Source organism: Sphaerodactylus townsendi, linkage group LG02 (assembly GCF_021028975.2).
Source record: "Sphaerodactylus townsendi isolate TG3544 linkage group LG02, MPM_Stown_v2.3, whole genome shotgun sequence".
In the NCBI taxonomy this organism is placed as follows: Eukaryota; Metazoa; Chordata; class Lepidosauria; order Squamata; family Sphaerodactylidae; genus Sphaerodactylus; species Sphaerodactylus townsendi.
The window spans coordinates 155,685,097-155,800,189 of NC_059426.1; the positions used below are offsets into that span (position 1 = coordinate 155,685,097).

The 115,093-nt window shown below is 43.7% G+C and overlaps 1 protein-coding gene across 1 annotated transcript; it reads right to left on the bottom strand.

The window, feature by feature from the left end:
* Positions 1-9,717: 9,717 nt before the first annotated feature.
* On the bottom strand, positions 9,718-102,161 carry CLMN (calmin). The gene is made up of 14 exons (XM_048485306.1): positions 101,943-102,161; positions 101,340-101,463; positions 45,845-45,906; positions 44,908-45,003; positions 41,195-41,278; positions 36,971-37,063; positions 27,644-27,834; positions 25,793-25,986; positions 25,031-25,113; positions 22,420-23,685; positions 19,169-19,362; positions 17,364-17,421; positions 17,158-17,222; positions 9,718-14,607 (listed from the first exon to the last, which is right to left on the bottom strand). Exons 2-14 carry the CDS (start codon positions 101,419-101,421, stop codon positions 14,445-14,447), a joined length of 2,631 nt encoding a protein of 876 aa, XP_048341263.1. The 5' UTR covers positions 101,422-101,463; positions 101,943-102,161; the 3' UTR covers positions 9,718-14,444.
* Positions 102,162-115,093: the final 12,932 nt, after the last annotated feature.

Here is a 115,093-nt window from a genome sequence, read left to right on the forward strand (position 1 = left end):
GAAGGGTTTAGATTGGAGACCTCCAAGAAATATTACAGGTGTGATGTGGAAGCGGGCAATGGCAAACCACCTCTCCTTGCCATGAAAACCCTCTTGGGCCACCATAAATCAGCTGTGACTGGATAGCGGTTTCTTTTCCCTTTCTTGGACTGAGTTATGCACATTCTGCAGAATCATAGACAAGTTTGGGAGCCTTCTTTACCTTTTGTGTGTCCTCTTCCTTTCAAATATAACCCCTATGTTAAGAATGGAATGACCCAAGAAGGGGTGTAGTCTGAAAAGAAGCAGAAGGCTGCAGAACTCATGAAGGTTGGAGGAAGCCAGGCTATCAGGCTGGGACCTGGATATATTATGATAAGCTCTTAACACCTTGGCTCGTTCCGCACATGCAGAATAATGCACTTTCAAACTGCTTTCAGTGCTCTTTGAAGCTGTGCGGAATAGCAAGATCCACTTTCAAACAGTTGTGAAAGTGGTTTGAAAACACATTATTTTGTGGGTGTGGAAGGGGCCCTTGTTTAAGGTAACTGCAATGTTGTTGGGAACTAGTGGGAAGGGAGTTGTTTATTTTTGCTATACTGTAAATGTTAGAATTTATTGTCTCAGGGTTTTTGGTGTGTGAATGGTGAGAGTTCTTTGGGGGACCTTCATCATCTTGAATCCAGTACATCAAACTTCTGGAGTTTTCACGAGACACCCACTTGCAGGAAGAAATGGACTTGGCATTACAAGACTGTAATTAGAAGGACCTGAAATGAAACTTAACAGGACTTTGAAGTGTACTGTTAAATGTTAATGTTTAAAAAGTGTTATATGTTAAGAAAAGTAATCTGTTCTGTTTAAAATTTAGTTGTTGCAAACTCCTTCCAAATTCTGCCCCACAGAACCCATAAGCTGAGGTTACACAAGCATCCCTGTTTCTCATACCACAGCCAGGTGGTCGGTGCTGGCACTGGGTGTTGCTTAAAATATTTTCCCTTTGCATTCAAGAAAATATTTCAAGGCATCTTGAAAATCCATCAAAAAATTGAAAAAATGGAAGATTGGAGGAAGATTGGAGAAATAAAGTCCAAAGACTATATGTAATGTACAAAATATCTTTTAACCTTAAAGGAAAGCCAACCGAAGAATACTATCACACTTGGCAACCTTGGATAAAGTATGTAAATAAAGTATATAAAATGTCGTTCCACTTAACTTGAGTTAAGATATACTTGACAACTTTTTACTGTCTAATTTTCTGCAACTAATTCTGGAGAGATGTAGAGGGGAAGTCTGGAAGGGGAGGGGTAATCTTTGGGGAGGGGAGGGAAATGGGAGGGGGAAGGAAGGAGAACTTACATAAAATGAGCAGCAATTCCCTGTACTAAATAAGCAGAATAGGTTTTCTTTTGAAACCAATTTTTTTTATTTTAAATCTGTATAATTCATACTCTCATAGTTGTGGTAATACTAATGTATACCTTCCAATTTCTTGAAACTTCAATTAAAAGTTATATGGGATTTTTTAAAAAAATTAGAAAATAGTAAACAATAGATACCATAGAAATCAAGTGCCAGTAAAATAATTAAAAGCAGCAATAAAAGCATAGATACAAGTATTTAAAGTAGCAGCATCCCGTTACATTCAATAAAAACACTAAAGCGGATTCCACATGGGTCAAAAACTCTTTTACTCTGTTTTCACACCACTGTTTTTGGCCCATGCGGAATCCGCTTAAGAGTTTTCAGAGATAAAATGCTTCTCCCCGGTGGGGATCCAACGTAGGTTACAATATCATTCTTCCCTCCTCTACACAAAAACCCTTTGAAAGAGATTACGCTCAGAGCGAGAGAGAAAGAGTCTATGGGAAGAGAGTTCCAAAGCTTTGGGGCCTCCTTAGAAAAAGCCCCTCCCTGGTCATCACCCAGCTTACTCTTGAAAATGTGCGTGGCGGGGGGTGGGGGGGATGCAGAATAGGGCCTCTGCAGTGGTGGGATCAAAAAAATTTAGTAACAGGTTCCCATGGTGGTGGGATTCAAACTGTAGCGTAGCGCCAATGGGGCTGGGCGGGGCGCAACAGGGGTGTGGCCGGGCATTCCGGGGCGGGGCATTCCTGGGCAGGGCTGTGGCAAGGACGCCGCCTCTGCGCCGGTCCTTGGGCGGGACATGAATGCACGCAGGCGCAGGCTGCCACGCACCTCCTGCTAGACTGCTTCAAGTTCTGCGCGCTACTGCTGAGAGGAGGGGCGTAACTAGGGCAAAAATCACGTGGCAAAATTACCAATTAGTAACCCCCTCTTGGCACACACAAACAATTAGTAACCTACTCTCGGGAACCTGTGAGAACCTGCTGGATCCCACCTCTGGGCCTCTGAAAATGATCTGTAAAACAGATATAATGACGCATTTCTTTGTAGATACCCATGAAGCTGCCATGTACTGGATCAGACCTATCAATGACATCTATCAATGTCAGTATTGTCTTCTCCGATTGGCAGCGGCTCTCCAGGGCCTTAGGTAGTGGTCTTTCACATCACCTACTTACTTACTTTATTTCTTTATTACATTTATACCCCACCATATCTCTGCGTCTCAAGGCAGCTTATAATAAGACAATTACGGCCTAGTCCTTTTAGCTGCAGATGCCAGTAGAGGACTTTGGGCATGCCAGGGAGATGTTCTGCCACTGAACCATGGCCTCTTCCCCAAACAAATAAAATATAAAGTGCTGCAAAGTTAATTGAGTGTTTTATCTCCCACTTTGAGAACCTATTGAAGGAGGACTTTGACTGCACTGTTCAAGCTGCTACATCAGATGAAATAGGGCAGGTGAAATATAGCAACTTCTTCTTTGTACATTTCTGCCCATGCTTCTTCAGCTGTGGCTGGGCACTAATCACTAAAGCCATAAAGTATTTCTGGTTCAAACCAGGGACATCACTCTGCTCTTCCTGGCTGGAAGAATTATATCCTGTCATAAAGAGCCTAAGGAAGCGAAGCAGCTGTCCTGCACAATGCCGTGGGAGTTTGTCAGAACGTGTCCTTCTATATTTAAACTACAGCAGGGCAGAAGGAAAATAAATAAAATCCATACAAGAGTTCTCCAGCCATCATGACAGAAGTGGCTGACTGTGGTGTGCCAAAAGTCGAGTTTACCAGGAAGTTAGAAGGGGATCAAGAAACTTAGGTCTGGATCCTACCAGGTATCTTCCAGTGCAAAAGTGGAGGATGGGAGAACTTATTTATTAATTGAATTTATATATCGCCCTCCCCCAAGGGGCTCAGGGCGGTTCACAACAAAAGATATAACATTAAAATCAATTAAAACAATCCCCACAAAAATTAAAAGAACCATAATTTATAGATGACGTCAACTTACCCAATTCTCCTCATTGCTGCCCACCATCTTTTTTTGGATTCCAGTCAGTCTTAAATAGATTGGGTGGGGGTGGTTGAAGCTGTTATCAGATGGCACCTCCAGCCTTCTGAGAAGAGATTGTCTTACTTGAACTGGCTGGGGTCCAGGTGGCTTCCTCAAATCAGATGAACTTGGTGTTACTCTTGGAATAAGGCTTCCTGTCAGAGAAGCAAGTTTTTACCATTGTGGAGAGCACTCTCTTTTATTTACACGTAGCTTGTAGATTGTTCATCCTTCTAGTCTTGGCTGATTTAGCTACAGTGATCCATGTTTCTGTAATTTTCTGTAGCATCCAGGGTAGTCTACTGTTACTCTGTCATTTATGTGAGGAGGCTGCCTTTGAAGGTAAGCTGGGAGTTTTCATTGGTGTCCAAAAAGGCAGCTAATTGGTACAGGTCAACATATAGGCATAAGCTACTTACAAGCAACTTCTTTGAAAAAATCCCATTGGCTTCATATTTCAATACAAGCTGCTTTAATGTTCTTTATAACTCAGTGATCGATTCCCCACTTCAAAAATGAAAGTAGATACAAACCGGTTTGGTAAGATTCGGGACATTTTAAACACAGTTTCATGGTCCGCATTGCAGCTTCTGCCCTCTTGTTCCCAGAAACGCAGCAGCCATGCAGGAGTCCCCACTGTCGGCGGATCAAACGTGCAATCTGCTCAGGGGCCATCTTGATTGGCTGCTGCGTTGTGCTGGGGCGGGAATTTTTTTTACTTTCAAACTGACGGATTCACGTCTGCGCGAGCATGCGCAGAACGACTCTACGTGGAGATGAAGAAACGTGAGATTAAAAGAAAGCTGTTTCCGCCCACCTCCATGTACTCGGATTTACGTGGATACGGCGTGTAGCACTGCTGTGTATTGACTTCTACTCAGTCAATCAGTCAAAAACGGCCCCATGTTGCTTCGTATCCACGTGGATCTCCGGTCCGTGTCCTGATTGGATGGGAGGCTCCACGTCACTCGCAAGGGCAGGTAGTTTGGATCTGTATTCACACACAAACACACCCCAACTTACCCACTGCTCCAGATTGCCCAGATTCTAAAATAACACGTGCCCTGGTGTGTGTGTGTGTGTGTGTGTGCCAGAAATGGGATGAATGCGTGTTCAGCACTGGTGAAGTGGGGAGTTCTGCAGGAAACCTGGATATTTGCAGTGACGAGCACGCATCTAATTGTGAGTGGGGAATCAACCAGTTTTCACTGAAGGATATATGTTTACTTAAGAATAAAGAAGAGAAGGAGAGGGAAGAGAACAAAAGCATGGAAAGGGAAGGGCCATACTAGGTTAAATATTAGAAAGCCAAGGTACAATCATTCATTAATTGCACCATCCTGTTTGGAACAGAACTGCAGTGCTGGATGAGAAATTGTTAACTCTACCAAAACTTCCTTCTGCCTACCCACTGGCCCAGCGGTTGTGGCTGTTCTGGAGTGATGGTGTATGATTTTTTTCACACTCCCACTTATGTTGGCAGATCAGAAAGGATCTCAAATGAATCAATGGCCTACTACAATATGCACTCTCCCCTCCCTTTTTAGGAAATGAGTGATTGCCTTCCAAGGTTGCAGGGATGTTATAATGCCTTCCAGTGGCCATTTAGAAAGTCCCAGAGTCATTCATAAGGAACCAGTGGATTCCCACAGGCACAAGTACACCCCCCAATCAGTAATTCTAGTATATCTGGAACACAGAGGGCTGTGGTCATTCATGCCCGGTGTGGTCACAGCCCTCATTCATTAGAATTTTGGCCTGCTCCACTTTGCAGGCTAGCATCATGCGAAAAACCAGTGACGTAGGTATAGATTTTAATGGGGGGCCACACCCCCACCCGTCCCTGGGGGCATGGCCACACCTCCCCAAGCCTCCAAGGCCAGGGATAGCAGACTCCCCTACCCTGCCCGCCCCCCTCCACCAGCTGGGCTCCCAGCCAGCAGCCCCTTCTGCCCTCCCCTCCCGGCAGAGGCGTAGCTAGGGAAAATGGAGCCTGGTGCAAAATATGAGTTTTCTGACCCACCCCCCTCATGGCTGGCTGCTGTGATGCTGGAATCCACCCCCAAACAGCATCACTTTCAATGGTGTTTAAACTAGGGAGCCCAGATTCTCCTTTTCAATCCACCTTAAAGGGAGAATCTGGGGTCCCCAGTTAAAACAACATTGAAAGTGATGCTGTTTTGTGGTGGATTATCCCCCACCCTGAAACAGCATCACTTTCAATGTTTAAACTGGGAACCTCAGATTCTCCCTTTAAATCCATGCCATAGGGGGTGGATTTAAAAGGAGAATCTGGGGAAATTTGTGGGGGGGGCTGCTGTCAGGGGTGCAATTGTTAAGATAGCAGCACCAAACTTTCAGGGTATATTTAGGAGACTCTCCTGATGATACCCCCCAGGTTTGGTGAAGTTTGGTTCAAGGGGTCCAAAGTTATGGACCCTCAAAGGTGTAGCCCCCATCTTTTATTAGCTCCCATTGGAAACAATGGGGGATGGGGCACCCCCTTTGGGAGTCCATAACGTTGTACCCCCTGAACCAAACCTCACCAAACCTGGGTGGCATCATCAGGAGAGTCTCCCAACAAATCCCGGAAATTTTGGTGCTGCTAGCCTAAAAACTGCGCCTCTTGCAGGTCAAAAACAAAAAAACACTAAAAAATACAAAAAAATCACGAACAAGGGGTGGAGCTTCGGACATGTAATGGGGGGGGTTGAACCCGAGAACTGCCCCCTTACCAACGTCCTTGTGAAGAGCACTGTAAGTTTCACACAGTGCTGTGCAGGAACAAGCTGCTTGTCTGTTCTAATACACCATGTTCTTTCCTTCTAGACAAGAAGAGCAGATCTAAGTCTGAACTAACATAGGACTATCTCAAGAAGTCTGTGAAATATTACAATGTCACAAAAGGTTGAGCAAGAACAGTGGACAATGCCTTTCCCTTGACAGACAGTACTGTAATTTAGTGAACTGTGAAAAGTGGGGAAGGAAAGCTAAAGAAGGGCAGTTAATGTTTACAAGGGAATACAGGAGGGAATGACATGAGGAATTTTTGTAGACATTCTACAGGGATGTTTAGCAGTGGGTTGCACTGCGAGTTGCATGGAGCATTCTGGATCTTGCCAAGGACTACTGAAGCAGAAGGTGATACTGCTGTCCATACTGGAGGATATCAGGAATTGGTGACTAAGATGTCTGAACTTCAATCACAGCTCTGTTCAAACATATGGTTGCCAAATGTCATCACCTGAGCCCACACTGGGTTTTGCTGTCTGCTCAATAGCAGCACAATGGCGTGCTGCTGCATCCATGTCCCCACATTACTGTCACTACCTTCTGATGACTTCTGATAAGGGTACCACATCCCCTTCAGAGACGCTTAGTGGTGAAACCCAGAGTCCTTCCAGTAACCTGGCAGGCAAGCTGCTGCTACAAATCTCTCACTGTTTCACAAATGAAAATGGGGATATACTTATAACATCCCTGTGCAAGGTCTCCATCCAAGCTCCACCACCTACCCACTGCCGAAGGCTTTAAACAATCTGCTGTACTTTGAAATTGTTTATTTGGCACTGTTTTAAAAGCTAAAAAGATGTTTTCATTTTTAAGGTATGATTGGAGAGCCATAATTGTCCTTCAATTTATTATTGAGGACAAGGCTTGCCCGTCTGTGAAATACCAGATGTATGCATTAAAGACAAAATACACTCATCTGTCTCAATCAGAAATAACTTATGGGAGTCTTGAGAAGGGTGGTTGAAGACTGAAGAATAACAATCCGTACAAGCTCGTCAACATTTTAATAAGACATACCCAATGGCAAAAATCAGGACAAGAGAGGGACTGTTCTTGGTAAATATGTGTTGTTGGAACACATGTAGGGGGGAGAATTTAATCCAAAATCAATTCATACAGAATTCCAAGATCACTGTTTTTTTTCTGGACATTTAAAGGTCTAGTTCTCATAAATAATGTCCAAGGTAGTATTGTGTAGTAGTAGTACAAAGGCACGATTCTTGACACAAGGCTTTGGGTTTTTTGGTCCTTACCAGCCCCTTCTCAGCTTTCTCCTCCATCTTTCTTTCTTCCTCCCATTTCACCATTTTCCTTTCAGAAGTAAAAGGAAAATTATACCTCTTCAAATATAACACATAGTTTCTGAGGGGATCCATGGCCTCAGTATGGGGGACAGTGAGCGGGGAGGGAGGGGGAGAATGGTATGCTATCCTGGGTCCAGACCACCGAGCCCATGAGCTTTATTTATGTCAGGTCATCTTTCATGTCTCATGGCCAGAGGTGGGATCCAGCAGGTTCTCACCAGTTCCCGAGAGTGGGTTACTAATTATTTGTGTGTGCCAAGAGGGGGTTACTAATTGGGTCTGCTTTTCCGTTAGAAATTCCATTAGGTCCAAAAATCATAAAGTCCTGTTGTTTCCTATGTGGCTGGTTAGCGAAGGTAGAAAACGGGATCATTCTCCCTGTTGGGCTGTTTTAAAAACATGTTTTAGAAATATGGTAAAGTTCCTTGTTTAAGGAAAGTATCCTTCTTTTGATTTCTAGAAACAAAATTAAGTATTTGAAAGTATTAAGTATTTGACAGGCAGTCAATTAGAGGAGAAGTAGTTGTTTCTGTTGGCAGTAGACGATAAGACTTGCTACAATGAGTTTAAATTATGGACAGAAACATACCAGCTGGAAATTAGGAACTTTTTTTTTACAGTAAGAGTTTTTTTACAGTAACAGAGAAATTATTAATGCCCTGTCCCCAGAATGCCTGGCCACGCCCCCATCGTGCCCCGCCCAGCCCCATTGGCGCTACCCCACTGTTTGAATCACACCACCCTGGGAACCTGTTACTAAAATTTTTGGATCCCACCACTACTCATGACATTGTATAGCGTGGAATTGTAAGGTTTGTTATAAATCTGTAGAGGTCTAGTGGAATTATGTGTGGGCTTTGGCTGCAGGTGGGGACGGCCTCATGAAAAAATACACATAGAAAACTAACACCCAGGGGAAAGTTTAAGTGTCCACTTTCCTTGACACCTGCTTTTTCTAGACGCAGGAATTTTTTTGTTTGGCCTGGAGTGGCATCCAGTCATGTGACCTGCCACCTGGTGATACAGCCTGAAGAGCCTGACACTGCAGTCGCCACCAGAAGCCCTGCTACCACCTGGAGTACCATCTTTTTTCCCAGGATGCAAGTGTGACAAAGGAGACTGCTAAGGAAATGGGCATCTGGGAAAGATCCACATCTGTACTACTCCCACAGGAGACCTGACTCTGCTCACTCCAATAATAATACAGCTGAAATTTCAGGCTAGCTAAGGACCAGGCAGAGTTGCACTACTGAAGTCGGTGGGCTTAGAAAGATGTAATTAGGGTTGTCCATCCAGCACTGGCAAACTTTGGGAGATTCAGGGAGGGGAGGGGAGTCTTGATGATTAGTGTCATATCACAAACCCAGAAATGGAATTAAGGCAACACTCTAGGAGTCACCTGAAACTACAGTTACAAGGGTGAATGCTAGAAGGTCACCCAGCTCAGTGACATCACATCTAGATTTGCACTAGAGCTGCCACTGGCAAGAGGTTTTTACTTCCACTGCTCCACCAAGCAACTATGGGAGTGATTTTTGTATAGGCCCAGCAATACCCTAGGTGTAATTGCTTGGGATTGCACTGCAAATGGTCCACGTAGCAGGTCCAGAATCCAAGCAACACCCAGATCTCAGGACAATCTTCCTCTTACAAGGAGAAATTGTGGGAGTTCTCTATTAACCAAAGGGAGAGGAGGCAAATCTATGTAATAATGAAAGTAGAGTTAGATTATCTCCACAATTAATGCTACAACATATTCATGTTAGTAGTTAAATCAGTACTTTGCTTAATCAGAACACATTTAGCCACTAAATAATGCAGTAAATAAACAATATGTTGTTACGCACAGTAGGGAACTCTTCCTGGTGGCTTTCAGTAGCTGGGATTTTCTAAGGACCGAAAAAAATTCTGCCCATGAAACATGACTTCCTCCCCTCTCCTTTTTCTCTACCGCACAACATGTTTCCCCAGTGCTGCTGCTGGGGGACAGTGAACCCCCAGGAACAGGATGAAGATGGAATCCATCCGCAGGGGGAAGGAATCAGTGAAAATTGCCTCCCGTCTGTATGTGAAAATCCACCAGTGGACTTAAACCAATGTATGCCTAACATTTCTCTAATGTTGAGTATTTCCACTTATGACAACACAATTTGAGAGCTGTGCTGACTTTTTATTCATTCAATGTCAAGCTGAGGAAAGTACACAGACAAAGTTGATTTAGTACAGAAAATCCATCCATTTATTTGAAAATTTGAGATGTTAGAAAATAAAGTCTTCAGCTATTCACCAATGCATATTTTTTTTCCTTCAAAGAATGGTTTTGTGAAAACACTTGCTTCCTGTAGTTTGTTCCAACTATACATAAAGCATTTCATTTATTTTACAAGCAAATGTTTTTGAAGATTAAGTGCAAACATTCAGTGTATACAACTGACCAGGAAAACACACCTGGGAAAAAGTGGGAAGCATTTGTACATGTGCTCACTTATTTCTGTGCTTTAAAAATAAAACGTCTCTCAGTAACAGCATGTTTCAGATTGTCTCCGCTCAAGGAAAACGCCAGAGAATATATTCTTCAAATCACTGAAGTTAGCATTAAATAAAATGAACTATACTGTAGATCCCAAAGGAGAAAAAAAACCCTGATGCACAGTCATTTGACCTTCCAATGGGAAAAAAAGCTTTTTGTTATTTGATAATGGGTTAACTTTTCCTAAGCTAAAAATAAAAGAGAAGTTCCCCCATAATGACAGAAACTATTCTGAGAATAGTAGGATTTGCATATACAAAAGCCTTGTGAGATGGAGGTGATAGTAAGGAGAAGAGCAGGGTGAGACTGAATAAAAAAGCTGTCTGTATCCCACCCATGGAATTATGAAAAGACATGGAGTCAGAAGTAAAAAACGAGGGCGAGCTTCTCGTTTTTTCCTGCTAGAACCGCAACAGCTACTATTTCTCTTTTTTAAAAATAAAAGTGATGGATCTCGGGATTTTACATTCAGAAGCACAAGCTAAAGAAACGTGACAGAGAATTTCAAGTTAAGAGAACAACCAATTTCTTAACCGTAAAGAGCAGTCCTATACGAGAGCAGTTTGTCTAAGGAAGTTGCTGAATTTCCATCCTCGGAACATGAAAAGAGTGAGCAGGCATCTGTCAAAGATGCTTCGGGTATAAGATCTATTGCCAAAGGACAGAGTGTTGGAAGAGATGATTTTATATTTCTTCAGCTCAAAGTTCCCCTTGGCCATCTCAGTGAGCAAACGGGACAAGATGGCGCTATAATTTTAAGCTGTCTTCTCTGCCTGTTTCCATAGGGCACGACTGTATTGTGTGTGCTCGAAATAAAGTACCTTCTTGTCCTCAATATAATACTCTCCAAATCATGCCAAGACTAGCAGGAAATGGACTGTACAGGTAAGCACCTGGCTTGATGGCCATATGTCACCATCCTCCGCTTTCCAAAATTACAAAGAGAAAGATTTCTCAGCACTGCCTGTGACATACAGAATAAACACTGTTTTGCTAAATGGCATAATCTATCAAGTGCATAATGTCTGGAGCAGCAGCTGCAGACTGTGCCAGGTTTAATCCGAGCTCTCTGCTTGCTCGAATAGATATTCAGTAAGCACCGGGGCGGAAAGGAAAATAATATAGCTTTCCTTGTGGTCCTTTTGTTTTCCTGGCAGAGGAATCTTTTTGGAAGGCTATCAGTAGCATCAAGCAGTGTGACAAAACAATTTCTAAAGTGTCATGCTGCTCTTTATAAATGACTCCCTGTTTTTTAAAAAAAAAACACAGAAAAAAACTTCTCGGTTTTAGAAAAATATTAGAGGGAATATGATGCTTGCCAAAACAAAAGCGAATGGTACAAAACAACCAAATTATGTCATGTGTATAGAAGTCCCCTTCGTGTACTGTTAATCTGAGGCTGAAAGGGAGGTCAGAGAATGAAACTTCTATTTGGAAAGCGAAGCTGCAGACAATAGTAACAGGATTTCTAGGTGTCTAAAAGAAAAGTAAACACAGTGCAGGCGTGCTTTTGTTCACACTGCTTCAGAGCCATCCAAAAGTCATGAATTAAAAATTAGAACTCATTCAAGAGGCCCAAAGCTGATAGGACAGATGAGACCTGTGAATAGAGGCATATACACACAGGAAGCTAGCAGGTCAATATTGTCTGATGTACCTGGCAGTGGCTCTGTAGGGTCTCAGGTTATGGCCTTTTGTATCACCTGCTATCTGATCTGTTTAACTGACGATGCTGGAGAATGAATTTGGGATCTTCTACATGCAAAGCAGATGCTCGACCACTGAGCCACAAGTCCCTCTGCCTGTATTTCTAAAAATGTTAATAGAAGTTGCTGTGATGGGCATCCTAGACCCACTCCGCATGGGCCAGGGAAGAGGCTTCCCACCGGCATATATGATGCTGCGGGGGCCCTGAGGCCGTTCACACGCTGAGGTGTAAGCGGCCCCAGAGCAGCCATGGCCCGCAGAGGCACCTCCACACAGAGGCACCTCCATTTTCTTTCCCCACATTTACCTTCTTTCCCTGTGGAGCTCTGCAGGGACAGGGACAGGCACACCCATGCTGCTTTCCGACCTCCTCTCCCCGTCCCTGCAGAACTCCACAGGGAGAGAAGGTAAGTGTGGGAGGAAATGGAGGTGCCGAAAAGCGGTGACTCCAGCCCGGTGCCGTTTGCATGGCGCTGGCAGAGAAACAGTTTCCCAAAACCAGGAAAAGAGCGTTTCTCTGCCGGTTACAGGGGAAAAGCATGACGCTGCCTCAATGCAGAGGCTGCAGCCATCTGAACAGCACCCCCGGAACGGTGTTTTTACTGTTCCGGGGTGTTGTTTTGGGCCCATGCTGAGTGGACCCTAGAGAAGTATGGTTTGGACTGGAGTCTCTATCTGGCTTCGAGTCACCGGGATTTGAACAGCACACAGACCTCTATGCTGTGTTCTATCTTACCATTTATGTTATAGATTACTGGCTGCCCAGATTTTTGGAAGTCCTGCCCAACAATCTGAACTGGTGTCTGGAACCTGCCTGGACTGGAAGCTCTAAGCCATGCCTGATGATCTGGCTTTACCTCTTTCAACTTCTTGATTTCCTCTTTTAGACAATAGGTGTTTTGGAATACTTGCAACTTTGAATGGACATTCCAGGATTTGGTAGTGTTATTCCATGTCCAATATTATCTGCCAGTGTGCTAACTACTCCGCTCAATAAAATTATCTTCAATCATACCACATTTAAGAACTCAGCATTTTTTCCTAACTTAGTTTTTGGAAACTTATCAGGGGATCTCTTGATTCCTGCTTAGGTTGGTCACTGCCTGAATTGGATGCGGCAGTTCCTTAGAGTGAGATGTGGCAGGAGAAAGATTTTCCTTTCAGTCCGGCTACACTAGTGTGATTCTGAAGAAGAAAGAGTATTTCATTCACAAAGACGTGTGCCTTGGGTTATACATAGCTTCATTCACAAAGACTTGGGTTATACATAGCTTGGGTGTTCAAAGTAACAACCCATGTTTTCTCAGCAAGCTAGGGACACGTACAGAAATCCATTCCCATGTTCTCTGACTGTTAGCCGAATCAGTGAGAGAATAGCAAAGTGGAAGATACCTTATTTTATAGAGTGCAGGACTAACCCAGGAAAGAGATGAACAACAGGCAAGTAATTGTCATAGATTATCCATCACAAGGTTTTGAAAACCGTTTAGGAGGATAGGGTGTCAGTTAAATGGAGCTTCCCTATTCAGAGGCAGTATATCTGAGTACCACACGATGTGGAGAAGCCCTGCAGTCTTCCTGGAGGAATCTAACTAGCGGAAGACCAATTAATTAGATTGGTTGCTGATATGATCATTCAGAGCATTTCTTACATTCCTAACAGGCAGACACATTTTCAATTTCTGGACAAACCCAAGCTTCAGCCCCTATCAGCTGCTTTGCAGGTCCAAATCCTTTCACATCCCAGAAAGAGAAGCAAATGTATGCTGTGTGAAGGAGAAGGTAAATGACATCTATAATAGGTACCTTACAGAAACAGAGTTAACCAGTCATATGACATTTACATAAGGACACTCAAGAAATAGATCCACAGATGAGCAAGGTTAATGAAGTCATAAAGTTGACAGCAACCACATACTCAATTTTTCGCTGGTTTGTATGGAAAACTCAAATAGAAAACGGACAGTTTCCTGTCTCAGTCGGTAAGACATGGCTTCATTACTTCATTTCAATATGAAGGGTGCCCCTCAATACACTACGAAGTTCCCAATAAAATTCTGCTACGTTTCCACTGGAAATGAATAGTCTCTCCTTCATTTTCAGCTAGAGCATATCTGCTTTGCCTACAAAGGTGTATTAAATCAAGAGGGGCTGGATTCCAACCCTAAGTCAGATGATTTGAATTGGAAACAAGTTCTCCAAGGCTGCACCCACTCAGTCATAACACATTGAGTTCCAGCGATTAGAAAGTTCCTCCACCCCCAAATTCCCACCAGGAAAGAAACATTAGAATATATATGCATATACATTTTGGGCATATTTCACGGTTCTAAATCAATTATAATCCCAAGTGAACTGTGAAAACCAGAGACCTCTAAATCTACAGCATTTCCCTAAAATACTATATTCGTTGTTTGTAAATTTAAGATCCTATAAAGCAAGGCACATACGTATAAAAACTGGGAATACGGAATTTTTTTCACCCCACTGTTTCATTATTTATATACATATATATCTTTATAAATATAATCTATGTACAAAAACAAATGTGTACAAGAATTCATGGGAGAACATGGGAGAAAAAGAGCTACAAAGCGACTGCCTTCCAAGACGGGTCCCGTATTTTTGGACCATCCTTTCACCTGAACGAATGAATGAAAAAAAATCAAGCCACTTTCTTTTATTATTCTTCCTCATTCACAGGCATCAAAGGGGGTTGCTAATAAGCTGCGGGAGGAGCAATAAGCAGTAGACAAGGACCCAGAGGAAAACAATGAAATAAAACAACTCGGGCTGGTCTGAGTGCGACGTGCTGCTATGTGGGCTGGCCTTGTCCGGAGAGTCTTTCGTTTCCAGGCCTTTTCTCTTCCTACAAAGGAAATAGGAATGAAATGAAGCAAAGATTCATATCGCTGATGCACAGTTATTTACAGAATTCATATTCTGCCCAATCGAGGTCACCAGGGCAGCTAACAATTGGAAGCTCAACCCTGTAACAATTATAAAACCCATTTGAAACCAAATGTAGAACACGTATTCGGCATTAACAGTGTATATTTGCTTCGAGTCAGCCTTTCTCACTGAAGATCGTTTCAGAGGGTGGTCTTATTGGTCTGCAGTAAAACAGCCAAATCTGAGTTTATCAACATTTTTGGGGTACTGATAAGCATCAGTGGCGTAGTGGTTAAGTGCATTCTAATCTGGAGTAACCGGGTTTGATTCCCCGCTCTGCCGCTTGAGCTATGGAGGCTTATCTGGGGAATTCAGCCTGTGGTGGAAACTACACTTTCCAAGAGACCTTGGGAGTTGGGGGTCGCAAGGTCTCCTGGGAAATGTAGTTAGCCTGTACACTCCCACACACGCCAGCTGGGTGGCCTTGGGCTAGTCACAGTTTTTTGGAGCTCTCTCAGCCCCACCTACCTCACAGGGTGTTTGTTGTGTGGGGGGAAGGGCAATGAGATTGTAAGCCCCTTTGAGTCTCCTACAGGAGAGAAAGGGGGGATATAAATCCGAACTCTTCTTCTTCTTCTTCTACAAGCTTTTGAGAATCAAAATATCTGATGAAAGGAGCTTTAACTGCTGAACGGCCATCCCACAAAAATCCTTTTGGCCTCTAAAGTGCTTTCTTGCTGAGATCCAAGGTGGATCACACAATTTGAAACAATGCAATAGATTGTAACTTTATATAACTAATAGCGGGGAAAAAACAGGGAGGATATCTATCAGAGAACAAACAAAAACTGCATAATTCATACAACAAACAATGCAGCTATATGCTGGATGACAAAGTTAGAGGCCAAAGCAATAAGAACAATATAACATTTCTCCAGTCGCGTAGCTGCAACGGGTGGGGGGAAGGGCAACACACAACCCCATACCCCTCCCCTGTCCCCTTGCCCTGCCCTGCCAGGCCTGCCAGCCTAGAGCAGCCTGCAGCAAGAATGGTCCCCTTCCCACCCCCTGACCCCTCCCACTTTAGTTCAGCTGGCTGCTCTTTGCAGCCTGGTGGAAACTACACTTTCCAGGAGACCTTGCGAGCCCCCAACCCCCGGGAGGCCTCGAGTTGGGGCTCGCAAGGTCTCCTGGGAAATGTAGTTCCCACCAGGCTGCTTTTTCAGCCGGCTGCTCTTTGCCTAACTGGATTCTGATGGTAATCAATAAACTTCTCTCCATTGGCTTAGTCCCAGACCAACCTCTGGAAATGGGGAATAAGAAAGCAACAAATGAGGTTCACCAATGTTTTTTGGATACAGAGTTCCAAAATGAATTGGTCCCTGTTCCAACTCTACACAAGGGTGGATATAAACCCCGGTTGAATGTGGCTGTTCTATGAAGAACATTCCTGAAAGTGGTTTTTACCATCTTCTCCCTTCCTCCAGCAACCCCTTGAAAAGCTACTGCAAAGGGCGAAGGAGCCCTCTAGAACAGGGGTCTCCCACCTGTTGCCCTCCAGATGTTTGTGGACCACAATCCCCATCAGCCCTGCCAATTGGCCATGCTGACAGACATGAATCGTTTCAGAGGGTCCATGGACATCTGAAGGGCCATAGGTTGGAGACCCCTGCTCTAGAACAATTTGACACATAGCACAGGGGATTGTGGGAAGAAGCGGGAATCTGCCAAGATCAATCTTTGAACATCATTAGCAGGTTTTTACTTGATTCATGATACTGCTTCAGTTGCTCATGCACTAGCAGGAGAAATGTTTGGCAACCCCCCCCCCCCCCCCCCCCACATGACAAATTGTTCTGGAGGGCCCCTGGCTTTCAGAAGTGGATGGGGGGGGGGGGGCATGAAAGAGGCTGCTTGGAGAAAAGTGGTAAAAAAACCCAGATACCTGGAAATGAACCATAGCATTTAAAGAAAACCACAGCATATTCTTCACAGCTTTGGAGTTTGTGTGCCAGAGACTGATTCTAGCAAGATAAATATGGATAGTGCAGTCCTGTGTAGTTCCACCTCTGAAAGCCCAATGAGATCAATTGCTTTAGAAAGGAGTAACTCTTTTCAGGATCCCGCTATGAGTCAGTTATTGGCCTTGCTGCTTCCCACCTCCACATTGCATGAAAGTGACCTGCCTTTGTTAGTATTTCGAAGCACACATGATATTTATTCATTTACATGTTCATCTCTCCCCTTTTTTAGGAGTTACAAAATAGTCTCAATGATGAATGGAGGGGGCAGAGGGCGAGCACTCATGGTGATGTCATAAGCACTAGCCAATCAGTACCATTGCTAGACAGTTTTTGCAACAAACTTGAGGTGCTTTCCTCTTCCAGAACTTGACCCAGAAGAAGAAAAGGTAATTTTCTACCAAGCATAGCAAGGGTGGTTCCAAACCAGTTCTCCTGATCTATAAACATTACATCTCTCTTCGCTCAACGACTCAATTTAGACAAGGAAGGAAAATTGTACCCACCTGGTTGAAGAAGTAAAACTTTCACTAATGACTGCGCTTTTCTCATCATCAGTACCAACACTTTCCTGAAAGTATTTAATAACAAATGTTTAATCCACAAAAGTCTGGGATTCAAAAATAACGGATATAGCAGGGGCAACTTCTTATTTTAGGATGATTAGCAGAAGAAGTATATGGAAATTATTATTTTTTTTATATCCACTTACCTTACTAACTCGATCAGTAATTCTTTGGAAAACGACATTGGAATCACTGTAGCAGGCCCTGAAAAGTTAATTAGTAATAAGTAAGGTATGTTTAGGGGGGAAAGGGCCTGGCTATTCAGCATTTTTGCATGGAAGGCACATGGTGCTCCATATACATTTTTTTTTTTTGCTGTCAAGTCACCTATGACAACCCCATGGGCTTTTCAAGGCAAGAGATGTTCAGGGATGCCATTGCCTGCCTCTGCATCATGCCCTGGTACTCCTTAGAGATATCCCATTTAAATACTTGCCAGGGTCAAGGCTGAGAGAGAGAGAGAGAGTGACTAGGCCACTGTCACCCAGCAATGTCCATGGCAGAGGCGGGGATTCAAGCTTGGGTTTCCCAGATCCTTGCCCAACAACATTACAACTACACTACACTGTCTATACATTTTAGGCCAGCTGGTTATCAAACACCATTTACTCAAATGCAAGAGTGCACCCCCACCCCCTGGTATGCCATTTAAAAAAAACCAAGGAGATGGTCTTACATTTACATACTAGTTACGGTATGGCCTTGCAACAAAAAAGTATTTTGATTGTATAACTTTTTAAAGGGACCGTTTTATGTTCAGACTCATTTATTCTTTTGAATACATATGAAGAGAAGAAGAATAGGAATTCGGATTTATATCTTGCCTTTCTCTCCTGTAAGGAGTCTCAAAGTGGCTTACAAACTCCTTCCCTTCCCCTCTCCACAATAGACACCTTGTGAGGTAAGTGGAGCTGAGAGAGTTCTGCGAGAAGCCCAAATGTCACCAGCAGGCAACACGGGGAAGGAACGGGGAACCAAAACCAGTGTACAGAATGCTTGACCTGGAAGAATTAGGTCAAAGTTCTATTCCCAGCTGTGGGCCCAGTGAGAAACAATGAGAACTTTGCACTCTCTCGTGCTCTCTTTCCACTTACACTCCTCATCTTGACAGCATTAATGGCTTCTCTCTGTGTGAAGCAAATGTCATGGAGCTTGGCTACTTGACAACTGCAAATTGCATCTGTAAAAAACAGCTATTGCTGTTTGGGCTATTGCTGAGCTTGGAAAGCTTGCATTTAAATATAAAATAAGTTCATATTGTTCCTGCTATACTGTTTGTGGCTTCCGAGGAGCCTAAAACCTAAATAGCTGGAGGCAGGAGAGGGAAAGGATGCCATGGGTATGCACCGGAAAGTCTTTCAGAGGTTTTTAGTGCAACCAATCAATGGGTAAGCTGATTTTGAATGGTGTAACAAGGGGGTACAGTGGGGGCTAGAGCCCCAGACACCACTTTCTAGGGCCACGCGGGGGGCACATTGCAGGGCTATACCCTCCCTTGCCACTTTTCCCCACCCTGAACTCCCCATGGGGCACAGCTGTGGGGGGGGCACCCAGGGTGAGATGTTGGGCTTGCCCTGCGAGCCATTTAATACAGCCACACCTCTTAATGGGCAAATTGAATGTTGTGCTGCCAAGTGATCACCTGCAGGAAGAACTTGGGGCACAATCCTGCCAGGTCTGAGAACTTTTAATTCCCAAAGATAATGGGAGAGCTAAGGACACACTTAAATCTCTTCAGCTGGCAAAGGATTAACTTTGAAACGGATTGTGTCTTTTCAAAATGCGCGAGTCGTACTTCCCTGTTTGGGCTACAGTTGTCTAGGATTGCAGCCAAGTCATCCCACAATAACTGAGGCAGGGCTGGTAGCTGTGCCTGGAAAGTGCACAAGGTGAGTAGCTGGAGAAATGTCAGGGTGAGGTAAATGTCAGAACCAGACCAAGGAGACTGTACCTTGAGAACCCCTGATGATCCGCAGAATCTTCTTCTAGTTTATCTAGCAACCGAGTGGAGCCGGCTTTTGCACCTTGAGTGTTCTCTCCTTGGAAAATGCCCTTGTTCTTCCTTTTTTCTTTCCTTTTACTTCTTTCTTCTGTCGTTTTTCTTTCTTCAGGCACTGCTGTAGTATCAAATTGATTGACCATGATCTGTTAAAAAAAAGTTCTTTCAAAAGCCAAGCACAGCACAAGTTTATCGAGACCCTCCTAAAAATGGCTCAGCCGCTTCAGCAGAAAGTTGTATTCAGTATACAAAAACACAAATGTGGCCTTATTGATACTCAAACAAAGGGACGCAGACCACTGTCCTAGAGCAGACCATCTACACTGGTAGCTGTTGCCTAAATACTCATAATTGCACCTGGCATCTGAGGACTCTTGGGACACTTTCAAAGGCAAAAAGGTCAACCAGGGAAACAACAACAGGTGTCTAACATCTCAGGGTTGCTTCCATTTGACAATTTTATTAGTTATATTTTCAACTGGATGGCATCCATTTTTGCTTCTTCCCAGAATCCCAGCATACCAGACTGTTGCACCTACTGAAATCAACAAAGTATGCTGCCAGATGCAGCAAGAGTGGCATCAAGACCCTTAACTAAAGATCCTGCTGCCGCCCCTCCCCCTCGCTTTTAAACATCTGTGAAGAGTTCTGGAAACCTTGAAAGCTCACATAATGCGCTGTCCATGTGTTTGTTTTTCTGGTTGGTTGGCTGGCTGTAATATAAGGAAGTACACTGCTTCTGTCTCCATAAGTAACTTTAAAAAATCTGTTCAATCAAAAGCATCAAATCTTCTATTTGGTTAAGTTTAAACATGCCTTAGCTATAACATAATTCAAGCTTTATAAAAAACATAACAACTGCAATGCAGACAATTACAATAGGACAGAAAATAAGGAAAACAGCAAAAGTAAACAGTAAAAAGCAGATCCAAGTCCCACCTGGATACACACACACACACATACATGTATACACACACACACACACACACACACACACACACACACACACACACACACACACACACACACAAGTACATATACGTGTCTGTGTACCGTATATACTTGAGTATAAGTCGACCTGAATATAAGTCGAGGCACCTAATTTTGCCCCCCAAAATTGGGAAAACTTATTGACTCAAGTATGTCTAGGGTGGGAAATGCAGCAGCCAGCTTCCCCTGACCACTCCAATGGGGTCTCCAATGGAGGTGGGCAGAGGATCGCACCTTTATTAACACATAGAGCCAGTATGGCTCTGTGTTTAGCCAGGGCTTCTGGAGAACTTGAGCCCCCCCCCCACCCCATGTGGTGATGTCTGGTAGCTATGCCACTGGAGTGGAGCCTCCCCCCTCTTGCTGCAGGGGTCCTTCAAAGCCTCCCCTCTCTCGCTGCCATGGTGGAAGAGAGAAGGCTGTAAGGGCTGTCAAAGCCTTGACTTGAGTATAAATTGAGGCGGGCTTTTTCAGCACAAAAAATGTACTGAAAAAGCTGACTTATATTTGAGTATATATGGTATTAGCTTTAAAGGGTGCTTAGCTTTAAAAGGGGCTTGGACAGATTTATGGAGAAGTCGATTTATGGCTACCAATCTTGATCCTCTTTGATCTGAGATTGCAAATACCTTAACAGTCCAGGTGCTCGGGAGCAACAGCCACAGAAGGCCATTGCTTTCACATCCTGCATGTGAGCTCCCAAAGGCACCTGGTGGGCCACTGCGAGTAGCAGAGAGCTGGACTAGATGGACTCTGGTCTGATCCAGCTGGCTTGTTCTTATGTTCTTATGCATATAAATGCGCGCGCGCACACACACACACACACACTCCTTAACATTTGTTTTTGTGTTTTGTCTATTAACCACCTTGGAGACCCTAAACTGGGTGGGAAAGTGGCATAAAAATATTTAAAATAAATAGATGATATAAAATTAGACTTAAAACCCCAAAGTGGTAGTGAGATCACTGAACTAATCATTACCACATACATACAAACGCAGCTCTTGTGCAGCAGATTTTATGCTATGCATATCCTACCAAGAATGATGGAAAGCCACCAGACATGTGTGAGATTGCTCTACAAAAATAAGAAACAAAATTTATGGCCCAAATCCTGACCTCTTCCTTGAGCCAATACTACAAATACATGTGGTCTCACTTTTGGTGATGTGGGAACTTGTTTCATTCATAGGAATGGCCCTCCTAAGCGGCACACGCAGGCATAACCAGAATCCCTCTTCTGCATTTTCTACAGGGCACAGAAGCCTTTTGCTACTTAAACTCAATGTGCGTTACCTTGCCAGAAAGTCAGCCTCAAAACAAAGGAGGAGATAGCAGTCACAGTACAGTGGATGAAACTGAAACATGGTGGCAGCTGACACAGGCAACTGCATGTTGATGGCCCCAGACTTCGCAAAACGTCCAAAAATATCTGTGTTTTTCCACTTTGACACATGGGGAAGTTAACAACAACTGCAAGATGTTGGGCGTTCGTTTTAGGATGACTGCCAAACTCATCTTGGTGTATCAGCATTCAAATAACTATCAGTAGTTTTGGACATTCTCAGTCCCATATATACATAACAACAGAGCATGGCACCACTATCAGGTTAGGAATGTGAAGAAGCTTTTTTCAATCGTAGGGTGTCTCAAAGCAGCTCACAAACTCCTTCCCTTCCTCTCCCTACAACAGACACCTTGTGAGGTAGGTGGGACTGAGAGAGTTTTGAGAGAACTGTAACCCAAGGTCACCCAGCAGGCTTCTTGTGGAAGAGCAAGGAAACAAATCTGGTTCACCAGATTAGAGTCATGTGGAGGAATGGGGATTCAAATCTGGTTCTCCAGATTAGAGTCCACTATGCTTAACCACTACATCACACTGGTGCTGTGAAGACCTAAGAAGAGAACATGACAAGGAGGTGGGTATACTGATGCCATATGGTATACTGCAGTCATTGGCCATGGTCCCAAACATTTAGATTCAAGGGAGAGGCCATTACAGATTACACATTAATATAACAATACTGGGCTCACAACCTCAAACACATCTGGCATCGCTCACAATTAGCCAAAGGCAATGTGTACCAACTCAAAGAGAGCAATGGTAGCGTACACTATTATGAAACCATTCTGGATGGCATACAGTGCAAGTTTAAGACATTATTGGCCCAACTGTGCTTGAATACATATGGAAACATAAGAACAAACATTACCACTGGGACATCAGGACGTGCAGAATCCTTCTGAGAAGAGGAAACAGTACTTTTGGCTTTAGACACAGCACTCCATCCTACATTAGCTTCTGCATTGTTCCAAGAAGACTTGGCATGACTATTTCTCTTTCGTTTCCCCAAAACGATGTCCTCAGTTGGTGTTGGAGAGACCTCCACGTTGGCGGATAGGCCTGGCTTTAGACCACCTTCCTCGTTAGCCAGGGCAAGTGGCTCCTTCTCATCTAAACTGTTCTCTGAAACCTCAGGACAGATTTTATTGCTTTCAGGAAGAAATGAATCTGCCACAGGGGTAGTAAAGGCATCCAGAACTGCTGATATAGGAACATCGTAATGTGGATAATAGAAGAGTTCATGGGGAATGACAGAAACTTTAGAAGAGTTTGGTGTCATCTGAGGCAACGATGAGCCTTGTTTAGTAGTATCTAAACTCTTGGGTGAGTTTCTGATTGGTGGAGGGAGATATTCGGCTGGAGAAGGTAAAGACACATCAGAATTATCTGTGAGATCAGATGTCTCAGCTTCTCCGTCTGCAGAATCCACTGTTTCTGGAAGTTTAGATATCTCTTCGTGCAGCATTTCTAATATATATTTTTGTGCAGTCTGTTCCACTGGTGAATCTGACGCTGGATATTCCTTTGTCAGATCTGATGTGTTTTCAAGTGGATGCGAAGTCCGAGGTAATGAATCAAGAGATTCACCAAGCGGTTCTTGTGTTTGGTTGAATGATCCCTGTACGTCAATGTCTTCTTGGCTGTCTTCTGAAGAATGAGATGGGTCAATGGGATGTTCACTGTTCATAAAGACTTCAGGCGGAAGCTTATCTTTCCTCTTCAGTGAATTACGCAGGTTCAATTCAGGCTCGCTGATTTTACTGGCAGTGCTGTTGGGAACGGGGCTGGACTGAAAACCAGCAGGTTCTATAACTGGCAAAGAGGTGGGCCTCTGAAGAGCTTCTGAATGCAGCGATTCTGTGAGAGTTTCTGAATGGTCAGATAAAGGTTTGCTCAGATTGTCATGGAGCTGATTTGCCATATGCAAATTCGAGTCCTCCTGATCAAGAGGCAGATCAAGAATGTGGACTTTGGGAGGTGGTGATTGGCTTCTGTCCCAGTGAGTGGTATAGGTGTGCCCACCATTTTCATTCAGAATTAAGATCTTCTCTGGTTTTTCTTCCACTGGTGTGTCTTTGACATGGACATAAGTAGATTCAATTGGAAGTTCCTTGTCTGGGTCTGAAAAATCTTCCTATATGACATGAAGGAAAAATAATGACAATTAATATGCAATAATATTCTGTGCTTCCATTAAGTAAGACAAAAAAAATCGTGGGCTGCAATTTTAAGATTATGTTCCTGGCAGTTCACACAGTTGAATAACATGGGCCTTACTCCTGAGTAGACTGACTCAGTGATGCACTCCACGATCTCTTAATATATATGAACAGGGCTAGTGGTCAAGCAAGTTTATAGTGAATTTAATTGACAAAGATTGATGAGAATTTGAGAATTTCACACTGTCAAGGCAAATCCATGTGGCTCTGATTTAAGAGGCTAAAAGGCTTTCCCCACTACAGAAGGGAGCTAAGGTCGACTCAGTTCCCTTCAGTGGAGGGCGATTCCAGGCTGTCCCCACAGCAACTGAGTTGGCCACCTGGAACCGAGCTAAGTGGGCGGGATCATCTTGGTGCCTGTTTCGCTCCTCGATCGTGATTGGCACTTGTGTTACGGTGGGAAACGGGAGAACTCCCAGTACTTAAAAAATGGACTGATAACCCCACCTGCACTTAACCACACCTTTGCATAGCAAGTTCCACCCAAACACTTAATGATTGGTTCCCCACCCTGGGACATGGACAATATACCACACTAAACTTTCCCTTCTCACTTAGACACAGTGTGAAACAGACTTTTCTCTGTGACACACCTCTGAAGATGCCAGCCACAGATGCAGGTGAAATCTTAGGAACAAAATCCACCAGACCACGGCCACACAGCCCGGAAAACCCACCAGAACCAGATTATAACCCAGGTTGGGCTGCATTGCACAGAGTTAGAAAGTCACTTACTATATCCTGGAAGGTTTTCCAGAGATTGACTGGACCAGGACAGGGCAAGCTGCACTGTAAATGTATACTGGGGTATCTCTAAGGCAAATTCAGGAGGTCTACAGGCAGTGAAATGCAACTTAAGTTCACTTTTTGCTTTTTAGAAATTGAATGAATCAGTCCACAGTGGGTTCACTCTTACTAACTACTGAAAAAATAGAGAGGATGAAGTCCCCTTTTATCACCCAAAAAGTCTATGCTTGGGATTGCAGAATCTGCATGGACATATAACCGGGGGGGAGGGGGGGGAGCTGAAATAGGGAGGAGCATAAAGCAAAATCGAGTGAGCTAAAAATCATCTGCATATTAACAGCAAATTGGGGCGAATCTTACAATTGTAGAAAAGTCAACTGTCAGGAGGCGATGGCTTTTTTTAATCTACTCAGAATGAATCGTTTGTAATAATCACGCCAAGCAATAGGGCATAAATCACCTTTAATTTTTTTTAAGTTGAAAAGGTAAATAGTGAGGGAAGAAAACACATACCCCTTCCAGCTCTGGGAAATTCTCCAAGAATTGTGCAATGTAGGTCACTACAGACTGTTCATCGGGTGATTCGACCATGATGTCTGTGGAGAAATTTTATTTATTTTTGAATTTTTGAAATCATACAATGTGTTGAGGTTTGCTAACACTTATAAGGAAGGCCATGAAAGATAACATACTCACAGAACGGGTATGTGAATTAGAATGCTTCAATTTAAAAAAGGGACTTCTAATATATTTACTTCTAATGGCATATTCTGAAAGCTTAATATTCCTCTCCAATCACAGTTATAAATAAACTTTTTCAACAGACTAACATGACCCAGATGACAGATAACCAAGGCTGCTTCATTGTTTTACTTGTGGAGTGCTGAATATGGATTGCTTTGTAAGGGAAAATGTATTAACTGTCCTCCTGAATGTTTGATCTCTCTAGAATTGTGGCATTGAGCCTTTGTAGAAACATGTCATCATCCAAGAGAAGTCAGCTCTGCAGGCCCCTCATAGGCAATCATGAAGTTTCATCTTCATCTAGCTGAGCAGAGTACTGATTGACAGAAGAGTCAGCCAATCACAACGCCATTACCTCCCCTCATGAGCCTGGTTTTTTTTTTTTAGTCTACAAAAAAGCACATGCATTAAAAAGAAACTACATGCCCAGTTGGAAGATCTGGAAGCAAATTCCACAAGGCCCAGGCCTGATCTGTTTGTATTAATAATCCAACAGGCAACCAGAAGATGTTCAGCTATGCAAAAGGTTACCTTCTGGCTCCAGAAGTCTTGGAATTCCCAGATGGTCTCGAGCTATTGTGAAGGCATCCTCTAAATTGTCCCGAGATGATTTATCCAAAGCTTGCTGAATGTCTACCAAGCTAGCATCTATTGCTTTGATTATAGCTAAGAAAGCAAGACCGCTTCGCCAACTGCTGGTGAAATCCTGAACTGCAACTCCATACCTAGACAAAAGTACCAGAGAGAAGGCATTGTGAAAATCCAAACACACACAAAGAAATGAAGAGTATCCCTGTTAAGGCATGGTGTGTGAGGCCATGCAGGTTTGCCACAAACAGGACAATATTTCCAGGGATCTCTCCCTCATCTCCCCCTGCCTGCCCCACCACTCCATTAAGGCCTGAAATAAGCTACAACTATAGCTGACAAGGGAGAGTCCAGAGTAACCTCTCTGCCCCCGAGACAATATAAAATGGGCCAGCATTAATACAGGGCAAAACTCCACTTTCTCTCAGTCCAGTCCTGAAGTTTGGAAGGTGCCTGGAAAATGTAATTCTATTGCACAATTCACACAAGGCCTCAAGCCTTTGTGAAAGAAAGGCTTCCTTGTGGCCTACAGGCCACTCCTTTCCTCAGCAATATAGTCCTTGGATTATGACTGTCATACTCAAAACTCCTGTACTGCTAAAAACTACTGGAATGCAATAACCACTTGCACATAAAGTGTTTGTGAAAGTAACTCCACGGCTAGATGGCGATCCCCACTCTTGTTAAGCTTCTGGTCAATTTTGATTTTTTTAGTAATGAACCAAAGCCTGTCAAGCCCCTAGTGGGAGCAGATGATTCTCCAAATGCAGATACCAGTGGCAGGATAATTTTTTAAAAAACAAGAGTTTTACCATAGACTTTCTAACAATTCCTAGATCCACCCTTTGTCACTTCTGAGTAGCTCTAGGAATCACCAGGAACTCTATGGTAAAAACCTCCTGTAAGTAGACAAGGCCTTGTTTTTCATTTTCATTTTTCTTCTGGGACATTGCCCCTTCCCACTACCCTCTTGCCAACTGCCAGGCTCTGTGTAGCAATCCTAAGTGGACACAATGAAAAATTAGCCATCGCCCCACCCTTATGTGAGAAACTAAACGTTTCTGTGCTCTGAGAAGCGCGTTCACATGTATGCCTGCATGAAATCTAATGTGTTCCACCCGCATATGCTGTAAGGTAATTTGACAATAGCACATGCTTTCCAATTCTGGCTTAGGCTTAGCCTGTCAGTCTCAATTCCAAATCAGCTTCCTGATGAGCAAAGCAGAAAAGCACCCACCTCTCTTAAACAGCACAAAAGGAATCAGCATGCCTATCTTTGTGTTATAAACTGTACACATTTTTGTATACCAACACACAAAAGTATGTGCCTTTGGTCAGTAAGAACAGGGATTTTTACTGGAGCATAGGACAGACAGGAAGGGACCAAAAAGCCCCTCTGCCCATTCTGGCTACAAGGTCCTAGCACCGTGATGGCGAACCTTTGGTACTCCAGATGTTATGGACTACAATTCCCATCAGCCCCTGCCAGCATGGCCAATTTGCTGGCAAATTGGCCATGCTGGCAGGGGCTGATGGGAATTATAGTCCATAACATCTGGAGTGCCAAAGGTTCACCACCACTGTCCTAGCATGATGGTGCTAATGTGCAAACACTACATTGTCTGCTCTCAAATTTTCCCCAGATTTTTCTGTGATTGAGGTCTATGCATTTCTTCCTGCAGACCACAGAGGGAAACTGTTCTTCCATCAGACAAGCGATGGAATTTGAAGCTGGGTTAACTGAAACATTTCTAGGGGGGGAAAGGCGGAGAGCAAGGGGTGGAATTGACTCACTTTCGTGTTTTCCTTTGAACCCAGGTTAGAAGGGCCTTGATTGCTTTCCGCTGATCCTTCACTGAGACAGACATGTTTTTCTCAACATTAGGTGTGCTGGGATGAGATGTGTCTGAATCAGGCCCGCTGGGCCCAGACGACAAGCTGGAAGAGGAGGAATTCCTATTGAGGTTGCCTGTGAGTTCCTTAATCTGGAACGAGAGAGAGGCGGCAGCTGAGGTCAGAAGTCCCAAACAAAGAATCCATCATGCTGCCGACAGGACAAACAACCCTATTCATTTCTCCAGGCAAGTACTGACAGCACAAAAGTCAGTTCATGCAAGCTTCTCTTGCACTACACATGCTGTTGATGTGGTGCTAGTTTTGTGCAGTTTGAAAGGCCTTGGTGAGGGAAACACAGGCAGCTCATTTTCAGCTTCAGACAGGTTACATTTCAAAATAACGGCAACAAGAAGAAGTGGGCTGGGTTGTTCAAGATACTATGGCAACTGCCCAGTGGTGGGATCCAAAAAATTTAATAACAGGTTCCGATGGTGGTGGGATTCAACCAGTGGCGCCACACACACGCACCTCCAGTCCCTATTGGGCAGGGAGGTTGCTTTAGTAACCCCTTCCTCGCACTCAGAAAAAAATTAGTAACCACTTCTAGAGAAGTGGTGAGAACTGGTTGGATCCCACCTCTGCAACTGCCCCCCCCGTTCCTCCCCCCCCCCAGGCTGATGTGCTTAAGGTGAAAGTCTTCTGTCATTTTGCTATGGTTACCAGTCTTCAGATGGGACCTGAAGTGGAATTACAACCGACCTCCAGACTACAGAAATCAGTTCCCCAGGGGGAAGTGGATGCTTTGGAAGGCAAATTGTATGGCATTATACTCTGATGAAACCCCTCCCCCAAACCCCACCCTTCCCAGGCTCCACCCCCAGATCTCCAGGAATTTCCCAACCTTGCATTTTCAACCTAATTTCTATTCTTAATACACACATATATATATATATATTATAATTACACGCATCAACTCATTGCGCATCAATCTTATTAATAATTAAACAAATACATCAACAGTGTAGAGCTGGGGGAGACAACTTACCAGAACTGCACCCCATGACATCCTGATAACATTTCTGGCCACATGGCCAGAAATGACATCACCGTGTTACAGGATGTTCTAGGATTCATCCAAAACTCTATGGCATCAGGAGTACCATTCCAATTCCATATTTTCCCCTTGCTGCTCAAGTAGGGAAGCAAGCAATAGTAGGATTTCCCCTAGATAAATAACAGCCCTAATCAACAAGTATGCTAGCTTGGATCTTGCGCATTAGTTCCAAGTATACTAGATTGTCTCTACTGCAGAGTGAGCTTCCTCTTCCGCCAAGAAAAGATGGGTCATTTCCCCAAATGTAAGTTCGAATGCAGTATTCTCAAATTTTTTTGGTTCACGGCACATTGTAAAACATTAAAAAAATTCCGACTCAATTTGTGCACAAAACTGAAAAATAAATTACTAAACTATGAATAAAAGTAACGAACTTCAGAAAACTATTAATAACCTTTTTTAAAAATAAAAGCTGTGTGAAACATGAGCTTGATGTTTTTTGGTGATTTCAACGTTGGGACATATGTGAGACAAACATACCCTAATTTCATCTTCAGTGCACTGAAGTCTTTCTCTTTTTTTGAATTTAATTTACATAGGTATGATGTAGAAAACTGCATCACAATGGACAAAGCTGTTTAGCAACTGAAGGGTATTCTTCTCTCGTTATAATCCAAAAATTTTCCATAGACATCTCTTCATGTTTCATTTTCAGCCTGCGATCAGTGGCTATTGATGCCAGCTTGTTCAGATAACCTCAAACGAACATCAGATGGAATTTTCATAAATGGGTTTGAAACCCAGTCATAGGTTTCTGTACTGTAAATCCATATCAATACAAATTTTTCTAAATAAATGAGTCTTTAGTGGTTTATTTTATTTTATTAAATTTGATTCTTTGCCCTTTCCTGACTGATGCCAGGCGCAGCGTAGTTCATAGGCATTACGATTAAAACATTAAACATACACAACTATAATAAATTGGCTTAAAACATTAACAGAGTAATTATAATTAATGGTCTGCTTTTAATGAAATTAACCCTTTCGACAGTTGTCCAGAACATTTTAAATTCAACTCCTAATGTTTTTGAAATGAGGACCTGTCTGTGTAGAAAGCAATGAGTTATGATAACACAGGAATTTGGGTGTTTTACAAGCACTGCAAACCCTTTTATACAACCTACCATAAATGGAGCTCTATCTGTACAAATGCCAACCCATGACTTCCATGAAAATTCCCATTTTTCCAGGTAAAGTGTTGAAGTGTTAAATATGTCTTGATCTCTTGTAGTACCTGGCATTTCTTTACAACAAAAACGGTTCATTATTTGATCTTCATCAATAAAATGAATGACGGTAGCTGTGTTTTGTTCCTGATGTCAGTAGATTCGTCAGCTTGCAAAGCAAAATCCAAATTTTGAAGTGGTGACGGTGCTGTAATTCTTCTATGAACTGTATCATCTGAGAGAGGAATTTCGCTTGTTTCTTCTTCTGTTTCATTTCCTAACATTGTTTTAACAATCTTTCAACACACTGGCAAAATAACAGACTCTGAAAGAGTTTGAGTTCATTTTTTTGTGCAACCATTCAGATATCTCCTAAGAAGCAAACAGAGTCTTTTAAGAAACTGTTACTATTTTCTTTAAAATATTGGCTTGTTTCAATTTCTGCTCTGGCAATCTTGAAATAATCTGAATCCTTGAAGCTGTGAGTGTTTAGTTGTAAATTGTCTTCTTAACTTACCAGGAACCATAGCTTCATTTTATATTTTTTCACCACACAACGCACAATGGGAAAGGCTGATGTTCATTTCTGGTCCATGTACAGCCAAACCCTTTTCTTCTTTTCTCTCCCAAGGCGAGCAAGCTTCATTTCTTCTGCTCTCTCTCTCTCTGGCCACTTTCCAGATAAAAAAACCATCCATTCCTCAACTGTCAGGCTCCAGCTTCATTGAATCTGAATATTCTGAACCTACAGCCCTTCCCAATTAGAAAGAGCTCAAAGCCAGCAACACCTGCTCTACACATACAATAACAAAGTACACAGCAACCTCTATAGTCGAATTAAGCAGCCACTCTGTACAAATATCTTGTACAAATAAAATTAAGCTGGCCCAGATCAGCTCTGCATTTCAGTTGCTACGAGGTCAACTCTAAACATTCTTAGTGGAATTCAGGGCTAAAAAGGTAATTTTTCCTGATAGGCATTTTACTTGTTTGTTTGGGGAATTTTTATGCTGCCTTTCCTGGCAAAACCTTCCCAAGACAGCTTACAAAACAACACAAGGAAAGATGATGCTAAAAGTTATAAATTAAAACCTACCATTTAAAAACCCAGTCAGAGAGTTTTAAAAAAGCAGCGAACAGTTTTAAATGGACAACTACTTTCAGACTTAAAGCACAATATAAAATAATTTTTAAAAGGCCAATCCTTTAATTTAAAGCCTTGGGGAACTGAAAGGCTGTGGCCAGGAGCTTAAAAGAAAGTAACGTAGGCAGCTAGCAAGCCTCAAGGTGAAAGGCACTTCGCATGATGAGGGGCCACGCAAGAAAAAGCCCTGTCTCTGGTTGTTACCTGCCTCGCTTCTGAAAACAAGGGCCTGGAGAGAAGGGCTTGTGAGGAAGATCTTAACAGGTGAGCTGGACAATAAGGGAGGAGGCAGTCCTTCAGGTATTTTCTTCTAAATTACAGAGAGTGGAGAATATAGTCTACACTACCACACTGCAGTGGCAAAAATGCAGCAATCCATATAAGGAAATCTGAAATGTAGTTTGAAAGAGGTGGGGGAATACAGAGAAAGAGAGGAGCCTGTTTTGTGGAAACTATGGGTAACTAGGCATTTTGAAACTGCGGCCGTTTTCACACTAGATAAGACCAGAGCTGGTTCCACGTGATGTTCTGAGGGAGTTACCTCAAGTGGAATATTTTGGGGGGAAGAACAGGTAACCTCATATCCAGCCAACTGCCAGTTTTCTATCCAGCCAGTCAACTACACAACTACAGTCAACTACAGCCCAGAAAACCCATCACAACCAACTACACACTGTTTGCCATCTGACTATTAGCATTTTAAAAACATCTGGAGGATGTTTCTAAATGCTTGGGGTAGGGGACATGGGGGAGATAGTGCATGCACCATTATGTCAATTCCAGTTAAAAACTTTGATCCCTTCCGCATATGCAGAATAATGCACTTTCAATCCACTTTCAATGCACTTTGCAGCTGTTCAGAATAGCAAAATCCACTTGCAAACAATTGTGAAAGTGGATTGAAAGTGCATTATTCTGCACGTGTAGAAAGGGCCAATTTCTGTGGCGGATCTTTCCACACTGATTGTTCCTCAGACTGCAGCGGAGCTGAAAAAGGACAACCTGTGTCCAGGAGCAGGGAACAGAAAGCAAAAACTGACTGAAAGAATATGATCGACTCTCAGTTTTTAAAATTTTCTCCTGAATCCGTGAGGAAACAGATAATATAAGCAGCCTCTGAGGAGCTTTTTGATGCAAATGGAGCTACTGTGTTTGTTAAGTTAGAGATTGAACTAGCTTGTCCACCTGAGGCAATTAGCAGGTACCAAGAAACGTCTTTCTCTGCTTGAGACCCTGGAGAACTGTGCAAGTCAGAGCACGCAGCAGGTAGTTAATTTGAAACAGATTCCAATCTTGTGCCATCGTTCAGGTTGCAAACAAGCCTGGAGAAATATGTCCCATCCCTTTAACAGAGGTTTAAAGTTTCGAAATGAGAAACTGTAGCATTCATGGAATGAACATAAATAACATCACCTGGTACATAACATCCATTAAGCCTTTATTACAGGGACAGGGTATTTTCCTCCAGATCTGTGGCAACATTGGGCATTGCTGACCCGCCAAAGACACAGGTGCCGATCTCTCAAGAGTTAGCAATTTGGGGGCTTGGGCAGATCAGCAAAACCTCATGGGAGAAAAAGAGTTAACTCAGTCTTATGCAGGCCCAGTCCAGACTGGACTCCCACAAAGTTCCTATTAACATTTAAAAAACATCTGGAGGATGTTTCCAAATGCTTGGGGCAGGGGACATGGGGGTTGTCAATTCCAGTTAAAAATTATGTCAATTCCAGTTAAAAACCAGAAGTGACTAAGGGTAGCTCTCAGAATCACCAGAAACGCTATGGTAAAACCACAGAGTTTCCAAAGACTGCTAGAGCTACCTTCCATCCTTCCAGATTTTCACTAGAAATGACATTTATTTCATTCAAAACATTTACTAGCCATCTACCATAAGAACTCCAGGCAGCTTACAAGATAACTAACAGCAACAATAAATACAATAAAATACATAAAAACCACTAGTGAAAATTTTGAAAACTACCAGAAGAAATAATCAAATGGCACCATGAATAAGACTGTTGCATAACGCTGCATGCAACATTGCTGGAATTTTTTTAAAACATTCTCCAGCTGCTGCTACTTGAGACTTTCCTGACCCAACCAGGGGGCTGGGAAGGCTAGGAGGATGAGATCATATATTTCTCAGCATCTCACTTATTTCGACTTGATTTAAACGTTTTTGGGAACTCAATTCTGATTACTGACCATTTCACTAGACAAATAATACCAAAGACTACAGAGGTCAAAAAGACCCTGATTTTTTTAAAAAATTAAGCTTGGAACAATTTGGCACATTTTGTAGATTTGCTGCATTGACAATGAAGGCAATAAAGCAGGCATCAGTTCCTCCTCTGAAATGGCCCATAGATGTCAGTATCCTTCCTAAAATACAGAATATAGTAGTAAGGGATTCACATCTCAGAAACTCTAGAGAAAACGGGGCTTATCTGAAGGGCTTGATGATTAAGCACTAGTTGGTTTAAGGCTAACTAATCTGCACCCATAATTCTTTCCTAAGAAGAAATTCATGGAACGGTTGACAAGCAACAGTCCCAGATTTACCTGGGGCTGTTTGTGGCCTAGGAGCATAACGCTGGAAGTTCCTTACTTCTGGGGCTGGCGAGGGTGACAGGAGTATCAGGCAGACCTCACAAGAATGGTTGTTGTCCGGGTTCACTGCCCCCACCCCCCACCCCCACTCAGCCAGGCAGCTTCATGAGTCTCACCTTCTCTGGGCGAAAACTGTATTCAGTAAAGCTGTAGCCTATTTTTCCTCATTCTGGTGTGTGTAGGGTCCTTCCCCCAAAATTTGTTACCCTCTTTGGGTAACCCGCAGAGATGGTGTGCTGTGAATCCTGATTTTTTAAGCATTCCTCCAGAACGGACAATACTTAAATGCTTCCTCATAACTGTGGCACGGTTAGTGCAAAAATGCCAGTGTTGTTTATATTTTATGGGTATACTAGCAGTAAAGCCTGCTGTAGAGTAAGAAATACAGCAGGCCTAGATAGGCTGGAGGCAGGAGAGGGTGGGAGGGCTTGCTGGGGGTGAGAGCAAGGGGGATTTTGGAGCCCCGGAGCAGTGATGGCAAGGTGCTGCTGCTTCAGGGCAGGGATGGAATGTCTGACCCCTCCACCAATAAGGGAGCAGGATTGAGTCCTGCTCCCTTATTGGTGGAGGGTTTGTCGTTGGACATTCCATTCCTTAGCGCTTTATTGTTAGCAAGATGGGGCATCTTCCAGCAAGAGACTTCTTACAGACCGTGTCGTCCAAACAGGTTCTTCCCAATGTTTCCTTCTTAAAATTAGGACTTTAATTGATGACATGTTTGGAATTCAGCTGACAGCTTCTGATCAAGCGTACAATGCTATGCGCAGAGGAGATATTTTATTCTGGGACCTTGTAGGTTGGAGAAGTAAGAATAAAATTCAATTATGACTAACTGTTATTTTGGGATCCCCAATGCTCCCTCCCTATCCCTGAAGGGGATGTTAGGAGGAAGTCTAACCAAATTAATGTCATTAGAAGGTTGGGCATCACTTGTAATTAAGTGTGGGTTGAAGAACAGCAAGAGGTATCCTGCTTTCAAGGCACGAAACAATTCAGTACAGTTCCCTTTAAAAAATGCCAAGCTCCACAAAGTTTCCTCATTAATTTAGGAGCCATTCCCTTTAACGTTTAACATGTTACCCTATGGCAAATCTTTCTGGGGCTAAGGGTGGGGCTCTTTTTCAAGATACAGACACATGGAGCTGTAGGTGTCTTCTAACAGAACTCAGTGAAAAGCCCAGATATCCATATCTATCAGTTTCTACCAGCATGGCCAATTGGCCATGCTGACAGAGGCTGATGGGAATTGTAGTTCCTGAACATCTGGAGAGCCGCAGGTTCCCTACCCCTGCCTTAGAAGAACCCCCACGTTTGATGAAGATTTGGTCAGGGGTCCAATTTTATAGCCCCCCAAATAGAGGAAAACTGGATGCCTATAAAATTGGACCCCCTGACCCAAACTTAACCAAATACAAGGGTTCTTGGAGATACACTGAAAGATACCTGCAGCTACACTGAAAATCTGGTGCCTCTATCTCAAAAAACAGCTAGCCAAGGCCAAGCTTGCTTAGCTTCCAAGATCTGATGACATCAGCCTAGCCATCTAGGTCAAACTCCTCTGGCCCCTCTCAGTGGGATTGTTGTAGGCACACAATGCAGAGGAATGACAAAGAGGAGTAGGGGGTGGCAACTGACAAACAGCCACTGGTGTCATGGGAGCGTGTGTGCGGATGCCCATTCCCATTCTACTTGTTCCACTTGCTGCCATGGTGGGTGTCCTTATTCACACTTTTGTCTGGAAACAGCCACTCTATTCACCTGGATGAGCACACACACTTCAAGCCCTGATTAAAATGGGATCCGTGGTTATTGTTAACTGTGGTGTGGTTCGGTTTGGTTCTATTCCATTCCATTCCTTTCACATTTATTACCTGCCTTTTTATTAGAGTAGGAATCCTTCTTCCAGATGTGCTCAGGGAATCCAAATCTATCAGTTTCGTCAGCATGGCCAATTGGCCATGCTGGTAGGGGCTGATGGGAATTGTAGTTCCTGAACATCTGGAGAGCCGCAGGTTCCCTACCCCTGTACTAGAGTCTCAGGGCAGGTTACAATCAAACATAAAATCATGACTGGTTGAGGTCAGTGCAGATGTACCAACAGAGACGTAGCAAGGGGGGAAAGCGCCCAGTGCACTGGTGCGTCCTCCACCCGGTCCCTGCCACACCACGCCCTGGAACGCCCTCGTCACGCCCCCGGAACACCCATGCCACACCCGCACAGGGGTGCACCCCCGCCCCTTGTAGCTACGCCTCTGTGTATCAGTGAACCTGGGTTAAAGTCACTGAGAAGAAGTGAACAAAATTTGTGCCAGAAAGAAAAGGAGCATAGCAGGGAGGGAGGGAGAAGCATGATAAGCCAAATAATCTCAATCTATGAACCATGCTTCTGAAATTGGGAGAGTTATATCTGGCCTGCCTCGCTGAACTGGCTGAAGGCATGTTGAATTGAACGCTTACATTCCATTTTTATTCTAAGATAGTGGTTCACAACCTTTTATTTCACTTGTGTACCCCTTGGCTATCCGTTTCCCTAAAATTGCAGCCCCATATTAGCAAACCCATTTATTTTGCGTACCTCCAAATACTCTGACACGTATCCCAGGTGGTACCTGTACCCCAGATTGGGAACCACTGCTCTAAGACTTCAGGACTTTTTCTGACTGTGTGGCATTTTTCAATCATGGTATAAGAAAGTGACATACATATAAACTGTTCTCAAGTGTCACTGGCAGGACCTTTAGGTCTTGCTGAGATCTAGGTTGCTAAAACGGACAAAGCTACATTCATACATTTCCAGTAGAAAACTAGGAAACAAGACCTCTTGATCTTGAATTTGGACAGAAGCCAAATCCATACAAGGACCGAGCTGAGGAAAAGGAAGGAAGGAAGGAAGGAAGGAAGGAAGGAAGGAAGGAAGGAAGGAAGGAAGGAAGGAAGGAAGGAAGGAAGGAAGGAAGGAAGGAAGGAAGGAAGGAAGGAAGGAAGGAAGGAAGGAAGGAAGGAAGGAAGGAAGGAAGGAAAGAAGGAAGGAAGGAAGGAAGGAAGGAAGGAAGGAAGGAAGCTCAAAGTCTGATCTGTTTCAGACTAGACAATTGACACATTTACACCATCGTTAACCCCAGTGAAATACAAACAATTACTCCCCTCAATATGAAACCTCTCCCTCCTTTAGTGATACAAAATTTGCATTTTGTTGAAATGGAATGATTTAATGGAATGGTTAATTAACAGTTACAAACTTTTTGTTTTACCTGGAAAAACAGGATTACGTTCCATATCAGGCCGAGTACCATGGAAGAGTTTCCATCTGCTATTTCTGCAGCATCAATGCTAACCAGTTTTACCTAAAGGAAAGCAGGATGCAAGCTTTTAAAAGATGCTTAAATAGAAAGAAAAAGAGGGAGACAAATTTCCACAAATGCAGTTTTAATTGCAGAACATACATTAATCATATCTAAAGGACAAGGAACATAAGAGGCAGTGAAGTTATATTGGTTTATGCTTTAACTGTCAATGCATTTGACAGAAATTATCTGTAAGTCAGATGCACTGGCAGATTTCCACAAGTAGATATTTGTGGATGTGGTCTTTTCATTGCATATTCACTCCTCACGTTGTTCCTGTGGCATCTCAAATTGGTCAAATACCACAGCCTAAAATCCTTCATCCCAACATCCCATCAACTCCTAATAATGAACTATTGGGACAGGGGAAAGGGACACAAAGATCCTGAAAATGTTTAAGAAGTTTGGGGAAATTTTGGAGGCCAGAGAAATGGGTTGGACATATGGGTTGCCTCAACCAAATCTATTATTTACTATTAATTCAGCAGAGCGTATATGATGAGGTGTCATTTTTTACCATACAGGTTTACTATATTTAGCTTCTTAATGTAGAAAAAAGAAAAAAGTAGTAGATGAATACCAAACTACGAAGAGGGAGCAAGCTTGTTTTCTGCTGCCTCAGAGACTAGGACACGGAGTAATGGATTCAAGGTGCAGGAAAAGAGATTCCGCCTAAACCTTGGGAAGAACTTCCTTGACCGTCAGGGCTGTTCGACAGTGGAATTCATTGCCTCGGAGAGCGGTGGAGTCTCCTTCTTTGGAGGTTTTTAAACAGAGGCTGGATTAACATATGTCAGGAGTTCTTTGATTGTGTGTTCCTGCATTGCAGGGGGGTGGACTTGATGGCCCTTGTGCTCCCTTACAACTCTATGATTCTACCCTTCCTGGCTTGGGGGTCATATAACTGAACTCTACTTATCACTACAATATAACCAGAATTTTCTCAATTAATGGACCTCACTTAGCAGTAGTCTTCAGGCCAACTTGACATTAGGCTGAGCATACGGCTGTTTCCAGAAACAACAGTGTTGTTAGCTACCTCATCTTTGTAACTTCAAGCATAACTGAACTCCTGAGATCACAAATTATACATATCTTTGCCACCCAACAGCAGCCAGTGAAATAGACCAGACAAGAAACTCATAAAGCTGTGACATCACAAGATAGGGGGTGAAGTGGGGGTGCAGTTAGACCCAGGCTGCCGTTTTGTAGTGCCATCTGTGTGTCTGAATTTTTTTATGAAGCTAATATAATGAAATATTTACATTTTGCATACAGTGATATAATTTCATTATGGACAATTTTTTAATATATATATCTCCCCCGCATCCTGCCCATCATTGTTCTATTTGGACCAGATATATCAGTTTTATCTTGGCTGGAAATTTTGTGGCAACACAATATAGAAGGATGGGAACAATTACGCATGCAAAATGCAATCCGAGTGGAACTGGAACACTGAAGCATATGAGGGCCGGAGAAAATGACCAAAACGCACTGATCAAAAAAGAACGTTTAAAACCAATCCTCAACTATGATGGTTTCTCATCTTCACATCTGCCTCGTTGGAAATCTTTTCACACTGCTTTTTTTATATTTGGACATGATCAAGTAATCCAAGCTGATGTTTACTGCAGATGACAACACCAGAATATTAGTCAGACAATACTGCATGTTGCCTAAAGTCAAATAACATGATGTTCCTAAGTGATAAAATGTACAGGAGTATTTATCCTCTGTTTTAAAATTCTGCATCACCAGATATCATGACAGCTGCTTTTCACTTCTTGCTTTGTGGTTTAATTCACTCTTAACTTTGGTTAAACACAAACAAGAATAAAGACAAGCCTTTAGCCCACAGCTTACTATGGTATCAGTCCCAGCAAGAGGTTACCATTGGTATAATTCCTCTTGTCTAAAGCAATATCACACACTCAGTTAAGGGCCAAATATTTGTATTTGTCTAAAGCAATATCACACACACACACCCCAGCCTTTAAACATTAGCTCTAAAAGAACTGAGCATTTCCAGTTTGCAAACTGTGTCACAGTCTCTTGGTTCTCACTCTAACTGCAAGAGGTGGTCTACTATTCCCAAGGTGAAACTGGGGCTCATTCCGCACATGCAGAATAATGCACTTTCAAACTGCTTTCAAAGCTCTTTGAAGCTATGCGGAATAGCAAAATCCACTTGTAAACAGTTGTGAAAGTAGTTTGAAAATGCATTATTCTGCATGTGCGGAAGGGGCCTGAGGCAGGGGGGAATCATGACTTCCTCCAAAGTTATGCAGTTGCAGGACAGTTGCCAGTTCCAAGCCCAACGTCTCTATCTGCTAGCCCTCCTGTGGATTAGCCAAACCTGGAACTGTGTCATGGGGTCTGTTGATGAGAATCCAAAAGGGGCCTTAAAGACACACTTTCACTGACTGCACTGGAGAAAGTCCACATATGCTGCTCTTTTTACCGATGCTGTGTTGTGATGGGAAAAGTGACATTTATTTGTTTGTTTGCTAGATTTGGGAACTGCCCACCCCCAAAGAGCTCTGGGCGGTGTACAGTAAATATAAATACAACAATACATAATTAAAATTTATCATTCAGCTCTATAAAACATAGAAAAAACATAGCAGTATTCAATGTAAAAATGGTGGCGCCCGATCTGAAGGCCGGGAGGGTACAGGGCATGTTGACAAAATGTTATGCTGGATGTGCCAAAGGCGGTATGGCACTCAGCACGGGGGCATCCGTGGGAGGGAATCCGTGGGCGGCCTCCCAAAAAGCCCGGTGGAACAGTATGGTTTTACAGGCCCTGCGGAATTCACCGAGGTCCCGCAGGGCCCACACGTCAGATGGAAGCATGTTCCACCAGGCAGGGGCTGTGGCCTGGGTGGAGGCCAGTTGCATCATGGAGGGGCCAGGGATCATCTACTATTGATATTGCTGCCAAACGTCTCCCCATCATGCAGTTATTAAAGACCCAGGGACTATTTTTGGATTGGGAAATCAAGAATCCAGGTTGAACTACCACATCCATTTACACTTTTCAATAGTTCCTAGGATGACCCACTTACAAGTCTATGATCACAGACACCCAAAGAAAGGGCTGCAGATTTAGTCAATCCATCTCCTTCGAAAAGTTCAGCTTGCCCAAGGAAAACTCCTTGCCTTAAGTTGATGATGGTGACTATGACATAGTAAGGCCCTTAGCAACAGAATGTGTTTGTTAAATGTGATGTCAAAAGCAGATGCAAGGCTCAGTGGTACCAGAAGAGGAGCTTAGCAAAACCGGTGCAGCTTCCAGACTCAGTGAGGCTGCAGCGATGACCATGTTTATGATGGTGTTCAGAAGGGAAGCCAATGACTGATTCACTGCATGAAAAGGTCAGAAATCTTGAGAGACTTGTGCTCCCTCCTTTCCTGTCCCCATGCATGGAGCCAAGACTGATGACTTTCTGGCTTAGGAAATCTTCAACGTAAAGATAACCTGTTAGAAGGTCCAAACTGGGGTGCTTCAACAAATTGTGATTCGTTCCTTGCCTACAAACTAAGTGGTTTAGAAGCCCCCTTGTGGACAAGAAACACACGGTCCTTTAGTGAAATCATCCCAATTCTGGTATCACAATTTACCATGGATGGATCAAAGACTTTCTAACCATGGGTATTTCCTTTCTGCATATGGCACATGAAGGTGAGAAGGGAGGAGGGAGGTAATGTAGAAGACTGACATTTCAGGCTTGTTTGTGTCATGAACAAATTGTGATTTCCAGCTTTAAGGAGGGAAATTAAATGAGCAACTTTGATAATTTAGCAGAGAAATACCAGAAAGATTCTTAGAAACAGATGACTCAAGTCACTAACCTTTAAAGCAAATAGACTCAGAACTCACTAAAGCTTACAGGCACTTCCTGCTATTCTCTTTTAATAATCAGGCTCTTGATTTTATATTACAATTTTTAAAAATCTTATTTTTAGGAGTCCATAGGAGTTTCCTTTCACCCATACAACACATGATCTTCTAGACTCAATGTCAATTAATCTTCAGCCTATACATTATTCAGGGAGGCCAACTACCACCATTTTTGGCAACTAATACTAGGAGAAGACCATTCTGTCAGATTTGAAACTACTTACATTGCTATCCTCCAAAAACTTAAGGGCTTTTGCAATATTGTTCAGTCGAAAAATACGATGGGTCGAAGGCTTGTATTTGTGCAACTAGAAAAACGAGAAGCAGAGCGGTTTGAAAATGAAGTTGTCAGTGAGGACGTTTTAAAGAGTCATCAACAGTCTCAAGTAACATCAGTAATAATCCAAGTACATGCAATGCTAAATATCTGTGAACAGAACCCCAGACATATATCACAACTGAAGGAAGCAGCCACAGGGACCTCTTCCCCAATAGGGAATGGGGTTCTGGAGAAGCAAGAGGTTACTTTTGCACTGCCGATCTCCCCCAATTGGAAATGTCCCCTATAGGAAAAAGATAAGAAACGAAGTACCTGTCTTTTCCGCTCAATTAGGGCAAAGCAAGTCAGGGGTCCAATTTTCAATCAGGGAAATATAGGAGGAGAAACTGTTTAACCCCCATTTTCCCCAGTGACATTGTCCGAAACCTTATGCCCCCCGCCCCTAAAACCTGGCACCTGCTTTTTGAACTAATTTGCACAGTCAGGGATCAGACTATGGATTCTGATCATTATATATAGTTCAGCTCCAAGAATTCCTTTTAGTAAATCATTCAATAAAAGGTATGTTACAGTCTATAAAAAATGGCATCCGGGAGTTTGTTAACAGGGAGTTTAAAAAAAATCTTTACAAGCAACGGTCACATTTGTAAAATTCTGTCTTTACAATTTATTGTATTTACTTGTAGATAGAACACACCTCCACTCTTGAACAGCTACTACCATCAAGATCACACTGAACACAATGTGTTTATTTATTCTTGCCTATTTAGCTCTTATCATCTGAATGCTTCTGCAAGCGACTTCCTCCCAAATTGTACAGAGAGTGGACGGAAGGAAAAGATAATGGCAGAGATCGTGAAATGGATTACATAAACAGAATCAATATCGTTGGGAGACTTAAGGTAATCAGTACTGAGAAATTGAAAATTGCATTATGTGACAAGCACAAGGCAATAAGAGCCTTTTGCAGTCTACAAAAGAAACAATAATGCAGACAACCAATTAAGGCCAATTTATATGGCAATAAAGTGTGTGTGGAGGGATAGATTTGGGGGGAGGTTGGATTTGTTCTATGTCAATTTGTGAAATAAGATCCATTAAGTCTTCTGAATCCAAAGATAAACACATAATTTTGATCTTCTCGTTAAGATTTTGTGCTACCAAGCAATGCTTATGCATAATCACTAATGCACTCTGAAAAGTCTATTGTTCTCTCTTACAATAGCCACATCTTGTTCTGGCAGATATTTCTTAGGTAGGATGGCATTTTCCTTTTGCTCTAATTCAGCCCAGTGATTTAACACAGCAGAATTCATACATCACTCTATATTTTCCTGACCCATTCCAGCTCTTATGTGGGCTATATGGAGATCTGGGATAACAAAGACATTTGCTGAGGTAAAAGAAAAAGAAAAAAAGAAAAAACCCAATAGCTTCTTGCAACTGCCCTCCACAATATGCAGTTTGAAGTATTTTTCTTATTTATATGCATCAAACTAGCCCCCAGAATCCAGCACATTCAAGTTTTTTTCCTAAAAGCAAGTTCCTAGTTCAGTAATGTCCAACAGAAAGCCCATGGATGGTTACAAATATAGTGGCCGGTGCCCAATTGCTTCTTCCCTCAACTAAAGAGTCAATCCTGGCTTTCTTCCATCTCATTAGAGAAGGAGATACTTCACAAGCTTCCAAAAAAATACAAACTGTACAACTTCAGGGAGAAAGCTAAGCCATCATGGAAGGAAATATATTTAACTTGAAACCTCCAAAAATCTGCAATTGTCCCTCTCATGGCAGACATTTTGTGATTGGTTCTCGCTACCCTTTCTCAAAATTCCAGCAGTGCCCACAGACTCAACAAGGTTGAAGGCACTTGTTCTAACTATTTGAACTACAACAGTCGGCTTTTAAAAAGGGGAGGGAAGAGTCCGCTTTCACAGATTTAATGTTTCCTGCAGATAATACATGCGGGCCAGTTTTGATGATATGAAGACATAGATTGGCTGCATCTTTCCTATGCATGTTTACACAGCACACATATGAAGTTAATCCTGCATGTGCTTCCCATTTCCTCCTGGGTTTCAATGGAGTAATGGGGGAAAAGGAGAATGTGTGATGTCATACAATGCTGCAAAGACCCGGAAGTGACATCATCTCCTAAATCACTTTTTTAGGACTCTTCCCAGGCTCTGTGGCTTTTACTGAAGAGAGTGAAGAAACTTCTACACTGTCATTCAACACAGTGATTTCACTTCTTGGTCTTCGTCCGGAAGCAACATGCCACATCATGCAACACTCCCCCTTACTACGTTCCTACTACTGCCAGGGACACACTTGGCAACCCTAAAGTGTGAACATATATTTTTTATGTTCACTTTACAAATTAAATTGGGGACCAGTACCTTGATAAATGTGCAGTTTCAATCACTTGATCAGCTGTACATACTTTGAACATAACATGAGAATTAATGCATGTATAAAGAAAAATCAAGAATATACTGCACTGGGACTACACCTATATTTGCAGCAACTTGTGAACAGGGCTATAATGCATGGCAATTGCATGTTATTCCCATACTAGGAAGGGCCTTCTTTTTTAAAGGTGTGTGGAACTTGGCTGTCTGTTCCCTAAGCTTGGGTGTAAAAGCACAAGAATAGACCACAATATAAAAGTGATGTTATTTACCTAAGGGATGGGCAGTATAAAATATGCATGATGCAAACCTTGTAAGTACTTGTTCAAATTAGGGGAACGTTAGGCTTCAATGTTGTAAAAAAAAAATCCACTCCTTGTAATTTCTAGAGAGTTGTTCTATGCGTAAATCTTGCTGTGGGGATTTTCAGCCCCTAAGCAAATCTGTCTCCTCCATCTGCATTGCTTTTCACCTTGCCACAGGAATTGGGCCCATTTCACGACATGTTTCTTGTCCTGACGTTTGTATCACTAGTGTATGCTGGGATGGGTGGGAGACATACCTGTAGGAAGGGAAGCGGAACATGCCAAGAGGATGCCTATCATTGCTAGAGTGCTAATTAGATGCAAGACGAGTTGGACAGATTAAATATAGAAACTAAATAAGAATCCAATCAATTTAAGATGCAATGCTAAGTAAAAGAACTCTGTGCAAAACAAGAGTGGGACAGCAGCTGTTATTTTGAAATGATCCAGAACTAAAGCTTAACACGCAATGTATTAACAAGGCAACTAGAATGTACAAAATTGGTTCTCTGGCTCCAGATATATTTCCAATCTGGTGTTTCAGCTGTGAGAAGCCTCTTCAGATCGATTTTGTTGGAAAGGAAGGGCTGTTCCCTTGTACAGAGCACACTAGTACCTCAGATAGCAAACGACACATCAAGTCCTCTATCCTTCCTCTCACCTGATATTTCTTTGTTGACCCAGAACTCTACTCATAGGGTTTTCCTATTTCCAGCTGACTTCTTCCCTTTCTACAGCTTCTCTTTCTAACTGTCATGTGGGCAAGATGGGCATTCAGCAAGCTCTCACCATCCTAGCCTCGATAAACAGGTAGGATTCCTATTCTTCCTTTCCTTGACAATAAAGGACTTCTATTTCTTCCCTGACTCATGTGGACTAAAGCAACACCCTCCTTCTCCAGTGCAAGCTGTTCATGACGGTTATTTAAAAAAAATACATACCAAATTCTGCCCTGAGAGAACCTCCAGTAAAGCCATCAAAATTTTGCCATCTTTAATATCAGCAAACAAATCTTTCACTTCCAGAGGAGGGCTGCACTGTGAAGAGAGGAGACCAGCATTGAAATACCCAAATACATATTTAATATCCTCTGAGTCAAATGCATAAAAATGCTAATTTACTTGAAGTGCACTGAATGCTAAAACTGTTATACATATGCTAAGCAGCAGCAGCAGCAAAAAGAGGAGGAGGAGGAGTTTGGATTTAACCTCGCCTTTCTCTCCACTAAGGAGACTCAAGGTGGCTAACAAACTCCTTTCTGTTCCTCTCCCATAACAGGCACCTTTGTGAGGCAGGTGGAGCTGAGAGAGTTCCAAAGAACTGTGACTAGCCCAAGGTTGCCCAGAAGGAATGTAGGACTGGGGAAACAAATCTGGTTCACCAGATAAGATTCCACCACTCATGTGTAGGAGTGGAGAATCAAACCCGGTTCTCCATATTAGAGTACATCTGCTCTTAACCGCTACACCACGCTGATAATTGTAATAATTCACACTAAGTTATACATATTGAAACATCCACAGATCTCATTTTTTTAGAAGTTACAACCAGTATCCTATTGCTTCTCTCAACAAAGTTTGAAGCTCTCTTTGAGCCACTTCTGCCAGCCACTTCCATTGGATACAGACTCCGAAGGCTGGATGAAGACCTCTACCTTGGGCCCCTTCCACACATGTAGAATAATACACTTTCAATCCACTTTCACAATTGTCTGCAAGTGGATTTTGCTATTTCGCACAGACAAATCCAGCTGCGAAGTGCATTGAAAGTGGATTGAAAGTGCATTATTCTGCATGTGCGGAAGGGGCCTTTGCTGAGCAGAGTAGTAGAATACATGCCAACACACATTATACCAGCACTCTTATTTAGCACTCTTACCTTTTCTAAATGCAGATTTATCCACCGGGTAAAAGTCTTTTTCTGTACATTTTCTCTCTCCACTGCAAAACAAAGACAGACATTGCTCAAATTCTTTGAAGAGGGAAAGCTGGTAATAAGATTCAACAAACAAAAATGCATGGCTCTTTAAAAAACCAGGAGAATCTGTGCCTTCTTGTTCCACAGACTCAGGGGCTGCTCTCAGTTCCTGTTGCCTAGAGTGTTGGAGCAGTTATGGAAGATAAATTAAACATTAAAAATAATTAAAAAGTTAAAGAAACTCACCAATGTTGTGAGCACAATGACGTCACTTCCAAGTACAACATGGAAGCTACAGTCATAGCTACCAGAAATTTGACCAGAAATTCGAACTACCAGAAATTCGACAGAAAAATCTTAAGAGCAATTCCTGGAGCTACCCATTCTCCTGGAAGTGATGTCATTATGACTGCACTGGCACCCCAAACACGTACACCTTCAGATTGATTGACAGGCTCAGTCTAGCAACCCTGTAAAGTTGCCAAGTCCATTCGCTGAAATTCCTGGTGACTTGGGGGTGGAACCTGGGGAGGTCAGGGTTGGGGGGAGGGGGACCTCTGCTGGTTATAATGCCATAGAGTTCATATGCTATTTTCTTCAAGGGAACTGATCTCTGTGTGCTAGAGATCAGCTGTAATTCTGGGAGATCTGGCAAGCTGGAGGTTGGCAACCTTATCACTTTAGCTTACAGCGGTTCTCAACCTGTGGGCCGCAACCACTTTGGGGGTTGAACAACCCTTTCACAGTGGTCGCCTAAGACTCTCTGCATCGGTGTTCTCCATCTGTAAAATGGATAAATGTTAGGGAACTGTATTAAAGGGTCATGGCATTAGGAAGGTTGAGAACCACTGAACTAAAGCATTCATAAGGTTTCCCTGTAAATAACTAGCCTGGGCAGCTTTTCTCTATTATGTTGTACCCTGTAGTTTAAAAATTTTGAAACTACTAAACCGAGTTGAAGTTTCTGAACTTTCAATTACATTGATCAAAAACACAACATTAGTATTTCTCAAGGGAAACTTCTCCAGGTGGGCTCCCCCCGCTCCAGGCCAGCCCATTTGTGAAAAGGGCCGGCTTGGGGGAGGCAGCATACAGTTCACCTGTGGATGGAAGCACCTGGTCCACCCAGCCCAGGGGAGACATTTCTCAGTATGTCCAACCTGGACAGGATTAGGTCCCAGCCCACCAAGTCAATGTGGCGCTTGGAAAGAGGTGGCCAACTGACCAGGAAGGCTACCTCATCGCCCTCCCTCCCCAGGGGGTGGGATTGTGTTAGGGCAGGGAGCATAGCTTCCTGTCTCCTTTGGAAGGCAGGACCAAAGAGAAACAGGGTCATTTTCTTATCCCAATCCACCTCTACTGAGTTGGTCATCACAAAATGTACCATTTCCATTTTTTCCAAACATGAATAGATTTATAATTGTTTCAACGAAAGAGATTTTTTTAAAAAAATAAAATGTGCTTATTAAAATGAAATCCTGCAAATTATAGCAAAATTGTATTTTGAGTAGCGGGGGGGGGGGATTTGTCAACATTTCCCCCCTTGCCTTTCCACAGACATGGAAAAGCATTAACAGCACTCCTGTATGACAGCAGTATTGTATTGAGTATGTTGTGTGTGTGTGTGTGTGTGTTTATTGTGGGGGGGGGGGGTAAGGGAAAGGAGTTTGTCAGCCCCTTTGAATCTCCTTACGGGAGAGAAAGGGGGAGATATAAATCCAACTCTTCTTCTTCCTCTGTACAACATGAAAACAATTCCTTCAAAATTAGCATGCCAAATTTTTGGCATACCATGGGTTAACGGCGGAGCTTGCATTTTTGTGCTATTACTGGAATTATATAATTCTGGAGGGTGATACTAGGCTAGTCCGCATCAGCAAACCTGAGCATGTCAGCATGGAAGCACTCAGCAGGGAGATCATAGTCACCCTCTGTGGGTGACGAACCTGTTTTGTTTAAAGTTTTATGGAAATGTGTGCCATAATCACATTATGTTTTTCTATGAATGCATTAAACAGCACAGATGCGCATTTCAAATAACGCTCTATAGCACTTTGAGTTTGACTACACTGTAGCCAATGCAACTGTTCAGTCCTCAGTAAGCATACATTTCCAAAGATGCTGTGCAGAAGAAGAGTTGGGATTTATACCCCCCTTCTCTCCTGTAAGGATTCTCAAAGGGGCTTACAAAGTCCTTTCCCTTCCTCGCCTCACAGCAGACACCTTGTGAGGTGGGTGGAGCTGAGAGAGTTCCATAGAACTGTGACTAGCCCAAGGTCACCCAGCAGGAATGTAGAAGTGGGGAAACAAATCTGATTCACCAGATAAGACTCCGGAATCAAAACCAGTTTTCTAGATTAGAGTCCACCTCCTCTTAACCACTACACCACCCTGGCTGTGTATAGTGTCTTATTAGTATTTTTCACACATTTGTTTCCTTCTTCCCATTCTGGTCTTTTTTGGAGAATTCTGAACACTGGCAGCAATTGTGAGTCATTTCAGTTTGCAGAACTGTATAGACTTCAAAAATGTTATTCAGTTTCCATAAACTGTGTAGACCATGGCTTTCTTTGCACCTTACTCTAATGAAAAGGCACAGAAAGGAAGTCGGTACAAATCTAAACCATTTATCCTTTGGCATATAAATTACAGAATCTATGTTTGGGATTTTTCTGAGAATCTAGAGAGCAGTAAAATATTATAAGTATTATACTTACACACAAAATACAACCTAGATTGTTCACAAACCCACGGTCCCTATGTATTTGATTATGTATTTGCATATTTAGCAAAGGCTCATGGGTATGTTGTTGAAATGCTCACCATAACTTGAAAAGATTGTCCAAGGCAGGACTGGGCCTGCTAAAAGAAGGACCTCCTTGTAGATGGGGGGCAGGGTACAGGGGGCTGCCCCCAAGCCCCGTCCCCACCTCTGTGCAGGCAAGCCAGAGCGTGTAAAAGCTGGCTGATGTGCAGGAGCGGGGCCTTGGGGGGGCGCCTGGAGAAGGAGTTGTCTCTGGGTGCCATTTCCTACCCATACGCTTCTGGCTGTGGCCAGTCCTTGTCACCTATCTTTCTGAGGAACCAATCAAAGAGGGCAGCTATCTATTTCTGAGCCTTGCCCTGTTGATATGAGCATATCTGGGTGGCCAAAGGCATTCAACTGTCTTTGTCGCAGCAGCACCCATACACAAGCATCACTAACCATATATCTTTCTTCCATATTGCTCCATGCTGGGGACATCCTGAGAGAACCAGAGAACAGTGGTTCTGTTGCCATGGTAATAATAGTCCCAGCGCTAAACACCAGCAGCAATCCTGTTGTTAGGACAGCAGGGATGTGCTGTTGAGCTAACCAAGCCTGGATGTCTTGTGAAAGATTGGAGGAAGGGAGGGGAAATAGATGCCTTGACCTTTTCCTAATACTCTTCCTCCTCAACACTTCTCAACTGGCCTCAGCTCAGAAATCAGCTCACTGTCTCGGAGAGTCAATGCTGACTGCCGTCATACAGGGACTCAGTTATGTCTCTCATTCTGTCACTTGGTAAATCTCTCCAGCTCATTTGCTCAGGGAGATTACCTGAGCAAGGTACGGTAATAAAAGCTAAAACTTGCCAATCGAGAGATCTTGCTTTCTCAGAGGGGCTGACGTTGGAAGTCAGCTGTTGAGGCCTTTCTGACAACAGCCACCATTCTGCCATCTGTTTCACTTGGTGAGGGCAGCCAAAAAAAAGATAAAGTTTGTGCCTCCTGGAAGAATCTTGGCCTGCTCAAGTCAAAGTGTAGCGAAAAGGTCTGAAACTATGCTTGGACACCCGCAGCTTTCCAGAACACAGCAGTAAACACAAGGAAAATCCTCAATAGTTTTTGACACAGATTAAAGCATGGCACAGTTAGGAGGTCATGAATGGGTTCAATGTCTATCCACATTTCCAACCCAACCAATCATTGACTGGTTATGGATGATTCACACTACGTTTATTTGGAGTTATTCAACCTGGGTTTAATTTTTGCTCTAAATGGAATAGTTGGAACCAGCACATGGAGATCAGTTACTGCATATTCTGTCTGCTTGAAAACAGGTGGCCAGAAAGCTGCCTTTTAGTAATTCAGGTCATTGGTTGATAAAAATCAATATTCTGCTCTGACTGGCAGCAGCTATTCAGTCTCAGAGGCCTTTCATATTAGGCACATTACCTGACCCTCTTTAACTGGACATGATGCCAGGGATTGAATCTGGGACCAGTAAAACAGATGCTCTAAGACTGAGCCACAGTCCTGCCCTAATTGTTCAGGGACCTTCGTTTTCACAGCCTAAGAGGTGAATTAATATTAACTGATATTGATCATAACTGTGGGATGGTTTATATTGCTTTGCAGGATTCCACCTAATGGCTAAGAGACAGATACAGATGAGGACATCCCTGGTTCAAATTTTACCATTAGCCCAAACTAGGTAGTCTTAGGCAAGTTACTGTTCTCCAAAAATCACTACCCTCCTCAACAGGGGTATAATACTATCAGCCTACCTTACAGGGTTGGTGTATGGATTATCAAGAAGCTACATGTGTCGCATTTTTTTTTAAAAAACAATGCTATTAATGTCAAGTATTACCACTACTAACCTTAACATCAAAGGAAAGGTTTTTGTGAAGCATATAGTGGGTCGAAGCATTCTGGTATGCAAAATCTACTACATCTGCCCCTAGATCTTGAGAGTAAGCCTCTTCACATGTTAGTAGGCAAAATTATTTATCTGTAGTGCATTCATGAAGAAGATATTCCCTTTGATCTTAAGTATTTTGATGGGTGAGAGGAACAAAGCCATATCTGACCTTTTCCTCTTGAAGAGCCCAGTTCTTTTCCACATCCCAGAACAAAATTATCTCCTGAAGAGCAATTCAAGGAAAGCAACTTGAACGAGTGGGACTTTGGATGAAAACAAAGGAAAGAATCTTCCTCTGAAGATGCCAGCCACAGATGCAGGCGAAACGTCAGGAGAGAATGCTGCAAAAACACGGCCATACAGCCCGGAAACCACACAGCACCCAAAGGAAAGAATTTCGGAGGAGTGAGACAAAAGGGCCCTCTTTGTGTTTCATCCGAAGATAACTTTCTTCTCCTTGGGTGAGTTTTGAAAAAAAAAATCATGTTGTGCAAGTTTAGTGCCAAACTTGCCAGCACATGATGTGAACTGGCTCTTCCTGCACAAAAACAAAGTAGTTTGCAGCTTTTACAATTTTTGTTTTCAGAAAGTTATTGTGGAGACAAAGGCTGTTTCCGCACGGGCAGAATACAGCGTCCCAGGTACGCTAAAAACAGCGTCCCTGGGGAGTGGTTTGCATCGCAGCAGCAGGTGCCTCGCAACCCCCAAGCAGCACGAAGCCGCTGTTTCCGAACCTCGCTCCCTGAGCAAGGTATTTCGGAAACAGCGGCTTCCAACTGCTGCCATGCGAACGGCAGCAGCTGGAAGGCGCCATTTCCCCCCCTTTCCCGAACGCCTACCTTGTCTCCTGGCTTCCGGCTTGTCGCAGAGGCCAGGGGACACGCCCCCCTGGCCTGCGACTCCAGAGCCTTTGTTCCAGGCTGTGGGAGCGTGTCCCCTGGCTTCTGCGCTGAGTAGCCAGGAGACAAGGTAGGCTGGAAGCCAGGAGACCATGCGAATGGTCCCAGGGGGGCCCTTTCCGCACCAGTTGCGGTGAGGAAAGGGCCAAAGAATGGGTGAAAAACACTTTTATGCACCACTTTTAAAAATGAGAAGGGCAGTGTTTTGGTAGCAAGAGCTAAAATTGTTGACCTGGTATTTGATTTGCTGGCTATCTGTCAATCTAGTTGCAAAGGTGGGAGAAAGGAGGGATCAACTGGCAGATGAGGGATGTTTTGATAACAGTCTTTATTCCTGAAAATTTCTAAGCATGAATTAATAGCTAACATAATTTAAAAACTCTTAATAATATTGATAGGCACATCTTCCGTTTTAAAAGATACTGATTTCAGTAGGTGAAATCCATTACTCCTTGAAGATAACAGCAACTGGCTGTTACAGGGTTTTTAGCTTTTGGAGGCTTTTAGATATCAAAACTAAGAGAAATTATTTTTTGTTCAAATCAGGTGCAATTTTGGAGCTTACCAGACTAACCCCTGCCTCTCCTCTCTGCCACAGTGGGCCTGTTTCTATGGCCAATCTGTTACAGATGAGATTATACACTGTTAATTAAAAACACATGACAATGTGGGGGAAAGTGCTGTCAAGTCACAGATGACTTACGGTGACCCTGTAGGGTTTTCAAGGCAAGAGACATTCAGAGGTGGCTTGCAACTGCCAGTAGAATACTGGGGTGTGTGTGTGTGTATGTGTGTGTGTGTGTGTGTCTCATGCCCCAGGCACAACTTCTGGGGGACACACTTTGTGGCTGCAGTCCATCCCAACTGAGCCCCAGTCAGAAATTCCCTGTTTGGGAGCACAGTCAGGAATTCCCTGTTTGGGAGCACAGTTGAAGATTGGTGAGTGGGGCTCAATTCTGCTTGCAATAAATGGGGCTCAATTCTGCTTGCAATAAACGGGGCCAGCTGGGCTCGCCTGCCCCAGATGGTCACCTTTGCGAAGACTCCAGGGTGAGCTGGACTGCAAGCACATGTACATGTGCGCGGCCGCAGGAAGGCGCCTTACTGCCTTCTAGGGGTGCTCCTGTTTGAGCCTCATACCCTGTGACAGGGCGTGAGTAATGGGAGCAGCCCCAGAAGAATTTCTCTTGGAGGCTGCTGCACTGCCTTGCACTCCAGAAGGCAGTGCGGCAGCCTTCTAAAACCCGGGACACTTTAAAAAAACCCGCGGGACGCAGGACAAGTTGTTTCAAGGCGGGACTGTCCCGCCAAAAGCGGGACATCTGGTCAGCCTACCCAATCTCCACATGGAGGTCACATCCAATCTCCACATGGAGATGTGAGCAGCAAGGGCCCATTTGAGCCCAGCTAAGGCCAGGCGTGGACACTTCTAAGATGCATTCTGCTTAGAATTCCAAGCCTGGTCTCAGTCGAGTTCAGACTGAAGCTGTTGCTCTCGATCCCTCCAGGTTTATACTGTCAGTCCCATCCCCCGACTGGAGACGGAGCTTTGGAGTGGAGATAACAGGACAAAGCTACAGGCTCCGGAGCATCTGGCTTCAGTCCAAGCGTGGCTGGGGCCAGGCTCGAACAGGCCCCTGCTGCACACCTGACCTCAATGCGCCCCCACTCACTGGCGTTCAACTGCACCCTTCCCAGTGGGAGAAGCGCAACTGGGTGTGTGCGTGCTGTTTTACGTAGACATGCCCCTGGTCATTGCCCGTCTCCAGGTGCGCTGAGAAAGTTATGACATAACTGTAACCGTCCCAAGGTCACTCTGCAGGCTTCTTGTGTAGGAGTGATCATGCCCAGTTCTCCAGGTTACAGTCCACCACGCTTAACCAGGCTGCCTGCAGACTCTTCCAACGTTTTTAAAAATGACGCACATGTAAAATTTATACCTTTTCCCTTTACAGCACAGCAAAATAAAACGAAGTTCAACAGTCTTTCCTCCTGTTTTCTCCTACGAGGACACTATCCACGATTTTATACTACCCGTAAGACCAGTTTTAATAGTTTTGGAAAATTCACTTCCTCGGTTGAGTTGAACCTTTAAAAAAAAATCTTCTGGATTTGCATTGGCTTGGGCTGCCACTTAATAAAATGATGTTATTTACTAAAAATAGGCCTTTTTTTGTTCCACTGGATTAGAACCGTAAAGCCTAATTTAATTGAAAAATAACTTAACCGTATGTTCTTTCTAGAGGCTACTAAGCTTAATCATGAGCTCCCTACTTAGATTTTTGTGTCACTCATGGCATTCTCTCTCCCTGTCCCTCCTCACCTCAGTGACAACTTTTTTTTTCCTTCAGTGAGTTCATGTGAGGGCTAAAAAGAAAATGTTCTACCTGAGGACTAAATGCTGTTGGACCAAATGGGTTTGGGTCTGATACAGCACAAAAATATTCTTATAGCAGAGGCAGGCAAACCCTAGCATGGGTGCCAAACAGTAGTAGACGCCAGACCATTTTTCTTGTCATGTGGGCATGGTTCTCTGCCCAAGCAATAGAAGAATACCTTTGTTGAATCAGACCAATGGTCCATTGTAACGAACTTGCCCCACCCTGAAGGGCTGGCGTACAACAGGCCTAATTGAGAAGGCCTTGGCAACAGCCAGAGTAAGAGAAAAAGGCTCCACAAGCAGAGAACCAACCTGATTGGTTGGGAAAGGACCAATAACATTTGGCCAAAGCTAGGGGGAGCTAGTGTGCTTACAGCACTTAGAGTCAGTGCTGATCAGGGTCTGTCAGAGAACAGAGCAGAGCTTGGCAGAGAGGAGTCTGTCAGTTCTGGCAGAAAAGGATTCTGTCAGCAGAGTTGGCTGACAGAAGTCCAGTCCCTGTCTAAGCGGTGTATGCTTGACAGAGAGAGGAGGCCTAGAATGGATGCAGATTGAAGTGCCCTTCAGGAGCTTGACGGTTTAAAAACTGTCCAGACCTATCGAGTCTGCCTTGCCCCTGCGTGTATCACCAGAATCACCAGTCTGGGAGAAGGCGGTCCAGAGGCAGTGAAGCCATATTAGGATTAGTGGGAGAAAGGGAGGCCAAGTGTGCCAGAATCTCCTGAGGAGGCTTGGAGCGCTGGATGTTTAAAGATGTGATCAGTGGAGTGATAGAGCGAGTACAGACTAGTGTCTGTGTGTGTAAGGAAATGTTTTGGTTCAAAAGCTAAAAATCTTTCCTCTTAAGAGGCACCACTCATGGCGTATGTGTCTGTGTGTGTATGAAACTGAAGTAACATCTTAAGCTCTGAAACCATTAAGTGTAAGAACCTCTTTGAGTCAGTATTTTAAGAAACCTTTCTTTAGTTCTCAAAATAAATTCTATTTTTTATGTTTAAGTTACCCACTGTACTTCAGCTCATGCGTTTTATGTGTGAGAGGATTGTGTGTGCCTGTCTGCGTAGCTAGATTCCCAGCCAGTTTTTGAGTGTCCTCCATTTTTGTTAAAGGGACTGAAGGACATTCCCCTCAGACCAAGTGTGTGTATGTGAGGTGGGATCCTTAATGTTTTGGCAAACCAGTAGCAGTTTGGGGGATTTCTAGTTTTCTTTTATTTTTATGGTGGAAGCGAAGTAAATAAGAAAATTCCTTTTCCTTAGTTTGAAGGATAGTGTGGGGATTTTTGAATCTATATCTCTCTCTTGCCCTCCTTCTTCTCCCAACGGGGTCTCGAAGTTTGTAAGGGCCTCTCTCTTTCCCCGCGTATCCTTATCCTTTACATCCATCTAGTCTAGCATTCTGTTTTACCAGTAGCCAATCAGTTCTCCTGGTGGGGCAAAATAGAGCAGAGAGGTCTTTCCCTGAGGCTGCACACTAGCACTGTTACTCAAAGGTTTACCGACTCCAAATGTGTGGGTTCCTTGAGTCATCAATGATGAATAGCCACTAATGGACCTATCCTTCATTAATGTGTCTAATCCCATTTTAAAGCCATGTATACTTGCAGCCATCAATACATCTACTGGCCAGATATGGCCAGTATGAGGACCATGAGAGAAGCAGTATGAGGGCATATGAGAGAAGCTAACAGGCATTAGACTGTCCCCATTGAAGTCCAAGATGAGTCCTGCTGGTGTTTATGGACCTTGGTAGTTTTTCATATATCCATATTACAAACTAGGTCCAGCCAGCACCAATAACAAAACATCAAATGCAGAGGTACCATGTTTCTCCGAAAATAAGACAGTGTCTTATATTAATTTTTGCTCCCAAAGATGCCCTATGTCTTATTTTCAGGGGATGTCTTATTTTTCCGCTCCACAGCTGCATGCTCTGGTGTTATGTTCGACAGGCATGCTTCCAAACAAAAACTTTGCTACATCTTACTTTCGGGGGATGTTTTATTTTTAGCACTTCAGCAAAACCTCTATTACGTCTTATTCTCAGGGGATGTCTTATTTTCGGAGAAACAGGGTAGTAGAAACATACATGAAGGCCACAAGTGGGAACTAAAGAAAGGTCCATGTATATATGCAAAATAACAACAACAACAACACTACATGCATACAAGAGTGGTTTCAAGAGCAGGAACTTTTATCAGAACCAGGAAAAATAACAACCAAAGGGGAATAAACAACTTTTATTGCCACATTTTTTTCCTGCAGACCAATAAAGCTACCTTTTACTTGGAAGAAGTCTGCCAATTTTCCCTGTCAGAAACAGTTCTTCAAGACTACTGCTTGGGAAGGCTCCTGATGTTATATGAGGGCTTTTGAAAGCATACATGGGACTTCCACTGGAGGAAGCCGTAGAACCCCACACCCCTGAAAGCAGTCCTTTGAATCTTGGCAACAGAGATTAATAGAGGACTTTTCCTCCAAGCCAGATTGGCCCAGGGGTGCTGAAGGGCTCCCCCCCTTCCTCTGGGCATAGAGAGGGCTCACTGCGGAAATGAAAAGAGTCACTGCGAATTTTCCGCATTGTGCCAGGGAGTTGGACTGGATAACCCTTGAGGTCCCTTCTAGCTCTAAGGTTCTATGTTCTATACAAGGCCCTCTAGGTGACAAGTTCTTTTTGGAACCTCAATTGTTATTTTTTTAAAACGATTGCATGCATATGTAGTTTTGCCTAGCACAAAGGGGAACATCTTTACAACCACCCACACATCACACAAGGATTAACTCATCTTTCAGTCTTTACCCTAACGCCTCTTCTGGTATCAAACCAGAATGTAGTACCCTTTTCATTCAAACGAATTGATGTCATACAAAAATTAATGACATGCCTTCAGAAATCCTGTTAAAAATGGAACAATACAATTTGCTTCTACTTTCCTAAAAGATCCAAATATCCTCCCATTCCAGGTTTATTTTTGGCTACAGTCAGCACACTGCATATCTTAAAAGTCTGTTCCCATCTAACAAGACAGCATTTGTGCTATAATTTTCTCCATCGTGGGCTATGCAACTATCTTTAATGGGCTTGTCTTTTTATCTTGCTAATTATGTTGAAAAGTAACTCGAAATTCTGAAATATGAAGTTACAGTTCAATGGGTAATTATATCAAATTGCATAATATGATGAATACGTATTTCATTCATAGCCAACAATACTCTAGAGCACATTAGGCAAAGTTGAGTATGGATCTGGACATTTTCTGGAGATCTTCCAGAATTACAACCAAACTCTAGACAGCAGAGATCAGATCCTCTGGAGAAAATGGCTACTTTGGAAGCCCAGCTCTATGGCATCACAGCTCCTTTCCTTCTCCAAAATCCCACTATTCCCAGGTCTACCCCATATCTTCATGAATTTCCCCACCCAGAGTCAACATCCTAAGTTTAGTGGGCCACCTAAATTTCCATCGATCTCACCACCATGTTGGGTGGGGAGCGGCATTTAGATCTTCTGCCCCAGCTCCTAAAGTTATTGGCCATTTCTTCTTTCACACATTATAAATCACCCAACCAGGTCAGAAATAGATTGGATACTTGAATGGGAGCTACAGACTGCCCCAGTTGTCCAAGAAATATACCCAAACAAATCACAGCATCTTTCTGGCATTTATATTTGTTAGCTCCACACTTAAAACCTTGAGAGCTAGTGTGGTGTAGTGGTTAAGTCCAGTGAACTCTTATCTGGAGAACAGGGTTTGATTCGGCACTCCTCCTCCACATGAGTGGCAGACTCTAATCTAGTGAATCAAATTGTTTCTCCACTCATACACACAAAGACTGCTGGGTGACCATGGGCTTCAAACTCTCTCAGACCCTGCCACCCTACCTCAGAAAGTGTCTGTTGTGGGGTGGGGAAAGGGAGGTGATTGCAAGCCACTTCAAGATTTTTGAAAACTAAGATATAAAAACCAACTCTTGCTCTTCTGGTTAAATAATGCAAGGAGCATGAAATGGCCCTTATGTCTCTTCAAGCAATCGATGAATTAATCTAATCTAATGAATGAAACTAATATGCAAAATGTCATCACAAGGCCCACTTGCAAGGAAAAATTGAGAATTCAGCTTCCTGCAAGCGATAGAGTGATCCAAATCAGGCCAACCTGGGTTCCAGATCTCCCAATTACGGGTGTTCTGATCCCATCAATGCCTGCCCACAACCTAGTAAATTCAGAGGGTAGCCATTCTGCCATCTGCAGGTAAATTCAAGTTCAGTAGCATCTTAGAGTTTGGGGGAGTTTAGAGATTTGGGGGGTATAAGCCATTAAGAGTCCAAGCGCCCTCTGTCCCATACAAGTTGGAATGAAGATCTCCTAGTCCTTATATCATAGCATAGCCAGAGGTGGTAGGGGTGTTGCAAAGAAAGAACTTAGGTTCCAGAGGTACAATGCATATTGTTATCAGCTTTAAAATCTGCCATTAAATAAACCAAAACTTAAACCAGCACCAAACACTGATAAAAAGCAAATGAGACAGTGGAAAAAATACAATTCACGCTTCAAAGCTGTCAGAGCGGATGTCAACCACCTCCGATGTCAAACACCTAGGGAAGACATATTCAGAAACCGGTGTTTTCAGTGTTAACTTTTTATTTGTTCATTTGCTTCAATGTTTATCGGAAGGCCAAAACTGGAGCAAAATGTTCTGTCAATTAAGAGTTTACATTTGTCTCAAGAGTCACATACAACTCTGTGTTCCTTTGGTTGCCTGCCAGAGAAACCAATCTTTATCCAGAAATACATTTCTAACTGAGTCACTGTATTTCTAATCAGTAGTAACAATTTGCCGTGCAATTGAAAACTATGCAGTAAAGAGAGAGAGAGAGAGAGAGAGAGAGAGAGAGAGAGAGAGAGAGAGAGAGAGAGAGAGAGAGAGAGAGAGAGAGAGAAGGCCTTTTTGGCTCCCCGCCCCCCTCCAGAGTTAGCCATTTAGGGGAAGGAGCTGTGGCTCAGTGGCAGAGCTTGCACAAGCTCTAGATTCAGTCCTTGGAGTCTCCATTTAAAGTCTCTTAGGCCCTTTCCGCACGAGTGGAATAGAGCACCCCAGGGACGGCAAAAACACCGTCCCTGGGGAAGAAGGTTTGGATTTATATCTCCCCTTTCTCTCCTGCAGGAGACTCAAAGGGGGTTACAATCTCCTTGCCCTTCCCCCCTCACAACAAACACCCTGTGAGGTGGGTGGGGCTGAGAGAGCTCCGAGAAGCTGTGACTAGCCCAAGGTCACCCAGCTGGCGTGTGTGGGAGTATACAGGCTAATCTGAATTCCCCAGATAAGCCTCCACAGCTCAGGCAGCAGAGCGGGGAATCAAACCCGGTTCCTCCAGATTAGATACACGAGCTCTTAACCTGCTACGCCACTGCTGCGTTCGCACAGGAGGCACTGCTGCAAAGCAGCAGCGTCGTCCTGGCTGCCCCAGAGCGGCGTGAAGCCATCACTTTAAACCTCGCAAAACTAGCAAGGTTTTTGCAAAGCGGCAGCTTCCCACTGGCGTGGTACGCTAACTGCACCGCTGATCGCTGCCGTTGCTTGCCTCCCTCCACTGACGTTTAGTCGTTAGCTGCCACTTGAGGGCGGCAGAGACCGTTTCGCTACGCCGCCCTCCTCCGACCCCTGGAGATCGGAGGGCAGCGTGGGCGGGTCCCTGCAGCTCTCCAGAGCGACGCTAGAAGATGAGGTCAGTGGAGGGGACCGGAGGAGAGGCGGCTCTGTGTGGATCCGCCTCTCCGGCTGGGGGGGCGGAATTGGGCTGCTCGCACGCTGCGGTGCGAATAGCCTCGGAGCCTCCACCAGCATAATTCATGCCGGTGGAGGTGCGTTTCCACGCATGTGCGGAAAGGGCCTTAGATTATCTTTGTGTTTGACGCAGGGGCACCATCATAATTTTAAAGTCTGAAACAGATGCCTTGGAAAGGCTGCAAGGGCCTAATCTTGAACAGGCCCACAGTGTGGTAAGGCAAGGCACTTGTCCACCTACTCATCCCACCTTTCATGTGCCAAAATCACCATCATGGCATTAAAATCATGTAGTGGTATCCCACTAGTAGTAGTGGTATCCCAGTGTCAAACATAAGACCACCTCTTCCAATATGTTACACCCTGCTAATAACAACTTGTTAGTGATCCTTGGCCCGAAAAGTGCTCACCTGTCCTCAACTGGAGCCAAAGCCTTTTCTGCTCTGGCCCCGGCCTAGCGGAATGAGGCCAGGCCCTTGCAGGACTTATCTCAATTCCACATGGTCTCCAAGACAAAGCTGTTCTGCCAGGGTTACAGTTAAGAGCAGCAATGGCCTCACTTGCCTTCCCCTTTCCTTTTCCACTCTACTTTTCCTCTCCTTTCCCCGTTGGTAATGTGCCAGGCTGGATTTACTATGGGGTGTTTTGTTGTTAATGATTTTATATTACATAGTATTTGATCGTTGGTTCCCGCTCTGAGCCTGGTCCATCAGGGAGAGCAGGATATAAATCAAATGAATGAATGAATGAATGAATGAATGAATGAATGAATGAATGAATGAATGAATGAATGAATGAATATGTCATCATCTCTAGTTTGACTCAGGTAGTGGAACTGAAGAAATCTTCATCTCATTTAGGGACCTTGGAGAACTGCTGCCAGTAAGAACGGACAGTACTGAGCTATAGTATCACCCCAATATAGAAGGAGCCAGGAAGGGGTGGGGCCTCTAGAGGCAGAAGGGTGCAGAATGTATGGAAAGCAGAAGAAGGAAGCAAGGCCTGGGTGGGAGCTTGAAGTTTAATTATAGGCTCTCAACACCTTGTTTAACGTAACTATGATATCTGTATGGGAACTAGTAAGGGAGGAGACTTTTGTTCTGTATTGCAAATTTTAGAATTTATTGTTTCAAGGCTGTGTTTATTTGGCAGGAGTTCTCTTGGGACCTTCTTCTGAGGCCAGCACACCAAGAATTCACCTGGAGATTTCTTGGGCCACCTACAAGAGGAACTGAAAGGACTTGGAGTTGGCAAGCTCCGGAAAAGGGAAAAGTTAATTGATAAACTTGAATAAGGTCATGGTTTTGAGTACTACTAATTTTTATTTTGATATATGATTTGTTGAGTGAAAAGTAAAAAGTTATTTTTTTGTTTTAAATTGTTTGCAAGATTTATTCCAAGTTCTGCCCCACAGAACCCACAAGCTGAGGTTACACTAGTTGGCTCCCAAAGGTAGTTTCAGAGGGCAGCCATGCTGGTATGCAGTCAAACAGCTAAACCAGTGGTTCTCAACCTGGGGGTCAGGACCCCTTTGGGGGTCGAACAACCCTTTCACAGGGGTCGCCTAAGGCTCTCTGCATCAGTGCTCTCCATCTGTAAAATGAAAAAATGTTAGGATTGGGGGTCACCACAACATGAGGAATTGCATTAAAGGGTCGCAGCATTAGGAAGGTTGAGAAGCACTGAGCTAAATGAAGGGAGCTTAGGCTCATTCCGCACATGCAGAATAATGCATTTTCAAACTGCTTTCAATGCTCTTTGAAGCTGTGCGGAATGGCAAAATCCACTTTAAAACAGTTGTGGAAGTGGTTTGAAAATGCATTATTTTGCGTGTGCGGAAGGGGCCTCAGACTCTCAAAAGCTCATAATCCAAAAATCTTGTTGGTGTCTAAGGTGCTACTGGACTCAAACTGAGCTGTTCCTAAGTGTAAGTATCACTGGCCAATCCCACTAGCATTACCACTTTACTATAGCTTCCTCCCCTCCCGCCCACAACAATGCATTATACAGTTTATGGATGGCCCCTTTGATCAATTTGTTCATGCCCTTAAATATTAAGAGGAATATTAACAGGAAAAAATATTAACAGGAAACCCTGTTTCCCTGAATATAAGACATCCTCTGAAAATAAGACGTAGTAGAGGTTTTGCTGAAGTGCGAAATATAAGGCATCCCTTGAAAGTAAGATGTAGCAATGTTTTTGTTTGGAAGCATGCCTGACGAACAGAACACAGAAAAATAAGACATCCCCTGAAAATAAGACATAGCACATCTTTGGGAGCAAAAATTAATATAAGACACTGTCTTATTTTCGGGGAAACATGGTAGATATCCAATAACAACCTAAGATATATTGAAACCAGGCAGGTGAAAAAGATTTCCTCGGGCTGATGAGATAGGATGTAGCCAATGGGGACTTTCACATGCACAAGCCCAATCTATGTTCAGTGGAGATTATTCCTAGCAGACATTCCATGACTTATGATTTCATACCATTGCCATGACAGGTCATGGAGTATAGTGGTTAGAATGTCTGACTGGGATCTGGGAGATCCAGGTTCGAACCCTACTTTACTGTGGAAGCTTGCCAGGTCACTGAGGGGTGATCTACCTGCAATTAAAAGTAATGGGTAGCTCCCTCCCCCCCCACCAAAAATAAAGAAAAGAAAAAACAACACATTTGCGGGATTTCCAGACAACACAAACTTTATTCATGTACCTGTTACCGTGAAATCACGTGTGGATGAGCTGTTAGTAGACATGGGAAACCTTGAACAAATGGAAGCAGGGATGGAGAATCTCTGCAGCAGCACAAAATGGTGGGCGCAACAAAATGAAACTGACAAGCTTCAGTCAGCTAGTGAAGGTGTGCAGACAAAAAAAGGCAAAATAGGGCTTTTTAAAATAACTTCCTCAAGACGGTATATTTGTGGCTGTGCAGAAAAAAACCACTGGTCTATGGTAATGCTGAAAAGAGGGAAAGGGAATAAGCCAGTCCTTTCCTGATATGTTATGAAAAGACCACTGAGTTTTGATGCAACCCCAGTTAACTTCATAACTGAGGAAATTAGAACTCCGGCCACACCAGTCCAAAGTCCTACATTCTGTCCAGTACACCAAACTGGTTCTTGTAACTCTATTTGGGCATTAGTTCACTGCGACCTTGCGGGATGGAGTTTCCTATCAATGTTCTGGTTCTTATGCTCTGAGCTGGAAATTATATTTACACTTTCCGCCTGTCAGGAAAGTTCTCTTACTGTGCCAACTTCAGCACTGGGCACAACTATTTGAACAGTAGCTTTGTGAAAACAGATCTCCACCCATATCACAAATAAACCAACTACACCTGTTATCTTCTTGAGCTTTCTACATTCTGTAAGCAATGTGAAACAAATCAAAGGATTCTTTAAAAAAGTAATAATAACCGTGAATATGGCAGGGCAAACAGCACAAGAATTTTCATCTTCAACTTGGAATTCTGTAATCATCATTTTTAGAGAAAAGCAAGAATAAACTATACTCAGCTATATTTACAATATCAACAATTTTGCTACATAGAAAAGGCTCCTATTTCCTGCTTGCTTTGTAGAGCCCATAATCCACAGAGTCCTTCAGGAATCAAAGGATAAATTGTGAACAAGGTTTATTTCAGTGAGCGCACAAATAACTTAATGTTGGAAGTGTAAGACGATACTACAGAATACAGAAAGTAAGAATGCAACACATATTTTGTAACCATCCCTCTTCCTCCCTCCCTCCCTCCCTCTCTCTTTTCTTTTTCTTGTTTTACTGCTCGTGCTTTTCTTATTTTCTTGATTGTTCCTGCCTTTGGACTGGTGTTTCAACCTACTGGTTCTGGGGCACCAAGAAACGCAACGGAATGAGTCCATGTTCTTACGATTTTGTTGTCAAATTGTTGTGAAGCACTCTGAGTCCACCTTGGCAAGGGAGGGCTGGCTAAAATATATAACAATAAATAAATAATGTTCAACTTAAGCTATGACATAAGCAGAGGTGGGATCCAGCAGGTTCTCACAGGTTCCCGAGAGTAGGTTACTAATTATTTGTGTGTGCCGAGAGGGGGTTACTAATTGGTGATTCTGCCACGTGATTTTTGCCTTAGTTACGCCCCTCTTCTCAGCAGTAGCACGAAGAACATGAAGCAGTCTAGCAGGAGGTGCACCGGCGTGCGTGGCAGCCTGCACCTGCGTGCATTCGTTTCCCGCCCAAGGACCGGCGCAGCGGCTGCGTCCTTGCCACAGCCCCGCCCAGGAATGTCCCGCCCCCGGAATGCCCAGCCACGCCCCCGTCTTGCCCCGCCCAGCCCCATTGGCGCTTCACCACAGTTTGAATCCCACCACCATGGGAACCTGTTGCTAAAATTTTTGGATCTCACCACTGGACATAAGTATGATTGCCACTTTCAAAGTTGGGCATGGAGATCTTCCAAAATTGCCACTGAACTGCAGATTACAGAAATCAGTTGCCTTGGAGAAAATGGCTGCTTCAGATGGTGGACTGTATAGTATCACAGCCCTAAAGTCCCTCCCCTCACCAACCCTGGCCTCCCCACACTCCACCACCAAATCTCCATAAGCATCTCAACAAGGATATGGCATTTCTCTGTAACTTTGAAAACAGGGACTACAGACATTAGAAACAAGCACTTTGATGAGAAAGAAAAGTTTGGTTTTCACCACCTCCTGCCTTTCTCTCCCGTAAAGAGACTCAAGGTGGCTTATAAGCGCCTTTCCCTTCCTCTCCTCACAACAGGCACCTTGTGAAGTAGGTGGGTCTGAGAGAGTTTCTAAGAACTGTGACTTGCCAAAGGCCACCCAGCAGGAATGTAGGAGTGTGGAAACATCTGGTTCACCAGATAAGCCTCTGCCACTCACGTGGAGGAGTGGCGAATCAAACCCCAGTTCTCCAGATTAGAATCCACCTGCTCTTAACCACTACACCAAGCTGGCTCAAGAACAGAGAGTGTAAATAGTGAATAGAGTCCTTAAACTTCTGATCCTACAGGAAGTTTCCTATCATCTTTGCTTTTGGCCAGCTTTTTTAAAGGGAATGCACCCCAACAGCATTTCCCTGTAAATGCACAGCCCGCCATATTGGTGCATGCAGATAAGGAGCTACTCGGGGGGAGCTCTCCCAAGAGGCACTCAGCCTCTGCGACGTCCGCACAGCACTGGAGAAAGATTAGAGGGATTAGCGACCCACGGGGCAACCATTTAAAGAGGGAAACCTGCACGAGAGGTTTTTTTTACCTCTTTCCCTTTTCATTCAGTCTTCATTTATCTACGCCAGGGAGGAAAAAAAAGAGAGAAGCTCTCCAGTTTGTAAATCTTGCTTCATCACTGTTATTCTCCCACCACCTTCCCCTTTCTTGGATTTTTTTTAATCTCCAGAAGATTTACCAAAGGAAACACATAGAGAAGCAGACAGGCTGGTTTAGGCAGGAAAAGGCTTGTGCCTTGTTTACCCAATGCCCCTCACATGCTGCAGAGAGTGTGGGATAAACCTCACTGCCCTTTCATCTGCCATACAGATCAGAAGGATTCCCATGAGGAGCCCAAGAACCACGTTGCCAGGCAGCAACTACTCTCTGTGTGCCCAGAATGTTTCATAACTAGATTTTTTTTGGTCCCTGCACACACTCATTAAAAGGAAGCATCTCCAGAGACTAGAGAACTTTAATAGACAGATTGCCTGAAAGTCATTTTCCTTCCTTATGCAAAGTCCTGAAGCAGCAGAGGCATGAATAACACAGGCCTCACACCACAATGATTTTCAACTATAGCCAATACATTTTCCCCCTTCATTTTTACCCTGCCTTTCTCCCTAAAGCAGCTTATCTCATTCTTCTCTCCTCCATTCTGTACTCACAACAATGCTATGGTAGGTAAGGCTGAGAGTGCGGAACTGGCTGAAGGTCACCCAGCAAATATCCATGGCATGAGTAGGGACTTGAACCGGGGTCTCCCAGACACTAGTCTGACACTTTTAATCACTATACCACGCAGGCTCTCAGATGCATCATGGATTTCAAGCTGTGTTGTTGTGTATGAGAGGAGATCCATGCAACCATAGCCTTGCAGCAGGCGTAACCTAGTAACCTAGGTAACCTACCAGTACTTGCCTGGTAACCTAGAGACAATTGTTACTTATCACAGGCAACCAGAACGAGCTGCGCCAACTGCATGGCTGGCAGCGACTCGGTGCTTGCTTCAAGCCCATGCAGAAGATGAGCAGAGACAGGAAGCGGCCTTTTGAAGGATGGGAAATGCTCCTGTACTCCTAATTCTTAGAAGAGGTTGCACATGACAGAATTCCAGGAGAGAGAGATGATAGAACCTTAATAAAGGAAACCTGTATTGGCCCAGGTTCACTACTGCAAGAAACAAGTCCCTGTCCAAGAATGTTCAGTGGCTCCCTACTTGGTGGAGGTCGCCTCCTTTCTCAACAGCAAAAGTGCTTGATCGCTACCTGCAAAATCAAGGGCACTTCACGCTTCCTAAGTGAGGTGTCTCAGCAACTTGTCCTAACTGTGAATGCAAACAAAGATATTCACCATATAGACAGGATCAACAGGAGGAGCTAAAACTCCACATCTGAGTGTATGTGTATTAAATTTCTCAAATGCTGTCCCTATTTTGCAGTTGTAGCTCTTCTCAAACTAAAAGAGCTTGAGAATAATCGTGCAAGCCACACACCTGGAGCATGGTATCTCAAGGGAAAGGACACTCATTAACATTTATCTGAAAGAGGAAACTTCACAAGCATTATTCTGAAGAGGTATTCCTCCAAATTTCTGGTACTGGGGGACACAGGGCTTTCCCCCTGGATTAATATTGGGGGGGGGGGAACCCTACATAAAATGAGCATTCAACCTGTACTCCCATGGCAACTGCCCTTCCTGCTTCCCATGACAAATTGCATGCTGTGTTTGTGAAGCACTCAGACCCATCAAGAACAGGGCAAAGGCAGCAATCCTCTATGCACACTTACCCTTGAGTAAGCCCCCTGAACATTATGTGACCTTCTTCTGAGTAGACCTGCTTTAGACTGTATTGAAAAATCAAAAATAAATCCCTCTCCTCTCTCAGCTTCCCTTCTTGAAACATACTAGTGCACCCTGGCACACAGTGAGAGAATCCCTGTTTCTAATAGAAACAGAGAACTTCTTCCTTAAATAATAAGAACTTTATTTAAAATGATATTAAAGAAGGGGATGCCACTGAAACCTGGCGTGAAAGTTTTTGTCTACCTCCTATAAAAACATTAAAAATAACTATAGTCACAACACGGCTTTCTTTCAGGAATATTTTGACCGCAACTGGAGATTCCTGGGAAAGTACATTCAAACAGGGACATTTTCCTTCCATTCAAAAGAGTCCATTGACTCACAGGTCAGTCCTGTTATCTGTGGCCAACCCATGAATGTTCATTTCAGGTGAGGAAACAGCATGAATGCTGACATCAGCGCTAGCACTGGAGAAAAACCGAAGAAGGCAAATTTCAACATCGTCCTGGAAAACCCAGATATTTGTTCTGTCCATGGTGTTTAATATTAAATTACTGTAGTAGAGATTTGACATTTTGCTACTGTAGGCTGGTTTGAAGTCTGTTTCTATGTAGGGGTGTCCAATTCTGGCGCCCAAGGTGTTCATGGACTACAATTCCCCTCAGCCCCTACCAGAAAGGCCAACTGGCCATGCTGGCAGGGGCTGATGGGAATCGTAGTCCATGAACATCTCAGGCGCCAGAGTTGGACACCCTTTTAGCTTTATCACACAGGGTGTCATTCATGACCCTCCAGATATTATGGACTATGGTTCCCATCATCCCCTGCCAGCATCATGCTGGCAGGGGATGATGGGAACTGTAGTCCATAACATCTGGAGGGCTGTAAGTTTGACACCTGTGCTCTAACAAAAGCATAAGACCTTTTAGGCATAAGAAGGCTCCTAAGTTTGGGGAAAGGTTTCAAACTAGGGTTGCCAACTCCAAGTTCTGAAATTCCTGGAGATTTGGGGCACTGCCTGTGGAAGAGGGAATCTGGAGAGGGATTTCTCCTGTAATCTATGGCATACCATAGAATTTCTCCTCTGAAGCTGCCCTATTGGCCAAGGGGGAAGTGACTTCTGTATGAAAATCAGTTGTAATTCTGGAAGAGCCCCAGGACCCACCTAGAAGTTGGTAGGCCTGATTCAAATTTGCTGCACACAGGCCTCAGATACAAGCCTCTGTCTCCGGTGTGCAAGAGAAAAAAAAACACTCTGTTGCTGAATAGCAAGAAAATTATATGTAAAACAGATGGGCATTTGTAGGGGAGAGGCAGCCTCGCAATATTACTTCCTCCTATTTTGTAAAGAGCCTCTCATGTATATGAATGTGCATTAATTCTTCACATTACTACCAACAATGGGAATTTCTTTGGGAAATTGGGAACATGTATCACTTAGTGCCAATGGCATCTAAGGGATTAGCCAATATACACTTGTGATAGAGGCAGATTTGGGGGGAATTGATGATCATGTATGTTTAGGAGGGTGGGGGAGGGGATAGTTTTCAAAGTAGTTTTAGTGATGGTTTCAAGATTGTTTTTGCAATGTTTTATGATTGCACCCCACCCAGGGAGTTGGGCAAAGGGTGAGAAATAAGTACAAAGATCTATAAAATAAAATTTGCAGAAACACCTTTGGTCACCTAATCATTTTCCAGGACAGCTTGAAGAACAACAAAGCATTTAAAAAAGGAATCTGAGACTGACTGAGTGGATGACCCAGAAACTGCACTGCTCAAGAGAAACAGCTGTAGACCCCGTTATTGCCGAGATTAGAAGTCAGCAGGTAGCTAGCAGATGCCCTGACTTGAATAGTCCAGGTTAGCTTGATCTTGACAGATCTTAGAAGCTAAGCAGGTTTTGTATTTGGTTAGTACACAGCCCAGAAAAAACAACAGCCGGTTGATTTCCGTTGTGAAAGTCCTTGATAATACAGTCAGAATATGACTTAAGAATTTTTTAAAGGTGAGTTTTACAGCTGAGTTGAGATTTGGACCCAGATTTTCTAGTCCAACACTCTAAACCAGAGATGCCAAACATGCAGCCCACCCAGGTGACCCTTGAGAGGGCTTATCAGGTCTGCGAGTTGAGGCAACACTCCTCCCCCCCTCACGTTCTGGTTTGGCGAGTCCACAGGCTCACCAGCTGAGGCAGCCATCCCCTCATTGCTGCTCTGGGCTAGCGAGCCTGCTGCAGGCTTGCCAGCTGAGGCAACCTCCTGCCCCCACCCCACACCCTGTGCTGATTTCGCCAGCTGAGGCAGCCATCCCCCCCCAGGGTCCAGCCCGACCAAGTCACATTTCAGTCATATCCGGCCCTCGTAACGAATGAGTTTAACACCCCTGTTCTAAGCACTGTACCCTTGGAAAATATTTTCGATAAAGGGAACCATCTTCCCATCCCTTCAAATCCACAGGACTGCAGGGTTCATTTCACACATTATACTATTTATAAACACACTTACAGAAATGTAAAAAGTGCATTGCTATGAATATTGTAATTGGAATGTTCACAGTAGTTAACCGTAGGTCACTGTTGAGGGTGCACCGGAAAGCCTAGGTTTGCTTCTGCAGAGGAGGCAAAATGGCTGTAAGAATGTAAAATAAACAGAAATGCAAAGCTCCATAAAATACACAGTCAGCCTTCTGGGCAGAAATGTGTCATGTAGTGCAATCCTAAGCATTTATACCCTCATAAGAACATAGAACATAAGAAAGAGCCTGCTGGATCAGACCAGAGTCCATCTAGTCCAGCACTCTGCTACTCGCAGTGGCCCACCAGATGCCTTGGGGAGCTCACATGCAGGATGTGAAAGCAATGGCCTTCTGCTGCTGCTGCTGCTCCTGAGCACCTGGTCTGCTAAGGCATTTGCTATCTCAGATCAAGGAGGATCAAGATTGGTCGCCATGCATCGACTTCTCTACCATAAATCTGTCCAACCCTCCTAAGGACACTGAAATTGATACACTTTGAAATCCTTAACTCTACTCAGGATTGCAGCATTAGTCACCTCAACCATCTAACATACCCTGCAATGCTACATAACAGGTGGAAACACAGAGCTGAACTACGGCATTATTATTTAATCCAAGTCAATAATTATTTAATCCAAGTGAATAAGATCAAACTAAGCGACTTAATCACGTTTTGAGTTATGAGTATATCAAATGTGCCATTGATGGAACCCCAAGTGTTTTTCAGTAACATAAACAGATAATCTAAACATGAACAGATAACCTAAACATGCCCAAATTGAAGATTTAACTTGCAACTTTGGAATACTTCCTGAGATGTCAAGTAATCTCGCCTGACCACCTCTCTCAACCTGAAATAGGAACTGCCCATGTCAATGTAAGCCTGGTTTAGTTCTTTTTTTATTATTATTATTATTATTATTATTATTATTATTATTATTATTATTATTATTATTATTATTATTATTATTATTATTTTTGTAGATTTCACAGCTGCCAGATCTTTAGCTGGTTGCTGGCCTTCATTACAATTCGAGCCTCACCCAGAGGCCTAGGAAGTTATGACCAATGTATCGGTGATAGTATTTCAGGTGTGGATCCCAAGCAGGGCCTGACTTCTAGAAAAGATTTGACCATATGTTAATTTTGTCGAATTCGAAGATGTTTCAAAGATGCTGCCCTAGTGTTTTGGGATGAAATTGCCCAGCATGTACTGAATTACCAACTGGGACGACTCTCAACTGGTTTTACGTGCCATAGGCGCTTTGAAGCCTCTGATTTTCAAATCCACTGTATCATGGAGTAGAATGTCTGGTGTATTGTGTTTCAACACTTTGTCTGTTTGGATTCGAAAGTCCCACAGGATCTTGACCTTCTCATTTTCCATTACTTTCTCTGGACAATGTTCCCACCAGTTCTTAGCTGTTCTTATGTTGTAATTCTTGCAAATATTCCAGTGGATCATCTTGGCCACTGAGTTGTGTCTCTGTTTGTACTCAGTCTGGGCAATCTTTTTGCAGCAGCTGAGGACATGATCTATAGTTTCATCAGCTTCTTTGCACAATCTGCATTTTGCATCATCTGAGGATTTTTCAATTTTGACCTTGATCGAATTTGTTCCAATGGCTTGCTCTTGGCATCATCATCATCATCATCATCATCATCATCATCATCATCATCATCATCATCATCATCATCATCATCATCATAACAACCCCAGCACAAGTGTCTTAGATTCATCTCTGAATAAGTCCTTCCCAGGACCCTAGGATAATAGAAGTGTTTCGCGTAGAAGACAAAGTGCTGCTTTCTGCAGCATGTGGACTGATGTCGTGTCCGAGTTTAGGCCTTCTAGATGGTTCTCAAGATTGCTTGCGATTCCGACCAGAGCACCGACTACTAGTGGGATTACTGTTGTTCTTTTATACAATCGTTCAACTTCAATTTATGGGTCGCTTGTATTTTGTGATCTTTTCCAGCTCTTTGTCCTCTACCCTGCTGTTTATCATCATCATCATCATCATCATCATCATCATCATGATCATCATCATCATCATCATCATCATCATCATCATCATCATCATCATCATCCACATAACAACACAGCACAAGGTGTCTGGAATTCATCTCTGAATATCGAAGTCCCTTCCCAAGACCTAGGATATTAGAGAGGTATTTATGTGAGAATATGTGCAGTTCCTAGAAGTGCTGCTTTCTGCAGCATGTGGACTGATGTTCTGTCCAAGTTTAGGCTTAGATGTTTCAAGATTTCTTGGGATTCTCCTAGAGCAATCACTACTAGTGGGATTACTGTTGTTCTTTTGCCACCTGCTCAACTTCAATTTGTGGTAGTCCTTGTATTTTGTGATCTTTCCAGCCTCTTTTGTCCTCTACCTGCTGTTTATCATCATCATGTATTCATGCATTATTCATCATCATCATCACTAATATCATCATCATCATCATCATCATCATCATCATCATCATCATCATCATCCACATAACAACACAGCTAAGTGTCTAGATTCATCTCTGAATATAGGTCCTTCCCAAGGACCCTGGGATATTAAATTGATATTTCATGATAGAATATGTGCACTTCCTAGAAGTGCTGCTTTCTGTATGTGGACTGATATTTCTATCCAAGTTTAGGCTTTCTAGGTATTTTCAAGATTTCTTGGGATTCCTCCTAGAGCACCGACTACTAGTGGGATTACTGTTGTTCTTTTTTGCCACAATCGTTCAACTTCAATTTGTAGGTCCTTGTATTTTGTGATCTTTTCCAGCTCTTTGTCCTCTACCCTGCTGTTTATCATCATCATCATCATCATCATCATCATCATCATCATCATCATCATCATCATCATCATCATCATCATCAAACAACTTCATAGATTGCTCAACCCCCGGAGGGCTCTGAGTTGTGTAGAAGGCCATAACAAGGCGATAAAACAATAAATACAAATATCAACAATATATTAAAACCATTAAATTACATAGCAGTGTCAGCATAAAATTTAATTTAAACAGAATAACATTATTTGCGGTGCCCGATCCTAAGGCTGGGCAGGGAGAGGACCAGCAGAGCCGGAGATAGTAAACTGAAGTGCCAGCAAAGCTGGGAATGATAGAACCATGGTATGGAGGCATCAGGAAGGGGCAGGCAATCCGCGGCTGGCCTCCCCAAAAGCCCAGTGGAACAATTCCGTTTTGTAGGCCCTGCGGAACTCACCAAGGTTCTGCAGAGCCCTAACAATTGATGGAAGAGTGTTAGCATGTGACCATTTCTTAGCTTGGAGGAAGGTTCCTTGGAGAACGGTTGGACTTCATCAATAACCACAAAGCACCTCAACAACCTGTTGAAGGAATATGGCGATCCAGTCCAAGCCTTGCTTATTCTTCCTCTGGACTGTCTTCCATTGTAAAAGCCATCTTCCTTCACAGAGCACATTCCTCCAAGACTACATTCCTCCAGCACTAGAGTTCTCCACCCATACAAGACCAAAAGTCTTTCAATGAACCAAAAAGTACCAACCGGCAAAGAAAAGTGCGGCACAGCGGAGAACTGCCTCTGGGACAGATGGAGGGAGGCACGAAGGAAGCAAGGCTTTAGGGTACAAGTCAACAAGTTGAGATAGGCACAGTCTTGGAGCCAGCTGCAGTCCAAGTGTGATCGCTATGCAAGACTGAGCCAGACTGCAACTGAGGTAGAGTTCCCAGCTCTGGATTGGGAAATACATGGAGATGTCAGGAGTGGAGCCTGAGGAGGGTGGGGTTTGGAGAGGGGAGAGACTTCAGTGGGGTATAGCACCATACAGCCCACCTTCCAAAGCAGCCATATTCTTCATGTGAACTGATCTCTGTTGACTGGAGATCAACTGTAATAATGGGAGATCTCCAGCCACCACCTGGAAATTGGCAACCGTAAACTGAGGTGGCTTCCTTTCTGTAACCTCCCCCCCCCCTCCCCTTTAGGTTGTTCCCTTCCATCATTTGCTTCTCCAAAGACAGATCTTATCACCTTTCCATTTTGCTTTGGAAGCCAGGACTGGTAGACAATTACATTTTCCTACATAATCAGATATCTTCCGTGATGGTGCTCTTTATTAGGACTAACAACCTAATGATTAATTAATAAGCTATGATCGGAAGGAAAAAAGGTTACTGGTGGTTTTTTTTAGGAAGCAGATGACTACTCAACCTAAATTTAGTTTCCATCACGCTTTCTTTCAAGCCGCCTTTTGTACGCTGGCTGCCCCAGCGCAAGAGATCTGTAGCCGCAACAGATGTTTCTTCCCCCCACCCCCGCACGACAAGTGGGTTTGAAAAGCAGAAGCAATTTGAAATTCAGAACCTAACAACCAGCCGATAATATGATCAAACAGATGACAAGGGCAGCCATTTGGAAAATTGAATTTGGAGCTAGAGGAAAAACAGACTTTACTCCATAAATATTTTAGAAGTGGTCCATCACTTAGGTTGCGATGACCTGCCTCCCTCAACCCCAGTAAATCTGGAGCAAGAGCCCTTGATATAACTCAGCAACTCAGTTTCTTTCTCTCCGCTTCATCCTCCCACATGAGGGACGTTGTATGAGAAAATGCGGGGGGAGGGGGGGGCGGCAAGATTTGAAGAGGGGAAGCAGATGATGGGGAACATCCTCCCCTGAGACTTCTCCTTTGCACCTACACCCCCCTTCTGTGCTTTCCCCCCTGGTTTCTAGACACCAGAGAAATGGAGCTGTGGGAAGGATGAAGAGTGCAGTTCTAAAAGCAATGGCTGGGAGACAGGTTAACTACACACAGTCCACTGCATTTTTTCCTGCAGATTGTGCCCTTTGCCCTTCTATCCTTTAAGATGCTATGCAGAGACTCAGGTTTCCAAACCTTTCCCACCTGATCTGATCCAAGTGCTCCTCACATCTGGTACACTGGTGTAAAACAACCCTATCACTGTGTTAGAAGCAAACTGCCATATTGTTACACATGCTAGCTACTGCAGAATGGAACCATCTCACCAGTGGTGGGATCCAAAAATTTTAATAACAGGTTCCGATGGTGGTGGGATTCAAACAGTGCACACATGCACCTCCAGTCCCTATTGGGCAGGGAGGTTGCTTTAGTAACCCCTTCTCGGCACTCAGAAAAAATTAGTAACCACTTCTAGAGAAGTGGTGAGAACTGGTTGGATCCCACCTCTGCATCTCACCCACCATGCATGAGCATTTTGAAGAAAGCCATACACGTGCATTAACGTGCCCTTCACACCGTTGGCAGGGTTTCTTACATTTTGTGCTGTAGCGTAAATGTAAATGTAGCACCCCCGGTGGACATGCTGCCTTTCAAAGTAAAGCAAACACAAGAAGAAAAGAGACAGGTAGTGGCGATGGAAAGGGCCATGCCAACCTACAGGTCAACCTTATCAGCAGAGTTTAAAGCGGAGTCACTCTGGTAAGGAGTCACTCACTGCAACCTTCTACCACACTTGGAAAAGAATACTCTCCACTCAAGGTGTTCTTTCCATAGGAAGGCTTTTACTTCAGCAGTTGCAAGGTTACACAAGTCTATTCTATAAAAGATTATAATACTATACAGAACACTTCAGCTATAACAAAGTTCAACACACAGAGAACTTAACTCAAACTCAACTCTATCTCAGCATATAAAAATACATACATCAGGGATACTTTTCCCCTCCCAGGCCTTAGCCTCTCATTGGTCTAGAGTTATTATTGAACTAACCAATCATGTTAAAGGTCAATGGTTGCCATCTCTTGCCCCTAGACCAGGCCATGCTGGCAGGGGCTGATGGGAATTGTAGTCCATGAACATCTGGAGAGCCACAGGTTGCAGACTCCTGCCCTAGACTGACTGTCTCCGTCCTTGGGTTGGCAAACTTTCTGCTAACTTGAAATGACTCTTTAGTGAACTTTTCACTTTTTTTATATATATCATGACAAACCTATGGCGATCCTGTAGGGTGTTTGAGGCAAGAGACAAACACAAGTGATTTGCCATTGCCTGCCTCTGCATAGTCTCTCATCCAAGTGCCAATCAAGGCCAACATTGCTTAGCTGCTGAGATCGGGCTAGCCAACATCAACAACATGGAAGATGGAAAAGGAGGGGAAGGAAACAGGGAATGAAGATACGCAAATATCCACAGAAGACATTACAGTGAATAGAGTGGTTATCCTCAGGCATGTAGCCATAGTCTCTGTGTTACCACTGACTTTCATTAGTGCAGACAAAAAAAGCCAAAAAATTTTTTTTAAAAAAAATCTGCAAGATGTTTTATTTGTACTGTGTGGAAAGGGACAGGGACAACCTGGGTATGGCCGATCCCGACTCTGTGCACTGGAATAGGCAACCTTTGAGGTCCTTTCCAGACCTACAATTCCATGCAGCAAGTCCAGAACCTCAACACTCCAAGTGGTTATAAAGGGATCATGATGTTGTAGAAAGTTTATTCCATATTGAAGCAGAACACACACAAAAACTAACATGTTTAACACAAGTCTGGACGGTTCTCTTCCCCTTCCTCCAACAGTCTAAACTGATGTACAACTTGAGACTACTTCCACCGTGATTACCCTGAGACGATATAAAGAACTGTGCCAGTGACCGAGGTGCACACAGAGCCCTTCTGTCCAGGGCTGCCGCCAAATGCAGATCTGTTCTCCAAACTATGGACTGTTTACTCCTGGTCCAGCTTCTAGTAGATGCTGCTTCCGTGTCTTTCTTTTAAATATAAGATTCTGGGATTAAGATCTGGTATTTCCCTCCCATCGCTACAGCATAAATGAGACAGACATTCACTTTTAGTGCAAGAATGTAGGTGAGAGTGCAGATAGAGAGCCAAACTAGGATTTGGAGATCCACTGTGCCATAGAAGCCTGCTGGAGAGTGCGGTTAGAGGGTCAAACTAGGATTTGGAGATCCACTGCGCCATAGAAGCCTGCTGGAGACCTTGAATCAGTCACAACTCGCAACCTGTTGTTTTGAGGACAAAATAGAGGAGAAGAGAACAATGTAAACCATTTTGGATCCCCGTTGGAGAGAAAGGCAGGGTATAAATGAAGTCAACAAACAAATAACATAATTTAAGGCACAGTGCCAAACTCTCTTTAATGATACCATTTAGAGCTCTTGACACTGCCAGAGCTCTAATCACAGGCAATTGAACTAACGAGCAGTTGCACTTTTAGATTAATCTGAACAAGATTTGACTCAGGTGTTGTTGTTGTTGTTTTCACCAAAGGGCTGCAGCAAGAAAGGAAAGGAAGATCTGCCCAGTTGAAATAGCCGATTCATAGGTTCCCCCGTGGCTGTATCTCACGCAGTTCCAGTAATATATGAAAGAGTAAAACCAGGTGGAAAAACCATCCCTCTTGTCAGTATAGCCAAGCTCTAGCGATGGAGCTGTGACTCAACAGCAGAGCATCTCCTCGGCATGCAGAAGGTCCCAGGGTTCAATCCCTGGAATCTCCAGTTAAAAGGTCCAGGTAGTAGGTGATGTGAAAGACCTCTCTACCTGAGACCCTGGAGAGCCACTGTCCATCGGAGTAGGCACCACAGACCTTGATGGACCTTGATCCTGATTCAGCTTCAGGCAGCTTCCTGTACTCCTGTCCTATGGGATCTGCTACAAGCCTCACTCATCTGTGTTTCTTGCCAAGGCAACCTAACACAGTGACAGCTTGAGTTCACTCTGCCATTTTGTGACTTCCAGCTGGTCACTTCCAAGGCTCTGACAGGTTTGATGTACCACTTCTGCAGCGTTTAATGTTGGACCAATTAACGCTTCTCTAAAAGGAGTTCCCATCTGTTCGGCAAATTGCACGAAGGAAAGGCCACAGTTACCCAGCAGCGGAGTCATGCCTCTACGGAATGGACATGTGCTTTAGGGGAAGGCTTTGCAACTACGCAGCCAGAAAAACACACACCTCTTCGTTTAGCAGTAAAAGGCAGTGTAACATGTGCAAGAAGCATCTTTCATTATGTATCAAAAGGCACAGGGTAAAACCCACCAGGTTGTGCACGTTTTCCACGTTACTCCTTGACAACCACATTTCCTAGTAGCTACTGCTGGTATTTTTAGCCTGTTTCAATGCTCCCCTGTACAGCAAAACGAACGAAATCCAAGCTTTAATAATACATAGAGAGGCAGCTGGTGAAGATTTCTGTACGCCTCATGTTTTGCTGTGGGCTTGCAAGATGTTCTTTGAAGTGGACACTAAGTGGCCTTAAGGTATTATTGGTTGCCACACCATGTTCTCCTCGCCATGCTGGGGATTGCTATTTTTAAATGTGGTGAAGAGCTTTTTGCACTGCTGTGTACTGAGAATCACTATAGGAACATATTAAGTGAAAGAGCTGCAGAGGAGAGAGCAAAACCCCTTGTGGTTGAATGGCTGCAAGAGTCTTCAAGCAGATCTCTGGGAACAGCTCCTACTTCTGTCTCCAATGCGCAGACATGACATACTTGAAGCCGGCACTGCCATCTATTCAACCACTGTACACTTGTCTGCTGGAGCATGAATATTGTAACAGAAGGAGAGCAGGCAGCAGTAGTTGGGTCCCTTTTTCATTGACTTTCCTGACTGGGGTCATTTTGGGAAGCCATTACTGATGACGGTGGGGTTTTTGAAGATGGTAAAGCTGGGCTATCATTTGGAACTATCTTTGTTGCCAGTTTTCTTTTTTTACAGTATGTCACCTGTCACCATCTCCGTTGCTGTTGAAGGTGACTCAGTCCTTGTGCTCTAAGGGAGTGACCAGGGAAGCCCCTCAGGTGTGATCTGCTTTCAGTGGATACCATCAAGAAAATGTGCTTATGTGCCCTGGCCTACAACATCCTTAATCTGGTTTCATCATTCCACTTGGGTCAGGGCAGTGTTCTTCCCCAAAACATCTCCCCCTGTGGAGCAGTCCCTACACACACTACACATACAAAGGCCATTGCTTTTCAACCTGCATCGCAATGCAGACATGATGAAGAGCAATAACCACACAGAGGGCTATCAGTAGCTATGTCTGTCCACATGAGCATCCAAGCCCATGAAATTTGCCTATAGCTCATCAGGGGTGTTTGGCCATTGGAAGTTCACACTCACTCCACTAGAGCGCAGGTAGCATCAGCTGCCTGGCCATCTAATGCACACAGTCAGACATTTACAGAGCAGCCAAATGGCACTCCCTGACATCCAGTTTTTGACACTATTTGGTAGACATTGATTCCTACAGAGAGGCTGCAGGGCTAAGCAGTTAGTCAAATAGACAGTCTCACACCCACTGCGAAGTTACTTCAATTTGCTGAGTCTAAGGCAAATTCCTGAGATGCCACCAGTACCACTAGGACTTGGCTTGCACGAAGTAAACTCCCCATACTTGGAATGCCACACTACAACATCTTCACAGATAGATGTTGCATTTTCCCCAAAAATGGCTGCTTGCCGCTGACACAGGTGATAAAGTGATAGTACTCCAAATCCATGGAGAAACCATCATATGATCATACTTCAGAAGGTCAGCTTTTTCTATTACAAGGTGAACTAGCTGCTCCCCAGTTTCATTATGAGCTAGATCAACCTGCTCTAAATCTGCAGAGTAGGTCAGGAAAGTCTAAAAATAAAATATACACATTAGGTTGCCAAAGTCACTAATTGGCCTCATAGTGATTTTCACTGCTAATGACCCACGCACTATAATTAGATAAATTAATTTTAAAAAGCTTAAAAACTCCCCTTTGTCTTATGATATATCCATGAGGCAATCAGCCCTGTTGTCTTCAGTTCACTCTAAACTCCCTTTTCAGCTCAAGTCACCTTTCAGAAGTTACAGAAAAATCTCAAGATATTTTGAAGAGCAACACAAAGAACCTTTTTTTTTAATTCTCCAGTTCAGTAAAAAGAACTACACTGGCTAGAATGCAAGTTTGATTTAAATATATTCTGCTGCCTTTATTGTTCTGAAGGAATGTCCTGAACACTGAAGTTCTGCCACTAAAATTGCAGCTCTGTGTTAAATTCTCTCCTCCACTGACTTCCCCTGCCCTGCGTCCTGAAATCACCCTGTTATAAGTTTCGTCACTTCCACTAGCAGAATGCAATTATACATAAAGAGGGAGAGAAATTAACATCAAAATACAAGCATGAGACAGTGACTAGGAGCTGTACTTAACACTTGGAAAAAACTGGAAAAGCTGAACAAATACACGCATCAGGGGTTACTACTACCCCACCATCACTGACAATTCAGCAGATTCTACTATTTGTATCTGGAGATCAGGACAAGAGTTAAATGCTTGTATATATTATTGGCCGAGTCAGGGCACTATGTTCCTTAGAACCAATTTGTGACTTCAAAATTTTTCTTAATATTGTTTTTTAAAGCATATTTCTTGTTCCTCCAACTTAAAAAAAGGCTACAAGCGAAATGAAGGGCAACTACCTTGTGCTGTTTACACCATTTTAGCTTAATTTCCCCCAACCCCTCCCCCACACAGCTCCCATACCTTTTGGAGTCAAGGGCCCCTTCCACACATGCAAAATAATGCGTTTTCAAACCACCTTTACAACTGTTTGCAAGTGGATTTTGCTATTCCACACAGCTTCAAAGAGCACTGAAAGCAGTTTGAAAGTGCATTATTCTGCATGTGCGGAAGGAGCCAAGGTGTAGGTCTGAAAAACTGGGATAGAAGACAACAAACCTTAAAAAAAACTTACACAAACACCAATTAATATAGTTCAAAAGTCTAATGTTTATGCCTTAGCTATAGGGCAAAAACTACGGCATCCTCCCCACAACCAAGGCTACAGGATCAAATATAATATACGAAATGGTAATTTGTTTTTCTCAGCCTTTTTTGGGTCCCGGCATCCATTACCACAGTGCTTAGACACCACCCGCTTAAATTAAACTGGCTAATTGTTATTTACATACATTCCAGTCTTCGAAGTGGACCCACAGAACAAACCACTCCCATTTTACTGACTGATCACTTTGAAGACTCAGCTGCAGTTGACCAAATACATTTTCACTGCAGATGTACCAGAGATTGTTTTTTTCTGTTCTCAGAAGTAAACATTCTATTTTCTAACTATTTTGGGATAATGTTCGCGCGCACGTGTGTGTGAGTAAGCAGAGTAAAACAGAAGAGACAGATTCTCAGTGGCTTTTTACGTATGAGTTGGCTAACTGTGAAGGGAGGGTTACATGGAGATAAAATAAGAATTTTTTTCTTTCCTGTTACACGTGTACATTACTGTACATTTGGTTACATCTTGGTACCTATCTGCTGTCTCGTGCTCATGGTTGTGCTGGTGCTGGTGCAGCTCAAACAAAGAAACAGAGGCCCTTTCTGTACGGGCCTCTATGCGCCCTCACACCGGCAAGAATTCTGCCGGCGTGGGGGTGGAGGCCGTTCACACGCAAGCGTGCAAGCGGCCCCAGCAGAGGCCGGCGCAGGAGAGGCAGCTCCACACGGAGCCGCCTCTTCCCCGTCCTTCTCCCACTTACCTTGTCCCTCTCCCACTTACCTCTCCCACTTACCCCGTCCCTCTCCCACTTACCTCCCACTTACCTTCAGGGGTCGGAGGACAGCGAGGGAGGGTCTTAGGAGGTCAGCAGGGCGACGACGGCGACGAGGTAAGTAGGAGAGGGACGGGAAAACAGCGTGTTCCCGGCGGTGCTGTTCACACCGCGCAGCCGGGAACACGCTGTTTACTCAAAAACTACCCTTTAAACTGGTGTTTTTGAGGGCGGCCTGACACCGCCCTGAGGGAGGGGAAGGGGAGCCAGGTCGGCGCTGCTGCGTTTCAGCAGCGCCGCCTGTGCGAACGGAGGCCTGGGGATGGTGTTTTTGCTGTCCCCAGGCCGCCGTTTTTGGCCCGTGCGGAAAGGGCCAGAGTTAACTTGGTACGTGCTCACTAACATGTAAGCAATAGCTATCTAACTGACCAATAGCTAATCAATAGGCCAGGTCATAAACAGTTACTTCAGACCACCAGACCACAGCCACACAGCCCGGAAAACCCACCAGAACCAGTTGAATCCGGCCGTGAAAGCCTTCGACAATACAGTTACTTCAGCACCTTGTTTCCATACGAAGAGTTAACTGAGTTGTGACAGACACTTGCAGAATCCCAGCAATTTAGTTATTCTTTCCTACTGCTCATGTACCCTCAGTAGAAATCAGAGAAGGAGGTTCAGTGTAAGGACATGTATTTTTAAGGTTCAATTCCTTCCATCCCTGGCTAAAAGGAGCCTAAGTAGGTAGGTAGTGGAAATTTTCAATCCTGAAGAGCCACTGCCAATCAGTAGACAGCAAGGAATCAGAGGCACTTGTTTTAGAGTTACTAGCCTCCAGGAGAAACCTGGAATTCTCTTGGAATTACAACTGATCTCCAGGCTACAAAGATCTCAGTTTCCCCAGAGGAGGAAATGGCAGCTTTGGAGGATGGACTCCAGAGCACTGAGATTCCTCCCCTCCTAAAACTCTGCCCTCTGCAAGTTCAACCCCAAAGCTCCAAGAACTATCTTAGTCAGAGTTAGTAACACTAACCAGACTACAGAGATCAATTCCCTTGGTGGAAATGGCAGCTTCAGAGCATGGCCTCTATACCATTGAGTGTAGGCGAAAGAGTGGCATCTCATTTCTTCTAAGCGTGTGCCTCTCCCAAAATTCAATCTCCCAGGCATCACACTTCCAAACACTAAGGTTTTTTCCAGAAATAGCAAAACTAGCAAGAGAGCTTCATATGTTCGTAGGATGGACACAGAATGTTCTTGGATATGATCAAAGGTCCACCTCAGCCAGATTTTTCCCTCCATCAGGTAAGGCAGCATGGTGGACAGACTTTTCGCCTCTCACTGCATCCCTGTTCTGAACCCAGCTAACAGCAGCCTCTTCTCTTATCAGCTGCTAGACCACAGCTGCTAGACTACAATTTGAGGATGGAGGGAACTTCTCCACAGAAATGAGACTTCAGGGAGAAGTTTTGATTGAGGAGAATGCTGCCGTCACTGTTACAACCAACAACTGAAAAATTCTAGCAGCAAGTGTCTTAACACACCAGAGGAAAAAAAAGGCATTGCACATTTCACACTGTAAAGTCCCAGTCACAAACCTGCTTATGGTCCAGCACGCACTGAAGGAATGGTGTAGGTTGTCTCAGTTTACTCAGACGAGCTGCTCCATTCAGTTGACTTTAAAAAATTACCAAACAATACAAACCTTTAGGAATGACGTGGCTGCGGGATCCACCCTTACTGAAGAAGAACTGATATTATCTCAAAAAAATTGACATAATTCTGTAGGTACCATAGACTCAAGCGGCAATGGTATCCTAGTCCCAGCTGATACTTTATGGCCTGGGTTATGGAGTTTGGCACTTGGTCCTGCTGTGAAAACAGTTATCCCTTCCACATTGCAACTTTTCCCATCGCGGTTTTGATGTATCATGGGTCAGCTGAGAAATTAAATGGGATTTTTTTGGGAAGCTTGCAGAAGCCAAAGACAACACACAAAGGTGTGCCAGCAGGTGACACAGAAAAAGTTTAGAAACTCAGAAATGCATAAATATATGTCTATTATTGTATAATATCAACATATTTTATCTTTTAATACCATAAACATATTTTAAAAAATTAAAACGTTAAAATCAAATAAAAAAGTCAGACTTATTTTCTGGTATGAAGCAAGGATAACATGTTTTACAGAGATTTCCAGATCGCAGAGGACACCACGCCCCTAACCCCAGTGATGTGGAAGGGACACCTGTATTCATGTTTTTAGTCACACCTTTACCCCAGGGATCCTTGATTCCGTTTTATATCCGGCCACTGCAAGCCCTCTCCACCAAGATCTGGTTTGCAAGTAATACCTTATGGTACCAGCTGTACTTTTAATGAGTCACTATACCAGTGCAACATTTATCTATCACTTTTTTATCCTGCTGTTTGTACAGAGTTCAGTAAGCACACATAATTCTCCCCTCCTCCCTTTTATCCTCCCAACAACTCTGTGAGGTACACTGGGCTAAGAGAGAGTAACTGGCCCAAGATCCTACAAAGACCATCACTGCGGAGAGGGAATTTGAACCCAAAATCTCGACAGCCTTAGTCCAGCATGCTAGCCACAGTACCACACTGGTTCTAGAGCATCTTTGCCTCTTTGCTATGTACACTTCATAGGATTGTATTGGATGAGTACCACCACAGCTAATCTTTTCCAGCCTTTGATCCATATCACAGATACAAGATCAGGTTTTCAAGAAATGACATGTTGATAATGCATTTATCAATTAAAATTGTAAATCACGGTCCAAGTTATATTCGTAATCCAAACTACAAACTTCACTGTGATTTTGAAGGCAATCAGATCTCTCATATGGTCTTTTTGATGAAAGTATAACTATTTCAAATCAGAAACACCAGAATGCCACACATCAAAACAATGGGGCCATGGGGAGAATATTAAACCTATTAAACAAAAAGAAAATGTTTCCATGACCTTGGCTGAAACAGAATAGAAACTTTTGACAAGTTTGTTACAAGTTTTAAACGGACACTGGAACAAAAGGGCCTCCAACCTTCTTCAACGAACAAAAAGAACTTTGCATAATGGTTACCTTTCTTAACGAAAGTGTCTTCACTGTCTTAATGGGACTAATATTTGACAGATTTCAAAGAGGAGCAGCCCACAGAAAAATGGAAGATTTTAGGAAAATATCTGCATTTGACCCATAGAGATTACAGTTCTTGTTTGGACTTTCCTGGACACTGTTTAAAAAAACAAACTTTTGGATTCAACTAAACAAAAAAGGAGACCTTATATAAAAGCCCCCCCCCCCCTTTCTCCCAAATTAATTCAGAACGGGTCCATCCAATTAGTTGTATCCGCTTTAAGCACAGAGTTTCTGAACCAGTACATCTATTTATACCATCAAATCAAGGGAAAACAGTCCCAACCCCTCAACCCCACCCGCCTTTTATGTCTTACTGATGACTTCTTCTGCAGGAACAGCCTTTGACTCGGAAAGTGAAAGTCCTGAGCTTGCAGAATTATACCCTCCACAAGCCTTTGTTCTGCGGACAGCTTAGTTGTTGCTTTGGGAGGAAAGGCTTGACTAAAAGTTGTGATGGGGGCTGTGGGGCTGAATATTGTAGCTCGGAGATACAGTTTGGCTGTATACTAGGAAACGCGCCAATAATTATGACCAAGAAAAAACCTCCACCCCAACACACACAAACTTGGCTATCCCAATGGTCATTCAGCTAGCCTATTGCCGCTATGTTTAGTTGAAGAGAAGAAATAGAGGAAGTGGAAAAAAGCTATGCTAAAAAGAAGTCCACAGTCGATACTTCTGTTGGAATAGTAGTGCAATATGACCCAGTGTCAACAGTATGCAGCTAAGCTTGGTTGGTGCCAGTAGGGGGTGGGGTCAAGAATACTGGGCCCTTCCAACTTGGAAGGAACACATGCAAAAATGATAATGTTAAGGCCAGCTTATACTGATAAAACTAAAAGAGCTAAGACAAATTGATGGATAGGGTTGTCAACTTCCAGGTGGTAGATGGAAATCTCTTAGCATTACATCTTATCTGCAGGCTACAGAGATCAGTCCCTCGAAGAGAATGGCTGATTTGGAGAGTAGACTATGGCATCATACGAGGACTAGGTCTGTATGGTGAACTCTGAAGAACTTCCTGCCTGGGAGGAACACAGGGCAAACAGCTGAGCCGGAAGAGTTTGTTTGCAAAATTGGGGAGCCTGCCTGTGTGTGTGGGGGGGGGGGGGGAATCTGTAAATAAGTTTTCCTTTTCATTGAATAATCAGGCTAGGTTTTCATTATCTGTGGCAAATTGTTGGGATAAAGTGGGGAGGAAGGGCAGAAGGGCCTGGCCTCTTGGTGTGTGCCATTAACCCACCAACAGTTTTCTAGAGCCCACTGTATTTGTTCATACAACGGGCTTTACTGCTGTTCTTGAATAAACATGAAGACATACATGGTGTGCGTGTCCCATGGGGTATCCTTGACCTTATACATTATACCCTTTTCAACAGAGGATTAAGTAGAATTGTAACTTCATCTGCCAAGTGCTGGACCTTCTTTGTTTTAGAATGCTCCACTTGGGTCCTACTGCCTACCTAACTTTTCTCCTCAGTGTCACTTTTTGCACAAACTATTTAAACATTTTTCAAGCAGGAAATAAAACATTTCCTCTGTGGAGTTCTGAATTATACCCCCCCCCCTTTTTGTTTCTAAAAACATTTTATTTCCTGCCTGGAAGCATTTTGTCTGAATCCCCCTTTAAAACAATTCTTTGATTTGAAGCGTATTCAAGATGTCTTCCCTTTCTGTGCAGGCATATATAAAAAGTATTATCTTTTCTACTGCCATTTTCCATGCCTCTGTGCCACCCCTGAACTTCCTTCTTGGTGCCATTTTATTGCATCCCTGAGTTCACTTTGGCTCATTCCGCACATGCAGAATAATGCACTTTCAAACTGCTTTCAGTGCTCTTTGAAGCTGTGCGGAATGGCAAAATCCACTTGCAAACAGTTGTGAAAGTGGTTTGAAAACGCATTATTTTGCGTGTGCGGAAGGGGCCTTTGTTTCCTCGCTTCTTTATTTTTGTCCTTTCTGTGTTCTTTTTTCTTTTTCCAGTTAAATCTTCAAACGGTTGAATTTGTGTAGTTATAGAGAACTGAAGCTATGAAGCATAGAAAAAATGAAACATTGATTCTACAAATAACAAAAAAAGAGGGGAAAAATACCTCACAGCAGCCATGAATCATTTTGAGGGGGTAAGTGTGGACAAACATCGGGGGGAGGGGTTTGAAAACGTTTTGCAAATGTTGTAGGTGACTCGTGCAGAAAGGGGATATCTTCTCAGTTCACCTCAGCACTCATCTCAAAATGAAAGTCATTCTAGTTAAGTGTTCAGTACCATTCATATGCCATGTCTTGCTCGCTTTAGGCCTGCCATGTTAAATCTGAGTTTCTAACCAAAAAACAAAAAACCAGCCAAAGAGAACACGTCATTTTTGCACATTTAAAATCCCAGCTGGCAATGCCTATTTCGAGACTCACACTTTCCTTCCCTCTGGTAATTCTATAGATGAGATATAGAGGCATTTAACAACTTCCTTCAGTGGCTGTGCTCCTGAGAACGTCATGAGCCCAACTTGGCACGTTTTCATTGTTGCTATCTAATTATATTGATGGCTTTGTATTTTCTGTAATTATTGGGTTTATAATAGGACTTCTAACTAGATGGGACCTGGCCAATTTGGACACATGAACAAATAAAGGTGCCTTATATCGAGTCAGACTGTTGGTCTATCAAAGCCAGTCTTGTGTACTGTGACAGGTATCAGCTCTCTACAGTCTTGGGTGTTTCCTATCACTTACTGCCTGGTCCTCTAAGCCAATAACCCTGGGAACTTACCCAGGAATCTTCTTATGCAAAGTAGATGCTCTATAGCTAAATCACAGTCCAACGCCAAAATGTCTCCTGAGTGTAAATTTATAGGCAGATAAAGCCTTAGCATGGGTCAAGGATAAGGTTACCAGCTCTGGGGTGGGAAATATACAGTGGAACCTCAGTTCTAATTGCCTTCGGTTTTTATCGGTTTCGGTTTTCATTGATTTTTTCAGTGAAAAAATTGTCTCGGTTTTCATCGATTTGCCTCGGTTTTCATCGATTTGCAGTAAGGTGCAGGGGTTTGTGGAGAAAAATCACCCAGACAAAGCTGTTGCAGGCCGTGTCTGCAACTTGTTTAATGATAATGTCTTGCCCCATTTAAGACAAATCTTAAAGAGGTGGCAGAAACAGACCTCTTTGGACGGCTCTCTGGTGTGACATTGGTCCACTGGCTCTGAAGCTGGTTCTATTGTTATTGTTTGTTACTGTTTTCAGCATTAAACACTATGTTTATTCACTAAAAATGTGTTTTTGGTATGTTTTTAGAGTGCCCAGAACAGATTAATTGGATTTACATTGATTCCTATGGAAAAGTTTGCCTCGGTTTTCATCGGTTTCAGTTTTCATTGATTCTTTTTGGACGAATTACCAACGAAAACCGAGGTTCCACTGTACAGAGGTTTTGGGGGTGGAGCTTTAGGGTTTGGGAAGGGATGGACAACAGTAGGGTATCATGCTATAGAGTCCACCTTCTAAAGAGTGAGTATGGTATCATGCTAAAGAGTCCACCTTCTAAAGAGTCACACACACACACACACACACACACACACACACACACACTCTTTCATGTTTTACACTTCAAGTTAGAGATCTCTCAACGAACACACTCACAAGAGCAGTCACAGACTGTCTGGCATTCTGAAGGCTGGCCCTCCAGCCAGCAATCTGATCCCCAAGATCACCACCCCTAGTAGATGTTAATTGCATCAGTCACACAACTGTAACTTCCTCCCATTACACCTGCTTATTTCATTCCATCCTAGACTTGGTTTTACATTTTGCCTACGTAGCAACAGTTGGGAGCGTCTCATACCCATTCTCCCTAACATTTTCCCCAACACAAAAAACATACATCTTTTGGATGGGTATATAAATCAGAAACCCAGTGATGGATTGAAACTCCAGTGCAACTGATGAAGTGGGCTCAGAGTCCTGAAAGCTTATGCTGGAATAAATTTTCTTTGTAGGAGCAACAGAGTTTCTGTTTTACTGAAGGGTACGTCATCAACTTTATCATCAGGAAGGGCTGGGTAGTCAGTCTGAGGTGGCAGACACTCGAGTAGCATTAACTAGTAGGAAATCATCAATACAGCAACTTTTTAAAACCACCAACAGTGATAATAGATGGTAAATCCGGCCTCCAAGCCTCAGACACTAAAACATCCTGAATCAGCTCCACCTAGATATTTCTCATAAGACGGAATAAGACAAAACATGATTTGGTTTCATTAAGACTCATATAAGGGCCTTGTCTTCATGCACAGCTTACTACATTTTCCTACTGGTCAAACCTTGTTTCTTGGAAATGTTTTCAGTGAAATCATGCTGCACACCGCCGCCCCCCCCCCCCTTCTCTGTTTAGTTACATTTACTTCACATGCTACTTCTGAAAATATTGTGTTCCTCATAGTGGTAGGATTGTTTTTTCCCCTTATGCATAGGCACTTCTGTGTTACTGCAGTTCAAAAAATGTCTTAGTTTCCATTTCTACCATTGAAAACTTCCCATACAAAACGGAAGTCAACCTACTGGAGAAGGCATCATTACCTGAAAGAACAGAAATCCGTGGCCCAACTACTCCCCCCAAAAAACCCCTCCCATTTTTCAGCCAAAATTAGAGCTGCAGTAACACACAACCATTTCTGCAGCAGTTCCTTGTCAATTTCACTTGCTCCTGGCTGCAGAGACAGTGTATCTTTGCTTTCACGTTACAATGCTATTGTAACGTGAAATTGATGAAACTGATCCAATTGCCCTTGCTTCTTTGTATCTGTGCCTGAACATTAACACTGCAAGCTCTATGTGAAATTGGCAAAGCTGATCCAATCACCCCTGCTTCTTATCTCTGCCTCACTGTTACATCACTAGTTCGATGTGACAAAGATAATTTTTTAAAAATTCCTTTAAAAATGGAGGATGAGGGGAAGGAGAAAATGGTTGAAGGGGAGGCTAGGTGACTAGACAGGGACATGGATAAGAGGTTTGGTGGGGTGGAGAAATAAAGACTGCTTCAATTTGAATTTCAAATTCAATATTGCGGTGAAAGTGTTTAGGAAAGCAGAGGAAAATGAAGGGAAAACATTTCTGTAAGTGAATGGAGAAAAAACATGTGGAATTCAAAGAGAAGTAGCAGCATTTGGAAAGAAGATTAATTTTAAACAGCTCATGCAGAAAAGACCAAGGAGATGGTTTTCAAGGAGCATTTTCTTCATTTGATGACATGAAGCCACTTTGAATGCCCATTGGGAAAAATGGGTTGATATAAACATGCCCTCTATTTCATTATTCAAGTCATTTTGACTTGGATAATGAAATAGAGGGCATGTTAATCAAATCTACAGATGATACCAAATTAGGCGGAGTAGCTAATATTCAAAGGACAGGGGCTGGATTCAAAATTATCTGGACAGATTACAGAACTGGGACAAAACTAACCCAAATGAATTGTAACAGAGAGAAATGTAAGATTCTACAGTTAGGCAGAAAAAAATGAAATGCACAGATTTAGGATGGGTGACACCTGGCTTGACAACACTACATGTGAAAGGGATCTGGGAATCATAGTATACCTACAAACTGAACATGAGTCAGCAGTGTGATATGGCAGCCAAGAAAGCCAATCCAATTCTGAGATGCATCAAAAAAGAGTACAGTATCTAGATCAAGGGAAGTAACTGTACCATTCTACTCTGCAGACCGCACCTAGAATACTGTGTTCAGTTCTTGGCACCGCAATTCAAGAAGGATATTGGCAAGCTGGAACGTGACCAGAGGAGGGCAACCAAAATGATACATGGTCTGGAATCCATACCCTACGAGGAGAGATTTAGGGAGCTGGGATTGTTAAGTCTGGAGGAGCGAAGGTTAAGGGGGGACATGATAGCTATGTTTAAATATCTGAAAGGATGTCATGTTGAAGAGGGAGCAAGCTTGTTTTCTGCTGCCTCAGAGACTAGGACACCAAATAATGGATTCAAGGTGCAGGAAAAGAGATTCCACCTAAACCTTAGGAAGAACTTTCTGGCTGTCAGGGCTGTTCAACAGTGGAATTCACTGCCTTGGAGAGTGGTGGAGTCTCCTTCTTTTGGAGCTTTTTAAACAGAGGCTGGATGACCATATGTTAGAAGTGCTTTGATTGTGTGTTCCTGCATGGCAGGGGGTTGGATGATGGCCCTTGTGATCTCTTCCAACTCTAAACAGACAAAAATAGTGGATGTAATATAATGGGACTTAGATCTATTATAATTTCAATTTTTGCTGAAGTTCACACCTGCCGAAACATCCGGAGTTCCTCTGGAAGCGCTTCCTTAACTTAGCAAAACAATTCTGATCAAAGCCTGGAAAGCAGCGGTATAAGCGAAAGAATTCAGAACTATGTCAGACTGTAGCATTCACAACAGTTTTATACCTTAGTAGCTTTGGCGTGAAACACACTGGGATGGCAGAAATAGCCTTTAGCACCACAGCAAATGGTGTTCTCACAACCCTCCCCTCTCTAAAATAAGCAACGGCAGAACTCCCGACAAAATTCAGAAAGAGCAAAGTAAACATTCAGCATCACTTTAAAAAACCCCACGGGCACATTCAGGTCATACATCGCAATGGGTGGAAAAACCAATTGGATTTTTAAGTGGATGGCTGCTGTACCAGACCTATTAAATCACATCATTTGATGTGAGCTGCCAAATACAAAAATATATATTCAACTATAGCTACAGTGTGGTGCTCTGTGGAACTAATTGTTCTAAGTCCACTAAAGTTAATGTGCTCGCAAGAGTCTAGTTCTTCTTCGGATGGCACTATTAATTAAAAGGTTCAATTACTGCTGGTACTCATTTCACCAGGGAAGCATAGCAATGGCCACAACTTTGATTAAAAATAAACAGCATCAAATCAAGAACCGTCAAATAAACCCCCACCCTTAACCCATGTTGGTCAGTTTAGAGGGCACATTATAACATTTATTCCTGGCTACAAAGAGGATATCATGGGAGACTGCGTCGAGTCAAAATAAGCGCTCTTTTGAAACTTGCTCTGTGTCATTTTCTGGACTTTTGCCCATTGCACAACTTACCTTTTTCCTGGTGTACTAAAAATTAACTTGGGGTGCAGTTCAAGTTTACTTCTTTGGGGGGGTACATATACATTTATTTTGGTGACTTCCCCCCCCCAACTGACTCATACACTTCAGCCCCTTCCACACATGCAGATTAATGCGCTTTCAATCCACTTTTAATGCACTTTGCAGCATGTATTTTACTGTGCGAAACAGCAAAATTCGCTTGCAAACAATTGTGAAAGTGGATTGAAAGTGCATTACTCTGCATATGCGGAAGGGGCCTTCCTATAATCTAATCCAGAGGTCTTCAAACTATGGCCCTCCAGATGTTCAGGAACTACAGTTCCCATCAGCCTCTGCCAGCATGACCAAGTAGCAGGGCTGATGGGAATTGTAGTTCCTGAACATCTGGAGGGCCATAGTTTGAAGACCCCTGATTTCTAATCTAATATAGTGACAAACAGGTCAATGCAGACTCTCTTCATTTGAATAATAATAATACACTGTAATAATACAAGTTTACTTCTTGATTTCAATAGGACTTAGATGCAGATAAAAATGCTTATAATTGTGCCTTAATGTATTTTGCCTTTTGGTACTTTCAAGCAAAAATGTTAGATGTCTGTAAACATACAGACACGCATACAGCCAAGTGGGTGTCTGATAAAGGGAGACTTGACTATTGAAAGTTTATACCCTTGAAATCTTGTGGGTCTTTAAAGGGCTACAGGACTTGAATCTTGTTTTTCTAGACAGGTAACACTCAAACCAAAGGCAAAACTACTCAAGAGGAGGAAAAAAGATCCTGCAGCACACCTTTGGCACAATTTGGAACAAGAAGACCAAAAAAAAAGCAATCTGTCCTGTGCTAAATATTTAGAGCACAGCTATCTCGGCAAGGCATGCCTCATTTTCCTTTCAGTCAGCCTAGCACACAATGGCACTTCATTTGTCAACTGCTATTAAAAGTTCCTAATCAACTACAGCCTCCTAACAATTCGCACATTATTAATACAATCTCTCTATCGGCAAAAGGAAAAGATCTTTTCAAGGAGTCGACCTGCAGTTTTCAAACTTTCGACTCATTCGCACATTGACTGGTACGATGAGAAAGTCTTTCGCATTCCTCGCATTCCAGAGCATCCGGAGGGGGGCACATGTTTTTCAGAAGAGATGCCAACCAAGCAGTACTGGGCCTCACCGTCGCCCTGTTTGTACAGGAAGGCACGTCCAAGACCACACTCAACGCTTCCTAGTTATGTACGGCTCCCTAGTTATGTATGGCAAGTTGTCTATCAGGAAGTTTCACCACGATACCAGACAGAATTAGTCAATAGGCTTAAAAGAGCACAACATCGGTTAGGATTATATTGCGTGTCTGTCATTGCTCAGCATTCATTATTATTCATTGACTTAATTTGCATATCACCCCCAAGGGGACCAAAGGTGGCTTACAATTGGGTGCTGTGTGGTTTCCGGGCTGTATGGCCGTGTTCTAGCAGCATTCTCTCCTGATGTCAGCACCCAAGTGATTCCGGCCGTGAAAGCCTTCGACAATACGTGGCTTACAATTTTCAGCTTGCACATTTATTGTGCACGCTCTTCGTCTCTTTCCTCATGCAGAAATTTTAAAGAAAAAGGGATTAAATCGGGATGAGGCGCGATACGGATTACTAGGCCTGGGGACTCCTACTGAACAGCCATCTATGTGTATTTAATTTATTTTATTTTAATTCATTTTAGAACCAAGTTATTTGATACTGGAATTTTAATGTTTTAAATTTTTTATAACCCACCCTGAGCCCGGCTTCGGCCAGGATGGGTGGGTATACATTCAATAAGATCAATTAATAAAAATAAATTACCCTCTGCTATTTTATTCTCACAACAACCCAGTGAGGGAGGTTGGGCTGAGAGGACATGACTGCCCCAAGGTCAGCCAGTGTGATGGTTCAATTTTGGATGTCCCAGATCTTTAACAACAAAACCAGGCAGGGTGTCATAGACGCTCCTTCCGCACATGCAGAATAATGCACTTTCAAACTGCTTTCAGTGCTCTTTGAACCTGTGCGGAATAGCAAAATCCACTTGCAAACAGTTGTGAAAGTGGTTTGAAAACGCATTATTCTGCGTGTGCAGAAAGGGCCTGACAGTTCCCCTGAAAAGTTTCCAGAAAGCATAACCAGAGCTCCCAAGGGGACACCGTTTGAAAACCCCTGAAATACAACATTAAAAATAAACAGCTAAAAATCTGGCTGGATGTTTCAGATCAATATTTGGACTTCGGCTTTCCACAGCTCCTGGTCACATGTGTTAGCTTAGAGCTTGGTTTGCGCTACAGAAGAGGGATGCTGCTTAAGAAATAACGTTCACATGAGGCTTAGGAAAGAAACAGAAATCTTTTTTATTGTGAAGGCATTCGATGCCAGACAGAAAAAGTAATCGACCTCAGCTACAAGGGAGAGAGATTACAAAGTGTGTCTTGCCCTCATGGCAGTCAGAAAGATAAGCAGGAAGAAAAGGAGTTAGCCCAAAGGAAGGAATCCCTCAGAGCAGCATTTCAGGTGAACAACCAGATAGCAGCAGAGCAGACAACAGGAAGGATATAGGATTTAGCCTATCTAGCCTTTTCAGCTTTACTGCCCCTCTCTGAAGTACTGGTGTGCTCTATACAAAAAGCATTAGCCAAACTGTCATTTCCAACAAAATGCACATTATTTCTTGCACTATTTCTTGCCCTCTTTTCTCTTGTCACTTCCATCTTCAATACTCCACTCGTAACACCCCAGCTCTTCTCAGCCTCCTGGTCTATAAACATTTCTCTTCACCCTTATTTAGAATCTCAGAAGCTCGTCAACGACATTGAGAAACTCTTCTGCTGGCCTCTATAATATCAGGACAGCCCAATCAAACATTGCCATGTCCCTTGATAAATTACACTCTAAATGAGCTTTTTAAAGAAGCTGCTAAGATTTAGAAAACTCCCAACAACTAATCAGGTGTCAAATCTTCATTAACACATTGATATAAAGTGATGGCCCATGATCCATTGGAGGAATACTGTACTGTCATTAAAGCACAAGAAAGATGGAAGGGTATATAAAAAGATCCATAATGGGTCAGACCAATGGTCCATCTAGTCCAGCATCCTGCTTCCAACAGTGGTCAATCAGATACCACCAAGAAGCCCAAAAGCAGGGGCCACAGATAACTGCTCCTCAGCACCTGACAATTTGAGGCACTGCATCTTTGAACCATGAGGATATCATGGGTACTAATCAATGACAGACCTATTTTCCATACATCTACCCAACCCCATTTTAAATCCATGTAGATATAAGACAGGGGCATAACGAGGCAGCCCTGGGCAAACTGTAGCCCTGGGCAAAACCTGAGTTGGATGCCCCCCCCCCCATGGGCGGCCACTCCACCATGACCAATTTTTTTTGCACCAGGACATTGGTGCCTGCAGGGGGTGCATTTTTAGACATATCAGCACCAATATTTCAGCATATCATCAGGAGACTGTCCTTATGCTACTCCCCAGGTTTGGTGAGGTTTGGTTCAAGGAGTCCAAAGTGATGGACTCCCAAAGTGGGTGCCCCATCCCCCATTGTTTCCAATGGAAGCTAATAGGAGATGGGGGCTACAGTTTTGAGGGTCCATAACTTTGGCCCCCCTGAATGCAGGAACATCCTAGAAAATGCACCCCCTGCAGGAACATCCTAGAAATTTGCCCAAGAATCTTTGTTCTGCATTGAATTTTCTGCATTGCTGTCAATGGGGGTTGCAGGCTGTGAGGGGGCACATTTCTGAAGGCAAAGTCTCAAAACTTTCAGGGTCTCATCAGGAGACTGTCCTAATGATTCCCCCCAAGTTTGGTGCAGTTTGATTCAGGGGGACCAAAGACATGGACCCTCAAAACTGTAGCCCCCATCTCCTATTAGCTCCCATTGGAAACAATGGGGGATAGGGGCACACCCTTTGGGAGTCCATAACTTTGGACTCCCTGAACCAAACCTCACCAAACTTGGGGGGTAGCATATGGACAGTCTCCTGATGATATGCTGCAATTTTGGTGCCACTAGCCTAAAAACTGCGCCCCCTGCAGGCCACAAATGGAAAACCACTAAAATACCCAAAAACGAACCCAGCATTTTGATGCCCCCCACAAGGTGATGCCCTGGGCAGCTGCCCACCTTGCCCAATGGGCATTACGCCAGTGATATAAGATCTTGTAGTAGGAGGTTCCACTAACTTTTATTTGCTATTTTATTGCTCATTCACCTGGTTTTCAGCCCTTCCCCTGATGCTGCCTACTGGCACCTAGTCACCGTGGCTAATAACTGTTGACACCGCAGATAGTACTGATTAATAACCTGAGTTGTAAAAAGGAAGAAAGAGACTGGTTGATTCACTCATAGAATCATAGAGTTGGAAGAAACCACAAGGGCCATCAAGTCCAACCCCCTGCCATGCAGGAACACACAATAATATATGATAATATATGCTAGGAAAAAACCACTCCTTGCAAAAAAAAAACCCCTGCAAGTTGGATTTTAAAATGTAGAAGGCAGCAGAAAGATATGGTAAATAAAAATAGTGCAAACTACTGGTTATTTCTAAGTCATAGTAAGGCAGTGATATTGCTGAGACTTATTTGTGGATGATTAAAAACATAGATCACATATTAGAATATCAATAATCTTGGAAAAATAAAACACACCCAAATATAATCCATATTATAAAGCTGAATGGCCATCGCTTCATATATTTGTAATGGTGAACTTTTAAAGTGTCAGTATCATTGTAAAATTCATTAAAATTAAAAGTTGTGGTTTTTTTAACGTTCTCAGGCCTCACAAAATTATAGTTCCCAGCATTTCTTGAAAACAACTATGACAAGTTCACCTGGTAAATGCAGCTTGAGGCACCCGAGGCTGATATTACGTGATGGCTTTTTAAAATATTGTGCAAGCACTGCATTTTGAGGTAGGATACAAACGTACAAATGTATAGTAGGCAGATATGAATATACATTGGGCTATCTAGCAGAGAACAGACTTTGTTGCTACACTAAAGTCCCAAGATCATGAACCATTAATCCCTACCAAGATCCATGGATTTAGAGAGAATTTTATGCATTCATGACTGTGTTTAAGATGAAGTTAATTAAAATGGAACAAGTTCTCCTCTTCTCCTCTGCAAAATGGTGGAAGGTATGTTATATAAGAGAAATCAGATCACTTCCCATCAATTGCAGCTACTTTTTTCCAGCACGCTTCGTAGTGGTACTAAAAGCATTTCAAGTGGTCGCCTAATGATAATGACAGGTAATCCCAAACCTATTATTTTAATACAGCCATGCTTCAGTGTAATGTCAACTGTTGATTAAAATGATGGAGATGGTACATTAAATAAATTGTTTTCCCATCCCCACATACAAAGCTGTTCTTTTATGGTTAACTTCAGTTGGCAGAGTCCCTACTTGATGAGCAAACAATAGCTTTGGCTGGAAATATTTTCTCTGTACCGAACAATAGTGGAAGAATTTCATTTCTCTCTAAGTCCATTAAGAGCGGCTAGAAACAATAAACATGTCATCTCTTCCTTGATTAACTCTGCAGTAGCCCATCGAGACAAAACCAGTTTTCATCTGCGTGAACCCAACTGCATTCAGATAGACTGAAGTAACTCTTGCAGATTTACTCAATTAGATTTGTTTTCCACATACACAACATACTTTTTTGCCTGATCCAACCAACATCAATTCTCTTGTAGGGCAATGCTGGTAGGACCCAACTGCAACCTATTAAGATTATCGAGCATATGAAGTTGCCTTATAGTGACTCAGACCATCAGGGTCAGTTCTGCCTATTCTGACACTCACCATTTTTACAGGGTAGGTGTACAGAAAGTACAACAGTAGTAGCTACACCCTGGAGTACATACACTCAATATTAGAGTACAGTATAAATAATAAGTGATGTATGCAGTCTCAATTTGCAATTCTATCCAACAGGTGAAGCAATGAGTAATGCAATAGAGGTTTATTAGCCTCTATTTCTCTGTACTGAACAATATTCTGACAAGCAGCCATGCATGGGGCCCCCACAATAGACCCATTTACCTACTGTCCCTGATCCTTCTAACTGGAAATGCTGGGGACTGAACCTAGCGCCTTCTGCATGTCAGGCAGATGCTCTACCACTGAGCTATGACTTTGTCCTGTGTCCTTGAGGCATCCAATACACATGCTCCAACAAGAACCAGTGCACATCCTATATATTAAATTTGTGATAATCTTGACACTCATCAGCAGTTCATCAGAACCAGCTGAACCTCGCATACTTTTACAACCTAATGATTCATAACTAACAAGTACAACTTCTTCTGTAGTTATGTTATCCTAGGTCATCAATGTCATGCATATGCCCAAAGATGGCCAACCCAGTTCTGTTTACCTCAGTTTACTTTTTGGGCATCTCCTCTCCTATGTTACTTTTGAACTAAGGATGACATCCAGCATTTGTAGAATTCATCGTTATTTAAACCTCATTAAACTGAAGCAGATCAATACAACCGTAAGTTAGTTCTGTTCAAACAACAGGATCACATTACCTTAAAGCCAACTTTACTGAACTATCAGCCCAATTCTATCTACTGAAACAGTAGGCCCAAATGAGTCACTTCCAAGTAGTTAAGGTCCAGATTGCAACCCAAGGGACTGAAATCCTTTCTATCTCGACTACCTCAAGGAAGTTAGAGCTGTCTTTGAAATTAACATATTCCCAGTTATCTGTATTTGGAGACAATTTTTAATTTGAACAGTATATAGAGGTGAGATGACAAATATTATGATGTAGCTCAAGCAATAATGTTGTCACTGTGTACAAGGGGGAAAATCTTGGAGCATTTGTACATATGCTGAGTTTCCAGGTTCACTTAATCCATAGAAGCCTTCAAACAGATATACAATACAATCAAGATCCACTTACATGTATTCTTTCCAGGAAGGATAATGTCAGAACTGAACTCACTTAGCTTCTTATTTGTTTGCTCTTCCAAGGGGTGCACCAATCAAGAAGAAATGAAGAGTTCAAAAACCCTTGGAAGATTTGAAAAGCTTCCCTTTCATTCCATGTGGAAAAATCAAGTCATGTTTGTTATACACTGTTCCATCAAAAGATCTCAGGAGATTTGTGAATTCATTTGCCATTTCCTGGATCTTCTATGTTCTAGAATGCTCCGCTTGGCTCCTAGTGCTTACCTAGTACTATCTCCAAGGCCCTAGGACCAAAGCAAAGCATTCTAGAGTAAAGAGAGTCCAGGAAATGGCAGGATCAATTCACAAATCTCCTAAGATCTGTTGGTGGGACAGAGTTTAGAAATAATAAACTACCAGCTGCCAGGAATAAGTGTGGGTTTCACACCTCAAAAATATAAACAACTGTCAGAGTACCAAAGCTCACAAGAGTAGGGCCTTTCCACTTCCTGCAGCAGCCCATTGAAATTCTGCTCTGGCTGTCAGGGGATTCTTGTGAATAGCACAAGAAAGGAAGGCGCAGGCGACTGCAGTGAGTGGGGAAAGTAAAAATAAAATTGCCCTCCATCGTCCACCAACCCAAGTTCCATTCCACTGCGGGAAATGACATTCCAACCACAGAAAAGAACCTTCAGATCCAACCCAAGAACAACAATATGGTGGAATATAAAAACTTCTGAATTCAAGGATGATCAACAGAAAACTTTGTTTATCCATAGAACAGACCTTTAAAAACTAATTAAATTGTCCAAAGCACACTTTTCCCCCATCACATATGAGTAGTATTGAATTGGTGCACAACAAATGCTTCCTCAACAGCTCCTGATGGTTAAGAGAGGCGGAGTCTAATCTGGAGAATCAGGTTTGATTCCGCACTCCCTCCACATGAGTGGCAGACTATAATCTGGTGAACCAGGCTTGTTTCCCTTGCAGCCTGCTGGGTAACCGTGGACTAGTTGAAGTTCTCTCAGAACTCTCTCAGCCTCATCTACCTCACAATGTGTCTGTTGTGAGGGGAGGAAGGTACAGGAGTTTGCAAGCCCCTTTGAGACTCCTTATGGTTGAGAAAAGCGGGATATAAATCCAAACTTTTCAAACCCTCTTCAACAAACATTCCAGAACGTATTCCATCTAGAACAACACTGAGGTAGCCTCATAGGAAGCTCTCCATATGAACCTGCCCTAACGAAGATCCTCGGGGGGGGGGGGGGTCATCTCAATGTCTCCCTACCTGGAGTATGGTGGTGACTGTGGGTATGGCCTTCAGAACAGAGTACAGAGGTTGCATCTATCTCAGTGCAGACAGTCATACATGATTCTTACTACAGTACTCCCCGTTAGTATTTATTGGTGTGGAAGATGGACAGTGAAAAAAGCTGACAGGAAGAAAACTGATTCGTTTGAAATGCTGCCTCAGAGGAGAGTTTTGCAGATAGGTCACATCATCCGAAGAACAAGAGTAACTGGAAAAGACAATAATGCTAGGACAACTTGAAGGCAGCACAAAAAGAGGATGGTCCATCATGAGACGGGTTGACTCAACAAAGAAAGCCTTCAGTTTCCTGACACTGTTAATGACTGGATGTTTTGGAGGTCATTCACTCATTCAGAAGCGACTTGACGGCACATTATACACATACATGAGTCTCCCCTCCTCCATTTTATCCTCACTCTGAGGTAAGAACATAAGAACATAAGAACAAGCCAGCTGGATCAGACCAGAGTCCATCTAGTCCAGCTCTCTGCTACTCGCAGTGGCCCACCAGGTGCCTTTGGGAGCTCACATGCAGGAGGTGAAAACAATGGCCTTCTGTGGCTGTTGCTCCCGATCACCTGGTCTGTTAAGGCATTTGCAATCTCAGATCAAAGAGGGTCAAGATTGGTAGCCATAGATCGACTTCTCCTCCATAAATCTGTCCAAGCCCCTTTTAAAGCTTTCCAGGTTAGTGGCCATCACCACCTCCTGTGGCAGCATATTCCAAACACCAATCACACGTTGGGTGAAGAAGTGTTTCCTTTTATTAGTCCTAATTCTTCCCCCCAGCATTTTCAATGAATGCCCCCTGGTTCTACTATTGTGAGATAGGTAGGCTGAGAGTGTGGGTTTCTGGCCCAAAGGCACCCAATGAGCTGCCATGGCAGAAGGGTGACTTGAACCCAGGTCTCCTAGATCACTCTAACAACAGTACCACACTGGCTACACAGTACATAAACTGGGATCCCACAATTGTAAAGATACATAAAGTTATCACATCCACTGTAAATTCATATTCAATCCCCTCTCCAAGATCAGCATGTACAGATTTCGGTGATATCTTGCTGGTTCCAGACAATAAAAATAAAGTGTTTTATTATCTCATGGACTTTTCTATTTGCTTAGAACATGGCATGCGAAACAGTTTCTTCCTCAAACATGACCTGCAGGCAAAAGCAATCACTAGATGTAGGAACACATTATTACAACATCTCAAAACTTTCTTTGCTACCTGCTATCTATATCCACCTATCTACCTGGCAAGTTTCCTTCATCCAGTGAAACCACTGATAGTTATGACTGGATTTCGATAGCGAGAAGAGAAGAGTGCCAACCAAGACAATCTCCAAAAATCACAGCCTTGAAACTCCACTTATAGCCGGAGTGGGCAGAACTCAGTCTTGCACAGTCTGCTTTGTCTGTTGTTTTGAGAATTATGATCATCCACTAATGCACCTTTAAGTTTACAAAGAAGAAACAGCAGCCAACAGGATCCCTTGAAATTGGCCCCTTGCCTACTGGGGAACTGTGGCCTGTCTTCTCTTCCCACTACATCACTTTGGAAAAGTTTCATCTCCTGTTTTAAGCACCATCCACTGTGGATCGAGCAGATTTTTCTAACACTTAAAAACACTACCTTTCATGTTCTGATGCCCAATTCCTCAGACAAGTACTAAACAGCAGGCAGAATGCTATTTTAGGCCATCTGATATTTTAAAAGAGTCTTTGGCCTTCATAGATCCCCAACCAAAAGCGGGGGGGGGGGGGCACATCCACTTTCTCTGCATGCCCCCACCATATTCCTGAAACAAGCATGTACAGTTTCTCATCTATAGATGTAAAATGCCAAATGCATGGGGAGGGGGGAGGGTAATCCTCCAAACTCAACAGTTCGGGTAGGAAACAGCGCACAATGCAGAAGCGGAATTGGAGATGGGGTGGGGGGAAAGGGAGGAAGGAAGCCGGGACCGGAGTTTAAAGTCCTCAAATCGAATCCATCTGGAAACCCGACCGGGAGGTGGACACGCTCTGATCCAGACGCAGGCGCATACACACATCTACACACACACACACGGAGAGGGGGGAAAGGGAGAAATAAAATATGTATTTTACCTTGGAGGTTTTGCACTCGGATGTCGCTAATCTGCCCGATGAGCTCCTCCCGCTGAAACCAGTCCCATTCGTGGCCAGCCATGGGGCAGCGCAGGCACCGGTGGAGATGGGGAAATCACGGCTGCTGCAAAAGAAGGGGAGTTCTTCAGTGTACCCCCCCCCCCCCACCGCCCCACTCTCTGGAGCGGAGAAGAGGGCGAAGCAGGCGGCGGAGAGAGCAAGCAGCAGGCGGGCGGGGAGGCAGGAGGGAAGCCGCTCGGGCAAAGAGTTGGTCGGCCGTTGCTGAGCGCACAGCAGCAGCAGCAGCGCGGGAGGCTGGCTCAGAAAGCCCCGAGACCTCACGCGCAGGGAGGGTGCAGCGCGCGGGCAGAGGGGCGGGGATGCACAAGGTAAGCAAGGCAGCCCCACACCTCTGCACGGGCGGACCAGGCGGGCACTTGCCTTTCCTCCTCCTCCCCCCCCCCCTCAAGTTTTTAAAGGGCCGAGGTAACGCCTGGGGCTTTTAAGTTGCACATTGTGACGTTTGCCACTGCTGTGACGCAGGCTTGAGTAGGAGCCGGTTAGAGGCACTGGGCATGCATTGCACACAAACATAGCAAGCACCTGGTTAATGTTTTACTGCATGTCTGTGTACACGCGCTTCGGATGCAAGCCCGCCTCTCCTCTCTGCAAGCAGGTTGCGGCGGGGAAGGCGGGGGGAGATCACCCCAAACCGAGTAGATTCGGAGGAGTGGAGGGGACAGCTCCAAAAAGTCCAAGCGACGGGCTGGTGAGCACTTGTTCTCCCCTCCGGAGCGGCGCCCCGCTAAAACAGTATAGAGATCCAGCTCTGCAGTGCATGTCCGCTTGGGGATTTGCAAGGCGGGCGGTGGAGAGAGGGAAAGGCGAGCTTGAGAAGCGATGGAAAAGAGGAGGAGGGCTGGAGGGAGGAGCGAAAGTATTTACAAGCCGTCAACCTGTAGGATTTGGGAGCATCCAGGGCTGCAGCAGAAGCGAGAGAAAGGCCCGGAAGACGGATTTTTTTTGGATTCCAGGAGGGTTTCTTCCGGCAGCGCATTTGAGAAATAGCAACAGGGGCCTTGTCGCGGGCTCTCTCCGCCTGCGCTCTGGCTTCATGGCCGTTGCAAATCTGGTTCCCGCTTAAGCATCCCCCCAATTCTGGGTCCTCTGCGGTTGGCGCCGCCACGATAGAGGGCACATTTCCAGCAACGAGAGCAGGCATTTGGCCGCGGGGCTTTGCACTTGCACGGGTGGAGCGACGACGACTGCTTTGCGGGGGTGGTCGCAGCCTCTTGGGAACTGGGCGGTGGGTTCTCACGTGGCCAAGGGGGACTTCTGCTGGCGTCCGGTAACGTCACGTGTGTAAAGCGTCCCTCATCCTGGTGCACTCGTGCTGCAGAGAGAGGGGGCAAAGTGCCAGGGGTTGCCAATACCAGCTTGGGAAATTTCAGGAGATTTTGGCCTTGTAGCCTGGAATGGGAAGGGGAGCGACCTCAGCAGGGCATAATGCCCTACACTCTGCCTTCCATTTTTTCCCAAGGGAACTGAACTCTGCCACTTGGAGATCTGTTATAATTCCAGGAGATCATAGTGCTGTCAACCTCCTGGGGAGGCCTGGAGAGCTCCTGGAATTACAACTTATCTCCGGATGACAGAAATTCATTCCCTTGAAGCAAATAGATTCATCCCCTTGAAGCAAATAGAGGGTGGATTCTGTGACATTACCTTGGAGGTTTTACCTTGGAGCAGGGGTCTGCAACCTGTGGCTCTCCAGATGTTCATGCTGGCAGGGGCTGAGGTGGTAGAATGGACTCCTCCATTTCTGAATGAAGGTGCATATTTTTGGAAAGCTTTTCTGTACATAAGGAAAGGGAGAAAGTACAGAACCTCCACCCCCCACTAGCCTGTTATTCTATTACTTGGAGGTTTGAAAAAATGTGAATGAACGTTCAGTACTGGAATTCACCACCTGTGGTCTGGAATGGTACAATCCTTTCTCTCCCTGGACTGGGCCGCCTCACTGCTGCTTCATTCATTGGCACTTGTGAGTGAGTCTGGGCAGCGGTTCAAATCAGCAATGAAGCTCAGTTCATGACCTTGGGACCAGACACTGTTTCTCTTGCAGAGTCGTTGGCCCGGATGAAACGGAGGCGCCGCCGCACATGCTGTTCTGTGTGACCTCTGAAGGGGGACTAAACTGTGATTGTCAGCAGGGTTACCGAACTCCAGGTGCTACCTGGAATCCTCCCAGAATTATAATTGAGCGCCCGGCTACAGAGATCAGTTTCCAGGGAGGAAATGGTAGCTTTGGGAGATGGGCACTATGGCATCACATTCCCATGGAGCTCCGTCCCCAAAATCTGCTCTTCCCAAGCGACACTCTGAAATCTCCAGGAATTCCCCCAGCCAAAAGTGACAACTCCAAATAGGTAATATTCTAGGGCAAGAATTCTTTTACATAATGACACAGCCTAAGGGCCCTAAATTGGGATCTCGATTGCTGTGCTCAGGACATTTTCTAGTCTTGGGACTTTTAAAGATTACCATTTTGTGGTGAGATGGGAATACGTAGCCCAACATTCAGATGATAACAGCGTGGTGTAGTGGTTAAGAGCAGTGGACTCTAATCTGGAAAACCAGGTTTGATTCCCCACGCCTTCGTATTACCCATATATGCGCGCGCGCGCGCACACACACACACACACACACATACCCCTTTCTATTCCAAACCTATTTTCCAACCGATTTATATCTTAGGAACTCTGTGTGTGTGTGTGTGTGTGTTTATTGCATTGAATCAAGTGCTTGTGAACCTCTTACCCCTACAATAAAGATTGTTAAATTTGCATTATATTCCTCTCTGTGGATTTTCTTCCAAGAGCTGATCTTCGTATACATTGGTATTAAAGGCCCCTTCCGCACACGCAGAATAATGCACTTTCAATCCACTTTCAATGCACTTTGAAGCTGGATTTTACTGTGCGGAATAGCAAAATCCACTTTTAAACCACTGTGAAAGTGGACCGAATGTACATTATTCTGCATGTTCGGAAGGGGCCAAAGATTCTTTACCCAGCCTCTTGCAATATTAACAAGCAGTCTGTTCTGAGCTAATTTTCTCCACTTTATTGAGTGACTGATTTTCTCCATCCTGGGTAACAACTCCTCCATATGAGCAGCAAACTCTAATCTGGTGAACCTGGCTTGTTTCCCTGCTTCCCCATATGAAGCCTGCTGGGTGACCTTGGGCCAGTCACAGTTTCCTCAGAACCCTCTCAGCCCCACAAAGTGTCTGTAGTGGGGAGAGGAAGGGAAGGGGTTTGTAAGCCACTTTGAGAATCCTTACAGTTGAGAAAAGCAGGGTATAAATCCAAACTCTTCATTTTGCCAGTTGAAAAATGCAGCCTAACACTAACACAGCCACTACTGTGTGGAGGGTTGTAGGATAAAGAGCTTGTAAGTGTCGTGTTTGCTTTAAGTTAAGACACATGTATATATTCTTAATGTGAGATTTATGTTCACAGCATAGGTCACATTGTCTATCAGGATGGTTTGCAGTCTCCAACTCAAAAAAGCATAGGAATGTGATTCAGCACAAGCTATGATGATAAGAGGCCTTTGCACCTTGAAGAAAAATCCTTGGAAGCGGACATCTTATCGGGAAAACCGCTTGTGCTTGGCTTCCAGCGTCTTGTTTACTATTGGACTAATTATACTTGACTTTCAGCATATTGTTTATAATGAGATTAGAATATTATGAGAAGTTGTCTTAAACTGAGATATGCTTTTCCTATGTTTTGATTTCTATTGTATTTTGAGTACTTAATACAGTAGGTGATTATTGTTTTTAATTGCACTGTGACACTTTATTATAAATTTCATAAATATACATTTGGTTGTCTTTTTGTATGCAGCAGAGAGTGAATTGTACTTGTATTTCATTGTGGTTGCCACTCCCAGGTTTGGTGTTATCTTTACTACCCGTGGCACTGTTCCTCCTCATGTGGAAGCAAAGTTGCCAGGTTGGATTCCTCACTTTAGAGCAGTCCACAAACACATACATGTGAACACAATGGCTGCAGGGACTGGAGGTATCTAGTGTTGGTTGCCTATCTGGTACCTGGTGTCTCTGATGGCCCTACCCTTGACCTCAGCTTCCTACTGATTGCCAGCCCAGATCTGGCCAACTTGTCTCCAAGCCTTAAAATTCACCAGCCAGCTTCAAATCAAAGACCCTCAAAATAGTCTAGGAATTTTTGTTTTGTATTTTGCCAAAAGACAGGAAACAACCAACCTAAAGGTACTTTCCTCAAAAGAAACAGGAGGACAAACTTCAGAGTTGGGCAGGATATAAAGACCTCTTCTAGCTATGCAAGGAAGAGGGAACATGGTCGGTTTTCCGGCAGCAGCCATTTTCAAGAAAACGTGGAGGAGGAGATGTCCTAGGAAACGAAAATAAATATACTGGAGCACTGCTAAATAAATAATGGCTGCTGGTAATTGAAATCAATATTTCATTATGCAGTTGGTTCAGTGTGCTTCATGTATGACCAAGTGCAATGAAGTCAGTATAGGCCAAAATCCTGATGCATATTTATGTTTATATTATCTGTGGGCATAGTTCACAGAACTGAAACAGTGTTAAGTCAATTGAATGACCAGGAATGTGAGTATGCCAACTATACAAGCCACTGTAAGTTTTATGAACAGAGTTCTCAGTGCTATTTTTATTTTGGAAAATCAAGTTCAGAGCGGCCCCATTTAAATCGGGACTGTAGATCAAGGGGGTACCTGCACTGATTTCCCAGTGTAAAATGGCCTTGGGTATCTGCTATTTGTGTCACTGGGAAAACATATAGACATATGGGGTACCTTACGGTCAGAGGTGGGATCCAGCAGGTTCTCACAGGTTCCCAAGAGTAGGTTACTAATTATTTGTGTGTGCCGAGAGGGGGTTACTAATTGGTGATTTTGCCACGTGATTTTTGCCTTAGTTACATCCCTCCTCTGAGCAGTAGCGCACCGAACTTGAAGCAGTCTAGCAGGAGGTGCACCGGCGTGCGTGGCAGCCTGCGCCTGCATGCATTTGTTTCCCGCCCAAGGACCAGTACAGCGGCTGCATCCTTGCCACAGCCCCGCCCAGGAATACCCCGCCCCTGCAATGCCTGGCCACACCACCATCGTGCCCCGCCCAGTCCCATTGGTGCTACGCCATAGTTTGAATCCCACCACCATGGGAACCTGTTACTAAAATTTTTGGATCCCACCACTGCTTACGGTTGCTAGGTAGGTACTCCCTTGCCAATGGTAGAGGATGGGGTATCGGATTTCCAGATGCAGGTTGGGAAACTCCTAGAGATTTTGGGATGGATCCTGAGGAAAACAGGGATCTTAGAGGCCATAGCATCAGTTTTCTCAAGTGAAACTGATCTCTAGTTTAAATATGAGCTGTAATTCTGGAGGATCTCCACGTTCCACCTGGAGGCTGGCATCCCTAGGCTTAGGCCACCTGAATGTTTGCCGCCATTTCAAACCAGGCAACCACTGCAGGAAAGAAGAAGAATGTGCCATCAAATTGCAACAGCTTCATAGTAACATTATTCACAGTATTACCCTAAGCAGGCAGTCTCCACTTCAGTTGGTGGGAATTAGCTGGAGACAGAGAGCGAGAAGGAGTAACTGGGATCAATAACCTATGTATACCTGGATAGTACTGGGTGAAAACTCTCAAATGAGCAGGCAGTTGTATAAATTAAAATACAGTTTTATTAAAAAATTAAAATAGCAAAACAATAAATGTATCTTAAGCTGTGAACACATGTACACAAAGCATACAAGACCTGACTAAGAAAAGGGAGGAAGTTGGAGAGGGTTTCAAGGATGGATGGTGGTTACAGATCGTGAAGGGACATCCAGGGACAGCAGAACTGAAGAGGAAAACAGCCAGTGTTTCCAGAAGCAAAGCAAAGGGCTCACATGAAAGTTGGAGTTAGCAAACATATCCAGAACGTCACACACATGCACACACTATGAGTGGCCAAAGGTTCAATATTTATACCCAAGAATGGATCCTGAGGTGGTATGAGGTAAGCTGGCAGGAAAGTCAGAGGCAAGAATTGATTACTTTTCTGGAGTTCCAGCAAAAAGATAGGAATGGCTTGATGAATTGTTGGAACCCAAGAGAATGCCTGGGCTAGCCTTTTGAATACTGACTGATTGTTGGGATGGGTGCAGGTAGGGTAAGTAATAGTCTGCTCGAAGCACTGATTACATCACAACTGAGACGTATCCAATTTGTGTAGAGTGGGGGCTTGCTCTTATGCTAATCTTTGGCTGCTATACATTCTTGGCACCCAGTGGGAGGAAGGGTCCAACTGCTTACAATTGGGTATCCCAGGCAAGAGACAAGCAGAGATGATTTGCCACTGCCTTCATCTGTGGAGCAACCATGGACTTCCTTGATGGTCTCCAATGGAGGTACTGGTCATGGAAGGGAAGATTTAGGCCCTTTCCGCACATGCAGAATAATGCACTTTCAATCCACTTTCAATGCACTTTGCAGCTGGATTTTACTGTGCAGAATAGCAAAATCCACTTGCAAACAATTGTGAAAGTGAATTGAAAGTGAATTATTCTGCATGTGCGGGCCTTAAACTCTCCACATCACATACCACAGGACTAATCAGGATTGGTCCTCTGCATACCTCTTAGCACAATCAGTAGTCATACCTCCAGCCATCTCAATGCCTAGGAACCACCAGAAATGCATCTTCTGGGAGGAAAAAAAACCCATACAGAAATGAATGTTATTTATGTGACAGAGCAACTGCAATGTCCTTCCAAGTAATCACTTTGTACAACAACACATGCCCAGCCACTGCTCACTCAATATATTGTTCCTGGCAGAAGACTGTTCTTTGTTCAGCTGATGTGGCTGTTGAGATTTGGGCAGCTTCCATACGATCATTTATTCTACAACTGCCAAGGTTTTTTTCACGCTGCTGTTACATAAATCCAGGTGACGATGCCATCAACTGGTGGCGTTCCATTTCCCCCTTGTTGATTTCAGCCTGTTTGCAGCTGTCGTTTGCTGCAATGTCTTTCAATTAAAGCATAATTACAACTACAGGCATTCTCATGTGCAGTTGAGGCTGTGGTGATAGAACGTACATCACATTTCTGCTGACTTATAGTCAGCAATACTCACAGTCAGCCTCTGCTTAGCAACCCTGTACTTTTTTGGTGGTCTCACATCCAAGTACTAGCCAGGACTGACCCTACTTTGCTCCTGAGAGCTGATGAGAGCAGGCTAGCCTTGGGCCATCCACATCAGGGCAATAGAGGGATGGATTACCTCGGTTTTCGTTGGTAATCTGTCCGAAAAGAATTGCTAAAAACTGAAACCGATGAAAACCGAGGCAAACTTTTCCATAGGAATCAATGTAAATCCAATTAATCCGTTCTAGGCACTCCAAAAAACATACCACAATCACATTTTTGGTGAATAAACATAGTGTTTAATGCTGAAAACAGTAACAAACAATAACGCTAGGACTAGCTTCAGAGCCAGTGGACCAATGTCACATCAGAGAGCCGTCCAAATAGGTCTGTTTCTGACGCCTCTTTAAGATTAGTCTGAAATGGGGCAAGACATTGTCATTAAACAAGTTGCAGACACGGCCTGCAACAGCTTTGTCTGGGTGATTTTTCTCCACAAACCCCTGCACCTTACTGCAAATCGATGAAAACCGAGGCAAATCGATGAAAACTGAGACAAATTTTTCACTGAAAAAATCGATGAAAACCGAAACCGATGAAAACCGAAGGCACTGAAAACCGAGGTTCCACTGTATCTTTAAATCCTGCCATTACATTTGCTTTTCAAAAAGCTTCTAACTCTCCAATTATTTTTGTAGTTGGAGATGCTTTTTTTCAGCCAACTTGTAGCAACTCCTGGATGCTCCTTAATTGTTATTATTTTAATATCGTATATAGACATCAGTGAGCTTTATACCTTCAGTAGTACTGCCCACCAATAGATAGGAAGTGAGAATAAAAACTCATGTAGCTCTTCAACTTGTGGGGTCAAGTCTTCAACTTGTGGGGTCAAGTCATACAGGCGGGTCACATAGGCCTACTTGCAGGTTTGCAAGCACCTATGTAGGGATGCCAGCCTTCAGATAGGCGGGATCTCTTGGAATTAAAACTCATCTCAGTTCCTCTGGCGAAAATGGATGCCTTGGAGCACAGGTGTCAAACTCACGGCCCTCCAGATGTTATGGACTACAGTTCCCATTATCCCCCACCAGCATCATGCTGGCAGGGGATGATGGGAACAGTAGTCCATAACATCTGGAGGGCCGCAATTTTGACACCTATACCTTGGAGGGTGGGCTCTATGGCATTATACCCAGAGGTGGGATCCAGCAGGTTCTCACAGGTTCCCGAGAGTAGGTTACTAATTATTTGTGTGTGCTGAGAGGGGGTTACTAATTGGTGATTTTGCCACATGATTTTTGCCTTAGTTACGCCCCTCCTCTCAGCAGTAGCACACAGAACTTGAAGCAGTCTAGCAGGAAGTGCACCGGCGTGTGTGGCAGCCTGTGCCTGCGTGCATTCATTTCTCTCCCAAGGACAGGCGCAGCAGCTGCGTCCTTGCCACAGCCCCGCCCAGGAATGCCCCGCCCCCGGACTGCCTAGCCATGCCTTCGTCATGCCCCGCCCAGCCCCATTGGTGCTACGCCACAGTTTGAATCCCACCCCCATGAGAACCTGTTACTAAAATTCTTGGATCCCACCACTTATACCCCACTGAGGTTCCTGTCCTCCCCTGGTTTCACCCCAAATCTCCAGGAGTTTCCCAATCTGGAGATGGCAACTCTACCACTTTACTGGTGGCTAGGGGAGCGGATCTGGAAATCCTACTATACAGCTGCCAGGGGTTTTGCTCCTTTCTCTAAGGATCTGAAAGCTAGTGTGAAAATGAGGAGATTAATGGCACCTGCTTCTCCTGCCTCTCTTTCCTACACACTGGAAAAGGCAATCAAGGGTGTAACAAGGGTGGGGAAAGGGAGGGCTCTTGCCATGGGTGCCAGTTGCCTGAGGGTGCCCTGATCACTCCCCCCTGCTGCGCCCACTGCACCCACTGTCCCCACTGCAAAAAAAAAGGAAGCCTGTGGTTGCCTTAAAACTAAGCTTAATTTACTTCCAGTTGAGTGGAACTGTGGCAGGGTGGAGAATAGGGGTGGAGGATAGGCCAGGGAGGGAGCTCTTTCTCTGGCTTTGCCTCTGCCCCCCGTCTTCCCATAGCCACCGCTCACCCAGAAGTAAGTTAACCTTAAATTTAAAACAACCATAAGATTTTTTTTGGCAGTAGCTGGTGAGGGAATGTAGCCTACTTCTCCCTGCTCCACCGCCACCTTAAAATCCTATTTGTTTGTTTGTTTGTTTAGCTTTTAAATGTCTCTCCTTATCATATGGGCTCAGAATAGTAAACATCAATAAGTTATACAATTAAAACAGATTAAAATAAAAATAACATGACACCCACGCATATGACAGCCACGCATATACACACTAGCAAGGGCTGGGACAGCGGTAATAAGCCTAACAACCAAACAACCAAAAAGCGAGAGGAAAGGCCAGCTAAACTGGAATACTGTGGCTGCTTTCAACCATAGGCCTGATGTAACAACTCTGTCTTGTAGGTGCTGTGGAACTGAGGTAGGGCCCCTCCGCATTGTAGGATTCGACCTTAGTTTGACGTAGGTCTGACCAGGGTACTCCGCATAGCCGTAGCGTTTGACTCATGTCTGTTTCGGCTTCCCCCCTCTCACCGTTAAATTTTTGAGCTCGATTGGGAGGTGCAACATGCTGGTGAACTCAGGTTGCACTCAAGCCGAAGCCGGCGGAGTACGGAATCTCCCTCGCCTCAACTCTCCCAGCCAGCCAGCCAATCACAGTGCAGTATTTTCGGCCATGAGCAGAATGGGAGACTCGTGGCGGCAGAGAAAGCACGCCTTAAAAAAAAATCATCCTATGTAGCTCCTACATCGGTAAACAGGAAAAAAAGGACGCGCACTCACGTTTCTCGCCATAGAATGGCAGCCAATCGAGAATGAGGAGCGGAAGACGCAAGGAGGTAATTCCGCCATCTGAACTCAGCTTCCGAGACATGAGTCAGCTGCTGTGCGGAGAAACGGAGGAGTCGAGCTCAGGTAACGATTTCCGCGGACACGAGTCAAACCTGAGTCGCCTTGTGTGTGCGGAGAGGGCCGTAGAGTCTTCCTTCAATGGAAGTGACTCTTCCTCAGGCTCAGGGGTCTCCAAACTACGACCCACAGGCCACATCTGGCCCATTACAAGATTTTATCTGGCCCACAGCCTCCATCATTGGTAAAATTGATATTTAATATTTTAATGTTTATTATTAATGTTCTTTATGGTTGGTCTAAATTATTGCCTTTTGAATTGTTTTAGATATTGTATTATTTATCCATGTATGTTAGCTGCTCTGAGCCTGGCCATTGGCTGGAAAGGGGTGGGGTTCTAAGTCTAATAAAATAAATAATTCTTCCCCCCAACTCACACAGTCAAACAGTATCATATGCAATTCTGTCCACCACACTCCTTCCATTTAATCAGAGTGGGCTTGGCAAACCCTCATTTTCAGTCACCTGTACCATTTGCTTTAAGACCTTCAAACCGTAATTATTCAGTGGTAATCTTGCCCCTGCTGATAAAACAAAATCAGATTTCCACATATTGACTTTTCAACAGTGTTGTAAAATGATCATGTTGAGGAAGTAGTGTTATTTTTGCACATGCATAAACAAATCATAACAAAACCAGGTTTCCACAACAAGGTGCCGTGCGCTGCTCACCTCCACCTTAAATAAGCGGCTCACATTGAGCCCTGCTTCTTGGATCATCTCTCTGAGTAACTTCAGTCTTTGCACAAAGCCTAATCATTGTCTTTTGTTATATAAATTATTTTCTGCTGCATTCTAATTATTGTGTTGCAATTTATTTTTGTTCAGCCTTTACTAGTGGTTCAAGTTTGCTTTGAATTACTTTACTTTGTTTTACTGCTTTTCTTTCTTGGAGCATGTTTATTTTTCTTATCTGCAGTTAAATAATTGATTATTTTGTCAGAGCATTTGATATTTTTACTCATATATCACTTCGCAGTTTAAGCACAGCATTATTTCTTCACACTTGTCACATTTCTCCGTTGCTCTGAATCATAACATGATGACACAAAAAGATCCAAGTAAAATTTAACTCAATCATTGTAAATTTTATTCATTCATTTGTTTTATGAAACTATCATTTTTCAGCCTGCAAATATTTGTAAAATATATGATGTTCTGAAAAGTTTGGAGACCCCTGCTCTAGCAGAAGAGCTATTTCTGTCAGAGGAAGGCTGCTTAGGTTAGAGTTAGACCAAGGCTTAGTTTGGACATTGCTAAGCAGAGTCGGGACACAAATGAAGAAGAAGAAGAGTTTGGATTTATATCCCCCCTTTCTCTCCTGCAGGAGACTCAAAGGGGCTTACAATCTCCTTGCCCTTCCCTGCTCACAACAAACACCCTGTGAGGTAGGGGGGGCTGAGAGAGCTCCGAGAAGCTGGGACTAGCCCAAGGTCACCCAGCTGGCATGTGTGGGAATGTACAGGCTAATCTGAATTCCCCAGATAAGCCTCCACAGCTCAGGCGGCAGAGCTGGGAATCAAACCCGGTTCCTCCAGATTAGATACACGAGCTCTTAGCCTCCTATGCTACTGCTGCTCCTGTTATCTGTTTATTTACTGAAGAGAAACAGAGCATATAGGGAGCAAATAGGCTGCTAAAGCAGATCCTTCAACAGATCTCCCCTCCCTCAGGAAAAAGAGTTTCACCTGCAGCCAAGTTATCAGTTGTTGCACAGTCAGACAGTCAATAATGACAGATAACTTCCTGTAAATAGCTGGTCTGCCATTAAAAATATTATTTTTGCAAAGGCCAGCTCCAAGAAATGTTGAGCTTGAGCCTGTTCTCCATTCCTTGCAGCAGTAGCTATGCCCACAAGGCTTTGGTGTTGTCTCACACAAACTCAGAATGTTCCCTGGAAAGATCCCAGAAGGCTTAGCAACCTACAGCGATTCCATGGCCGACACCCAGGGGGTTCCTTAGGAAACAATTCAGTTGGGAAAAGTTTCCCTAAAGTAAGCGCAAGTAGGCCTTCCTGTGAGGGGACTTCTCCATGGAGTTCCTAGATAACACATGGCATGTTTTGCATGTTGGAGAGGAAAAAAAACACACTGGGATAGTGAATTCTATAGGAAGATCTAACCAGGGAATTAATAATTACTGTTAAAAATTCTCATATCGCCTTACCATTTGCCCAAATGACATGTATTACGCTGTCTGCAAACACCGCCCAAATTCATGGTTCCTACAAATGGACCTTGATGTCTGGAGGTTCTAACAGCGGAGTGCAGCTATTGTATACTCTTGACCAAAGAATGGTATACTCCTGTCTGGGATCGTCCTCTTCCATGGAGTGCACACAGTGGTGGAATTCAAATAATTGAACAACTGGTTGTTTACAAGCACCACTTTAACAACCAGTTCTGCCAAAGTGGTGCGAACCTGCTGAATCCCACCACTGAGTGCACAGCTTTAGGAGGGGTATACATCAAGCACATCAAGCAGTGAAAGAGGTAGGGGACACCCACCTAGCTAGCCAGATCTGTTGAATCAACTCTAGCAATCAATGGGGTGACAGATGTCACAGCCAGATCCCCCTCACATCCCATATTCATGGTTGTTAGCCAGGATCTATTCTTCAATTAGATAATTTTCAGGTTTTTTTATCAGAAACTTAGGGCCTGTGGCTGTTCCACCCCCATCCAGAAGTCTCACATTGGCTGCTAAATTGCTGCAAACTGGTTGTAACTGCAATAATCCGTGAAGACAGGAAGGGTCTAATGTAGTCTGGTTGGCAGCATTTGCTGCTTATAGTAGTTTTCTGGCAAGGCTATTAAAGAATCATCACCAGCCTCTGACAAGCAGAGGCCTTGAGGCAAACTTTGCCAATTACATCAAATTGCCATTAGTTTGTGACAATTATGATGTCTGTTAAGCACAGCATGGGTCACCCTTGTGACCTGAATGCTGAAATTCTGACAAGAGGAAAAAAAGATGACGAAGCCAGCCTAGAAGATGAAATGATATCATTTGGAACATATTTCATTGTAATGGCCTTTAGCTGAACAATGAGCAGTGATGGGGACGGATACTTCTCAAAATACAAAATCTGCTTCTGAAAATTCCAGCGGGCTCTAGCACGACACAGAAACAGAACTGAGGTGAGGGATGTACTGGTGGGTCGGGATTTTATTCTCAATAGCTGAGAATACTCAGGGCCAGGCTCAAATCATGCCCTAAACCAAATACTAGGATTGCTACCCTTCAGATGGAGACTGAAGATCTCTGGAATTAAGGCTGACCTTCAGATAGCAGAGGTCAGTTCCCCTAAAGAAAAAGGGAGGACTCTATGGCATTATACCCTGCTGTGGTTAGGGTTACCAGTTCTGAATTGGGGAATCCCTGGAGATTTTGAGGGTGCAGAATAGAGGGAGCAGGGGTGGGGTGGGGGCAGAATTTGGAGAGAGGAGAGCTTTCATCAGGGTAAAATGTCTGTCATTCGGAGATCAGTTGTAATTCTTGATCTCCAAGTCCTACCCTACTAGTCAACCCTAGTTGAGGTCC

What these genes read in the sequence shown, in the direction of transcription:
- CLMN (XM_048485306.1), bottom strand. Translation starts at nt 101,421, where the DNA reads ATGGCTGGCCACGAATGGGACTGGTTTCAGCGGGAGGAGCTCATCGGG. An exon ending in ACGTAATCCTGTTTTTCCAG is followed by an intron (nt 27,835 to 36,970) that starts GTAAAACAAAAA and finishes CTCTCGTTCCAG; the next exon opens with ATTAAGGAACTCACAGGCAA. An exon ending in AGTTTTACTTCTTCAACCAG is followed by an intron (nt 14,608 to 17,157) that starts GTGGGTACAATT and finishes TTTCCTTTGTAG; the next exon opens with GAAGAGAAAAGGCCTGGAAA.